This window comes from Dermacentor albipictus, chromosome 7 (assembly GCF_038994185.2).
Source record: "Dermacentor albipictus isolate Rhodes 1998 colony chromosome 7, USDA_Dalb.pri_finalv2, whole genome shotgun sequence".
Taxonomy (NCBI): domain Eukaryota; kingdom Metazoa; phylum Arthropoda; class Arachnida; order Ixodida; family Ixodidae; genus Dermacentor; species Dermacentor albipictus.
In genome coordinates this window covers 29243411-29387589 of record NC_091827.1, presented here as the reverse complement: position 1 = coordinate 29387589, position 144179 = coordinate 29243411, and the positions used below count along the sequence as shown (strand labels likewise).

The window sequence follows — 144179 nt, the reverse complement described above, 5'->3', positions numbered from 1 at the left end:
ACAAGCATCCCCCAAAAGAAAAAAAACACATTGTTTCATTCAACACTGAAAGGACTTGGGTTCCTTCGAAATATTCTCCAATGGAGTCAATATACTTGTCCAACCTTTTCTCCTGCTGTTCGAAGCAACCCTAGAGCTCCTCAAGCTTAATATTGTTGGTGGCTTCTGCAAAGTCATTTTCACCTTGTGCACAGTGGGAAATCTGCGTTTTTAATTAAATTTTCATCTTTAAAAATTATAAACAAAGATTGCATGGAGCACAGTCTGATAAATCGGGTGCAGGAGGACCACTGGGCAATCCCTTTCAAGTCGGCTTTGATGCAATTTTTCAAATCATGGCACGAAATCAAGTTTTGCTTTTTGTCCTCTCTGAACAGGTGGGTACAAACACTGTGAAAAGGCACCTAATGCCTAATCCCACACTAAAAATGTAAAATCCACCCACAAGACCTTCACCTCACGCCAGCTAATTCTGAAATCTAGTCAGTTGTGTAGCAACGACTCTCATTGATTCACGTTGAAGTTTGTGTACAGCTCACAGTTCGATGAAGGATAAGGGAAGTACATGAGACATATGCTGACTCTCAGCTGACTTTCATTTGGAAGTAAACATTGATTCTTTATTGAACCTTTTTGACAATCTAGCAGGTAGGGCTGATTGAACGTCGGCCAAAATGAGAACGGTCTATAATAGACATTTGTCCTCTTGGAAGCACCTAAACCACACAAAACTCATGTAAGGCTCAGAGTCTCTTCAATAAATGTACGTAGTTTGAAGCATGTCAATTGTTTCTTTGGTTGTCTCTTTTCTTTTGCAAGGCGGAATCAAAATCTCACAAAAGTTTGTCATACATCACGAACTGATGTCACAATTTCGCAACAGTAGCGCGGCATCAGTTCGTACAACTATTACGATGAGCCCGTCAGATATTTTACGGTGATATCATCTTGCGTACTGACTAGTGAAGTGTCTACCTGTGCTCACCTAGCGGGAGAACCCAGCAATAAAACTACGAAGAGCTCCATGCAGCTAGTCCGGTTTATTCTTTAGAGTCCCGCCCTTGAACATATATGTATTACATATTTACACATGTACTGGTTTACTGTTCTTCACAATAGTTTTAATAAAATGTCCATGTTTGCTTTTCTTTTTTCTTCTCTCCAATTATCTTTACACACCTCTTCAACCCGGCCTTGTTGATATTCAATGCAGGTGCAATGCACAAGCCGCAACCACAATCAATGTGATGCAATGCTTGTGTATAGGTGATACCTATGTGATGCTATACGAAGACCGGTTTGGTTTGGTTTGGTTTGATGTGTGTAGGAATTGTAGTGGGACATGCCCACTCAGGATCATTGCCCAAGGACAGGCACACACCCACTAGCACATACTGTGAGGCTAAATCAAAGCAAAATAAAGTAAATCAAACAGTTTGTTAAGTATAATTCGCCATTACATAGACAGATTGGTGTTCTTTAGAGATTCCCGAGAGCTGAAATTAAATGTCCAGGATTTATGTAGCAGGTTTCTTTTTGTTACGCAGAACAGAGGTGGGCATACTTGGTCAGCATACAAGGTTTATATAAGCCTGTTCGCTGGCACTTTCTTTGTGCACCTAGTAGCACCAAGTTGGCAGTAAACGGTCAGAAACTGACAAACTGCAAAGCAGATTGAAGAGCCAAGGAAAGGTACTGCTTTAAAATTTGACAACTCCCACTCACGCCCAGCTTTACCAAGATTGCATCAATATGTAATACTCATTTATAACCAATTTAGCCAAAGTGAAATTTCATCGGAGCTGGTCTTTAAGGTAGCACTATAACAATGCAAAGCAGCAGTAAAATACACGCCCTAATGTTACCCTTTCAATTGGCACCAATGCAACAGTCTACAGTTGATTTAAGAGCGTGACGTAGAACCCTTTAGGCAGCTTCATTAGGAGATTCCTGAGGGAAGTAGTTAACCAAATTGGCCAAAATGAAATTTTGTTGCAGCTGGGCTTTAAGGTATCTCTATAACAATGCAAACAAGCAGTAAAATACATTCCCTAATGTTCCCGAGCCATCTGTTGCCACTGCTACAGTCTACAGTTAATATAAGAGGGTGACTTAGATGCCTTTAGGCAGGTTCATTAGGAGAGATTCCTGTGGGAAGTAGTTAACCAATTTAGCCAAAGAAAAATTTCGTTGCAGTTGGCTTTTACATAAGGTTTGCGAGGGTTATGAAGGTACTTTAGCTTCACTCAAGAAAGAAACTAATCCCGGCCACAACGGCCACATTTCAATGGGGGCGAAATGCGAAAACACCCATGTACTTAGATTTAGGTGCACGTTAAAGAACCCCAGGTGGTCCATATTATTCCGGAGTCCCCCACGTACGGCGTGCCCCATAATCAGATCGCGGTTTTGGCACGTAAGACTCCATAATTTTTTTTTAAAGAAAAAAACTGCTGCCACTACACCCTCACCACTGTTCGCAGCTTGTGTGCCTTGAGGGTTTCAAGGCAAGTGAGATAGCAGCTGTGCAGCTTGGCCTCGTTCTCGCCAACAGGACCAACTGTGTGAATGACATCTACAGGAAGAAAAAGATATATAGCAATAATATGGTAAAGTATACTCGGTCGTCATAAAAGCAATCGCAAAAGTGGTCGCAGAAGCTTCCCAGAAGAATCAGCAGTTCACAATGGGCGACCTGCTTGTCAACCAGCCAATAGACAGCTTTTATTCTGGTGTCATTATTAAATGTGACAACAGTAGGCTGGCATGTATTAATTCTAACTGCTATTAATGCAATAGGCTCTGTGAGCTTGTGTCGAATGTGCTTAGTTAAATCAAACACTTCATGAAATTGGGCTTTGTTAAATGGAGGTTTGGCTAATTTCATACACCTGTCTTCACTATAATAAGGTTCAACAATAGTGGCTGACTTTAATGTCAAGCTGCTATAGTAAGTACATTAGCTACTAAGTTCTACATCCAAGTACATTTTGTGGAATAGGTCAAGTACATGGCTCTATTTTCTGTGCATTCTTCATCAGTAGTATTATTCTAATAATCAGTGACTTCATCTTCATCATTTATACATTTTATCTAATTTCCTCATATCTTCACAATAATCCACAGAAACATGTATTACTTTGTACCTGCAATCTAGAGAAAACAAACAGATCACTTTTTAAGATATTCTAGCTGCTCCGACCATTTCCCATATTGCAATAAAAGTGCAAGGTGAGAGGGAAAAAATCCTTATCCTGAACATTTGAAATCATGGAAAGGAAGCCAACTCTCTGAGGCAGCTACTGAGAGTGAAATTGAGTGACATGACGCATTATCTTTAAAAAGTTTATCAAAAAAATATTTTGCCCTTACCACTGCTTTGTTCTTGCTCAAACTCTGCACCAAGGTCACATTTTATGCTTCAGGCCATTCAGTATAACACTGGCTTCTAACAAAACAAAAATGTGAGTCTGCCTTCATCGTCACACTTGATGATGTCTACATCACACCTCCAATCAAGTAATGAAATCTAATTTCCAATGCCATGCTTTGCTGTACAGCAGATGACAGAAGTGACCAGGTAGGGTCATAGCCACCCCGTTTTGGATGCCACTCATAATGAGGCGAAGACAAACTTGTGTTTTCTTCTCAACAAACAAAGCAACCAACACAGTTACTCAACTTTAACATGCGCTCGAGTTTAATGTGTCACATCTTTCGTGGCCAGAAATCGAAAACGTAACGCCCTCGATTGTAAAAGTGAAGAATGCAAATAATCTTCATTGTTCCTACACTAGATTTTTACAGTAAGAGAAAGAAATAGCCATTTTTCTCTCATGGAAGAAAGAAAATTCAAAACTCGGAGGTCGCTGGAGGTGCACTTTGAATGCGAGCTGCAGGCGATGGCCAATGATCACAAACTTGCGGCACTCTTAGTATGGCTGAGCATGGATTCAAAGTTGGGATTCGAGATAGGGGGTGAGATTTGGAAACCACTTGTTACAGTTTTGGTTTAGTTTTCAATTCTAATGTGGATGCCACATTTTAGTAAATTTATACATCAAAAAGGTGCATGTTAGAATTGATTTAACATCGTAACAGTGCTAAGTGTTATATTGAATTATCAGGACCATAGAATACAATCTTGTTGCGAAATTTGAGAAAAAGCAAAGCATTTGTATGCGCTGCTTTTCTTTTTTTCAAGGTTAACGAAAAAATGGAGGTCACTGTAAGGCAAGTGGGTGCACTGTTTGGCTTTACACTTACACTTGGCGGGCAGCTTGTAGCCACCAGTGATCTTGGCCTCACCGGTCGGGCAACCGTTCAATGTGGCGCACTCTTCCTTGAGCTTGGGTCCTGCTGCACTGTGGATGGCACCATCCACTGAAGGAAGAAAACACTTTCTGAAGTGGAAGTGTTGCATTTAAGGGCCCCTTACCAGGCTTGGCTGTTTTAAAAGCAAACAAATGTAGCAAATACATGACTCGCTGACAATCATGTCTGTAAAGCATTGCGACACTGACGATTGTGTCTGCAAGGTATTACGACTGGAATTTCAAACCAAACGCTGTGCGTCTTCCCTCTCGAAGAAGCCCGGTTCCAGCCTTAGAGTCAAAGTCACACGCACAAATGCCTCTTTGCAGTACGTGTTTTGTCACTTACTATGAGTAATCCTGTAATGCGGAAGGTTTAATACCGCAAGAAATGAAGAGAAGGAAAAAAAAAAGGAGGCAAGGCTCAACGGCACGGTATGGTAGATGGCAGGAAAGAAACACTGCTTGGGAATGCTACTAAAGGCAGAGGGAGAGAATGCCTCTATTAGCAGTGACACTCGCCTTTTGTTGGCGTGATAATGAGACAGCTAATTTTTCGGTGAAATTCTCCTTAGAGTATGTTTTGCGACTTCCAGTGTACAACTGAAATTTGCAATGGAGCCTGGTGAGGGGCCCTTTAATGAGAGCAAGCTACAGAGTGCAACAACACGAAGATGTAAATACAATGTTCCAACAGACTCTGCACTCCATTTCATACATAGCAGACAATGCTGCAAAGGCTAGAGAGACTTTTCTCATTGCGGGCACTCGTGACAAAAAGGTAGCGTGTCACATGCAAAAGATATAGGTGTGTCATGTCATTCGATGTGACATTAGGCCTCATATCTTTATGTTGCAAATGACGCAAATATATTGCATGGAAGGGGTCGGAGATCTGCACTTATATTTACACTACTGAACGAGGGGAGGAACAAGCTTTTGTGACCAGTGGCTCCAGTGCACCGCACACACCCGTGACTAAAACGTACATATCGCATGCCAGAAGCACAAAGGTGTACAAATACTAATACTACACAATTTGACGTACCCATACAAGCACAAGGTTGCAGTTGTAATACATTCAGTAGTTATTCTGTAGCAAGTGTAGCAGATAAAAATCAACCACACTGTGGAACGCGTGGAGTGACACTTGTATGAATTCACTACGTTAGCAGCTTCTGCAGCATTGCCTACTAAGTACTTGACTAAACTCACTGAAGAATTGAAAATTCCTTATCCCCTCTACATCTGAATACTTTTGATGACCCTAAGGATTAAGCCAGTGTGGTGAGACTAGACCTTCAATAGAAAGAAGTGGCACCTGAAGGGGATAAGACAAAGTAATGGAATGAATATCTTTGTGAAGACAAGATTAAAGGCACATGTTTCAAGCCGTATAAACTCTACCACAGGTTACTCAGACACAAAAGGATGACATTTCAGCCTATACAGTAGAGTTTTATTAATTCAGACTCCAAGCGGGGTGGGAAATTTATTCAAACAAAACGGAGTTCGAACTAAGAGGAGCCTCTTTAGGTATAGTGCCTGATGAATTGTGTGGTACAACACACAAAACCAATACCATCACTACCATCAATACCAATACCGTCAGTGTGCACCGACATCTGCCGAAGCCTCGGTTCTGAATAACGTTCCAAGTGCGATAAGATAACATCTCATGCACCATTTGCTGTGGGTGCGAGGGAAGATGTGCTAGGGTGAGCCAAGAAAGATGGTGGGTTCATGTGCATCCTCCGACGTGCCCAATGTTAGAGGCTGTGATCGCACAGTACTTTGATCAAGCACGTGCTATGAGGAAGGGGAGGGGGGCAGCATAGATGAGCGCCGTGACGTGATGAAGGGCGCGCAAGGAAAAGGGAAAGGGTGGGTCCAGAAGGGTCGCGAGCATGATCAAGTGTGCAGTGCTGGGGACTCCTTCTTGCACCTTCTAAGCCAGATGGGAAAGAAGGCCACACACCGGTCTGCTTGCTCTGACGCATCTTTTTCTGATCATTTTTACAGCACACACAAGACATTACCGTAGCTAACAATGCATCGAACCTTTGCCTTTGGCTCAGGTTTGTCCAAAAAGCGGTTCATGGGAATGAGAAATTTTGTTTGAAATAACCGTGGTGTGATTCTTGGAGTTCAAGTTCGCTGGACTTTTCTTCTATTCAAATACGTAGGACTTTGCCGGGACCAACAGAGCAGTTCAAGTTATCTGTCAATTTGAATGAAGAAATTTCTAATTATCAAGACTTCGCTGTATCTGCTAGGAAGGTAAGGAAATGCAAGATATCGTAATTTGATACTAATGTTGGCCTTGAAATGCTGGGCTTAGCTTTATCGACGCCGTGTTATCACGAATTGCTGAACCCTGGCATCATGAACATAATCAACAAGGAAAAAAACTTTCTACGCGTCACACAGCAATAAGCCTCAGTATGATGACACACACAAGTGCTAACCATTTTTTTTTTCTGTCTCTGCTTGCACATGGCAGCTGCAGCGATATCAAGAACGAAACTAGTGAATATACCATGATGTCGCGATGCTTCCACCTCCTGGTTACCAAAACAGTTTCGTAGAAACACTCTTTTCAGTAAATTATCTAGGGCATTCTAAGATCTAGGGTTTCGAGGATTTTAACCCTTCCATTATAAAAAGAAAATGAATCATGCAGATCTAAACCACATATTGGAATCTATGCGAAGCAAAGGGTATCGTGAAGTGGTTAATCAACTGGTATAAATTTTCCCATTTCATTGTTGCACCTCTGATGCCAAAGAAACTGCTGCCTGCATACATGCTCTCACGCACACATAGGTACTACCCAATGTGACACATACGGCGATCATATCATTAAAAAAAAAAAGCTAGTTGCCATTGGCAGGACAGAAGTATATGTGCAACAGTGGCCTAAAGGTTAGAGCATTGGGCTGTTGTGCTGGGGGACCGAGTAACGCAATTTCTTCCTTTCTTTCTTTTCTTATTTTTTTTTAAGTGTGTGTGAGCTATTCTCAAGAAAGCAGGAGCAGCCACAGTCAGGAAGGTACGGGAGGGTTCACAAAAAAAATCTTCACCTTTAAAAAAAAAAATGTTTAAATTGTCCTGTCAGAACTCCTTTATTGTCATCACCGGAATGCAATGGCATCTATTAGGGCTAAGCAACACTTACCGCCACCCCCTCCAAGAAGACGGTTGTTTGCAGCATTCACAATGGCATCGATTTCCAGTGCTGTGATGTCGCCAACAAATATGGAAACTTTGGAGTTGAGGTCAGGGCGAACCTTATATTTTCCAGAGCCTGTAGGAACACGGCAGGGGCATTATACACTAATAAATCAAGATTGCAACACGCAACTGAAGAACTATGGCAAATCAATTCTGTGCAATCCCACAAGGTGGAGGAAGTATCACGAAATGGAGAAAGTGTTATTTGCCCGAATGTAGCATTGTAGCATCCACCTGAATTAAGCAGAAATGTAGCTTTGTGCTATGTTAGGGTGGATGACAATTTTTTTCCTATCATAATACTTCCTCCACCTTGAGCTGTGTCCCTGTGCTTTAAGTTGTCAATTAGTTTCTTCACGCTGCAACTTGCTAGCCTCCTGGTTAGCTCGGATGGTAGAGCGACTGTGTGAGAAAGGCGTTAGTCCCAGGTTTGAATCCTGGACCAGGACGAATTTTTGCTCAACTGTGAGGCGTTCTGTGAAGCTCATACGCATTTTCTTTGTAGCTTCGCAGGGTGAATGACAATTTTTCCTTACCAGCTTCAGAACTACTGTTCAACAACCTCAAACCGAATTGTGGGATTTAAGAGGGAGCTTGAGCGTGCAGCCATCTCCAATGATTCTATTCATACTCATCCATATTCATCTAAAACACAGAACCCGCTGGCCAATTTGCACAAAATTTGTTGCATTTGAGAGATAAAGTTGAATTCTAGCAACTATAGGGAGAAGAATTCTGATTTCGGACCTCATGCTTCTTGCGAAGATTGCTGAAAATTTGTAAATTAAACAAAAATTGAGGCATGAAGTTAAGAAATTCATAACTCTGCGCCAAACGCAGATATCACAGTTCTGTAAACTGCATCTGTTAGTGCATTAGAAGAAGACAAACTTTATATATGAGTTTACAGGTTACAGGTGATTATTATGATGTTTATGAGGGTTTTGAAGAAAGTCCTGGTATACGCCACAAATTAGTAGTATATTAGAGAGCTGTTCCTAACACATCAATTTCGTCTGCTTTACACATCTTAATAAGTACAGCTAACAAAAGTGTGGTATCACTTTTTGTTGCTTAGTTACACAGTTTAAAATTCTGTACTCGAGATTCTTCCATTTTTAACAATTTTTGAAAAAGAATGAATAAATGACAACCTAATTATAAAAATCTGCTTCTAGCAGTCCATAAATTTAAACTTTTCTTTTTAATGCAGCAATCATTAAATCTGACGCAGTGAATGCCAAGTAAAATAGACTCCTTTGTTCCCATGTGTTTAGACAGAAGAGTAGATTGGCAAACTCACTCAACGAGCACGATGACTCACCCCACTCATTTCACAAGCAAGAAATAGAGCATTAGTAAGTGACAAAAGGTACGAGTAGGCATGAGTACAAATGAGAGTGAGCCTAAGTGAGTTTGAGTGAATGAGAATACAAACAGGGGTGAGTTGCTGGTATACGTGAATATGAATGAAAGCCTCTGACAGTGAGTTTAAGTGGACATGGGTATGAGACGTGAGTGACTCCCGACAGGTTTGAGTGGACGCCATTGCATATGCGAGCTAGGGCCAGCAAGTGCGAGTGGACGCAAGGAGATGTACTCTAGGACAGTTACTTTTGGTTGTACTGTCACTTTTTGATGAAATGTAATAGTACATGGCAGGTTGTAGGAATCAGCAGTTTTTTCTGAACCAGTCAGACCAGCTCAACCCGTTTTACTAAACCAGCCAAACACCGCGCGCTGAAAGCAATATCTTTAAAAGTGACCTTCCAGGAATACGTCTTAAGTACAAGTGTGAGTGGATGCCAGTGTCACTGGAAGAGACTAAGAACGCAACTGAGCACTAATGAGCATCAGCTGACAAGAGCTAGAAGTTGAGCGGGTACCCATGAGTGCGAGTGAGTGGATAGCTTGTGAGAATATTGGCAAGTAACTATGAGCGAGTACCCCTTAATTCTGCTGACCTACAGATAGAAGCTCTTAAGCTAGAGCCTCCCCTAAACGTTCAAAGCAGGTTTGCAGGCTAAGAGAGATGTCGCAAGGAAGGGCTTCAAGTTGATTTGGACCACTTTTAACGTGAAACCAAATCTCAGTACAACAGCACTTCTGTATTCTGACTTAATTTGACTGCAGATCTAGTGCTTGCAGCAGACTGCCACAGTCACCGAGTCACCATGAAGTGTAATCATGGCATTATGCAGTGTCGATAAGGTGGAAGTTTTTGTGAAGAAAAATAAGTTTTACTGCCCAAACATTTACTGTGCAATTAAGCTGTGTGAGTGCAGTGAAAGATAAACGCAAAAAGAAAAAGACAGGAAAAAAATTATAAACATATTCATACCGCCTCCCGAGATGTTCTTGGCAGCACTGTATGCTGGCCAGTCATTGACATCTTCAATGATGACAAACTTGCTACCGCACTTGTACAATGCCCGCTTCTCAGCAAGTGGAAGAGACAAGAACTTCTCTGTAAACAAGAGCAGTAGGGTGCAATCAATGTGCCAACAGCGCATATCATATTATAGCCCAATTACAGGGATAGTTTAGATGGATGAAGTATTATTTAAATACTGCACATCTGCTACTTTCGCGGTAAAAAGTTTATTAATGAAAGGGAAAAGGAAGGTCAACGTTCCATTATTTGAATTTCGCACCAAAGCTATAGAGCCTAGAATTCTAGCCTCTCAACCAAAACTCCAGCGCCAGTTAAGTCAGTGTGACGTCATGCATTCCAAAGTACTTTGTTATTGGGCTGCTGTAGCTCAGTGACGTCACTAACCAAACACATCAGCATTCATGCGCTCAAACGTGCCATGGGGTTTTTGAGTACGTCCGTTTAAAGAGGACGGGCCTCCAGAACCTTTTTCTTTCTTTTTTGCATGGCACTATTGATTTCGCCGTATTTATCCTGCGCATTCTAGTTTCGCTTTCTTCCAAGCGTTGTGCACAACATCCGCTCGCCTAGCGTCTTGCAGGTCCTAAACCACACAAAGCCTTGTCGGTTTTCGACAGCGCCGATGATATTAAGATTTAAAAACTTGCCACGTAGAAAGTACGCAGTAAGCGACAACATTTAAAGGTGTTTGCCTGAGCATTTGAAAAGACAGAGACTCACCCCTCTCCGCTACCACCTTGGGGTCCGTCTGAAGAGGGTGAATGGTCGTGCCTTCCATGATCCGATGCGTCACAAAAGCCCTACAAACCGAGAAAGTGGGAACGCTGACGGATGCAAGAGTCGCGCACGTCGGAGATTGTGCTTTAGAGAGACCGACTTCGCAAGACGACAAATGTTTACTGTGAGCGAGCTGTTGCGACATCACCCCGGTCATTCGCCCGGCAGCTGTCCGCAGCTTCCGACACAACAAACACCGCGGCAGGCCGTAAGCTTGCGCGAACGTGATTGTCGGCTGCAAGCGCTGCATCTTTCTCTATGTAAGGGTGTCTCTGACACTCCTTAATATGCAGGCGACAGTGACATGGAAACGCGAGGAGTAAATCGAGCAAATCAACACAAATAACACACTGACCGGTACAAAATTGGTACGGCGATGGCGGCCCCCAGAACCATGCGCCACATTGTTGCCAGGCGCAGTTGCGACATCCATGTTTACTGGCGGTATCGTGGTACCAGCATATCTGCGGCTTTTCTACAGATCCTAAGTTGCTGATTTGCAACAACCGGACAGAAGCCAAGAAAAACAGGAACAATTCGCAGTTATTTGCTTGAAGTTCTCTTTTCTTCCACTTTAGTCTCTCTTCTTATGAATTATACGTTTCAATTAAAAGCAAAGTTGATTTCGCCTGTGCCTTCCTTGGCACCGCTATATGTTTGATTCATATCGCAGGTACAAGCAAAAAATCGTACCCCCTGGTTCCCTTGAGCATGTACCAATGACAGTAACTCGTACAGTTGTATTTTATCCGCATCCAGGCTAACGTGCTCGCCTGTGTTAACGCCAGGCTTCCGACATCCCCAGGCCAACCCCACACATCTCAGGCTAATACACCGTTTTCTAAGGAGCGACTGAAGGTCTATCCGTGGTACCTCATTAGAGTAATAAAAAAAGTGTTTATTTCTATCTATCTATCTATCTATCTATCTATCTATCTATCTATCTATCTATCTATCTATCTATCTATCTATCTATCTATCTATCTATCTATCTATCTATCTATCTATCTATCTATCTATCTATCTATCTATCTATCTATCTATCTATCTATCTATCTATCTAATCTATCTATCTATCTATATGGCGTTATTGTGCGCTGTTTGACCTGCCTATATGTTAGTCACAGTCGGAGGAGCTGGAAACATTCTTGAATATGCTAATGTTTCAAGGTACGATTCTTACTTTATTTATTAAGTTAAAAAGCCCGTGCTGTGCACGAACACATTATTACAAATTTTAATATTTACAGTTCAACGCAAATATTGAACAAATACTTAGTTATGTTAAACATTAAGCTATTTAGAGATTGTTAAAAGTAGTATAAAGTAGCATATTAGTCATGAACACCGTTATTTATTACAGCAACTGATCGAAACTATCGCTATTTTTGTCGATGTTGTAAATAAGCTTTTTCTAAACAGTATCAAATGTTAGGTCAACTTATCTACGATAACTGTTCAGGTGACGCGAATAGCATTTATCTCGAGAGAAAGATGACACTGATCTGTACTATATTGAAGATGGTCTTTCGGGAACACATTAGGCCGGATAGGGGCGGCATGAAAAACGCTACAGGGCGGTCGCAAATGCGGCAAGACGCGCCGAACGGCGGAATTCACGTTCGGCAACCAGGTTTTGCTCGACCGAACTACTAGCCTTTTCACGCGACAGCGTTAAGGGCCCCGTGTCGCAGGAAATCCGACGTCGGAAGTCATTTCGGCAAAAAGATTTTCGAACCACTCATACGTATCCAGGCCCTCCATGAGGCGCACGGAAGTTAGTGAGCTAATTTAATTTCTCAAGCTAAAACACGCAGAAAAATCGTGAAGTACGACTTACACTTAACCTACAGACATGATAGCGTCGGATTATAATCTGAATATACGAGAAAACATAATTCTGTTACGCGAAAACTCTGACAAACACCTTTTCCAGCGTTTCTACCATGCATAAACAGACCACGACGCCCGCCATTTCGCGCGCCGGCGCGCTAATATCTTGGAGGCCACGAAGCGGCGCGTCTGGTTCCTTGAAACACTTTCAGATGGCGCTCGCCACCGCCGCGTTGCGGCCCACGGAAGAGGCGGCGTTTTTAACAGAAAGCCCGCCTTCGTGCATAGCGTTCGCCGCGAGCGTTTCCCGGTAAACATTATGGTTAAATACGCTGCAGTTGCCGGGAAGTGTGAGAAGCAGTCAGAGATCTTTGAAAGCTATCGCGTTACACTCTCAAAGGCGAAGCTTAAGCGTACTACAAATGTTTTTTTTTTTTCAGGGGTAGGCGCTCTACTTTTTCAGACGGGGTATCTTGCCGCTCAGTGAAGTTATGACGGGAAGTATCCCGGCAGAGCGACGTGAACTCAATGGCACACGCACTCGTCAATCCACGTGACACACCTCGCTCGATGTGCATCTCTATAGAAAAACACATGAGCCCTCAGGGCGGAATGTGAGGGCAATGTACGTCTCCAGAGCGTTCTGGGAGCAAGCCCGAGCAGTGTGGTACAGCGTCTGAGCGGGCTGTCGCACTATCACTGACGTTAGCTGTCTCTTCTTTCTTTCGACTTAGATAATTTATAATGCATGCTGAAATGAAGAAACCTATTTCAGGCGACCGACAGCTCGAGCGATTCGTGTGTCCTTTATTGAAAGCTTAGATGTCAGCGTGTAGTTTGGCAGAAAGCCAGTTGTCAGTTATGCGTGTTTAAATTAGATTATGGGGTTTTACGTGCCAAAAACCACGATATGATGAGGCACGCGGTAGTGGGGGACTCCGGTAATTTGGACCCCCAGGGGTTCATTAACGTGTACCTAAATTTAAGTACACGGGTGTTTTCGCATTTCGCTCCAACCGAAATTCGGCCGCCGGGGTCGGGATTCGATCTCGCGACCTCGTGCTTAGCAGTCCAATACCATACACTCTTAGGCAAAATTAAACCCTTTGGGGTGTATCTCTGCCACACAACGATAATCGTCATCTGCCTTGCTTGCGTTTCCTTTCTTGAAAACACCGCTCTCGCTACTTTCCTGTCGGGAATGCTATGTCATGCTGATAACGCGCATGCCGTTCGTTACAGGAAAGTACCGGGCTTGCCGCGGTAAAAAAAGGAAATGCGGGCAAGACAGATCACGATTATCGTTGTGTGGCAACAAGGTGTAATTTTGATTAATAGTGTAGCCAGTAAGCAACGGCGGTTCAGTTCTGTGCGTGCGTGTGTTAACGTAAGAACGTTACGTAATTAAAGGAAAGTTACGTAATTACGAATATTACGTAAGAACAGTGTTATTCAATACGTGTAACGGTTACTGGGCTTTGCGGATCTCCAGAAATCACAATATTACTTTGCGTGTATTCGCTTTCTTTATTAATCTGCGCTCATCGCTATATACCTCCCTGTCAGGAATGATATGCCACACTTGCCCACCCAGGTCCCAGCATAGGTCGGCAGAATACGCGGACACTTACTCGTACACACTCACCAATATTTTCTCCGGAAATCTGCACTCACCCACCCTCATGTGCAATCACACTCATCGGTACTCACTTGCGCTCTTACTTGCGCCTGCATGCTCCCTAACACTCACCCAAATTCAAGGTGACTGCCATTCGCATACAGGCACCCACTCACGCTCATTATATAGTTTTAGCGTGTTCAGTATTTTGATAAACGCCAGCGGGCTGGACGTTTTACCCCATGAGTGGAGGCGCGAACGTAAATGTCCTGCACGGTGCAGCAATCTTCCGGTGTAGAGCTCAACCAGACAAACACAGAGCTAATGCATTAACCATGCGTATTCTGCGTCGGTGCTGGTATAAGTTTTCGGCAGTGGCGTAACCGTGTTTACACCAGCATCGAAGTAAAATACAATTTGTTACTGCAATATTAGCTCTGCGGCTGGTTGAGTTCTGCGCCGCCGTGTGGCTGCACCGTGCAGGACGCTCACGTCCGCGCCTCCGCTCACCCAGTAAAAGACGAAGCCTACTTGTGCTCACCGGAATTCCAGACACGCTGAAACTCTCTATTCACACGTCGATTTCAAACGCCCGAAAGGGTGCAAACTTTTTTAAGAGTGCATCCATTCAAATTCCCCGGCGCCTACCACCTTTCATGCTGGCGTCGCTCACAGCCTTTGCCATTATAATGTTTGACTACGGGGACGCAAGGCGTTGGGGCCAGTGTGCGCATGCGCAGTACCATGCCCCCAAGCGCTAGGGAGCCCCAACGCCTTGCTACCTCCTAATCTAAACCTCTCTGTTGGGTGGCTGTCTATTTCACGCCTGTGAAATGGGTGTATATAGCGAGTATGAGTAAGTGTATTCGTGAGTGAGTACGTAGACCTGCTCTGTAAAATAATTAACATTCTTCAAAGTGAATAGCGGTGCAAATATGTCTGCACTTTTTAAAAATTTGCACCCCTCCCCCCCCCCCCCCCGGCCGCCCCTTTGGGGCTAATCCTGCCTCACAACGAAAATCGTCATCTACCTTCTCCGCATTTCCTTTATTTAAAGTTGCGAGCCCGCGGTACTTCCACGTTACGAACGGCATGCGCGTTGTCAGCGTGACATAGCGTTCTTGACAGGACAGTAGTGAGCGCAGAGTTTTCAAGAAAGGAAACGCAAACAGGGTAGATGACGATTATTGTTGCTGGACAAGATAAGCCCCATAGGGCGCAAACTTTGTTAATGAGTGTATAACTCACACCTACATCCAAAATGGTATACTGCTGTGTGTTACATTTACACCGTTATTCACTTTTAAGGGTGAAAATAGGTGCAAGCGGGTGTGGGTTTAGGCAGATTTACACCATTGTTCACTTTTATGTGTGCAAATTATTTCACAGTGATAAGGGTGAGAAAAGACTTGCGATTTCTGTTTAGAAACATATATTCTGCAAATGAAGACACGAACGTTGCTAGCACGGAGATTCTTCCACTGTGGTTACGAACTACGCTGACGGCACCATAGAACGATACAATACTTCTGGTTTCACTGTCCGCAATTTCCCGCTAAAGTTTGCGGGTAAATAGGGTAAAGCGTGTTGCAACTGCCTGTAAATATACAGGACGCTCCAGCTACCACCATTATGCTATGCTCTCTTATATATAAATTTTATTTCGAAACGCATATGAAATTCACATGCATGAGCTTAATGCATGCAGCGTGGAAAAAGCATATGTAGCCGTCAGTTGACTACTGCATACTGACTACTGGCTACTACTACTGCCTACTACTACTAACTACTACTACTACTAAGATGACTGCTAATACTACTACTACTTCTGACTAGTGACTACTGACTACTGCGACTACTGCGGTTGAATACTGCACGAAATACTTTTCCTTGACAAACATGGGGGCCAAAAAACCCGCTACCGGAAGATTTGTGGCGTCACAACTACACTGCTGCCACAGGGCGGATGAAAGGGTCTATCATATACAAAGCGTCAACATTCAAGTGCAAAACTTCTTACCTTGGTCGTCCTTTCATGTGTCTCAGCATGACTCGCATATGTGCCGCTTGCCTGACGACTTCACGAACAGTGTTGTTGGGGGCCGCTGGTTGGTTCGCAAATGTGAAATGCCCGTGGAGTCTCTTCGGATGGACAGCGCTCTGAGTTCGGTGCTCCGCCCTGGCGTTAATCGTCACGGGCGACTTCGACGTTGCGAAATATTACGATTGCTTGCAAAAGCCTTCGCTGCCCCCACAGCTTTTCTTTTTTTTTTTTTCGAGACCAATTGACCGAGCCGTGACCGGAAACGATAAGAGATCGGGTCGTCAAATCACAGTGAATCGGGCGCACAGGCGCTTCCAAGAGCAAAGCATGCACCGTACTTGCTATATACCCTTACGTAACAAAACACAAAGTACCACAGACGGGGAAGCAGTTCGGTGCAGCGCAGCTGTACGCCAAGGACAATTAAGATGCGGCGTGTTCAACTTGACGGCCGACGCGGGGAGAAACCGTCCCCCCAGCGTCACTATAAGGATAACTCCCTTGAATCGAACGCACAAGAAAGTCATGCATGTATCTATCTATACAACCGAAGGTAAACGTCACGTTTAGGCTTATGACTTATCGGCCGATAAAGTGGGGGATCGTTAACTGTACATACATCTATACTCAGTCAAGTTGTATTTTCGCTTCAATATCCGTCCGGCAGAAATAGCCGCGCGATCGGGGAACGCCGTTGCACCGAATACGTTCGCGAAACGGACATCACGTGACCGTTAACTGGTGCGCGAGCGCCCTCTACGGACGGGCGGCGGAACAAGAAGGAAATCTGGAAGCCAAGCGGGCGTGTAACAAATCGTTGACGTGTGCGCGGCGACGGTGGTGATTACGGCGAGCGGTAATTGAGCGCCCCCTACAACGCTGCGCAGGCTTGCCGATTCGCAGCACGCGCTTATGTACACTATACACAGCTCGCTATTAGAGGCTCGGTGAGGCGTGACGTGTTTTACAGTGCTATGCGGAAGCATCGTCGCGAACAATGGAGCGCTAGCTCGAATTAATTGAAGCTGCCCGCCTGCTTGCTCACCGATCGGCCACACCCAGAAAAAAACAGATCAAGGTCGGTAGAGAGATTTTTATTTATTTATCCTTTTTTTTAACTAGAAGCAACCCCTCGAATTAATTGAAGCTGCCCGCTTGCTTGCTCACCCACCGATCGGCCACACCCAGAAAAAAACAGATCAAGGTCGGTAGAGAGAGTTTTTTTTTTTTTTTGAAGTAGAAGCAACGCCGTGTTAGTTCGGCTGAGTCAGATTTTACACGTTTTTCTTCACCTGCTTCTTTTGTTTGCGGATGTGCGCACCACCGCCGCACGGCGTAAATATTTCGAAGCGGAAGCAATATGGGGCTGACGTGAATTCAAAGTGCGCGAGGTCACAGCTCCAATTAAATGTAAAGCGATGAAAACTCGCCTGACCGATTACCGACGAAAACTAAACACTTCGCTTAATTCGGAAAGTTAGGGCAGGCAGTGTCGCTGCTTTTCGAGAACAGTAATTACACTGAGGGGAACAACAACAACAAAAAAAAACAGAGAGAAACGCTCTTGTGTAAATTTTTCTTTTTTTTCTGTCCAAAAGAGGCGTGGCCACTCTTGGATGTATGGTATACTTCATGCATATTCGTTTTCACAGTATTTAATTATTTGTCAGCAATGTGTGTGTACCAGTATGCAGGACCCAGATTGATTATGTGACTTTATAGGCACATGTATACTACGTAACTTTCAGCTTAAAAGAAAAAAAAGTCACATGCCTGCGTGGCACACTCAGCACAGTCACAGCGTATAAGTTGGAGGAGCGGCTCCACATAGGGGCTCCATTTTCTTAACCACGCACAACAGGGTCTTCGCGGCGAAGTCTCTATAGGCGTCGTTTCCGCCAGAACGATCTGAACTGTACGCCCAGCGTCGACGGCGAGATGCCGCTTGTGCTTCTAGAGAGCTTTAGATAAGGGGACGCAAGCGGCTTGCCTACGCAAGAACTAGAGGCCATGGTACTGCGCATGCGCAGACACGGACGTGGGGGTCTGCGCATGCGCAGTACCATGGCCCCTAGTCATGCGCACGCAAGCCCCCCCCCCCCCCTCCGCCCCCCGCTTGCGTCCCCTAATCTAAAACTCTCTACTGACTTCACCGAGGTCTGCTGAACCCGTTGGTTGCAGCCGCGTGCGTAGCTGGGGGATTCGCTTCTTCAGCAGTTGTTCGCAGCTTGCGAAGAGGCGCCATAACGTGCACCGAAGAGTAAACACAGGTATGCAGACTACGTGACGCACTTGTCTTATCCCTTGACCCGCGGCAAGGTATACGTCGCTTTCGTTGTTATTGTTTTGATCATGATGATGGCGACGACGACGACGACGATGATGATGATGATGATGGTGGTGGTGGTGGTGGTAGTGGTGGTGGTGGTGGTGGTGGTGGTGGTGGTGGTGGTGGTGGTGGTGGTGGTTTATTGGCAGCCCCTTCGAGACGGGGTGGTGACAAACGGTCACCTAGCCTGCTTGAGTTAACCGGCTCCAGCTACATGCAGCTTGCAACTGCAATGCAACTGCTATATGTCGGACACCTGGTGGAATATAATGGAACTATAATGGAAGTTACAGGGTTCGTCATGTTGCCTCGCTCTTGTCTTCCAGCGCTATGACCCCTATTGCTGTATCCACTCGTGTTGTACGGAAGTACGCAACAAATGCAGTGCACCTACCTTTGTAAGGCGTTTCTTTGCAGATACACACTTTACATACGTTCGTGTATGTACGTACAATATTACTAAATAAAGAACACACATCAATAATCGCAAGGCGTTGCCCTAAATAAGCATAGTTTTATTAGTGAATTTTCACGAAGCGAATTTGTTGCATTTCAGCTATACGGATAGCCAATGGCAAAGAACTAATAAGTACTGTGCGCTTGCTCCATGCTTTATGTCCTTATTTTTAAATGCTTCGTTCGCTTCGTGTGAGAATATAAACCATGTCACTGCGCCGTTCTTTTATTATCTATCAATTTTTCTTTTTCTTTTGCGATGCGTTCTTGTACGTTGCTTATAACGCACGCTTTCAATATGAGCCATATATTCGAGAATCGGGAACTTGTAATGCACGACTATATTACTATAAGACAAATGATAGGGAGAAAAAAAAAGAAGCTTCCGAATTTGCAGGGCCACGTTCAACGCCAACTGTATAACGCAATCTTTGACAGTGCAAGAAAACCTAGCTTCAAAAGTATCGTATATGGACGCGAAGCGGCCCCCTTGCAAACTTTAGCATTTGAAATACGAGGACGTCGTGCATCACGAAGGAAGCTCGCAATAAACAGACGCGTTTTGGTTGCCACAAAGAAAAACAATATGGCGCCCCCATTACCGCTATCTGGAACTGACGCACAACCTGCTGCCAGCGCCGGTAATCGCGGTGTGTGACCTCCGAGCCGAGGCCGTGGTCGCGCGGCACGCTGGAACTCCCGGATGTGACGTGCTGGCATTTGCGTCACGTCCGTTAACCACCAGGGGAGGTATTCTGTAAGAGTCCACCTAGCGGACATGTCCATTTCGCCTGCTGCTGAAGTTGCCCCTCATTGCCACATAAGATATTCGGCGTGTTTAGTCGGTTGTTCATCACTTCGTTGACACCTGGAGCGTGCTTGAAAAACATGCATACGGAAAATGCGGACACATGTATACGCAGCGCTTTGTGTCTGCGTCCTTACTTTTTCCGTGATCGTGCTGTCAAACCACGCGGTGCTTTTACTATTACTGATTTACTAAGGCAGCATAGACTGTAAACTAATTTACGCTCTTTAAGGATGCATAAGGGTGTAAATTGTCCTACAACTTCCCACCCTTGCATCCTTCCTGGCGCTAGTTGCAGGCCGGTGTATATATACCCTTTTGCATCACTAACGGTGTGGAATTAGTTCGCATTCAAACGTCCTGCATTGGGACCAAGCCATATTTCGACTTCTCGGGGTCTTTGTCGCCAGCAATCAAGGTGCGGTGGTTGGGCTCCTCCCGGAGATGGTCAGCCAGTTCCGCGATGACCTGAGCGAAGGTCCGCGCCTCCACGTTCTGGCCCATCATGTAGAGAAGGAACCAGTCGCCCAAGGAACCTCTGTCCAGGACTTCGCGGAGGTCTTTCGCCGGAACCATGTGGAACCTGAAGCAGTGGATTCGCCACGGTAAGAAAGTGCCACAGAAGAGCGGGGAAACAGATCGTCTTGTAAATTAATATGGGTGTCGATTAGCATGCATAGCTGCACCTCGTAACCAAGAAAACAGAAGACCTATAGGGGCCCCGGGTGCCAGACTACCTAGCTACGCCATTGCACACTAGTGTACATTTAACCGAGATTGATGTACTTCCTTCACTGACCTGTAGTGAAGAGCCCGCGACCTCAGGGCTCGGCTGAATACCAGCACCGTCCTCTGGATGACAATGACCCCCGTCAGCGCTGCCAGGATGACGAACCAGAACCAGAGGAACACGTAGATCTTCTCGTTGACGATGTTGAGCGGCAGCACGCACACAGCGTCGTGAGTCTCGACGTTGCCAGACGAGCCGAACTTGTGGAAGTGACACTTGGCCACGCGAGGAAACACCCGCACCATGGGGTCCACCCTGTCCTCGTAGTCCTCGTCGCGGGCCACGAAGCTCAGGACCTCGACGCCGTACGTGAGGAACTCGCCGTCCAGGAACAGGTCGATGAAGAAGAGCTGGCACACCACGTTGAACAGCGCCATGGCCTCGCACGCGAAGTACTTCCAGGCGTACCAGTCCTGCGAGCCGAGGTTGGACAGGAGGTACCGAACCAGCAGGTCGGTCCTCTGCCGCTTGACGTCGGGCTCGAGTACCACGTGGTACTCGAGACTCTGGACGAGCGTCTTGAGCCTCCCGCCTTCCCACGCCTTCCAGAGCCAGCGGGGTAGGTAGAAGCACAGAGCCTGAAAGAAGAGCACCAGGCAGACCCACTGGTAGTACTTGTGGTACTTGACGTCGGCGCGGTCGGTGAAGTCGGCGCCGTTGCCGACTCCCGGATAGACGATCCGCTTGCCGTCGGCGTTGGAGAACAGGCTCTTCACGCTGTACGTGGCGTGGATCCAGCAGTAGACGTTGATGACCCCCGCTGGAACGCCGGAAGAGCGGTCGCACTCGATGGGGTCGCCGACGTACTGCTTCGTGGTGACCAGGACGGCGAACGCGACGAGCACGAGTACGGTAAGCTGGTGGTGGAGCCGAAAGACGAAGCAGTCGATGCTGACCCTGCGGATGCTGAGCAGCTTCTTGAGGTTTCCCAGGATGTGCAACATGGCTGTTCACTTTCACGTACGTTAAGTATAGATCGAAGCTGTGACACGCGGTGGTATACGTCAAATGTTTGTGAAGCTAGATGAAGCGAACTGTACGTGCAGTCAGCAAAATACTATCCTCAATTTTACGCTATGTGCGACCTGATTTTGGCAGTGCGCCTCTACGCCACATTCAGTGTTAAGTGGCAAGAGCGGGAGATCCGTGAGAGTTTTCGTACAAGATGGCCGCCGCCACTGGATGCACGTGCAACAAGCGCGCGCACGTGGTCTCGAAGTTCACCGAGATGAAGCACTGAAGGAAACAATGGGAAAAGCACCCGCCTATGGAAAGAAGCCGTTGCGTAAACCTTCGTGTTTCACTGAGGGCACAATCAAGGCACGTAAATAACGAAACAGGAGGCCGGTTGTTTCTTCGTTCGCTCAAGACCCTATACGTCACTGCATCGGACAATAGAGACAATTTGCGCAGAGGATTGAAGAAGGAAAGCCGTCGTAAGTAATCACCAAAACAGCGCCCGCGGTTTTGTGAATCTGGGCTTCAAACGCACACAATCCGCACGTCTTTACAGAGTCGTCTGACCATGGCTGCTCGGTCGAGGGATTTCAAACGTCTGACCTTGCCGGAGCTCCCGATCCCGGCTCATTTCGACGAGTTCGGTCCGGGGTTCTTGGTCGTTGCTTCGCTATAGCGCATGATCACCACCGCTGTGCCTTTAGAACAAGAGAGCATGCAGGCGGATTTGCTGTGCGGCAGAGAGTTCTTCGGTCCCCGTTTAGAAAAGTTCTGCAAGAGTGGGTGGCGTCGGGCAAAAACGCGGTGCCTTCTGCTGGCGCCGCCGATGTAAATGACTAAGTGCTTGCGCCGTGCATCTGCGGGCTGTATGCTGTGCGCTCGCCACCATGCACATTACAGCCAGCTGTGGCAAAGTGTGTGCAGCCTCCGTATAACGCGTGGCGCCGCACCTGCGAAAGCCTGCAACGCCGTGGCGGCTGTTTTCCGTTCACGGTCGGGGCAACACACATGAAGGCATATGTATATACCGCATATGCCCACTCATGCAAGACTCGCAGTTTTGCGTTTTGTAACAACGAGAGTGAATGTTGAAAAATAAGAATACTTGTTTGCGCGACCGCTACAGTAGAAGTTATTATTATTAGCTGTTATAAGAGGGTTGCACATTAATACATACGCATAAGAAGGTGACCGAACGAGCGCTACTAGTAATGTTAATTTTCACCATTAAAGCGTTAATTTGCGCACCTCTTCTAATAGTTATGAATCACCAACTAGCCCAACAAGAATTACTCTTAGGTTTAACCGCATTGACCTCAAGAGTCCTGTCCATCGGTGCATCTTGCTATATATCCTATAAGGTGCCAGCCGCGGGAACATCCCAGTAACATGTAACTTTTCAAGGAAGGAAATTGAAGGAAAGTGCAGCGCCGTAACTGTCTCTAGATCTGAGGCAGTGGCGTAGCAACAGGGGGGGCCGGGGGGCCGTGGGCCCCGGGTGCAAGGGTCCATAGCGGGGGGGGGGGGGGTGTCATATACGTCTGAAGGCACCCCTTTTTCTACCAGCTACAGCCGGGGGGGGGGGGGGTGACAGAAGACCTATGGGCCCCGGGTGCCAGACGAGCTAGCTACGCCACTGATCTGAGGACACCTCAATAGCACTGCACAGAGGAGGGGTGAGGGGAATAAAAGAAGAAAAGAGGAAGGAGGCTTCAAGGTCGACCGCCCTAGCTAAGAAGCCAAGAGCATGCCATGGGACCGCTAACGGCCGTCGAACGTCTGTATCACATCCGAACGTCCCCCACAAGTGCTGTACGTCCAAAGGGCAACCAACACACCTCATTTCTTTGAGTATTCGCTTAAACCTTTGTGTTTTCTTGGAGGGGGAGGGGGTTTTGGCTCATCGTCCAACTTTGCGTGGGCGGTTGTCTGGCCGGGTAATCTGAACTGGTGCCTGTGACAGGTGTAGTCAAACAGGGCAGCTGCGCGCAATCAAAGGTGGCGACCTGGCGCGCCGGTCTTGACACCCTTGAAGGATGCGTACCTCGACAGAGCTTTAATGCGGTTCGCAATGCGGGCAGACCATGTAGGCAGTGCAACGTCACAGCACCTACAATTTAAGCCTCGTCGCGTTAACCGACGGAAATAACCAATAACGTGGCCCCATGCAGCAGCATACATCAGCAGGTCTCCTGGGAAGCCCTATCGCTGGACTTCGACGACCTTTCTCTGAGTGTCCCACCAGATTGCCCAACTCTATCTATCTATCTATCTATCTATCTATCTATCTATCTATCTATCTATCTATCTATCTATCTATCTATCTATCTATCTATCTATCTATCTATCTATCTATCTATCTATCTATCTATCTATCTATCTATCTATCTATCTATCTATCTATCTATCTATCTATCTATCTATCTATCTATCTATCTATCTATCTATCTATCTATCTATCTATCTATCTATCTATCTATCTATCTATCTATCTATCTATCTATCTATCTATCTATCTATCTATCTATCTATCTATCTATCTATCTATCTATCTATCTATCTATCTATCTATCTCAATGTTTTTACGTCTTTAAGCGGCGGGTGCATGCCTTACACGAGCAAATGCGGCAGCTGGTCGAGGGCGCGGGAAGCACTTCTCGCTTCGTGCATACGCAGAAGTTTGCAAAAGGAGATGCGCGCCCGCCGCAGCTGCCATGACGCAGCGCATACAGCGCGCACCAGGAGGTTCGAGCCCTGGATCATTTGCTCTTTTGCGCAGGCAGACTTCCGTCGCGCCGCGACATGCATATCCGCCGTCCGAAATGTCAAACTCGCTGTGTCGTGCGAACGCTGATGGATCAAATTCAGTTCTTGAGAAAAAAAAAAGAAAGAGGAAAGGAGAATATTTACGATCGAAATTTCGCTCTCGGGGAGGCAGCATGAGTGTGTCTGTTGAAGACACACTGAAGAGCAGCTATAAAAATGTTTAGGCATGCAGGTATTGCTTAAAAGCTCTATCTTAGTTGACTCGGTAAAAAAGAAAGAAAGAAAGAAAGAAAGAAAGAAAGAAAGAAAGAAAGAAAGAAAGAAAGAAAGAAAGAAAGAAAGAAAGAAAGAAAGAAAGAAAGAAAGAAAGGAAGAAAGAAAGGCCGTGGATTGCCGAAGGAGAAAACAAAGGACAAAGTTCGTATGTTGTTATACGCGCCGCTGCAACGGCTAAATGGCTGTGGCGTGCTGCCGCATTTATGTATGAGGTCGCAGGTGCGACCCCCAGTTGTGGCGGCTGTATTTCGATGGAGATGAAATTTCAAAGCCACTCATATCTGGGTAAATTTTTTGATGCAGTTATATAGATCAAAGAAACGTTGGTGGTGAAAATAATCCCGAGCATCTCCACCGCGGTGTCGCCTCATTTACTCACTGTGCAATTTCGAGACATATATCTTTCTTTATCTCTACTTTGTTATCACTTTACCTCCCCCTCCCCTCTCTCCCCAGCGTGGGGTAGCAAACCGAATCTTCCCCCTCTGGTTACCCTCCCTGCCTTTCCCCTTTCCTCTCTCTCTCTCTCTCAAGACATATATGGCCTCAAGTGTGACGTACGTCACGGGTTTCGAGGCGTATTTCGCCTCGTTCTACCCGTCATCAAACAGGAAATGTTCTCGATACTTGTTGAGTTTGAGTGTACTTGCGGCTCTTCAGAATGTAATGTAGTAGAACATTATTTTCGATAAAGAAATAATAACTGTATAGGCGCGAGAACAGGCGCTGTCAAGGTTCATGTAGTTAAGGACCGAGAGCCGGTGTGTGAAGAAAGCTATTAGATTTTTTTTAAAAAGGCCACTGTTATTGTGGCATGATGCTTGATATAAGCCAGAATAGACACAAGAATGAAAGACGGGGTGCCGAATAGTCGCGCCCAGGGCGTAGCCGCGGATGGGCAGACGGGTGCTACTATACGCGTCCAGATGAAGGCGCACATACAGTCACACTGGTATTTCATTCTTGAGTCTTTTTTTTTTTGGCTTACCAAGCTACCTGTCACACAATAACAGTAGCCCTTTTTTCAAAAGCTAACAGCTTTATTTGACTGCCACGCACGTTTTCTTGGTGCAATATTGTGCGTTGAACCAGTGTTGGTTGAACAACACCGGAGCGCTAGCGGCAGCCTTCCTCCCTTCCCCTGTTTGCGGCTGCGGAGCTTCAGGGGGAAAGGGCCCACAATTACGTCACAGTTAGGCTTCGAGGGATCGTCGTGGACGGACTCTCACACTGAGGCCAGCCAGCGCACGAATGCTTGCAGTAGGGTGACATTGGCGGCGAGGAGTTACGGAGTCGCCATCTATCGGAAGCGCCTCGCTGGCGTAGTATGAGGGATCACGCGGCGCGCTCCTCATAGGTTTCGCTGTCAGCGCTCACTGAAAACACCCCGCGCGAGCTCTCCAGGACATTTCTGTGTGTACTTTAGAAACGAGAGAAGTCTGTGCTTGCATACCCGAGTTGTAGCCGATGACTGTTTGCCGGTTTTATGTTTCGCGAGCCAAGCTTCACGCAGCCTATTTTCCTGCGGCTACGTGTGAATAACGCTGACACCAGCCTCCGTCACGTACGTCCGGCCCTGCCACACCGAGCAGTAGCCTACCACGTTGCGCGCCTTCAAAAGCAGCCACTACCTATTGTAGTGCGCTCTGTAAGGGAGACACTCGAAGCGGGAAAATTTCGCCACTAAATGAGGACCGCAGCGTACGAGGGAATTAAAACTCTCGTTTTCAGCTCGCTTCGGCGCTCCCGAAGCAGCCGACGCGGCCGCTATGTCCACGTGATCCCTCCTAGCACGTCACGCCGATGGTGGCGCCAGCTTTTCCAGTGGTGGAGCTCGAGGCCACGCCGTCGCACTAGACGACGCACCGAAGAGCCGCAGTCGAACCGCGGCCTTCCGCTGAAAGCCGCTTGGCTAAAGATAACGTCACCGGTCTATATACCGTATACAGGACCGCAGGCATCCACGATATCTACTGATTTATCTTTAGATCTACTGATTTACTTCTATTTTTAAAGTTTTTAGTGATTCAGTGAAATAGAATCGAAATGCGCGGATCTCACAGAAAAAAGAAAAGAAAGCAAACGATAGACAAATCTGCCTTTCTTTTCGCACATTTCTACGTTTTCTACGACTTCCAGTCACCTGATTTTTCAACTGTCAAAGCGCAACCAACATTTACTGTGCGTGAAAAATGAGCTATACATGTAGGGAACAACTTCATAATTCGTACCGCTGTATCCCTGAATGTTAAGGATAAACGTAACGGGAGACGGGAGCACGGTGGCATGGATTATAAAGAGCGAACGGTCATACATACTGGCGTTGGACGTCGTTGACTGATCCATTATAACTGGCGTTCGACGTATGCTTTATATTAAGAAGAAAAAAAATTAGGTCGGACGGGCCGTGCAATCGTGTGCAGAGCCAATAAACGGTTGTTTGTTGTGGGGTAACACAGTGGGATGCCGAGGGAAGAAGAAAAAATGCAGCCGACGACCACGTTGAGCAAACCGAGAAATTGGGCCGCGGTTGCGTGGTATCCGCTATACGTACTCGTAACGCGCTAACTATATATACCACAAGGTAAAACTATAAAAACCACGATAGACACACCGGAAAATGGCGACAGATATTTTTTGTCGCATCACTTCGTCTTCGTATATCTGCTATTTAATCTCACCACCACGGTGTTCGTCGGTGGTGGCGCTGCAGTGTTCCATATTCATAGACAAAAAAAAAAAAAAAGAACGGAGACGTACGAAAGCAAAGTTCACAATAAGGGGTCAGGAAATTTGGTTGTGGGAGTCCATCGTGTTTTTTTTTTTTTTAAACGTATGGGGGACATTAGACAATACAACAGCGAGCGCTTGGTGGCGCAATCCACCGCCCCGTTCCAAAATTGACGCTCATAACATCCATCCATCCTCCCATCCATCCATTCTTCATACATATATCAGGACTCGATGGCAACCAAATTTAAGTGGGACGCCTCGCATTGGGCGCTCACGGGAAGACTACAAAGGAAGCTGTGCAGGGTGATATGGGCTGGACAGGTTTTGAATTGAGGGACGCTCACAGTAAAATTGATTATGAAGAACGACTTAGGAATATCGAAGAAAGCAAACGGGCTGGGAGAGTGTTCAAATATTTGTGCAGGAATAATATTGATTCACAGTTGAGGGAAAGAACTAGGAAATTTACCAGCAAGCATGCGACCCTACGGTGAGCAACATGGCAACAAAGAACGTCAAGCAGAAAGTCAGAATGGCTGAGATAATCTCATGTGTAGCGGCAGAAAAGAAACCTGCTATGAGTAACTACTTAAGAGGGAAAAAACGAAATAAGGAAAGAAACAATTTATGATAACTCAAAGGGAAGCTCATTACTTTTCGAAGCGAGATCGGGATGCCTTAAGACTTATAAAGCGAGATACAACAATGAAGAAAAAGCATGCGCTTGCTGCGTTAAAGCTATTGGAGGCGAGGAGTTACGGAGTCGCTATCTTTCGGAAGCGCCTCCCTTGCGTAGTATATGAGGGATCACGCGGCGCGCTCCTCATAGGTTTCGCTTACGGCGCTCAATAAAAACACCAGGCGGCACCCCTCCTGGACATTTATGTAGGTGCTCTCAATACGAAGGAAGTTTTTGATCGTTGATATAATAATCTTGTGCAAACGGAAAGCACAGAATCGTTTACAGACGCTATCTCGTTACCGAGCACGTACAGTGAACGCCACTGAGCGTGGTCGCCGCGATGTAGTCTCCCGAACCGGCTTTTTGCGTGAAAGGTCGGCAAATGCTGAGAGTAAACTGTGTGAAATATGTTCTTATAGTGGGCTGTCTGTATAACCAAATGGAGCATAACAGAATGAAGCCCCAATGCAGCGATCGCACGGGTTCGCGGCGACCGACTGCGCGTCTGCATGCCTGTCCGCGCACAATGTTTTGCTTTCGCAGTGAGCGCGTTTTTGCACCGTGCCGTGAGCTTTAGGACGCAGCACGAGAGCATTTGACAGTACACTAGCAGCCATTGCTGCGTGAACGCTATCAGAACTGTTCAAAAATAATTTTGTTATAGAGACTTCGACGCCTACGGGGACGGTGATGTGCCGTCGCGACGATTCAATTTTTTTTTTCTTCTAAATTCTTGGACGTTTCAATATTATTTCTCAAGTTGCGTCGCACTGTATGTTTATCGGTCTTCTCAGCGTGCGAGTTCCCTCTGCTTCTTTTTCGTAATCCAGTGCATTAATTCATAACACAAACATGACAATATGCCATGCCTTTCATTAATGTACCTTTTACCGCTCCCTTTCCGTTCCAGTGAACATGCCAGTATCTAGCATCAACAAGTTCATAGACCAAACCGTCATGACTTTAGCCAGGCAGCCGGGTGCGGGCGAGCGTCTCAGTGCGCGTTTTCTGCTACTCGCCGAACATCGCAGTCCCGACGCTGTAGCAGAAACGTGCCTCGCGTCTGTGCTTGCTGCATACCCGAGTTGTAGCCGATGGCTGTTTGCCGGTTTTGCCAGCCAAGCTTCACGCAGTTCCTTGCCTCGAGGCTACGTGTGAATAAGTCGGACACCAGGCTCCGTTGCGTATGTCTGGCACTGCGGCACCGAGCAGTAGCCTACCGTGCTGCACGCCTCCAAAGGCAGCCACTACCTATTATAGTACTTTCAAATGTTGTCAAGCAGACACCCAAGGCGGTAAAGCCTCACCACTTAATCAGAACCGCGGCGCAGGTGGGACTTTAAACTTTCGTTTTCAGCTCGCTTCGGCGCTTCCGAAGCAGCCGACGCGGCCGCTGTGTCCACGTGATCCCTCATGCCACGTCACGCCGACGGTGGCGCCAGATTTTCCAGTGGTGGAGCTCGCCCCCAACAGTGTCTAGAGTATAGTAGTACGATGGCTACTGGATAAAAAAAAAATGGTGCTACCTGCCACGACAGGTGCGCTGCAATGGGAACGAATGTCTCAGCCGTAGTTCCATTCTCGGCCGCTTGGCTGGGCCGAACGGCGCTAGCGGTCGGGGACGAGACGGTCGGTTTCCAGGGGCGACGGAGTTCCAAGCGCCTAATGCATTTTCTATGCCGATCCAAGACAGCAGTCCCCGACTGGTGACGTTACGGCGGATGAAGGTGTTTTTGATGTACGTTGCACCTTTTCTTTTATCCAGTGGCCGTGGTAGAACCCATTTCACTGCCATGTACGTAAATGCAAATATATTCCTGACTATCTTCACTTTTCCTCTATACGACTAAGCAGCCGCCTCATCGGCGGTAGCCTATATTTTGGTTCAGAAATGAAATAGTCCTAATTATTCCTGTATCTTGGATGTGATGTTGTATGGGTAAGTTATTATAAAAGATGTAACCTAGTACTGCAGTGTATGCCAAATCGTGCTCTTACAATGGGCTTATTTCAAGAATCACAGAAATGCTCCTGAATATATGAGCGCATAGCCTGAGGAAAAGCGTACGTCGTGCAACATGGCACACACGTATCGCTGCTGGTGGTGTTCGGTTCGGTCGAAACGATACATATGGCCTCATGTGTGTACGGCCTCCAAAGGCAGTGAATCATTGAAGAAGAAGAAGATGACGGAACACAAGTTTCTGCTGACGTTTCTGCGTGTACCACGTCGGGGACGTCCACCTCTCACAGCATGGTGCCTGCAGCGTCGTGGACTCCTTCGAAGGCCCAAGTCTTCGATGTTGTTGTTAAAAAAAAAAGATGGCTGTGGCTTAGGTAAGGTTAAGCCCAGGGTGCGAAGCATACTAGCCTTTATTTAGTTGTTGAACCACTGTTTAGCTTGGTGAACTGCTGTTGCTTGGCTATATTTGGTTCGGCTAGACGAAGAAACAACTCATGCGTTACTCTGCTTCGCCTTGGACGCCCCGCATTGGACGCGGTGAGCGTCGAGCAACGCAGCGTTCGGCGCGGCAACGAAATGTGCGCCTGAGCAAGCGACGCACGCCTGAGCCTTAGAAACAGCTCGTTTCTAAGGCAACACCGCATTCACTAGAGGCGCTTTTGTACCGCTTTGAAGCATCGTACTCGTGGCTCAGTGGTAGCGTCTCCGTCTCACACTCCGGAGACCCTGGTTCGATTCCCACCCAGCCCATCTTGCAAGAGTTGAGCCAAAGCCACTTCTCCTCTGTCGTGACGTCACGGTGTCACGTGGTTTCAAGGCGACACCGCCGCGCCTGAGGAGCTGGGTTGAGCCCTCGTAATATGCTTCGCATAATAAGAATACTTGCTTGCGCGACAACTATATAGTGGAAGTTATAATTATTAGCTCTTAGAGGAGGGTCGCAAATTAAATACATGCGCATAAGAAGCCGACATGACGAGCGATACTACCAATGTTTATGTTCACTATTCAAGTGTTAATTTGCGCCCCCCTCTTCTAATAGTTATGAATCACCAACTAGCCCAACAAGAATTGCTCTTATAGGACTAACTCCATCGACCTCAAGACTACTGTCGATCGGTACATCTTGCTATTTCCTACAGAGCGCCAACCACGGGAACGTCCCAGTAGCATGTGACTTTTAGAGGAAAGAAGTTGGAGAAAAGCGCAGCGCCGCAACTGTCTCTCGATCTGAGGACACCTCAACAGCACTGCACAGGCAAGGGGTGACGGGAATAAAAGAAGAAGTAGGAGGCCTCTCCAGTCGAGCGGCAAGGCCGACCGCCCGAAGAAGCCCGAACCATGCCGTGGGACCACTAATGGCCGCCGAACGTCTGCATTGGATCCCAACGGCCACCATGAACAAGTGCTGGACGCCCAAAGGCAACCAGCAGACGTCATTTCTTTCAGTATTCGCTTAGACTTTCTTTTTTGCTTGAAGTGGGGAGGGAGTTTTGGCTCCTCCTCTACATATATATATATATATAAACGAGAAGAAAGGAGGTTAACCAAGGGACCCGATATTTATTAGTCATATAATGAGAAGCCAACAAACACTGACACCAAGTACAACATAGGGGAAATTGCATGTGCTTAATAAATGCGATAAAGTAATGATAAATTAATGGAAATTAAAGTGGATGAAAAAACAACTTGCCGCAGGTGGGAACCGAACCCACAACCTTCGCATGTCGCGTGCGATGCTCTACCAATTGAGCTACCGCGGCGGCGTTTCCCCATCCACTTTCTTGGGTATTTATGTGTTCTAGTAGAACCCTGGGTGTGTTAGCCAGCGCCCCCACTCACAGACCTTGGCGGCGGACGTGGAACGTCTTTTTTGCCGCAGGCGTCACGAGAACGTGATCTTTTTGGGTGAAGGCAACTGGTCAATAAACCCACATATGCTACCTGAAGGCATCAATGTTGCCGGATTCGAGACCCTCGTTATGTAATAAACGAGAAGAAACCCTGTTTTTTCATCCACTTTAATTTCCATTAATTTATCATTACTTTATTTCATTTATTAAGCACATGCAATTTCCCCTATGTTGTACTTGGTGTCAGTGTTTGTTGGCTTCTCATTATATGACTATATATATATATATATATATATATATATATATATATATATATATATATATATATATATATACAGTGAAGTAGACACGTGTATGAAGCGGTTTATTGACGTTCCTCGTACCGCTTCCTTTCCGTTCCAGTGAACATGCCAGTATCTAGCATCAACAAGTTCAGAGACCAAACCGTCATGGCATTAGCCAGCCAGCCGTGTGCGGGTCAGCGTCTCAGTGCGCGTTTTCTGCTACTCGCCGAACATCGCAGTCCCGGCGCTGTAGCGGAAGTCTTCCTCGCGCCTGTGCTTGCTGCATACCCTTGTTGTAGCCGATGGCTGTTTGCCGGTTTCGCCAGCCAAGCTTCACGCAGCTCCGTGCCCTGCGGCTACGTGTTAATAAGTCGGACACCGGGCTCCGTTGCGTACGTCGGGCACTGCGGCACCGAGCAGTAGCCTACCATGCTGCACGCCTCCAAAGGCAGCCACTACCTATTATAGTACTTTCAAATGTTGTCAAGCAGACACCCAAGGCGGTAATGCCTCACCACGTAATCAAAACCGCGGGGCAGGTGGGACATTAAACTTTATTTTCAGCTCGCTTCGGCGCTTCCGAAGCAGCCGACGCGGCCGCTGTGTCCACGTGATCCCTCATGCCACGTCACGCCGACGGTGGCGCCAGATTTTCCAGTGGTGGAGCTCGCCCCCAACAGTGTCTAGAGTATAGTAGTACGATGGCTACTGGATAAAAAAAAATGGTGCTACCTGCCACGACAGGTGCGCTGCAATGGGAACGAATGTCTCAGTCGTAGTTCCATTCTCGGCCGCTTGGCTGGGCCGAACGGCGCTAGCGGTCGGGGACGAGACGGTCGGTTTCCAGGGGCGACGGAGTTCCAAGCGCCTAATGCATTTTCTATGCAGATCCAAGACAGTAGTCCCCGACTGGTGACGCCACGGCGGATGAAGGCGTTTTCTATGTACGTTGCAGACCGCACCTTTTCTTTTATCCAGTGGTCCTGGTAGAACACATTTCGCTCCCATGTACGTAAATGCAAATATATTCCTGACTATCTACACTGTTCCTCTATACGACTAAGCAGCAAACTCATCGGCGGTAGCCTATATATTGGTTCAGAAATGAAATAGTCCTAATTATTCCTGTATCTTCGATGTGATGTTGTATGCGTAAGTTATTATAAAAGATATAACCTAGTACTGCAGTGTATGCCAAATCGTGCTCTTACAATGGGCTTATTTCAAGAATCACAGAAATGCTCCTGAATATATGAGCTCATACCCTGAGGAAAAGCATACGTCGTGCAACATGGCACACACGTATCGCTGCTGGTGGTGTCGGTTCCAACGACAGTCGTTGTGGAATATATGGCCACATGTGTGTACGGCCTCCAATGGCAGTGAATCATTGAAGAAGTAGAAGAGAACGGATCACAAGTTTCTGCTGACGTCCCTGCGTGTACCACGTCGGGGACGTCCACCTCTCACAGCATGGCGCCTACAGCGTCGCGGACTTCTTCGAAGGCCCAAGCCTTCGATGTTGTTGTTAAAAAATAAGAATACTTGCTTGCGCGACAACTATATAGAGGAAGTTATTATTATTAGCTCTTAGAGGAGGGTCGCAAATTAAATACATGCGCATAAGAAGCAAACATGACCAGCGCTACTACGATCTCACCACCACGGTGTTCGTCGGTGGTGGCGCTGCACTGCTTCATATTCATAGACAAAAAAAAAAAAAACGGAGACATGCGAAAGCAAAGTTCACAATTGGGGGTCAGGAAATTCGGATGTGGGAGTTCATTAATTGTGTTTTTTTTTTCTTTTTTTTAAAACGTATGGAGGACATTAGACAGTATAATAGCGAGAGCTTGGTGGCGCAATCCACCGCCCCGTTCCAACATGGACGCTCATAACATCCATCCATCCACCCATCCATCTATTCTTCATACATATATCAGAACTCGATGGCAACCAAATTTCAGTGGGACGCCTCGCATTGGGCGCTAACGGGAAGACTACAAAGGAAGCTGTGCAGGGTGATATGGGCTGGACAGGTTTTGAAGTGAGGGAGCTCACAGTAAAATTGATCATGAAGAACGACTGAGGAATATCGAAGAAAGCAAATGGGCTGGGAGAGTGTTCAAATATTTGTACAGGAATAAGATTGATGCACAGTTGAGGAAAAGAACTAGGAAGTTTACCAGCAAGCATGCGACCGTACGCCGAGCAACATCGCAAAAAAGAACGTCAAGCAGAAAATCAGAGGGGCTGAGATAATCTCATGTGTAGCGACAGAAAAGAAACCTGCTATGAGTAACTACTTAAGAGGAAAAAAAACGAAATAAGGAAAGAAACAATTTATGATAACTCAAAGGGAAGCTCATTACTTTTCGAAGCGAGGTCGGGTTGCCTTAAGACCAAGCACTTATAAAGCGAGATACAACAATGAAGAAAAAGCATGCGCTTGCTGCGTTAAAGCTATTGGGGGCGAGGAGTTGCTGAGTCGCCATCTGTCGGAAGCGCCTCCCTTGCGTAGTATGTGAGGGATCACGCGGCGCGCTCCTCACAGGTTTCGGTTACGGCGCTTAATAAAAACACCACGCGGCAGCCCCCTTGGTTATTTTTGTAGGAACTCGCAAAACGAAGGAAGTTTTGGTCGTCGATATAGTAATCTTGTGCAAACTGAAAGCACAGAATCGTTTACAGACGCTATCTCGTTACCAAGTACGTACAGTGAACGCCATTGCGCGCGGTCGTCGCGATGGAGTCTCCCGAACCGGCTTTTTGCGTGAAAGGTAGGCAAAGGCTGACAGGAAACAATGTGAAATATGTTCTTATAGCGGGCTGTCTGTATAACCAAATGGGGCATAGCAGAATGAAGCCTCAATGCAGCGATCGCACGGGTTCGCGGCGACCGACTGCGCGTCTGCATGCCTGTCCGCGCACAATGTTTTGCTTTCGCTGTGAGCGCGTTTTCGCAGCGTGCCATGAGCCTTAGGCCACAACATGAGGGCATCTGACAGTACACTAGCAGCCATTGCTGCGTGGACGCTATCAGAACTGTTCAAAAATAATTTCGTTATAGAGACTTCGACGCCTACGGTGACTGTGATGTGCCGTCGCGACGATTCAGTCTTTTTCTGTCTTCTAAATTCTTGGAGATATTAATATTACTTCTCAAGTTGCGTCGCACTGTATGTTTATCGGTCTTCTCAGCGTGCGAGTTCCCTCTGCTTCTTTTTCGTAATCCAGTGCATTAATTCATAACACAAACATGACCATATGCCATGCCTTATTTAGTGTGCCTCGTACCGCTTCCTTTCCGTTCCAGTGAACATGCCAGTATCTAGCATCAACAAGTTCATAGACCAAACCGTCATGACATTAGCCAGGCAGCCGGGCACGGGTGAGCGTCTCAGTGCGCGTTTTCTGCTACTCTCCGAACATCGCAGTCCTGGCGCTGTAGCAGAAATCTTCCTCGCGTCTGTGCTTGCTGCATACCCGAGTTGTAGCCGATGGCTGTTTTTCGGTTTTGCCAGCCAAGCTTCACGCATCTCCTTGCCCCGCGGCTACGTGTGAATAAGGCTGACACCGGGCTCCGTTGTGTGCGTCCGGCACTGCGTCACCGAGCAGTAGCCTACCGTGCTGCACGTCTCCAAAGGCCGCCACTACCTATTATTGTTGTTGTCAAGCAGACACCCAAGGCGGTAAAGCCTCACCACTTAATCAGAACCCCGGCGCAGGTGGGACTTTAAGCTTTCGTTTTCAGCTCGCTTCGGCGCTTCCGAAGCAGCCGACGCGGCCGCTGTGTGCACGTGATCCCTCATGCCACGTCACGCCGACGGTGGCGCCAGCTTTTCCAGTGGTGGAGCTCGCCCCCAATAGTGTCTAGGGTATAGTAGTACCATGGCTACTGGATAAAAAAAGGTGCTACCTGCCACGACAGTTGGGCTACAATGGGAACGAATGTCTGAGCCGTAGTTCCATTCTCGGCCGCTTGGCTGGGCCGAACGGCGCTAGCGGTCGGGGACGAGACGGTCGGTTTCCAGGGGCGACGGAGTTCCGAGCGCCTAATGTATTCTCTATGCCGATCCAAGACAGCAGTCCCCGACTGGTGACGCCACGGCGGATGGAGGCGTTTTCGGTGTACGTTGCAGACCGCACCTTTTCTTTTATCCAGTGGCCCTGGTAGAACACATTTCACTGCCATGTACGTAAATGCAAATATATTCCTGACTATCTTCACTGTTCCTCTATACGACTAAGCGGCCGACTCATCGGCGGTAGCCTATATTTTGGTTCAGAAATGAAATAGTCCTAATTCTTCCTGTATCTTGGATGTGATGTTGTATAGGCAAGTTATTATAAAAGATATAACCTAGTACTGCAGTGTATGCCAAATCGTGTTACAATGGGCTTATTTCAAGAATCACAAAAATGCTCCTGAATATATGAGCGCATAGCCTGAGGAAAAACGTACGTCGTGCAACATGGCACACACGTATCGCTGCTGGTGGTGTCGATTTCAACGACAATGTTCGTGGAAGCTATGACCACATGTGTGTACGGGCTCCAAAGGTAGTGAATCATTAAAGAAGAAGATGACGGAAGAATTTCATCCAAATCTTGGCCAATCCCCCACAGTGGGTGTGCGCCATCGCATAAGGAATACCATACCATACAAGTTTCTGCTGACGTCCCTGCGTGTAACACGTCGGTGACGTCCGCCACTCACAGCATGGCGCCTACAGTGTCGTGGACTCCTTCGAATGCCTAAGTCTTCGATGTTGTTGTCCCTGCGGGGAATGGTCCCGAGATCGTCGTCGACGAGACGGCCCCACTAATTGGCCTCTCTGAGGTCTATTGCGTTCCGGACGTGGGAGGCTTCAGCTTCGAAGTCATCGTCAAGAGCATGGCTTCCATGGCTCTAATCGTCGATGCTGGCTGCCTTGTCATCGGTGGCGAGCGTTGTCCTGTCATTCCCGTCGGACCGCAGGTCACCAACGTTAACTGCCTCTACTTGCCGTCCTTCGTTCCGAACGAAATCCTCGTCCAGGCACTATCACCATACGGCAAGGTTCTGTCTGTCAGCGCTGGCCTCATGAGCGGACGACGTGGCGTGCTCACAGGCACCCGCTTCGTTCGGATGTAAATGAGCAGCACAACACCGGTCCCCAATTCTCTGCGAGTCTCTGGTCATCGTGTGACGTTTGACTACCGTGGCTTGCAACGCGTGTGTCGTCGGTGCGGCTTTAGCGACCACTACAGTGCACTGCAGCGTTCTGTGGCCCTTGTGGTATTCATGGCCACGAAAGCGACGGGTGTGACCGTCCTTGTCGGCGTTGAGCGGGATGGTCACTCTACAGTCGTGTGCCCTGTGCGGCGTTCCTACTGTTAGATATGGAGCTGTTTCCTGCGCCTGCTTCGAGTTCCCCAGGACCACATCGAATCGCAGCACATTCCAGAGGAGCGCACGAGCCAACAAGTTTGTAAGCCGCCGGTAGCTATTCTCTGCATGAGTTTTCCAGAAAGCGAGGGGATAGCACGGCATTGTTGGAAGTAAAGTGGGTGCCAAGCCAAGACGGCGGTAATGCGCCGTGACAGCCAGACGAGCTGGGAAGGCCCAAGCGTGCCCCTACTTCATCGCCTTTGACGAAGACATTTGCTACCGCTGCGCGGCCGTAGCACCGGGAGCAGGTGGGCCCTCGGACAATGGAGCATGAGCACCCCTCCCCTTCTCCTCCTTTGAAGAAGCGCATTACAAGTCTGCGAGGCAAGACCGTAGAGAGCCGCCGGGTGTGACAACGCGATACTGGCGCCAATGATTGGCTGAAAATGGCGTCATCTGAGCGGACTCTCCCATTGGTCGAACATGACGCGACTTCCAGTCCTCGAATTGTTTAAAAGAAGCATTCCAGAGAGACCAGAGAATTCCCTGATTCCCTGATTGACCTCTCTCGAACTTCTTGCCGCGGGCCGCAGCGTCCGAGTTGCTGCCGGCCCGTAATGACTGCACGACGGTTACTTGTCTCTCACCTCTCTGTATATAATGTAAAATAAACCCTCCCAAGTTTGGTTTTCATCCCGAAGTCCGTCCTCCAACCCCTACACTACTCAGACGCTACTGCTGGTGCCTTTGCCCCCCTTACCGCCGGCATCAGCTGCGGCCGCGACGGCGGGTGACTCCGTAACCAGAGAGATTGCCTTGACACCGCATCAACCAACGTCGGCAAATGACAAAGAAGAAGCATGCAGCTCGAGCATTCCAAACACGCCATTTATTAAACAATTTATTAAACCGTCAGCTGATGAGGTGAAAGCAGCATTATCTTCCAGGAAGCGTGGCTCGGCCCCAGGACCGGACGGGTTACTCGTAGAGTTTTGTCTGACATTCTGGGAATGCATTGGTGTCACGTTAGTGTCTGTTATCAGCCGCTGCTTTAAAAACTTCGAATTCTTGTCTAGTTTTCGCGACGGCCCTATTGTGTTGATACCTAAGCACAATCCATCATCAGTTCGTCCAGGGGAATGGAGGCCAATCACGCTTCTCAACGTTGGCTACAAAACCTTCACAGCTGTTCTCACTCGACGCTTGGGAAGCCTGCATATGCCTTCCTTAGTAGGACACCATCAGGCATGCTCAGTCCCTGGCAGAGAGATACACAGTTTTTCGTTCGTTGCGCGTGACATAATGACATACACGCGGACAAGGTCATCACGCGGTCTCTTAGTTTCCCTAGATAAAGAAAAGGCATGCGATCGCCTTGAACATAGCTACATATATACTGGCCTCGTTCGGCTTTTCATCAAATTTTATTGAACTTATTAGGACTGCCTACCAAATATCCGAAGTACATTGTTTCTTGACGGTCGGGAAGTGCACCATTTCCCGTTACTCGTGGTGTTCGTCAAGGGTGCCCTCTATCTCCAGTGCTCTTTGTGCTCAGCCTCGAGCCATTTCTGCACTCAGTACTCAGAGACTCTTATGTGTCTGATCTCCCACTGCCTGGTAGCGGTGTTGTGAAGGTGACAGCCTTCGTCGATGACATCACATTGTATCTCAGGAACAGAGATAGCTTATCCCGTTGCCTCCGAATTTTCAATGAGTACGGAAATATTTCAGGTGCTGCGCTAAATTATTCAAAATGTCGTCATTTGTTCATTGGTTCACCACAGACACACCTAAGTCCTATTTTCCGTCTTCAGAAGAGTGACTCTATTCGCATTTTAGGCATTGATTACACCTATGATGGCATATCAGGCTCAGTGTGGCTCTCAATTCTTGAAGATGTAAGGCGAAATATTCAAAATGTTCAAGGGTATGATTTACCTCTATTAGAAAGAAGGTACTTAGCACAGTCTTTCTGCGGCCGAGTGTGGTACGTTTGTCACGTTGTACAGCCACCATTACGGGTTACTATAGGTATGTGCAGTCCCTTCTCGGTGCCTTCTTATCCGTGTCTGTCCGCTGCCGGCTGCTTGCTCTGCGATTTCAGCTCCGCCTGTTACAGCGTGATGCGTGTCCTGCGCGTGAACTCACCTGCTGTTTCCTTGGCACAAAAATTCGTTACGTGTTACCAGGCGTGCACTTAAATCGCGGACCACAAGTGTTAAACGCACCTGCGTTTTACTCTACGGCCGTGGCATTTTATCGCCACATACAACAGGCACGTCCTGATGTAGACATTCTCGAAACCCGTGTTGTAGATACTATGTCAGCCTTACTGCTTCCTCTAGTAATTCCCCCAGCGCGCCTCGCACGTTCCAATAATGTGTCGTGGGATGCGATAACGGCGTCATTCCTGCCTGACCACCTACGCGACTTAATGTGGCGTCTAGGGCAACGTTACTAGACTAGTCTAGACTAGTACTAGACTAGACTAGTCTAGACTAGATCAACGTTACTAGACTAGTACTACTAGTCTAGTAACGTTGGTCTAGGGTGACAAGTGCTTCCAACTCGTCACAGGTTAGAGCGATGGGGCGTAGTCCCATCTTAGCTGTGTCCAAATTGCCCCCTTCAGGAATCCAATAAACATGTGCTGCTGCAGTGCGTCGTTGCCAGAGTATTTTGGAGGGCCGTGCGTACTGGTTTCCGTGGCCTTGGAGTTAACCGCTTTAGTACATCTAGTCGCTGCTCACGTGGCCGTTTTCCGAGACTTTTAATTGATGCAAGGGCCTTTTGTCTATGACGTAACCGGTGCGAAGCAGTTGCCGGTGGACATCGTCGCCGCGCTCTGTTTCCACTTCTCGGGAGGCTCCACTTTGAGCTGCTGTCGTTTCTGTCTGAGGAGTTGTTCTTCTTTGGTGAAGAAGAGTTCCTTCGGCAGTGGTCATGCCGTTTCCTGTCGGTGGCTGATGGACGCGTACGGCTTAATTTACTAACAGCCTGGTTCTTGTAGCCGTGCCATGAGATGTGTTCACTGAATGTGCACAGAATGTAGGTGCCTGTGACTTCTGTGTGTGCGTGATCTCATATACCTGATCACTTTTGTATATACCCATCTCATAGCAACACTTCAAAATTATGTAAAATGTCTCTGTCGCACCATCATTGTACATAACCATTTTGTGCACTGTATATATCAACATAATTTTATATAACGCGAATATTTGTTTCTGTGTAACTGTGTGTTGCGTGGACCTATGTGGTTATGGGTTAGTGAGTGAGGACTCGGACACTTCTTTGAAAACGTGCCGTGTATACGGTGCTTCGTACTGTGTATATGTGATCGTCCTGGTGGAATTGTGCCGTGATTGTGACTCAGTGTTCGTATCGTCTGTTGCTGAATAAACTTTTTCTAAATGCACGTGCCCGTGAATTCCGTGTGCGCTCGTATGCATGATCATCTTTGTATATACACACCTCACAGCGTCGCTACAAAACTATGTAAAGTCACATCATCATTGTACATAACCATTGTGCACACTGTATGTATTGAATATCATTCTGTGTAATGTGACGATTGGTTCATGGGTAACTGTGCGTTTCCGTGGCTCTACGTGGTGTGGTTATATGTTAATGAGCGAGGACTCTGCTACTTCTTTGAAAACGTGCCATGTATACAATGCTTCGTACTTTGTAGATGTTATCGTCCTGGTGGAATTGTCCCGTCATTGTGACACGCTGTTCGTATCATCTTTTGTTGAAGTAAACTTTTTTCTAAACACGTGTACTTGTTTATCTTTATCGGATGAGCACCCGCTGTCTGTTGTAACCGTACCCTCTGTAATCTGATTTCACGTACGCGCGACGCGAATAGTGTAGAACTTTCCGGAAGACGCGCGGGCACCAGCGAGTACTCTGGAACGTTCGATGACTGGGGTACAAAAGCCAACGCTTTGGATCCGCTAATCAGATTTTCGACAATCACCGACTGTGTTCGCAGATGTCGTTGTGCTTTGAGTGTAACCTGTCTTTAAGGGTATAGCGGTTCACCCAGTAAAACACTATAGTTTCGCCATTCACACTTTTGCTGCTTTCTTCACCGTCACTATACCACGTGACAATAATAATAACATTCCCTACGTGCTTCAGTCCTGGTTGGTGCTCTGCTGGTTGGTTTCTTTATGGCCCCACTGACTTTCGCGGCTCGCCGGGCCTGGTCTAGGCTTGCCACTTGGATTCGCGAGTCCAATGCGGAGACTCGTGGCCCTCGGTGTGTTTGCTACACCACGGAAAAGTATCTGCTGGTCGCGTATCTTTCTAGCAAGATGGCGTGTTATAGTGGGATACTGAGGTGAGAGTACGTGCTGGTTTGCAGGCGGTACCAGTCCGTGGCCTAGCTCTTGCATGTTGAGACTTTTATGATGGGCGGCGAATCGTCTTTTCATTGGTCCTCCAGTATTTGTCTGCTCGCGGTGGCTTGCTCTTGGGTCGCGACATGGTCTATTCTGCCGCCCGGTTAGTGAGACAGTAACTGACTCTTTCTAGGCGCTTAGAAAGCGTCAACCACGGTCACGACTGTCCCTTTCGGTTTGATGTAGCTGAGTACGACCGGGCACCCGGTCTGCTGTCTTCGCTATCAATGAGGATAGCTATGGGGGCTTGTTGGTACAACATATCTTATTTTGTTGTAGCGCAAGCCGACCGACAAGTACAACAGAAAGGCACATCTGACGCACACAGCGCTGTGTGTGTGTCAGATGTGCCTTTCTTTTGTCCTTGTCGTTCGGCTTGCGCTACAACAAAATATGTCTTCACTATCAGTTCCTAACTGCCATTTTCCTGTAAACCCTGATGCAGATCAGTCCACCCGTCAAAACTTTTCAAATTGAGAGGAGGAAGCTTTAGCTCGATCGGGCCCAATTCCGACGCAGCCTATTTAAATACATGTAACTTCGCAGAAACACTTTTCTGAGATAATCCCTCCACCGATATTAATGAAGTTTGTCGCATTTGAGAGAGAAAGTTAAATTATAGTGACTCTTGCAAGCGGACCAAATTTCGATTTAAGGCCTGAATTTTGTTAAAAATCTATTCAAAATTTCGGAGGTTCGAAAGATTTAGAAGCACGACGTTTACAAATTAATAGCTCTGCATCAAGAGAAGATACCGCGGTTCTGTAAACGCCATCCATTAGATTATTCAAAGCGGACAAATTTGATATGTCGATGTATATCTTACGTGAATTCGTTACGTTGTGTACAAGAAATCTGCAAGAGTTGCATTTTCATACTACAAAATTTTTTGAGATTCATGTGTAACATTAATTTTGTCCGCTTTCGATGTACTATCAGATGCAATTCACAGGATTGTGATATCATTTTTTATTGCTGGGTTGCAGAGTTCTAAACTTTCGAAACCAACAGTCACCTTGTCTACAGTCACAAACCTTGTCAAATTTGGTGCAGTGGTTGCCGAGAAAAACGAATTCTTCTTTTACATGTATTTAGATAAGAGCGCCCGAGCTAAAGCTTCCTCTTCAATACTTGTTCTGTTTATCTTGTGACCCCCCCCCTCCCCCCTCACCACTCTTCACACACATCCATAAAGCGCCGCCAAATCAATCTTGAGACTTGACTCCTATCCTGCGGTTAACATTTTGCTGCCTTTTTCTCTCCTTTTGGATGGCGGTGGTTATCGGCATCTCCTGGGTTGTGAAGGCGAATTTTCTCATCGATTCGGTGCCCGCGCGATTAACTCGAGATTGTTTCAGCTGGCCGGAGCACTTTTCTTTTATATTTCTCTTTTAGCTCCCAACTAATATATGTCACACTATATTGGTACGGTCACGCGCATCGCTGTTGATTCGTTAGTTCAAACTTCTTTGCTCAGACTGACCCAGGGTCCAGGAAAGGGATTCAGTTCGTAGTGAGCGTGTCTGCATGCAGCCGTAGAAAACGTCAGTTGCGTTTAACTTTTCATTTAGCTTCATTATTTCCTCGATGGCGGCTCGCCGAGACGCTGGTAGATCCTCGGAACCGCATACCCGTGGTATGGGTTAGATAAGGTGGAAAATAAAATAATGCGAAACAGCATCCATCATCAAACCCTGCAATAACCGTTAAACCCATAAGCAATATGACTGACACCCGTTACCTCGTCTCGTTTTTCCTTAATTGTACGGCAATTTACGCGCAAGATTGGCAAGTGTAAACAAGAAGAATTAGAGAAAACGCCGCCGGAAGTGGAGAATGATTCCGTGTGTTTTGAAAGACGCTTCTACAGTTATCAGTCGAGCCGTCTGACGTATCCACTTCTCTGTTGTGCTTATGTGGTTGTTTTTCTAAACTTCCGCTAGATTGAGCAGGCTACGTCCCTGAAGTCGTGCAGGGCCTACGTTTGTAAACAGTGAAAGAGTCTATATAGCAAAATCGGAAGTCGTCCAGGGCCTATGTTCGTAAACAGTGAAATGGTCTATAGACCCTTTCACTATTTACAAACATAAGCCCTGGACGACTTCCGGTTTTGCTCACCGACGTAACCCGCTAAATCTAGCGAGCAATAAAAAGCATTGGCCACTATATCAAGTAGGAGCAGTGTCTTGATGATGATGATGATGATGATGAGGAGGAGGAGGAGGAGGAGGAGGAGGACGTTTTATTGATAGGGAAAGGGTAGGGGAGTTAGGAGAAGGGTGGTCGGAGTCTTATTCGAGAATTCCGGTGGCTAAGGCCTTAGCTCTTTCCACGAGGGCTCGCTGGTCCTCGAGGGTTGAGCTGGACAGTGCCGCCTCCCATACTTCCCACGTCGGCTCTTGCATAGCCTCTAAGGCACTATTAGCCTGACAGGCCCATACCATATGGTACAAATCTGCTTTCTGCCCGCAGAATTTACACTCGGCCGAAAAGGATTGTGGCTCAATAGCATGTAGCTTGACTGGGTTATTAAATTACTAGATTGGGCAGGAACGAAAACGGGACGCAAGGTACTGGAGGACTTGAACATCAGCTGTCCTTACTATACGGCAACAAGACAAACATTCGTAAAGAATGGAGGGGCAAATTTACGACACTACCTTTTCCTAAAAACATGCACCCAGAACATCATCAAGCAAGGAGGAGGGAAGAGCCAAGAAGATGGACCAGATCTACTCTAAATTAGAGGGAGCCTTCTTCGTGGACGCTGCGGGTCCGGTGGGAGGAGTCTCGACAATATCGGTGGTGCATCAAGGGCAGGCGGTCAGTGGACTTTCTGTTCGGCACGGGGAAATTGCAGAATTGGAAGAGGTGACGATCGCCATGGCATCAGCTTCGCATCCTAGTTCCGAATACATCGTTACAGACTCGCACCCGTCGTGGTTGCTCAGTGGCCATGGTCTTGGGCTGCTGAGCACGAGGTCGCGGGATCGAATCCCGGCCATGGCGGTCGGATTTCAATGGGGGCGAAATGAGAAGACACCCGTGTACTTAGATTTAGGTGCACGTTAAAGAACCCCAGGTGGTCGAAATTTCCGGAGTCCTCCACTACGGCGTGCCTCATAATCAGAAAGTGGTTTTGACAGGTAAAACTCTATAATTTAATTTTTTTTTTTACAGACTCGCAAACTGCATATGGAAATGTACCGCTAGCTTGCATGATCCTGAAACAATCTGAGGTCTTCGCTTCGCGCAAAGAGCTGATTTGGGCGCCAGGTCACGAGGGTGTAGAGGGAAATGTGTGTGCACACGCTGCCGCCCGAGCTTCCCTCCCTCGGGGTTCCTCCCCGAAGACTCGGACTTCCCGGTGCTATTAGTAACTTATGAAGATTTATTACAGCACTTGGGAATATCGCTACGGATATACCCAACCAATGAATTCAGATAATCAATCGGAAGAATGTCACTCCAAAGAAGTGCGTTAAAGTTTGTTTAAAAATCTAAGCCCGCAAATTTTCTACACTTTTCCTCTGTATATAACGACAATTTTATAAGTCAATATTGTCGCAAGTTATACGAGAAATTTTATGTATTAATATTAAGGCGTAATGCGCATGTCTTTTATCTCAAAACTTAAATATACACTTTCTGCACAGTGGAATAATTTAAAAACACGCTTTGTGTTATCGCGCAGCAGACTGATGAGGCCCGTGACCGGAAGTTCCTTGAGGCTGCTCTCTCGCTGCTGTTACCGTCTCACCCCTAGTTATCGTCAAGCAAAGCAAACAGCATACAAAGCTTCGCTTACATCGATTCCCACAGCGCGTCAGATCCGCACATTCTTCTTTTTGCCATGTTTTTTCTATATATATTAGGCAGATTAGTATAAAAGGTACACACTAATAGTGCTATATTTGCCAATTTTCCTTTTATAGTTTGCTTTCTTGGTAATTACAAAAAACACTGCTGCATAACACAGGGTTATAGCCTGAGCTAGAACGGACGTCCTCCAACATGGCGCACATGCACACAAACTGGTGTCTTCCTGAGAATTTGTTCCAAGTAGATCCGTCTTGCGAACTGCGAGAATTTGTAAGCATGTTGTAAGTTTCAATATGGGTCGTAAGATAATTAGCTTGGATGCTAATCAGTGAATTCCTGTTAATTAGACGAATTTGCTTTTTGTGCGTGCGTGTGCAAGTAGAGTCCGCTGCTTCGAGTAGACCGGCTCATCAACTAGAACTGCGCTATCCGCCACAGGCAACCTTCAAAACAATTTGAAAGTGTTCGCTAAACCACCCTGTATATATGCTAATAGATATATGAACCTACCAAGTGTCGCGTTCGACACCCTTGCGCCCCCTCGCGTTATTGGCCCCGCATTAATTTGATCGGGAGAGTAGCCGAGGTTCGTAAGTATTCATGCCAGTTCAGACCAACAGCCACTACACTTGGGGACGCATTCTCGGACGATCACTGCCTATAATGGGCGATGCTGTCACTTTCGCTTGGCGTATATAGCACACGGCGCACTGTAATGATTCGAGCGTTTTTTCTTTTTCTCGACCATTGCAATCAGTCGGCGTGCACTGTGAGTGACACCTCCCCCTGACCGGACACTTTTCGTTCCTCGAAATGTGAACGCACAGAGGCAACAGTCCTTCGCGGGGTGCGGCTGGAATCAGAAGTTTGCGTGATTGCGTTTTGCGCGATCGGTTGCGGTTTCAGTCATTCAGTACAAAAAAGAATTAAATTATGGGGTTTTATGTGCCAAAACCACTTTCTGATTATGAGGCACGCCGTAGCGGGGGACTCCGGAAATTTCGACCACCTGGGGTTCTTTTAAGTGTACCTAAATCTAAGTACGCGAGTGTTTTTCGCATCTCGCCCTCATCGAAATGCAGCCGCCGTGGCCGGAATTAGATGCCGCGACCCAGCAGCCCAGCGCCATAGCCACTAAGCAACCACGGCGTGTCAGTCGCAATCGTGCCAACATTGTCAGAACATCGCCGTAATGCCGTTGTGGCATCATCGTCAACTAAGCGTCGTCATTCGACTCTCGTCATGCTGTCGACGCCACGTCATCATACGCTCGTCGTCGTGTCACATTGTCCTCGCGCAGTTGTCGTGCCGTAATCGTAGCAGCACCGTCGCCACTGTAAGCTCGACACGCCGACTCATCGTCGCACGGTCGTCGTCCTGCCGTTGTGGTCGTGCCGTTGACGTCATATACGTCCTTCGTCAAACCACCGACGTCATTCGTTGTTCGTCATTCTATCGTAACCATGCTGTCATCATCAAATGGTGATTCGTCGTCGTCACTCAGACGCTAAATCGTGCGTCCCTCGTGATACCGTCGTCGTCATGCAATCTCGATCATGTCATCGTCGTCTTTCCCGCTTCTTAATTAATTTATTTATTTACTTATTGATTGAAGGGTTACGGACTGGATTCCAAGAGAAGGGAAGCGTAGCAGGAGGCGGCAGAAAGTTAGGTGGACGGATGAGATTAAGAAGTTTGCAGGGACAACATGATGATTGATTGATTGACTGGTACTGTTAGCCCAAAGGCCGATACAGGGCGGAGTAATCATAATATAAGCTTCAAAGGTCGCTACAAACACGAGCGCTACACAAATCAGTCCAGAAAAAAACAACTGCTCAATTATGCCAGTTTTACACGAGAACATAAGCATCGTATGACAGGCACCGAACACAAGCAACAACTGTGCCGCACGATATCATATTATGAACGTCACAAACAGGGACTTCGTCAATATCCCGTAGAATAATTTCAATCGTGTCATGTTGCACATGCCTGTCTATCATTGCACAAAGAAGCTAATAATGTGTGAGGGTGATCACACAGAAGAATAATAGGTCAGTACAGATTTTTCAAACTGTTCTATAGAATGATTTTTCGTTATGCTATGCGGTAGCACATTCTGCCTTCACGCCGTCATCGTTACGTCATCGTCGTCATCGTTACGTCATCGTCGTTACGTCATCGTCATTACGCCAACGTCGTCGTACAGTTGCCGTCATCTCATTGCCCTCGTGCTGTCGTCACGGCGTCGTACCACCGTCATAATTTTAAAAAAATCGACGCGTTATTGTCGCCACGCCGTTGTTGTACGCCTGATGTCGTTCCATCGATGTCATTCCTACTCCTTCGTCACTCCATCGTCAGTGCGTCCGCGTTGTGCAAGTCGTCGTCACGACCTTAATTGGCCCGGTCGTGCTACAGCAAAATGAGAGGATACACGAGTGCGTGGCATACGGCCGAAGCAACGAAAGCGTCAGAATTATCAGTACATGCGTAAAATGAACGCGACTTCCGAAATATATACGGTCTGCTGCATATACGGTCTGTCGCCATACATTTCTCGACTGCTATATTCGCATTAACGTCGACAGTCATCGTGAGATGAGTTCTGCAGTAATTATCTCAGGCTCCCACTGTCCTTGTATTGTGCTGCACCTGCTTTATTTTTTTTTTAATTTGATCGTATATGTCTGCGACGTCATCTCAGTGGAAGCTTTCTTCTTCCACCTGTGCGTAGGAAAGTGAGCAAGAGACTTTAATTTGTTCGTTACATTCACAAGGCTGGCAATTAGCCCAGAGTGTTCGCACAACCTTCCTGCACCTTTGTATCGTACAGCAAGTCTGGCCACCGCCAGTTTTTTTTTTCTTTTTTTTTTACGGCTAGATTCACTCTTACGCGTACGAGTAGTATCAGCAACGCCCGAACAAGTTACCCGAATGGTAAGCGCACTTACATTCTTGGCATGTGATTTGGCGCTCGTCGACTGTTAGTAGCTCGTCGCACAAATCGCCCACTTCATCGGCCATCGCTCGCTGTACGCTACGGAGAGACTTTGGCGTCTCTCCGTAGAAACGTTTTTGGCCCTAAGGTGAATATAACATGTTTTGCATAATTGATCTTGGTTAATTAACTAATTATGCGGAATATAAAAATGCTCTAAGGAGCGCCACGTGACAACAAAAGCATATGTACCCTGTATATGGCTCTCAAATAAGGCACTAATATGCCAGTAGGACTTCTGCAAAACCCTTGCAAATGATGTATTCACGTCATTTGTACATTGCTAAATCAATTTTGTCCGCTTTGGTTGCTCTAACGGATGCAGTTTACAGAACTCCAATATGTGTTCTTAGTGTAGAGCTGCGAATTGTAAACTTCGTGCTTCCATTTTTTTCTACACTTACCACCTTTTAAAAGTTTCTTTTAAAAAATTCGTGCCCTAATTGAAACTTCTGCTTCCAACAGTCACTGTAATTTAACATTCTCTCTCAAATGCAACAAATTTCATTAAAATCGGCCCAATGGTTATCTCAGAAAAGTCTCTGTGTTTTACATGTGTTTACATGAAAAAAAATTGGAAGACCCTGAGGCTTCGCCTTCAAGAGTGGAACGCGACAGCGTTCCCGTCGACCCGCCAAGGGGTGTAAGACAATGCGCTACGGCGCAGCGATCACTTACCAGGCGCCCCGCATAGGAGTTTGCACCCACAAATCACGCGGTGAGCGCCGAGCAACGCAGCGTTCGGCGTGGCAACGAAACGTGCACCTGAGCAAGCGGAACGAACCAAAGAACTCGGTGCCTCGGAGGCGGAAACGATCTACGCGAGCCAAACGTCGTGATCGGCACGGACAGCCGGGCCGCGACGCGCCTCGCACCGGTCCCCGCACAGCCCCAATGCGCTCAAACGAGACGAAGGCGAGAAGCGGGAGAGTGGCGCGCCGCCTGTCGGGGCAGCGCCGCACATTGCGAGGAAAGGGTCTTTGTGTTTGCCGCAAGATGGTTCTGCGTGTGAGGCAAGAGCCGAAGAAATGTAGCGGAAACGTACTTCGCTACGCGTTTACCTGCGACTTCTGTAATTTACATGCTCATAATTACCGATATACACAGCAGTATAACTTTCTACGGCACGTTTCTAAGGAAACACCGCATTCACTAGAGGCGCTTTTGTCGCATATTGAACCATCGAACTCATGGCTGAAACAAAGAAAAAAAACTCATGGCCGAGTGGTAGCGTCTCCGTCTCGCAATCCGGAGACACTGGTTCGATTCCCACCCAGCCCACCTTGCAAGTTCTTATTTATGGATTGCCTTCCGGGACTTTTCACTCACGGCCAACGCCGACGACACCGGCTTTTCTGCGACACGAGCTCCTTAACGCTATCGCGTTAATAGGCTATTTGATAAATACTTTGCCGCAAAATACTTCAATGCGTACTCCCATGCAGGCTAGGGCGCTTCCCACAACACTCCGCCCTAAATGTCAGCATTTCTAAATGCCAGCATTCCGACCAGCATTCCTCTGACCCCGCCATGGAGAAAGAGCTGAGGAGAGACTCCTCAACGCCGCGCGCAAAGAAAAAAAAAACCGTGGCGGAAATTTGTGCGCAGGCGTGTGTACGCATCACCGATTACTTCTGTTAGTGACGGGCTTTAGTGACTTCTGTTAGTGTCGCGGCACCGCCATGCGCCCCGTAGTGTCAATGTAAATAACGTCCTAAATTTCGGACGCAAAGAAACCTTCGCCGTCCGACTTCCCAGTCTTTATGCCATGACCGCAGGTCCGAAACGGCATTAATCGAAGCCACCACCATCGCCATTTTGATCATAGCGCGGTCTCGAGCCGGCGCTCTCGCACGCAGACCCGCTATCAGCCGTAGCCGCGCCGCGGTAACGCTAGGCCTAGCTACTTCGACGCTCGCTACTAAGCTTCTTGCAGTTCGGTGACGTGTTTTTCATCGAAACAATTCGCCGCTGTTAGCAATGGCGCCGACTACACCTTCGTAATCCTCGCTAATGGCTTCGGAGCGCGGAAAGCGCAGCGCGTTGCATAATGCCGGTTCTTGAAAGTCAACTTCGCCCCTATACAGCGGTTGATCGTGGTGAGGCATACGAAAAGTTCGGAGGGGCAATTGTCGCGGGTCATGGTAGGTTTCCTTCAATTATACAAGCGTGCACCCGCCTTCTCCTGTCACAGTACGAGCACCAACACGCCTAATAACTAATTTGTAAATGCGTCTCAATAAACCTTTTAGAACTTCCTACTCGTGTGTTAGCTCAGAGCACATGTGCCACTGGCAGGTAGGCCCTCCATTAAGTTAACTTCCTTTAATTCGAAGCTCTTTTAATTGGAACAAATTTTCGGACCCTTCGATTTCGAATTATCGAGATTATACTCCCAGAGTGACTGTCCGAGAAGATGTTCCTTTGTAAGTCGCGAGACGACAGTGAATTGAACCGGGCCCACTTCACCGCACACTGAGGCAAATGTTGTACGACTTCGTTGTGTTCAAGAATTTCTCATTTTGTTGTGAACACACAGCAGCAGACAAGACTACAGATTCTGGTGGCAAGGCATTCTGGAATAAAAAAAATTATGAACTGGTCCGGTAAGTGACTCGACAGTTTCTTACTCAAGCGGGTTCCCAGCATGTCTTTCCTTCCCTCTAGCATTTTAACAACACAAAGAAGAGCTGCAGAGTGAGTGTGCTTAAGTGTTTTGTCTTTATTTTCCTTCGGTAATGATTGGTGCCCATACAGACACACCTTGTGCACAGAACTTCCTGGCCCACGGATACACACAGTCGTGCAACGAATGACTTGGTCGCTCCGTCACCAGCTACCACTGTCGAGACATCTTTATTCGCAGAGAGCACACACCACTACAACAGACACCGAGATCCTTTACCGGACTTCAGCCCGACAAGCAGGTAAGTGTTCCAGCTTCATCTGCTCAGCCAACATGGTCAACAGCAACGCAAGCAGGAAGCCTTTTCCTCCCTTCCCCAGGCAGCAAAAGAAGCTCTGTTGCTTGCTTGCACAACTCGCTCACAGTGGGTCAGCAGCACAGATGAACTACGGCCACTGTAGTTGCCCACCTCCTCAACTATGCGGAGGAACGCGATGGCGGATGTTGCTAAGCGATCACAGAGTTGACAGCCCATGGTAGTAGTGTACAGAGTCAACAAAAAACTCCAAAAAAACAAGTGTCAATAATACATGCACAAGAAAAAACAGGGTCTTAAAACTCTCTTTCAACAGGAACACATCATTTGTGTGCATAGCACAGAAGACTGAACACCTGACATACATGCTGACTAGATAAGGGCACTGCGCCCCATGCGAGGGGCAGCCGAGGGAGCAGCAACATGTGCGCAGCAGTGCGGCACATTCAGTCTGAGTCATCACTCGTGGCAGCAGCGGCAACGGCGGTAGCACTTGCTGGCGGCTCGTATGGGGCAGCCTGCTGAGCTACGGCAGCCAGACTAGAGATTTCAGTCTCTGAGGGGGGCACTTCACCCGTCTGCAACTCCAATTCCACCCGGTACTCGTGCTTGGACGAGTAGCGGACGTACTTCTCTGGGGGATTCTCGTTGGACACGGAGATAGATCGCACCGTGGTGTGAGACACACTGGTTGCCGGCATGGTGAACTCGACAAAGACGTATTGCTCGAATGAGGCGGGGATCTGATCAAAAGAGGTCAGGTCCAGCCGTAGCAGGAACAGTTGAGTCGTGTAGGCACCTGTAGCACAAGGTTAAGTTTTAGAGCCCTTGCAAGCGAATGCAAGTGCCCTACCTATGTGAATGAATAGTGTTGTACTCAATGGGCATGCTCTGTATAGAGCTTGTGTGGCTTATGTACAATATGTTAACGTACATTATTTTGACAACTTTAACCTACGTAATGTCTACACATGCTAAGACTTTCAAGTATACCAGGACCCATAGCTCCCACTGCAGCACTAGCTATCCCGGTGGCTGTGCTCTCATTATTGATCGACAATAAATAGTGAATTAAGCTTTTACTTCCTCTCGGTTCACCTGAATTACAATCTAAGTGGCTAATGCACCCATTCCCAAGAACGTTTGGCAATTCTAGCATCCGTAGGCCTCACAAAACACGACACAGAAATAGCAGATGTGCAAATGGGTTGTCGTGAGTAGGACAGGTTTTACAGGAGGCTCCAGATGTTTTCCTGTCTGTTAAAGGTTTCTTTACGTTTGCACTCCCCAAATTAAACTAAAAGTCTTCAAAGGTGCATATCATAACCTCTCACAGTGTGCTTGCATTTAATGTATGTAAGGCACCGAGAGCTATTCTAGAACTGTATAATAACCAATCAGCAGGCATAAGAACAACCAGAAATTGCATGAATGGACAGATTTGTGGCTGGCTTGGAGAGCATAGCCACTTTTACTGTAAACGACACCAAGTTGTAGAACCCTCTTTAAAAGCTTGCCACTAAGTTTTCATAAACTGACTTTTCTCGCAAATAATGGAGGTCTTTGTCTAGAGCAGACCCAAAGTTTACAAGCTGGGAATCAAGCTACGTGGCATTGCCATTAGGAGAAAACATAGCCAAGGAAGATACTAAACAACTTACATACAACTGGTATGATTACACCTTGCCTGCTGAAATGGCTTACCAAGTCTTGCTCTTTAATGCTTTATTTTTACCTTAACTGTGCTTGTGTTAGCTATCAGAAATAAGGAGCAAGTCACTTAAACACAGAAACACAGCACATAGAAAGCACATGCTGATGATCAAAAATGGACACAAGATAATATCATACGTCACTAACCTTGACCCTCTTTGGGCAACCGAGGAATGCGCCATACTACTGCCTTGTGGGCATGTTCGTATTTGGCCTGCCCTGTTGAAACTTCTATAAGGCTAGTCTCCAATGGCTGGGCTGTGCCCATGATTCGCTCCAAACCCTGCACAAAAAAATCACAACAGAACTCATCGCACGATGACTGTCGATGGCAATGCAAATAAAATCAAGTGATGTAGCGACAGACCATATTCCTGAAGTCACAGTTATTTAAGTGGTAATTCTGAGACTTTCATTGCTTTGGCTATGCGCCAAATACTCTGATATTGCCCACTTTGCTATGGTACTCACATGCCAAGGTCACGCCCATGATGACTGACTGTATGACGCTGAAGCAGTGACAATGGAATGATGAAAAAGGAATGATATTGCTCGAATGCCAAATGCATATGACGACGACAGCATGAAGACAATGAGATGTAGTTTCTTAACTTATGACCATGATATAATGACGACAACGTAACGATTATGACATGATAACAACCAGATAAAGAAGCGGGAGTGACGACGGTGGCAAGACCAAGACTGCATGACGATGACGGTACGACAACGGATGAATGATAGTGCCTGCGCGATGAATGATGGCATGAGGACTGCGGCTTAATCATGATTGAATGACGGCAGCATGATAATGACACAATTATGAACAAGGAATGATATCAACGGATCGATGAAGGTTGTATGATGACAGCATGACGATAATAGGATGACGATACTGAATTGATGATGATGCTGAAACGACAGTGTAACGATGATGGCATGACGACAATGGTATGACGATGGCAGCATAACGAGAGTTGATGTCAAAGTTATAATGATGACAATGGGACAACCATGACAGTATCCCAACAACATTATGACAACGAATACATGACGATGACTTTATGACGATGATAGCATGACAACGAACAGATGACGATAACTTTACGACAATGAAAGCATGACAACGGCACGAGGACAATGGGATGACCAGAGTTGGGTGATGAAGCTGGAGTGACACTGATGGCACAACTACAATGGCATTACGACGATGTTCAGACAATGGCAGCATGATAGCAATTGTCTGAAGATGACGGCATGACAAGGGCAGCACAATCAGAATGAATGACAACTATATGGTTACATTACATTGACAAAGGAAGACTGACGTCAGTGGAACGATGACGGCAGCAAGACAATGGGATGATGTTACTGAAGTGATGACAAGGATAAAATGACAGCATGACAACTGCATAGCAACAATGGTGCGATAACGGCACAATCAGAGTCGTACGACAAGGCTGGTATGACGACAATGCGACGACCACGATGGCATCACCAGCCCGAACATGTATTTAGTGGCCCAAGTTATTAGACAACTTTAACGACACTGCGTTGGAGTAGAAGGCGTGGCGACGACGGCATGACAAGAGTCGATCAAGAAGCTGGAATGATGATTCAATGACCACACCGGCATCACTACGGTGGTGTGACATCGAACGTACCATGACTGTATGACGACAATGGCATGACAACAATGGCATGCATGACCAGTGTCGGATGACAAAGGTGGAATGATGGCGATGCAACGACCACAAGCCCATACCTAGTGGCCCAAGCTATTAGACAACTTGGGTGACTGGGTCGGGGTAGGAGGCATGACAAAGATGGCATGATGAGAGTAAGGTATCGTGAAGGTGGAATGACGACTATGGAACGACCACGACGGCATCACGACCAGGAGCATATACTTACTGGCTCAAGCAGGTAGACAACTTGGGCCACTGGATCAACGAAAGAGGCTAGATAGATAAGCTCAAAACGGCTGAAGTAGCCAAAGAATGCTATACACATTAAAAGGTAGGAAGCAGAGACTTGAATCCCATGAACAATCTGACATCTTAACCCATTTTCTTCCATGGCCAGCACTAAACCGGCCAGTCCAGAAGAGGCCAAAGTGCAGGTGGCTGGCACTGTGCTGGCCGCCCTTAGAGTAAGCGTTTTGACAAGCTTTTCATACATGGCAGCACACTACAGGCTATTTTCTATTTGTTTTAGGTTTCACACACTATAGGTGCATACCTGTCCACACTTTAAGCAGAAGTTGATAGTAAAACAATATAAAGCTCCCTGATTGTCATGCTTCTCTGTTGCTGTAGCCATTGCAACCAGAGAAACAGGCTCGAAAAAAAAAGTTTACGAGCTTCCGAGTGTGGGCACATCTTTTATCACGTACCACTGAACGCTAACAGAATCCTTGAGGTTGAGCTTAGTTTTCAAGGGCCAAGTCAAGAAGTCCAAGAGGCATTTTGAGTGCGAAAAATGCAAAGCTTTACTCCATTGCTCCTGTACGTTTTAAAGCTTTTTGTACTCACTTTATATTAATTCTTTTTTACTGCATGCAAAAACCTCTTGTAAAAAAAATTAATCAGACATTTTGTGAATGTGACGTCTGTAGCATAATTTACAGCAAACTTTTTTCAGTGCGGAATATGCTGAAAAGGGCAGGAAAATGCATTGTGGAACACCAGGCATTGGGAAGCGCCCCATGGGCAGAAGCAAAGGGGTTAAATGATTGCAGAGACATATTTTCAAAGTTGTAGAAACTCTACCACACGCATGTCACCTGTAAAAGGATGGTACATAGCGAGTACAAAGGTCGAGAAACAACTAGTTTTCATTTGATACTGAAGTTGGTCTCTAAACACGGCATCCAGCATTGAATTATCATGACACAGCAAATTTGTTGATGTCATGTAGCAGTAAGGCTAGGTACGGTGACGCCGCTCGTAAAAAAATAGATAAGGATGTGGCATTGGGGTCCCTTTTAGCTACGCTCGCGTGTGGAAACCACAGAGATATCAAAAATGGAGTGAGCCAGTGATGTCACCACACATACATTTGCCAGACTTAGGAACCAGTTCAGAGAAACAAGTACGCTCGAAGCCACTTATAACGATCCCACACATAACGAATTATCGGTTATAACGACCACATTTCACTGCATTCACAGTTTTTTAACCCGGCCTATTGAAACTGCGTCCAGATACAACGAAAATTTTCAGAAACGCAGTACTGTTACAACACTTCAAGCCCGGTCATGGTAAAAGGAGCACACACACGAAGATCCCAAACATGGAAGCCCAACCAAACCGGGCGCATGGCGGCACACCACATGCCCCAGGCTAACTGCGATGAAGGCCAGCAAGATGAGCGAGCACAGCATGCGGATTTCTGAAGGCGCATAGTAAGTCGCTTTCCTTTAACCATGGTAAGATAACCATTCTTTCAAGGCATGTCTTTAGCTTGCTTCAGGGCAAGGCAGTACAGCGTACGATGGCCTCCAAGACAGCACTGGCGCATACACTGGTGCTATCTCGAAGGCCATAGCTTGCAGCACTGCGCGCAAATCTCGGAGGCTATGACGGTGGCAATCTCAATTTTGAGCAGTTCTCCATGCGGCACCGCATGCACTACGCCTATTCGGACGATTTGGACCAACAGTCACTCACGTGTCGCTATCTCATAGTTGCTGTCAATATTTACGCCGCCCGAGCATGACATGACAGTAGCATGATATGCCGCTGCCACACAAAGTTGCGAAAAGTCGGCGGTTACAACACCTTTATTAGAAGATCGCAGTTCACATCTATGCTTCGCATATGTTGTTGCTGATAACGGTTTGCAAAGCCATCCTACATTTTAAACTTGGTACTTTTTTCAGCCGAAGTGATATATAATACATAACTTTGTGGCCCTCAGTGCGCACATGGCTGATGCTGCAGCCGTATAACAGCAAGAAGTTTGCAAAATGCCAGTATGCTACAGTAGTTCCTGCTTCCAGCCAACTTGGACACTTCACTATTGTATGCAGAATTCACTTGTGTCCTGCTGATAGTAAAATATATCACAAGGTCTTGAAGACATGGTAATGGATGCACTTGTAGTATAGTAGAATGGTAAATAAGATGGTAGGTATTGGAACTGGCTGGGCGCCGTTTCAAAGGAGCCACAACAACGCTCATTGTTATTTTAGATTAGGTTTTTAATGGAAACTTGCAGTTAGATGCGGAAAATTGCTGGGAACAAAAATGAAGGTACTGAAGTTCCTACTTTTCAGACCAAAGTGGCGTTAATCGTAAGTGCCGATACCAACTAGCATCGTCCATTTTTTCATGCTTTGAAGGGCAAGTACACATGTGACGAACTACTGATACAACAATAAATTTTCACAGAACTATTCAGTTTGTTATAAACGGGTTCGACTGTACCATAATAAGTTATCCAGGGTGCTCTGGTGTCTGCCAGTGTTATAGCCAAGGATTAGAATGTTCAGAGCTTCGTTTCATGCAAAAAAAAAAAAAAATAACAAGTTGAAAATTTTAAGTCAGTGCTCCTTTGAGGAGGAGTAAATGACATCACAATAACTCCTCCTCCAATTCATGAAATAAGACCTCCCCAAGAGTACCCCTTTGGAAGACCATGTTACCGGGCAAGTTGGTTGAAGGCTAGGCCAGGTGCCCATTAGCGTGATGAGAAAACAAGGACTTAAGAAGGAGGGAGTAGGAAGGAACATTTCTAGTACACTGGGCCCCTTTTTTAATACTTCCACTTCTCGTCACACCAATAATTTGTGTCGCATTGTGCCCACCCTGTCAGTCAGGATTTAGTGCCTGTTTTGTTCCTTCCTACTCTTTCCCAGTAAAGTCCATTTCCTTGTTGCACTAATATGCACCCCTTTGGAGTTGTGTCCTCTCTTCCCCAACACTCGAGGGACCAGCACCTGTGAAGCACAGGAACCACATGCGTGGGCGTACCTTTATCTTTCCGGGCCTCCTTGCGGCCGACTTGAGGGCCCCGTATCGAAAGTGCTTCTCCACCCTGAACAGGTAGACCCAGCACTCTGGAATGGGGAATCGGATCTGGACATCCTCACAGGGCACCTGGCCATGCTTGCGACTGTGGTAGCCGGGCACTAGGACATCCGCACGGAGCTCCACGTGCCTTGGCGACACCCGCATCACGACCTTCAGCTGCACGAAGAAGTGGACCCAGCGTCAAGACACTGTCTAGCTAAGGAAAGGCAAACACTAAGGAGTGTGTATCGTTGCCGGAATACACCCCTGATGTTCTTACCTGGTTGCACTGAGAACCCTCTCCTAGGTTAATAAAAGGTTGCTGGTAGACTGGGTGCTGTTCTTTTTAGAATGGCAATAAATATATTATCTGGCATAGCAGCAAACCCTTTTCCCCCATGAAAACAGAATTGCTATTCAAAGAGAGCACCAGAGATCAAATACACACAAGTTTTCATGATGGATATGTTACCAGCAGCATGCTCGTGCAGTACAGTAAGTGGAATACCATTGGACACAGCAAGAAAGTTGTACTTTCAACGACAATGCAAAATAGTGAAGCAGCATATGGCACAATATTACGTGCCACATGTCTTGCACCGTTTCGTGCCATATTGGTTAAGAGTACCAGTTGCCATAACCAGCAATCGGCCAAGCTGAGGCGCGCAGGCTTGACTGTGGGCCTCAGGTTCAAAGTGGCATTCAAGTTCACTGGTGACTAGCTGTTTACACTACAAGTTTGTTCGCTTAAAAGACAGATTGGCAAATGCTCACACATAGGTGGAAAGCTCCTAAAAGAGCTTGCAGAACACTGCCTTAGATACTCACTAAGTAGTAATAGAGCTACATCTGTATAGCCTGATAAAGTATTCTTTCAAAACTATTCTCACCCACTTGGGAGAATAAGAATGTTTATTATTACTGTGCAAAATGAAGGCCAAGCGTTTTAAAATTTCATACTATGTTTGTGTGATGTGGATTTCAAGATATCTTCCAACTTATAAGCCATTTTGGCACAAGGATAGTTATTGATACTAGTCTGGTTAGCTCTCCAGTTCCTTTAGTACGTAATAAATTCTCTCTTTATCAGTAAACAATTATCTGTGCAGAGGACACAAGGAACATTCTCTAATGTGTCTGTGTATATATATATAAGATGAAGTCAGTAATGGCAAAAGGTTGTACAGCCAGCATCCTGCCCACACCTCAGCCAAGATAATCGGCCAGGCAGGAGGCCCTTGCCCTCATCCTCTCCACAATCTTGACTCGAGCATGTGTTGTCAAAATTCAAAATCTAAGACATCACAGCGAGCTGGAGCTGAAAGGGGTTGTTGTTATCCTCACACAATACGGCCAATACCCACTGTGGCCCATACCCAAGATTTGAGTGAATAAAGCTAGAGGCTAAATCTCACCTGCAAATTTGCGAGAACTGGTAAATTTAATGTGACAGATACAACACAACAAATTACGTAATCTGAATTGAAATATCATCACTCGTCTTTCGTTCTTGCACCAGTTTCTGCCTCGCCAAGGCTCCTCTCGTGGTAAGAGTGGTCATTTCACTATTACACAAGCACGATTCACCAAATTTTACCTACCTCTAACGCGCACCTTTTGCCCCCCCCTTTTCAGAAAAAATGGATCAGAAAATTGCCTGCGGGTTGCATCCAGATGTGAAACCAAAATCATGTTCGCAGTGTTGGCAACCGCCTACCACCAGAGCTGTCGGACTCAGCATCATCGTCGTCACAAGATGGTGACAGAATAGATCTTCGTGACGGTTGATGCAGGTTCATTTTGTGCTTGAACATGATCGGGAGCACTATTCTTGGTCAATGCTTTTGGAGATACAATCACTTTCGCAAGATTTCGGGCGTCTCAGCACTGGATGTGTCAGCGTATAGCGTCACCAGCATTCCTGGTACTGTTTCCAAGCTTTCTATCTGAGCACAGTGTACAGTGCCACATACTTCGACGTCCGATGCAGTCGCGTAAAATCTCGGAACAGTTATAGTAGTATCTCTAAATGCGACCGCTCGAGAAGACCCCCCCTCTCCCCTGTGTGCGCGACATCTGTAGCCAATGAAGTAAAAATGGCAACCACGATGTGCAGCTTTTCTTAGGAAAGCTCATTAAAAAGAATTTTTTTCTGCGGAGGTGAATTCTGCCCTTTTTCTGATCGTGAACGTGGGTGGGTGGGGGGGGGCATGATATAGTTTTTTTTTTAATAAATTGGGCACCTGTTACGTTCAGATACGCTTTTATTTTCTTACTTTACACCTGCGAAAATTGGGTGCATGTTAGATTCGGGGGCACGTTAGAAACATGTCAATACAATACCAATGCCGATTAACGGTTGTATGCAATATCTTCACTTCACAGTATTGCTACGACACACAACAAGCATCAAGCTGAGCAACGGCTATGAAAAACACAAAACACTTCTGTGGCCACAACTGTAGTAAAATTTTCAAGCATATATTATTTCACTGAAGCACATAACTGGACAAAAGCCTGTAAATGAGTTCTGTATTACTGGCATTGTAAAGGAACTACAAAAGTTATTCTTCCCTTATAGTTCATTTCCTTCTTTTTTTCGAACTGATCATTCTCATATTTTCATTGTCTCTCTCCTAGCACAAAATATTGTTCGGTGACTTCAATCTGTACCTGTAGAAAGCTCAAACGAGTAGAGGTACTTAACACTTGAACATCTATAGTGCGAGTGGAGCCACGAGTGACAAGAACAGTTAAAAGAGTGTTTAATGAAAATGGAGTCTACTAAAATAAAAGTGTGTCCTTTCGCTTCGGTTCCATGTCCACGTCTCTCAGTGCGATCACGGATTCCACTGAAGTGAAGGGGGCAAAACGCAAGCCGCGTCGAAGGAAGCAGCTGCAAAGTGCGATCGTGCCTGGTGGAGTCCTTGCTCTCGCTTCTTGCTCTCTTCACCATCAAAATTGTTGCTGGGTAAGTTGGTTGAAGTCAAAGGAATGCATATTAGTGCAATGTGGAAACAAAGGCTTAAGAAGATGGGAGCATGAACCATTGTTAAAGAACAATGGGTAAAGTGCACTTAGAATGCCTGTGAGTGTGAGCTAATGCTTTGTGAGATCAAGATACTGGGAAGAAGTAGCGACACGTTGGCACGAGGATTGTTGGAGGCTCCTTGTAATAATGAATAGAGGCACAAATCGCGCCATTTTGGCAGCATGTTCCAACTGTTTTGACACGTTGCTGTGATCTTTTCACACAACTGCTGCATGCATGTGGATCTGGTGTGTCCTTTGAGTTCACTCTCTGAATAAACCGTTGAAGTTTAGCACCCACCTAGTATCCTTCCTACTCCTGTCTTCGCATTTTGTCTCCTCGTCAAACTAGCATGCATCCCTTACTCTGTTCACTCACTAAAGCATTGGAGGAGCATTCGTGCTGCCATGGTGACGTTCATAATAGTAGTCAGCAGACAGAAAATATAGTCCTAAAACACTATTTGCTGACTGCCAAGCACAAGCCAGCACCAAGGCCACGCTCATTCCGGAACAGCAACATTCTCTAAACGCCGCTGCTGCAATAATCACAAGCGGCGTCATGGCAAGCGTCAACAAGCCAGGCTGTGCAGACCCTCACCTGCAATGGTAGTTCCCGCGCTTTCGGTGGTCGAATCCGAAACCGCATCAATTCAAACAGGCAGGCATCGGGAGGGTGCAACCTGGGGGGCAGCAGGGTTTTCAAAAGTTGCAGTTAAGCCCATGCACTCAAAGGGACAGTTAGTAGTCGCAACAAACGGAGCCAAGTAGTATAGCCAACACGTCTTAATTCGAACTCAGATAACGCCACAAGTTACGGTTAATTCATGCAAATCTCAAAACTGATAGACCCACAATGCTTTCACTGAACATTGAAGCTCCTTAACTCTTTGCAGTGGACGAGTCTTACTCGGTTAAAAATTTTTTTGCAATTAGTGGCAATGACAACGCCCATGTGTTTGGGCGCTCTTTCCAAGTGCCAGTAATGGCCAGGCTGGTTCAATTCATTTTGACGTTCTGGTGAGTTCCCTCTTTGACCATTAGACCTACAGACTGTTTGTCTACGTTCATCTGGTAGAGATATTAAAAATGGCGCCTGCCAGTCGAGTGCCATCGTACTCATCACGATGGTGCAGCTTTCATTTGATTTAGTCATCAAGCTCAAAAGCTGACTTGCTTCTGCATGAAAGCATTGCCAGTGACGGCAGTGTTTTCTGTGCTATAGACACATCCAGCAACTCTGATGTAACAGACCGATAATAGTCTTGATACAACGTAGCAGTGAACAAAGTTAGATAGATGGAACCTTCTGCCAGCGCCACCTCATTCTAAATTTATGCATTTTCAGATAAGTTAAAAATTTACTACCCTGATGTCATATATATTTCTAATCTGGAAAAAAAGTTAGCTATCCAGATGTGCAACAAAAGATGTAATTTTTGGAATGTATTTTTGGATTTCTTGCCAGCACATAAGGGTTAACTGGAGCAAGTTTTTAGATTAATTTGATTGTTTGAAGCATTTATGCACTTCACTCCCAGAACAGAATACTATGACTGACAAATGGGTGAAAGGGAAATCTGGAAGCGGGGAAGGGGGGGGGGGGTGTTCATAAGGAATGCATATTCATAACACGCCCCCATTTTTGATATCAAGGCTGCTTTGTATGTCTGACTGGTGCCGATATGAGGTTGCACAATGGGAATACTAGTGATCTAGAATGCCTGTCTATGGGGATTCCCTGTATTGAAGTGTGACCTACAAGTGGTGGTACAAACACCGTCCACAGCTGAAAGAGCTTGCAACAGGTACCACTGAACAATCTATGGTCCTCAGCAGCTTGAACTAACATGAGTCAGCTGTGCATAGAACCCATGTCACATGCACAAGTGCAAAACATGCAATTTGGTTCCTAAATATAAGCTAGTATTAAGTTGCTTCCCAAATTAACTAGCTTTGTCTGACTTGTATTGAGGAACAATTCACTATTGTGACCATTATAGTGCAAATGTTCAAGGAGTCTTCCATGCTTTGAATCAGTCTTAAAAGCTTGCTTTCGGAAAAATGTATTTCCTGATAATAAAATCATGGCCATACTACATTCCGCCAACTGATCTTCAGGCTGTAATGAAGTTGACTGTAGGGCAAAGGAAACTCCAGGAAATTTCCAATCACACTCCAGCCCTTTGCCACTCAGGCCAACCCTACACTTTTCAAATTTCTCGATCTCACCACATCATGCAGTCTTCTGCTAGCCTCGAATCGAATTGAATTCTGGGGCTCTATGTGCTAAAACCACGATTTCATTATGAGGCACGCCGTAGTGGGGGACTCCGGATTAATTTTGACCATGAGGGGATCTTTAACGTGCCCCGAACACAGAGAGGACATGGGCATTTTTGCCTTTCATGTGACCGCATCAAAATGCAGCCATCACGACTAGGATTCGACCCCGTGACCTCGACCTTAGCAGCACACACCATAGACTCCAATCTACCCCGACAGGTTCCGCTACCCTCGACTGCTTCCTGTTTTTTGACACTCATTCTGCTATGCTCCAATAACCCACAGCTTTAATGGGAGTCATTGCAGTCAGTCTGCATTCATTTTCCACACCCTTGGGTATTATGAAATAAATGCCTGCAAGAAGGATCTTCCAGCTCGCCCAAGTTTTGTAAACAGCATGCCATTCGGCCAATGTAGTCCTCATGTTAATATATGCTTCAGGAAGGTGTTGTGTGCTTCAACTGCTCATCAACCACTCCTACTTGACTCTTGCCATTTGCAAGTTGTAGAAACTATCGCACACTTATTGCATGTAAAAGTACGAGACCTAGCAAGTACGATGGTCGGGAAATTATAAGGGACCTTAAACTTGATTGCAAGGTTTTTCTGGAAATCTCAGACCTGGCGCCTTGATATCAACTTCATTGTGACGACATCATAACACAAAGCGAACAAAATGTGCTCTCAACATGCAGCAATGACGCTAAATGTGGCAATGCTTCTTGCGAAAGAATAAATGAGTGGGCTTCACATGTTTCTTCTGGTTATGCCCACGTGTGGCAGCTGCGGCAATGACAAAAACCAAATGAACCAATGTATCATGCTGTCACATTAAGTCCCATTAAGGCTGTCGCATCACCAAAACCAAAACTGGTGAGCAGAAATAATTTGATCAATTATTTAAGGCTCCTTGATACTTGCCAGTATTTTTGTATACTGTTTATAGGATCTGGACCTTCATGTAATGCAAAAAATATATATATATATATATATATATATATATATATATATATATATATATATATATATATATATATATATATATATATATATATATATATTATAGGTTGAAATTGTCATGTCTTTGAAACAAACTTATTCAACTTGCTGTTTGCCAGACTATGCTGGAACTCTCACTAACGTACGAGGAACATGCAGAAGCATGCAAAGAAAAAAAAAGGACTGCAAATGCACTCGCAAGGCATGCCATTCACGTGGTTGACAGCTCACATGCTATGCAATGTGCCAGAGGCAAACAAGTCAGAAAAGCTCACTTGATGATGCGGTTGTTCTCAAACTCCTCCTGGAGGACGCACGAGTGGAACTCGCAGTTTTCCAGGCGGATCCACTCCTCGGTGACCACAGGCATGATGTCGTAGCGGCCCACGACTTCCTTGCCCTGGCGGGTCAGGTCGTTGATGCCCACCTCAATGTCTGGCATCCCTGGGTCACACAAGCATCGTTCCAAGCAGACATCAAACTTCCACACCTTTGTGCAAGGTATCAGCAAAAGAAAGGAACTAACAATCCATGCAGCTGACAAACACCACACAGTCAGACGCCTCCCTTCACAGGTCGATGTGCACAGGAATCATTCCCGGTTGTATCACATTTACTGTAATCTACACTTTAAGAGGAAAGTCTGTACCCTTTGGGACCTACCTTGTCACCAAACAATAACCATCTACCTTGATGCCTGGAATACTCCCATGTCATAAACGGCGTGTGTATCAAGATGTCACATAGCATTCTTAACAGGAAACTAGCAAGCATAGAGTTTTCAAGAAAGGAAATATAAACAAGACAGATGACGTTTACTGTTTGGGGACAAGATATGCCCAAAATCGTAAAACATATTTTATAGTGCTTTTAGCCCAAATCGAAAGTGCACCAAATTTTATAACAAGAGAAAAGTACATAGCATGTCTGCAATTCCCACTATCAAAAACAGAAATATACCTGCACAATCTATGTTCATAAAAGTGAAGTTAGGTTATACGGACTCTTGGACGCATTTCATTGCTGTGCATATTTTATATATGTTTGAACGCTGAACACAAGTGTATTTATAGTCTTTTGTTTTCATATACAATGCACTTCCATTAATTCATACACGACCGAAGGGCCCAGCCGGCGCCCATACATCTCTATCGGTCCAAACTGGTTTTGAGCTGAAAGAATTTGAGCTAAACTAGTAAGCTTCGCCGCAGTGCATCTGTGTTATGCGGTGAAGCATACCAATACTGAAAGGGGGCCACTGTCACGGGACAAAAAGCATTTCTTATACAGGTGTGCATGCACCATCTGCGGTGACAGTAAGAGCACCTAGATGCCTCATCAGCATACTGACAGCCATTCAGAGCTGTTTCTGATGTTGCCACAGCGATTTCAGCCCTCATGCCCACCCACCATGCGTGTCTCATATGTGAGCCGTTAACGGAGCCAAGTATGTGTTCCTTAAAGGGACACTAAAGGGAAGCAATAAATCAGTTTAGACTAATGAAGCATTGTTTCAGAACCCTGCAGGCGGTCATTTCAAAAAGATAGTTTGATTATTAGATGAGAAAATTAAGGTCCAAGTATCAGTATTTGAATTTCGCGCCGAAACCCCAGCGCTGGTACGTCAGCGTGACGTCAGGGATTTCAAAGTATGTTTTCGCATTTGGGCCGCGTTGGCTGAGTAAAGGTTCCCAAAACTTACCATGTTTAATATTTTGGTCCTTTAGAACACAATGTAGTCAATCTGTACCTCTATATTTAATCAGTAGGCCCTAGAAGATGCCACAAAAGTCTATGACATCACAGCCACCAGGTGCAGGAACTTAAGTAGGCGTCGCCACCCGTATTTCGTTCTTGCGCTTTTTCTGGCTTACCAATCGTCTTATCGTTGTAAGAGTGGTGTTTTTGGTGTTGTAGAAAGGTAATCTACTGATGCAGAAGAAATCATTTTTCACTTTAGTGTCCCTTTAATAATGTGCGGATGTATGCGCTGTGCACCGAGAAGCGGAGAAAAACCACCAGTGTTATGGGATAACTAGCGAAATGGAAGGTGGTAAGATGAAAAAAAAAACAGGAAATTGAGGGGACGCTTAAAGCCAACAAAAGAGTGGGGGTCTATATTGTTGCGCCTGTGTCCACCAGAGCCATCACAGGGACATTATCTACAAGCACGCGCACTTTGTTTTTCAGCATCAACACAGGAGGTATTTCTGTCAGTAGCACGTCTCCAGCGACCTCACCTCCATCGGCCGCGCTAGCTAGTTTTCCGGTGACGAAGGGGACGCGGTGCGACGCAGCGGTGAGGGAGAACGGGGAGCACGACGTTGCGGTGGGGGTGTCAAACTTCTGTCAGATGCTGGGGAGCGATTCCGGGAGCTGTTCGGCCAATACTCATCGCCAGACGATACGTGTGCTGGCCACGGGGCACCGTGTGGCCGTTCGGAGGGCCGAGAAAACTCTGACGGCTGGCCATACCACGTGGTCATACGCTGGTTGCAAAACCGCGATATATGACCCGGGACGCCACAGGAATAACACACCGGGAGAGGTCGAAACCTTGGTCGTTCGTCGATGAAGCGGACATTACCATTTTCCCGCGTGTAGTGGGTTGGTTCGTGGTGTGTGTCACGAGGATGCATCGGGCGTCGAGAAGGCGTGCGCTGAGTGCGTTGGTCATAGCGCGGAGTCGGCGGGCGTGTTGTCATCCTCGACTGTGGGGCTGCGCTGTACTCCACGGCCGCTGCGGTAACCATCGGTTGCCAAGGGGCCGAATGTTGCGCCGTCATAGCCTCTCGCGACGTGTACACGCCATGGTGGTCAACAGTCGAATGCAACAACCCTTCGCGGCGGGAAAGTTCCTCGCGGACAATCTGTCGGATGGTTGAAGGAAGGTCGAGGCAAGGACTCGTGTCCACACTGGCAACCGTCGTAACGTTTGCCAACCGACCAAACTTTGGCGCAATCCGACGCATCTTGAGCGTTTCAAAAGTTCTGCAGTGCCGAATGACGTCGGACACAGAACTGAGGCTCTCCTTTCCAATTAGAAAATTGTAGACATCCTCAGCCACTCCTTTCAGCAAATGTCCAACTTTATCTTCTTCCGACATGCGAGCATTGACCACCTTGCACAGCTTTAACACTTCTTCGATGTATGTTGTGCATGTCTCACCTGGTAGCTGCGCCCGTTGCGACAGTGTCTGCTCCGCACGCTTCTTTTTGGCGACTGAGTCCCCAAAACACGCCTTTAACTCGTCAACAAAATGTTCCCACGTCGTAAGCGCGTCCTCGTGGTTCTCATACCACACGAGGGCGGTATCGGTCAGGGAGAACACCACATTGGTGAGCTGAGCGGTTGGATCCCACCCGTTGGATTTGCTCACTCGTTTGTAGTGGACGAGCCACTCGTCGGCATCTTCCCCCGCTTTGCCTCCGAAGGTGGGTGGAACTCGGTAGTATGGCAGTGGACTGCTAGGCGCTGCCCTCGGAGTGGCTCCTTCTTCTGGCATGTCGAAGATGGTCACGGCTGATGGCGGGAGGCCGGCAAGTCGACGGCTTCGACGAAGCTGCGGCAGTGATGGTTCCGTTGTCGTTAGCGGTACCCCGCACCTCCACCACTTTGTTGCGCGCGAAGGAGACCGTTTGTAACCCTTACGGATGAAGGGGACCGTTTACTTTAAGTCGCGAAGGTGAGCGCTAGAGCGGTCAGCTGGTTTATCCACTGAGCGTCGTCCTCTTCTTCTTTCCTCCACTCGGGACCGCAAGCACGTTCACTGGTCTTCGTTTTTTTCATGCGTAACAATATCTAGACGCGAGTTGTGTTCGCTGAAGGTGCGGCCAAAGATGACGACGTCGTCGAGGTAGCACATGCAGATGTTCCATTTCAAGCCACGCAATACAGTGTCCATAAATCTTTCGAAAGTTGCCGGAGCGTTGCACAAGCCAAATGGCATCACATTAAATTCGAAGAGCCCATCAGGGGTTACAAAGGCAGTCTTCTCCTTGTCGTCAGGATGCATCGGAATTTGCCAATAGCCGGATCGTAAATCTACTGAGGAAAAGTAAGAGGCGGAATGAAGGCAGTCTATTGCGTCATCAATACGTGGGAGTGGGTACACGTCCTTTTTTGTTACAGCATTCAAACGGCGATAGTCGACGCAAAATCTCCAAGATCCATCTTTTTTTTTAACAAGAATCACTGGAGCTGCCCATGGACTTGCTGACTCTTATACGACTCCCTTTTTCATCATTTCATGCACTTGTTCGTTGATAATCTGGCGCTCTGATGGTGAAACACGATATGGCTTTTGTCTAATCGGATTTGCCGAACCCGTGCTGATGGTATGGCGCGTTCGAGACGCAGGGATTGCAGGTATATTGTCCTTCTGCGCAAAGTCGAATACCGAAACGTGCTTCGAAAGCACACCCACTAACGTTCGGCGTTCACTCGTGCTGAGCGATTTATTTACCATCGACAAAAGGGCCGTTTCCGAACTGTGGCCATCGGGTTCTTCCGGCACATCTGTAAGGTCAGCCACTGATAAGCACGCGTGTTCCCTGGCGAAGGCTAATTTCATGCCATCTGATAGTATAACGGGCTCCTTAGAACAGTTTACGGTCCATAAGCCAGTGCGTCCGCCTTTGATCGACACAACACAATGTGGCACCAACACATTCTTCTTCATACAGTTAAAGTGCATCGGTTCTACGGTAGCTTCGAAGCAGTCGGAATCGGCGCCGCAACAGACAACGGGAACGCAAACGGTAGATGATGCAGGTATGACCGTATCACCACAAACACACAGTGCAATTTCGCGATCTACAGGGTTCTCCAGGAGTCCTGATGGAATCCTACCACTTAAGAATACTTTTCCTGTGCGGCAGTCGACAGTAGCACCACACTCCCGCAAGAAGTCCATGCCGAGAATAACATCATGAGTCGACCGAGGAATAATTACAAACTCTGTCGTAATAACATGGCCTCCCAAAAATACGTCAGCACTACACACACCAATAGGTCGCAACGGCTCACCACTCACTCCACAGAACTTTGAATCTTCGTCCCATTTAAACAAAACTTTTCGCCCTAACACGTGTTTAAAAGAGACACTCGTGACCGAAATTGTTGCGCCTGTGTCAATGCTGTAACAATATAAAACCCCGAAGGCTTGCCAGTAAACTTACAAGGTGCTTCGGTGCTCGTACTGTGACCAGAAATGTCGCATGTGGGTGCGCATCTAAAGGAACACATGCCAAGTCCTGTGACAGTGACAATTTCTCGCTTGGTATGCTTCAACGTGCGACATGTATTGCAGTGAAGCTAACTTTAAAACAATGGCTGTGGCTTAGCTAAGGTTAAGCCCAGGATGCGAAGCATACTAGCCTTTATTTTAACGCGACAGCGTTAAAATAAAGGCTAGTATGCTTAAAAGCTAGTATGCTAGTATGTGTCGTCGGCGTCGGCTCAGGCGCTTGCTCAGGCGCACATTTCGTTGTCGCGCCGAACGCTGCGTTGCTCGACGCTCACCGCGTCCAATGCGGGGGGCGATGCCGCGAGCGACGGCGCGAGTTGGAGCGCCGTTTCTCCGCTGTCGTGACGTCACGGTGTCACGTGGTATTCAAGGCGACACCGCCGCACCTGAGGAGCTGGGTTGAGCCCTCGTAATATGCTTCGCATAAAACAAATACTATCAAGTGAATCAACGGCATGTAACAGCGTTTTTTTTCCCCCTGCCTTTTGTTTAATTCGACCCGTCGGATAGTTCGACTAGTTTTGTCCATCCCGTCAGGATCAAATAAACGGAAGTCGTCTGTATTGTGTCCTTGTCTTCTGACACATCTGTACCACTATGCTATGACTCTTAGTGCTGAACGTAGCAATACTTGAAATAAACAAATAAATACATAAATGAACAAACAAAACAAACAAGCAAACAAAACATGGCTTCCATACAATCCACTGTGTTTGATATTCTGCACTCGAATGGTTCTGCAACCATTGCATACGGAACAGTTGCCAACAACTTTGCAAGTTCATCCTGCGATGCGTCCAAAGTCTCCTGAATGCCGAAAAATGCATGATGCAAAATTGCTTATTTTTTACACCTAAGCTGTTGTCCTCTCGTTGGTCGCAATTTTTCAAGTCCACTTTCTTGGGCAAAAAACGTGGGCCAATCCCAGAGGTAGTGCAATACCGAGTCAACCCGCAGCAGAGGTGAAGCAGGTTTCAAGCACTCGGCAAAGTGACGCGAAAAGTGTGTATATTCTTTGGAATCATGTATACAACATACGGTATTTTCGTCAATAAAAAACAAGCTCAAAACAAGCATCCAAACCACATATTTGATGACTAGTGCGCGAGAAATTCATAAGGGCGTTCTAGGCAACTTCTCGATGCATGTGTCCGTGGCGTAATACATCAAGAAGCGGAACAGAACACCATTATGAATTTCTCGCGGGCTAGTCGTCAAGTATGTGTTCGGATGCTTTTATTATGCTTGTTCAATATCAGGCTTGTGTACTAGAGGTCCTGTGTTCGCACCCTGCCGTTGAACATTTTTAACAATGTTTATTTGTTTATTACACAGTACTTTGCTGAAAATGATGAGTTTACAAAGTCATAAAGTGCCTTGAAGCCAGAAGGATGAAGTTTAGGGAAATCCATGTACTTCCCATAATTACCATGCTGGCTGAACCACCCCGATTGCAGCTCTCATAGACACTCCCATTGCTGCACTGCTATAGGTAGGCCGTGCAGAACCGGGGTTCCCGAGTAACCACAGCGACCACAAAGGGATTACCGCTACCATTACTCTAAATGGATGGATGGATGGAAAACTTTGATGAAGGTCCTCAGGTACGCGACTCAGCACGCTGTGGGCAGCTCCCACGTTGGAACAGTCAGGCCATGCCCGACCGCCGGGCTCCGAGGAGGACAAGCGGAGAGCCACTTGTCCTCATTAATTTGTTCTGTGCCTCGTAACAAAGGCCAACACCAGAGCATATGGCCTAGGCTAGCTAAGTCATTGCAGTGCCTCCATGAAGTAGTGGCATAGGTGTCGGGATAAAGCTTGTGGAATAAAGCCAGTCTGGGATACGAGCGCTCTAAAGTAATAAAGCATTTCATACACCCATCAGCAGGTGTAGTGATTTTGTAACAGCTTTTCTGGACATCCGTTTCCACAGAGCCGGGATGGCGAGTCCGTTTTTTTTTGAGTGAGCTGCCATAATGAAAGCGGCACGTGGTTACAGCCAAGCTACACAGTGACTTGTTCTGTTGCAGTCTTGCGATGACAATGGCAATGATGCTGGCTGTGACAGCAGGCTGTTGCCAATGCCACAAATGCAGTTTCGGTTTCGTGTCTGAATGCAATGAACAGGAAGCTTTCTGGTATACCTTCACGGCTACATGGTGGAAGTTATAATTGAGTAAATATGGTACGTGAGGCGAGGGTGAGAGTATGCCTAGAAAAATAGGGTCCAGGATGTGGGGAAAGAGGGCCTATGGTGCTATGGTTGAGGACTAATACATGTTGGTGGTTTCCTCAGATGAGAACAAAGTGTAAAAGGGGTAACACATGCACTTTGTTGCCATTTTGTTACCTGCTTTGTCTAACTGCTTTTAAATTCCAAATATCCGTAAACATACATTTCCTCATAGCAGTATGAAAAGTATTTCCAGGAGAGTGCAAAGTAAACAAAGTAAAGGTCAGGGATGAAAAAAAATAATAAGGGCAGTTGCCCAACCTCTGCTGATACAGGAATACTGCAAAAGAAGAGCATCAATCATCCGACACTGCAGCCGTAGTTACAGTCATGAGTCAATCCGTTAATTGTGCAAGCATAACCAATGGAAAATGCTAACAAGTGGAGTTACAACAAATAAGTGAAATAGGCAGGTTATGTAATGGCCATTTCAAATTTCTTCATAACACCACTAATGATGACTGCTGATAAAAGTAATGAATGGGTACAAACGGGCAAATGGGAAGAGCATCTAAGGGCACTACAGAAATTATACGGCGAAGAAAACATGAAATCTGCAGGTGAATGAATGGGTTCAACTAACATGGAGCTGGAGAAGTTTGGAGACATCTATCAGAGTCGTCGGTGCTGCTGTGTTCATGATGGAGAATAAGGGTATTAAACGCAAGTGGTATGGCAGGAATTATTCGAAGCAACAGGTGCATGAAGCCGCTAACCTATTCTTCCTATTCTGCCCTTACAGTGACTGCACATATTCCAGCTTGCCCTATTAAAGCGCCACTCCTACAAATTTCATATCCTTTACATATGTTTTCTGCACAATTACAGTAGAACCTTGCTGTTACGTTTCTCGTTCATACGCTTTCCCGAGTAAATTGTCACTAGAGCCCTGTCCCTACAAAAGGCACATAGACAGCTAGATATTATAATCCCTTCAGACATGTCATTGTTTCAACAATGTTGCTGCATAATAGTATGTTGCAACCTTGGTGTATAAGTGTGCCATCTATAACATAATAAATCTAAATGAAAAATGTCAACCACTTTAAACATCCTAGCTGTGCAATGCTGACCACCACCAACATACACTTTTGATGCGCCACAGTCGATCTGAGAAATTTCCTAATTTCCGACACTTTTGACAATTTCTGACTTCGCCTGCATGACCACGTGCCAATTTAGCCCCAGAAATTACCGAAAATAGCCATATTTTGGTTTTAATGTGTTGCTGGCATGGTCATTGGCCATGTTGTTCGCTCCTCTTCGAAACAGAAACAAGTGAAGCCTAGTCAATCCAGTAGTCAAAGACTGCACCCAAATTACCCGAACAGCAAGACAAGCTAAGCCACCAAGTGTTGAAAAGCTGCATCATCTACATGTACCATTTATTACGAGAGTTCTAATGGGTCCAGCATTTTTCATTTGAGTGTTAAATTGTCATACAGTCCTGGGAAACCTTTTAAAGCAGTTTCAAGTGCCGCGAAGTCTACTTTCAATGCATGTATCGACGAGGGTGCTGATTAAGGAAAAGAACCACCGGACAATAACTGTTAGGAAGAAACCCGCAGTCATTCAGCTATCGGAGTTCAGTCGACCTTGGTCATGTCGCCAGGGGATGCATTGACAGCCCTTTCATCTATCCATAGTGATTGCATGAGAATGGTTGAAATAGGTACAGTACTGACCAGGTCGCAGACAAGCGTAAGTACGCACAGTAACGTGCTGACAAATTTGGGCCATATTTTGAGACAATCACTTTAGAAGATGCTGCTTTCAGTTTTCTAGCAACAGGCACATCGGCTAGCGACAGCAGTCCTGGCACTGCGATAAGACAACGCTGCTGCACCAAAGTATGCCACTGCTCGTAGACACCAATGCGTCGAGCGCTAGTCCCGCAAAAGTGAAGGTTTCCCCAAGTGACCTTATCTGCCAAACCAAATACTTTAGACTCCAGCTTATTTGGAGTTTAGGTAGTTCCCGACAAGTCTAAATTAGCTGTCAATGACTGTAAATCCTTTAGAGGCTGAGCTGTGCATAGTGTAGTATTAACATTCAACAGCATCTTAGCATAATACATTTACTGGGTATTGCATTTTTTTCTTGCAGGACCATGGAAAACATATTAGAGGGGTTCTACTGTCTTACGAAATATTGTAAGAAGTCTGTATGAGTTCATCATTTAAATATAATACAGAAATCTTATGAAATCAGTAGAGTGAATGGAGAATGTTCAAAAGAGATGATATTCCACAAGTATACGAGGTAACTCTGCCAATAAGGCAAAGTGTCTCAGTGAATGAATAAAATAAACGAAGAAGCAATGGGCGGTTTGCAACTACTTCAGATACTCATACACCTCTAAAAAGGCATACGCAAGGAAAGTGTCGTACTCACCAGAAACAAATGCAAGGAAGAAGACACGCACACGAGCCTTTTGCTTCCACACGTGTCCCGTCCTGTCCTGCTCAACAATAAACTCATCCTGCACAGTCACCTGGATCTCTTCTGTCTTGTACGTAAGTGCTCGGTCTCGATGGATCTGTAGCCGGAACAGGGCATCCTCCACAACCTGCATAGTGTTAGGCTGCATTATGCTCAGCTGTTGCACGATGTAGTCATCATCATCCAGGTCACCATCATCCAGGTCACCATTTATTAAAGCCCACAGCAAGTTGGTCATGTGACCATTCCTTTAAGTTGACCCACGGCAAGGACTTCTGTCACACTAGTGCCAAGTGAAACAGCAGTTGAAGCAGCAACTTCTTTATGACAGAAAAAAAAAACTCCGCTATATCCACTGCTTCACAAAGACAACAAAGCAAGCTCTACAATTGGCTTCAAAGGCTTGTAAAATGAAGGTTCTGCAAAAAGTCACGTTCCAGGCCTAGTTTCAGCTTGTGGCTGGTCACATATGCTAGCATGGCAGAACCTCATTACAACATGGTTGAACCAAACATGAAAATACCTTAATTTTATTCAATATTTGTTATAAACATACGATATACTGGTTAAGTACTAATATTGGCAAGAAACACCATACAGTTACTTTGCTATGTCCGATAATTCCTTATGACTATATTTGCTATATCTAGGTTTGACTGTACCGGTGCTAAGTCCGAAATCCAAGCTGTGTGCCTAACCATGGGTTATGTACAGCTTTTTTTCTCAGATCTGTGCCCAATAAACTTACGTCACCAACTGAACACACCTCCTGTGCCACCTTATATTAGAAATTTTTATACACGCCTGCAAGCCAAAGTAACATTTTGCAAAGGCTCGTCCACTACAGTGAGTGCACAGTTTGCAGTCACTTATACCAAAGGTAAAAAGCAAGTAAGATGTTACTGTTTTCTATTCCCCAGTGTAAACGGATGAGAATGTGGTACTTCCTTTGGGAGTGCCCTTACTCGTCCGCGCTTTGTCTTCGTAGCTTTCCCCTCACTGGCATAGAAAGTCGTCCGCGAGCATAGCTCAATCTTAGAGCACAGCAGTCAAGGACGAGGAATGCTAGGCATAACGTTAAGAGACTGAAAGGGAGCGGTTTGGATTGGAGAGCGAATGGGTATTACCGATATTCTAATTGACTATGGAGCTGGACAGGTCATGTAACGCGCAGGTTAGATAACCGGTGCATGATTCGGGTTACAGAATGAGTGCCAAAAGAAAGGAAGCGCAGTCGAGGACAGCAGAAGACTAGGTGGGCAATGAAATTTAAAAATTCGCAGGTGCTAGTTAAAATCGGTTGGCGCAGGACAGGGTAATTGGAGGTCACAGGGAGGGGCCTTCGACCTGCAGTGGACATAAAATAGCCCGATGATGATGATGGTGGTGGTGATAACACAGCATGCACACTGTGAAAGATGCGAGTTTGACTCCCACCCGAGGCCGGTTGTTTCTGTCCTCTTTCATTTGCCTTTTCCTTACTTCTACGTTTCAATCAAAAAGAGAGCAGTTAATTTCCCCCATGCTTTCCCTGCCTTCATTGTCTCTTGGCTTCGCGCAGTTGCATGTAACACACCTGGCAGAAGCTCTTGAGGTCCTCGCAGCTCTGGGTGCCTAGCTTGAGCAGCTGCGAGACTTGGGGCGCATGCTGCAGGGGCAGGCCCAGCTTGGCAATCTGGCCCATGGTCGTGACCTGGCCCTGCATCACCTTGGAGATCTGGCCCGGACGCACACCCACCCGCTCCTTATAGAACACGTACTGCAGCTTCACCGTGAAGATCTTCCCATAGGCGTCAAACTGCTGGGCACCCATCTCGGACAGTGAGTAGCAAGCCTGCACATCGGGCATCATCGTTTTGTACAGCAGACGACAACCTTACAAAGAACATAGCGCATAACAGCTAGCAGACCAAAAAAAAATCATTTTTTTAATGTATCGCTGCTTGAACAACTAATATAGTACAATAGAGCCTCCGTAAATGAAAATCATCGAAACGGAACAGCCACTAATTTGGTTGGTTTTTATATATGGGTGTTGAAAAAAACTTCTGTCAATGGAAATCCAAAACATTTATAAACACAAATATAGATAAAATACAAATGTAGCATGGTCATGGTGGTGCAGTGGAGGCAATGGCATAGACTCATACCCCAGTATGAAATACCGAAAGGTACACATGCAAGCAGAATCTTTTGACGCTGCATCTAGCACACAGAAACCTTCTTTCAATAGAGAGCTTTAGATTAGCATTCAGAAGCAAATATAAACACACAAAGAAATACTATCATGCTCGTTGCACATGCTCTGTATGCTACTGTATCCCTGTGGCTTACATATGCTAACATACATTATTTGGCGAGATTAACCTACATAATGTTCACATACGCTAAGAAATAGCGTTGTAAAACATGACGGCACCCGTGGCTCCCACTTCAGTGCAGATTGTCGCAACAACTTCCCTCTCGCTGTCGCTGATCACGGATAAATGAGGAGTTAAGCTTTAGCTTCCTCACAACTTGACTGACTCACAAGTTATGAGTGGCTAGCGTGCTGGATTTCTGAGATCATTTGGCCATTCTGGCATTTTCAAGCCTGACAAAACGCCTCGGCATATGAATGGCAGGATGCGTGCTAACAGACAGTTTTGTCTCAGACAGGTTGGACATGAGGCACCAGATGGCACATCGTCCACAAACGTTTTCGTTACATTTGCTTTCCCATACATTAAACTAAAATGCCCTCAAGGCATTCTCACCACAGCATGATGTGAAGTACTTGCATTTAATGTGTGTAAGGCACTGAATGCTATTCCAATCTCCGTATTCTAGAATGTTTCTCCACTCAGCACTATGTCCTGAATCAAGGAAGTAGATGACAGCGCCACCCTTCGACAGTAGTGATCATAGCTCTGCACTGCAACTCCCTGGCAATTCTTGAGAAGCGTAGGGTCTTCTCTAGCCGAGGCGGTGCTTTGCATGACTCCATGGAGTGGAGGTAGAGGTTCTAGTCTTGATTCATATGAGAATATGAGGGTGAAGCTGTCTAATGAAAGGCACTATCCCATTTATCTGCTGGCGTCAATGTATCAGCAGTGCAATATCACCATCAGACTAGTCCTAACTTTTTTTCTTATTTTTTACAAGGTGGGCCTTAACAAGAATGTTCCTGACATTGTTGAGCACATCAACACCAGATATCAGCACCTGCAATGGCTTGCAAAACTAAAACAGATGGTTTAGCTTTCTAATGTCGCCACATGGGCGAAAAGATGTCAAGAGCAGACTGCCGACATGTTTGATGTCCACTAGCTGAGCGAGGAAATGGTAGGACAAATTGAATTTACCGCATTTTCCTGTCTGTAAGTCGCACCTTTGTATAAGCTGCGCCCCTCTCAAAATGCCCAAAAATAGTATATAAGTTGCACGGGCGTATCAGATGCACCAGTTCATTCAGTAAGCAACTTAAAAAAATGCAGTGCCATTTCTCTTCATGAACACGAGTCACGCGCAAGCATATCTTTGCCATTCCTATAGAAATGCCAATGACATGGACACTCCAGGCACATTTGTGCCACCGTGGTCGCCGCGATGTTTATTATAGAGTCCATGGGCGATAAAATCGTCCCCGCGTGCCATGTGCTGTATGTGTGAGTGAAAGCATGTGACAGTGAGTCGAATTGCGCACAAGGGTGCAAAGCACCGTATCTTGAAAGCAATCTGCAGATGCGACAACTTCAGAGTCTGTCGACTTGAAATGGGCCTGCTGCCACATGCATTGCAGCTCAATCCTTCTCGCACGGCACTTGGCAACTCGATCACGAAAAGAACCCGCCACCTCCGTAGCGTGCACACAACCCATAGAAACTGCTGGAGGTGGTCAATCCAGTGAGCTTAGCATGCCCATTAGCATCCAACCCAATTTTTACAGAATTTTTATAGGGGGAAAAGAAAGAACATATCTAAGTGCACCTTTCTATAAGATAAGCCGCTGAAAAATTAAGAAAGGAACACGACTTATATACTGGAAGATATGGTAGTTTCTTCCAGTTAGCAACGAAAGGCCTACCTTTCACATCAAGAAGTCACCATTTTTACATCAAGAAGTGACTGCAAGCACCACTCAAACCTGAGCACAGCATTTTTCTTTGTTCTTAGAATGAAACAGCCTGCAGTAAGATCTGCACATGAATGTAAATGCCTTCATATTAAAAATTCCATCATCTCCCCCATGCCATTGGCATGGAAGAAGGTGTCACAGACAGCACCAATAAAACTGAAGGAAATTTGCCACAGGGCAAGGAAAAGCAGCTTCTCAAGTGGCAAACAAGCAAGCTCCACATCAACCGATAGTTTGAATGAGCAACTACAGTATAGCACTGCGATTGTAAGTGGCAACTTACCTAAACTTACAGTTACACCCCCCCACCTCCTACAGTGCTTGAAATGGCTTTTGACTTTAACCTTATGATACTCAAACTGTGGATTTGCAGTATCACGTTACGTGCTTCAACATTTGAACATCCTCCCTGGCTTTCTTCAGCAAGAGCGCAAGAAAGATGGGTGCTTAGGTTTGGGAAAATACAGTACCTAACATTTCCAGGCATGCGAGCATACTTTCACAACATAGTGATGGCCAACAACCAGTCAGTGTGAAACTGCATCATGAATCAAACTCTTTATGGGCAAACTTGTGCCAAGAAAAGCAATACTCAAAGCACAGTAATAGCGGTGAGCACAATCGGTCATCGAAATCTGATCTACAAGTCAAGCACGCATCGGCTATTTACAAGACTCATTGCACACTCCAGCGTAATTTCTGGTGTTCATGTACATTTCAGAATGTACACCACTATTCCTGTCGTGCATACAATGTGACTAGAAGTGATTCTTTTGCTACAGGAACGACAGCAACATTTGGGAATGTTCTGACACATACAGGCGCAACTTGGGCTGAGCAAAATCTATTCAACAGTGGTTACTCGGTGAAAAACGGGCATCCAAAAACGATAAACAATGTGTGTATGTCAGTATTTGCACTGATTTCTCACCTGAAGCGGAACCTCTTGAAAAGGGTCAGCGTCCTCCCTGCTGTTGTGTAAGTAGAGGATGTTCTGGTCAGTCATGCGCACAAACACTTTCTTCCAGTACCGGTTGCCCGTGATTTTCTTCTTGTTCGGATGTCGTAGCATCATCTCCCAGCCGTCGCCTTCAAACTTTGGCCGAAACTCCTCGAGTGGCTGTGATGTATCTTCATCGAAGAGTGGTGTCGATGGACTCTCTGCCGATTCGCGCTGCATGGTCGCGGCATCCCCCAATGCCGGCGTGGGTCCCACCTCGTCGACCACTGGCTCATCTCGAATTGCTGCACCCCGGTCGAATGGATTGAACCGAGACCGCACGGGTGACTTCGGCGGCGGCTGCAGCTTGGGCGGTGGCTCAAGGCTGACCAGATCTGGTGCAGCGACCTCCCGCATTTTCGGTCGGATTACAACAGACAGGTCAGGTCCCACATCATCGTCGTCAAACGAATCTTGCGAGACTTCCTTGACGGGAGCCTTTGGAGATGCCTTGGGCTGCGGTGGCACCTTGGGCGCAAAGGGGTCGAAAATGTCCATGCTACCGAAGCCTGCATCATCATCCTCCTGCAGCGATTGTTGGTCGAGGTCGTCAAATGCGGGTGCCAGGGTGGTGTCCTCAAATTTTTCGATGGCCTGCTCAAATTTTGCCGCGAATGCTTCAAAGGCAGTCGTATCCGTGAAGGGGACAGCATTCTTTGCAGGCTCAAGCTGGATGTTGCTTGTGTCAAAAGGGTCAGGACCAGGTGGGGGAACCGTGGCAGCAATGTTGCTTGCACTGAAAGGATCATCATCGGTTGCCATTCCAACTGCAGCAAGGATGTCATTTGTGTCGAACAAGCTGTTGCCACTTGCCATGGCTGGAGCGGCAGTGCTACTTGTCTGGAACGGGTCATCGCTCGCTGGTATGACAGGAGCACCGAAGGCGCCATTGCTGAAGGAGGCATTAGCGACAGTCGTAGCAGGGTCGGCTGCATCACTTGTATCGAAGAGGTCCTGACCATCACTCACCACAGATGTAGTAGCAGTGACATCAGTCGTCTGAAACGGGTCACTGCCAGTGGCAACCGAAGCATTTAAACTGCTAGTCGCAAAGATGTCGTTACCGGTCGTTTTAGGCTGAGCAGCCAATCTGCTTGAACTGAATGGGTCATCACTAGATGGCGCAGGTGGAGAAGCAACATTGCCTGAATGAAACGGGTCATCAGAGGCTATCACAGCTGAAGTAGCACCTGAATCTTTTCCAAAGAAATCACACTCTGAAGATGTGGGTGGCACTTCACTGGTAGCAAAGTCTGCAAATGGCTCAGGCTTACCGTTGGTTGCAGCAGGCGCTTCCCGTTTATCGCTGGGCCCAATGTCGAACGGGCTCACATCCTCCCTCTGTGGTGTGATGCTGGCCAGAGCAGCTGGAATGGGCTCCTGGCTCTCTCGGCTGAGGTCTGAAAAAGGATCAAATGAGCCAATAGGCTCCACTGGCGAGCCTCCAGCTTCCTCCGGAGACGTGTCAACAAAGGTGCCTCCCGAAAGTCCACACTTGTCGGGTGAGAGGCCTTGGTCAAAGCTTGCCTTGCCAAAAGCAACCTGGAAGGCATCCGGTGCCATTTCATGCTCACCCACAAACAGGTCAGACACAGGCTGCTGCCGCTGCTCAGTCTCGCTGGACTTAAAGGGATCGCTACTTGGCGGTTGGTGCACAGTGGCTTCGGACTCACACGGAAACGTTGCTGCAATGTCCTGCAAAAGGTTACTGGCCTCACTCTGCGTCGCATTTGCTTCTTCTGCACCCACAAGGGTCGCCTGAAAGAATGCCAAGTCTTCCTCGAGGTTGTCAAAAGGGTTTGTGCTCGACCTGCGCGAACCTGAAAAAAAGTTCGGGACATCGGGCGCAACGTCGCCAACATCACCACTACTGAAGAGAGTTTCACCAGTCGTAGCAGATGCATCGGTGAGAAATGGGTTGCTCATCTCTGGGCTGGCTTCACTGCCGTCAGCCTCAACAGGTGGTGGTGGCACCTCCTTGGCAGCAACGCAGCAATCCACAAATGAAGTGTCAAAGGGGTCAGGTTCGGTGCTTGTTGTGAGTGTGTCAACAAATGACGTGTCAAAGGGATCACTGATGTCTACGTGAAGGGCTTCTGAGGGCTGTGGTTCCTCAACACCAAAACCACTGAGTAGGTCAAGGTGAGGTGCGTTTGAAGGTGGCGGTGGAGGCGGCTCCTCGATGCCAAAGCCAAACTCTTCGAGGAGCTTCCTGGCCTGGTCGTCGTCAGCAGCCGGCTGAGTTTCCGGTGGAGAACTAACTGATTCGCTAACGAGCTCACCGGATGGTTCGCTCACAAGGTCCTTCACCAAATCTCCAACCGGCTCCTTAGCCTGCTCTGAGCTGCCCGTGGAGGGCCCCGCTACTTCTGCACCCTCACTTTCCTCGAAGTTCACCCACGATCTGGCTGGGCTGGCAGGATCGGTAGGCGCGGCAGCAGATTCAAGGTAGTAGTCAGGCCGGGTGAGTTCAGTGATGGCAGAGCTCTCTTTTATCTTGTTTAGGGTGGTTTGGGTCTTGTACACAGTGTCCTGTACGCGCTGCGTCAGCTGCTCAAAGAAGCGCCACTCCTCGCCGGTATGCTCCTTGGCGGCGCCTTCTGGCGGCTGCTGTGACTGCTGGCCCTCGGCTAGCTGCTTGGCATAGATGGCCGCTTCAACCTCGTCACTCTCTGGGCCTCCTCGCTTGTGGCCCTTGATCTTCTTTTTGAGGAAATTCATCTCCTAACACTACCCTGCAAAAAGAAAAAAAAGAATGGGAGTTCTCACTTCGTCAACTCATGGCTAATGGCACAAAGGGCAACTGAAGCCTAAGTGACACATTTTAATGTTATCAGCAGGAGCTGTTTCTTCACCTTATACAGGGTATACATAAGGTAAGTGTAGTAACAAGGTAATCATAGTGATAAGTTGAAGCCATGTGCCACAAGAACAAGCCATGCAATAACCAAGTGGGGAAACAAATACCGCTTGGTAACGCTGACACCAAGGTTCTGCATCGTGACCGCTTGCACTTTCATTTAACTGGAGCACAGAGCTATAAGCTGCGCTAAGTACACAGCATAATAAAACAAAGTGTTAAAAATTAAATTATGGGGTTTTACATGCCAAAACCACTTTCCGATTATGAGGCAAACCGTAGTGGAGGACTCCCGAAATTTCGACTACCTGGGGTTCTTTAATGAGCACCTAAATCTAAATACATGGGGGTTTTCACATTTTGCCCCCATAGAAATGCGGCAGCCGTGGCCGGTATAAACCAAAGTGTAGTACCACCTTAGATTCACAGTGTTACAATGCCCTTACAATGTGAAGATTAATTAACCGCTACTATTTGCTACTCTTGCGTCTTAAACTGCTGCATACTGTGCAACCTTGTCACATGTTATCCTTTAAGAGAACATCCTGACCTCAGCCCATAAGTTGTACCAGCTACAAATACCTAACGGTACTTTTCAGTGTTCACTAATTAAGGAATAGCACATTGAATCATCAAGGATATTCAAACGTTATGCTGTCCCTGTGGTTTGTACACAGCATGGCTGAGCAGTACTTGAGAAACGCTCTGAAACTGATTGAGCTACCAATACTACAAATTTGCTTTCAACACTGGTTTCTCTATTTACTTAGTGTTTGTGATACCCCATGGTCATAAATGGTATCTCAAAAATGCCACCAAGCATATGTTCACAGCTTCTGAAGTACCGTCTTTTCACGCGTATAACTCGTCGCTGCACGCGACCCTAACGCCCAAATAACAACCCTCGGAAAATGAAGAAAAAATAGGAGGAGGAGACCAACTACCTAACCCGTGCAAATAACCACATACAACAATGTCCAGGCACTTGTAAATATCTGTAAAACATACAAGGAACAACTGATACTCCAATCAAACCTCAAGAAACAATCACGTTTTGTATGTTCAGTGCTTTCACTGTTAAAACGCGCTTCCGCTTCAATGCTGAGCGCGCCTTCATCCTCTGCTTCACTGCAACGCAAGTTTCGCATTAAAGTGCGGCTTCGCCGCAACAAGAGCCCCACTGCCGTGAAGCCGCATCTACAGGCGAAACTTTCATTGCTGTGAAGCTGCATCTGAAGGTGAAACGCGTATAACAGCGCCCCACATCAATTTCGAGCTAAACCGCACTCCGGGCAACGCGAAACTTCACATCGTACTTTGTTTTTCGAAATCTTCATGAGGATTGCGTTCAAGCGAAAAATTCGGTTAGCAAGCGTGCAACCACTTTTAGGAAGCTGCAACGGGCGCCACAGAAAACGTTTTACACAGAGCTGGAATTAGCAAATGCTGGTAAAACTTATCAAATTGTCTTTTAAATTAAATACTAGCCTTTCACGAGCCAAAAACAACGATCTGATTACGAGGTACGCCACAGCAGGACACTGCGTATTAATTTAGGCACCGTAATAATGCACGGTACATTAGCTTGTTCTTTTTTTTTTTTCCATTTCGCCCCCATTGAAATGCGGCCGCCGCGGCCGGGATTTGATCCCGCCTCCTGGAAGTTCAGCAACACGAAGCCGTATACCCACTAGGTTACCGCGGCGGATTGGACCAAGTTTTGTTAATATTCCCAGTGTAGTTGAATAGAAATCGCCTGTTCATGACACTAACTACCCAAGTGGTTGGGAGCCAAAGCATGAACCAACGCCGAGCAGAATTGTTTAGGACTACGTTTACAGTGCTTTCACGGCAGAGTAGCACTATTTTTCTTCGGCATATAACTGTCATGTCTTCGCGCATTGCTCAAGTATCGCTGGCGTTCTTCGCACGTTCACCTGTGGACCGCAGGTGAAGGTGTCCGCACCTTCTGCAGACTATACGCTGCCAACAAACTGAATCGGTACACGTCGCATATTAACGTCAGAAACCTTTACACCAAGCCTCTCCTTGTGAGGTTGCAGTTTGGGCAAGCACGAAGGTCACCTTCAGTTGTGAAACGAAATTATTCCTTCGGCAACTCGGCGCAGAGCAACATTGCGAAGCCAACCGCAGTCGTGAAAAAAATCTCGCGTCAAATCACGTCCTCCCAACACGGCTCTTGACAACACGTACTATATGTACCCGACAGCTGCCTCACAACGGGTACCCTGTAGGCAAGAAGCGATTTCGCTTCAATTCCTACAGCGCCTCCCCTGGACACGAAAGCACTCCCCTGCTTTCATCAACTGCATGTCAGAGAAACCCGAAAAGCGTCAAAGGCCTTTGTGACCCACGTAGACTCGGTTCCGAGTCCAAGGCACGAAGTAGAAGATAGATACATGGTCAACCCAGGCTCGTCCAGAAGGAGGAATAATATGCTGCTGCACATGAGGAATTTAACCCATCTTCAAATATGTTTTGAGGAAATTAAGAGCAAATTTAGGACGTGCAATGTTCAAAGGAGCTACCTCACGCGCGGTCACCTCCTTCAGGGCTGATGTCTTTTGAGCCGGCATTCTACCGGCGGCAACCGACAAACCCAACAGATTATCCAGTCTCCCTTACACGAAAGGGTCCAGCGAAGCATTTCTGCGCGAGATGCAATGGCCCGTGCATGTATGCCCTAATCATCGACAGCGGCAAACTAATGAGGGGGGAGGTGAAAAAAGCCAGCGCCGCAAATCTCCGAATCCCTTCCGTTCTTCAACCGAAGTGCCCACATTTATGCGTTACGCAGCTATACGAGCGTTGACACAACCGCTGCAGAGTTTTCACAACCCTTTCAGGACAAGGTAATTTTTCTCTCGAGGAGCAAGGGATATCACGACGGAGCCGGGGGGAAAAAAAGAGAGAGAGAAGGCTTATTCCGCAACACCAAGCAAGCCCCGAGACTGCGAAATCGGAGCAGAAGGCACAGAACGACGATCCGCAAATCTCGACGCCGAGGTCACGCTCCCGAAGGGGACGATGATCGACACACAACGCGCGCGGTACACACGTACGTATACCGGGGAGGATATACAGGACGACGCGTCGTACACAACCTCTGCCGGCGGGGATGACGAAGATCCGCGAACGCGCGCACAAGCCGGGGCCGACCCAGACCGCACCACCACGGGGTTACCGGAGTGCGAGCTCGCCATCTTTTTCCCGATCGATAACCCACAGCGCGCGCGCGCGCGCGCGACCGCGCGCCAGAGACCACTGGCACCGGAGAAGGCCGTCGGCACACGCCGATCGTCGTCGACTACGCCGCAGCCCGCCGCGCCGGAGCAGCTGCGCGGACGGTTATACCTCGCTCGCTCGCTCACCCGTCCTGGTCCCTGCGGCGTGCCGTCGCACACAGAATGAGGCATGCCGAATGGAGTTGCCCCCGGGTCTCGTCGAAGCAGCAGCAGCAGCACTTCAGGGGCGGCTCCGCAGCTAGCTTATGGCATGGCTGGCGCGCCCCTTCAGGACGCGCGAAGAACGACTTCGATCCGCGCGCAGCGCCCCGCAACCGATACTTCGCCGGCGATGCCGGCGGCGGAGACGGGAGTCGGGATGCGCAGCCGCCGAACGACGCGCGCGCCGCCGCTACCTGAAAACCCAGGCTCATCCGGGCGACGTCATAGTAGGTAGATGGGTGTTCCGTGGTAGTATACTACGCGCGCGCGCGTGCCAGTAACAGTAAGCACGATGGTAGTAGTTCGCACTTCGCTCGTCGCGCGACCGCTCCCCCTGCCGGCGAATGGGGAAAATGGGGAGCGAGAATGAGGTGGGAAATAGGGAGCAATTCGCAGATTTTGCCACTAATGCGTCGTTCACCCTGACAAAAGAACACCCGCCGCCCACGCTGTTTCACCTAGCTGGGTCAGGCGCCGTTACACTACCAGAATGAATGGTACCACCTAAAATGGGGCTTAGCATTTTCTTTCCTTTCCTGGGAAACCTAGTTTGTGGTACAACACAGTCATGGCATGGTGGGGCAATGACGTACCACGAAAGTAAACGACAAGGAGTAGAATGTGTAGACAAGTGCGAGAGAAGTGCCGTGCACAAATGCACGTATGAGCACAAACAGCCGAAGCAGCAGTGCATAAAATCAAAGAGTGCATACATACACAAGGATGCACACTGCAACAAGAGGAACCATAAGCATATGACGGTTTGGAAGCGGCTTGGAGCGTGAGCATGCTGCTCAGACACATGCACACACACGCACTGTTTAACAGCGCACACAGAGGATGAAGGCCGATACCCGAGGACGCAAGGTGAGGGAACAACAACGATGATTAGCATGAAAAGAAATCAGACGATCAAAAAGAAGACAAAACACCGACCACAGACAATTTAGTAAACTTAAAATGTTTCAGCTCCTTCATAGCAGCCTTGTTCACAAACGAGATGAAAACATGTCGGACACCTAGCGTACACAGGTGGCAAATTTCCATCGTTTTGGTCGAGTGTCTGTCATGATTTGGATATTAAGCCACTCTAAATAGACACACACTGTTGGTTCTTTTCTTTTGCAATCATACATGCCTAATACTAGGTAATACTGATACATGCATATTGTGTGCTTCTTGTGGACGATGCACGCAGGCGCCCCAACGAAGACGACGAACGCTCTCTGGCTCTCGAGCACTTGGCTGAACTGGCCGGCGCTGCAGTTATCTTTTGTAAATATACTTTGTAAATAGTCCCCAGTTCTTAATCCTTCATTCGCGTACCATTTTGGTGGAGGGTGCCTTTCCCCGTCCTCGCCACGGAGCTCCGCAGTGGACGCACCGTCCTGCTTTCGTCTCCTTCAACTTCTCGACTTCTACACCTTGTCTCCTTTTACTTCTGCGACTCCAACAACGTATGTTACGGTTACTAATCTCCGCAATCCTGGCATATTCTCCGGCCAAGATAATGTCGACGCCAAGGACTGGCTCAGCCTGTACGAGCGTGTTGGCCGAAACAACCGCTGGGACCTTACCATTATGCTAGCAAATGTCCTATTCTATTTGGGCGAAACTCCTCGTGTCTGGTTCCAGACACACGAGGACGAGATCTCTAGCTGGGATGCTTTCAAAGAAAAGCTCAGCGACCTCTTTGGAAATCCCACCAGTCAGCAGCTGGTTGCTTGAAAAGAGCTTGCTACCCGAGTTCAGTCTTCTACTGAATCGTATGTCTCGTACATACAAGACATGCATACTCTTTGCCGGAAAGTCAACGAGAAAATGGCCGAGGTTGACAAAGTCGGCCACATACTCAAAGGGATCACGAACAATGTGTTAAACTTGTTGGTGCCCAATCGAAGTCACTGTCAAAGAATGCCTATGCTTTGAGCTTGCCAAAGGCTGCCGCGTCATTCCACAGTTCTCCCAGTTCCCCAACATGGCTGCGACGTCGACTGCTTCACCACCCTTAAATGAGCACATCACACGTATTGTTCACTGCGAGCTTGAGGCTGCAAGTCCTGCACCGTTCCATCCGCACCCACTTGACCCCGCCATTGACCAATCAGCCCCAGCAATCTCTCTCATTCAGGTAGTTGTGCGGCAAGGATTTGAAAACCTAGGTTTTCCCGCTGCCTGCTCCATCTCCCAACATGACGCCCAACTGGTGCTGCCAGCTACGCCTCACAACGATCTGTACTCCCCTCCCAGATACCGCAACCCTACATAGTGGAGAGGTCTGGGCAACAAGTGAATTTGCTTCCGTTGCTTTCGCATTGGCCACATCGCTTGCCACTGCCGCACCTCCTGGACGTCACCATATTTGAGCTCCTTTTTCTCGTCTCCTCGCCCATACGCCGACCCGCGCCGTTACTTGCCTCGCCGTATGCCTCCTACCTCTGACGCATACGTCGGTGACAGTCGTCCTGCTCATTCGCCATCACCTCAGTGCCGTCGGTCCCGTTGCCCCAGCCATGCCGCTATTCATCGCCGACCAGTTATGGACCCTCTTGGATGGAAAACTAGACCATGCAGCTCCTGGGGGTAGTGCTGCATTATCTTCATCGAGACGAAATCCTCTACTGACGCTCCCAACTAACCAGAACTTAGTTGATGTTCATGTTGACAGTGTCCCTTTGATGGTGTTAATAGATACTGGAGCCCACGTTTCAATAATGAGTTGCAACCTCAGTCGTCGACTGAGGAAGGTTCTCACACCTCCTACTACTCGAGCCGTATGCATGGCCAATGGCAGCACTGCTGACGTCACTGGAATGTGTACTTCCCGTATAAGTATCGCCAACTGCCACATTCTGGTTCTTTTTACAGTGCTGTCCAATTGTCCACGTGACCTAACCCTCGGACTCAACTCCGTGCTATCGGAGATGGCCACGTCACAACATTTCCCGTAGACGTCTGCTCAGATTCTTCACCATGTCCACAGGATGCTATTTGCCCTGAGGCACCATTTCGTACCATAATTGCTACGGACCTATTGCCTGAAAAAGCAGCAGCTCTGTGTCGCCTTTTGATTTCCTACCACGACTTCTTTGACCTCGACAATTGCCAAATGGGCCAGACTTCAATTGTTAAGCATCACATCAGTACTGGTGATGCCAGTCCCATTCATCGCCGGCCATGTAGAATTTCTGCTTCAGAGTGTAAGGTTATTCAAGATGAAGTGAACAAGATGCTTGCCAAAGGCATTGCTGAATTTTTGTTGAGCCCTTGGGCGTCGCCCATAGTGCTTGTAAAAAAGGAAGATGGCACATGGTGCTTCTGCATAGATTATTGTCATCTAAACCACATTACCAAGAAAGATGTCTACCCCTTGCCTGGCATTGACCACGCCCTCAATTGTCTCCACAGTGCCAACTACTTTTCATCAATAGGCCTTTGGTCTGGTTATTGGCAAATTTCTGTGGATGAAAAGAACCAAGAGAAGACTGCATTCGTCACCCCTGATAGTCTATATCAATTCAAATTTATGCCATTCAGTCTATGCAACGCCCCAGCAATGTTCGAACGCATGATGGACTCTTTGCTTCAAAGGTTCAAATGGTCAACATGCCTCTGCTACCTAGACGATGTTCTCGTATTTTCGCCTACGTTTGAGACACACCTTGAGTGCTTATCAGCTGTTCTTCAAGCCTTCCGCGAAGCTGGGCTCCAACTAAATTCATCGAATTATCACTTTGTTCGCCGGCAGATTACAGTGCTGGGCCACCTTGTTGATGCTTCCGGTATTCAACCAAACCCGGAGAAAATTCGTGCTGCCACGTCTTGTCCTGTACCTAAGTCTGTCAAAGACGTCTGAAGCTTTGTAGAACTCTGTTCCTACTTCCGATGCTTCATTGAAGACTTCGCAAGAACTGACCGACCATTTACTGGTCTTGTGAAGAAGGACATGCCGTTTATGTGGGGCCCCACTCAACTGCCGCATTTGCCCACCTCACCAACATTCTCACCACAGAACTTATACTGGCCCACTTTGACCCGTCCTCTTCTACAAAGGTGCGTACCGATGCCAGTGGTCACGGTATCAGAGCCGTGCCAACAGCCCAGCGCCAACAGGGCCAAGATCGTGTTATTGCCTATGCTAGCCGCCTCCGTACAGCTGCAGAGTGCAACTATTCGATTACAGATTGTGAATGCCTGGCTCTCATCTGGGCGGTTTCCGAATTCTGCCCATACTTGTATGGCACGCACTTCTCTGTAATCACGAACTACCATGCGCTCTGCTGGCTTAGCTCACTCAAGGATCCTACCAGCCGGCTTGGTCACTGGGCGCTGCGGCTGCAAGAATATTTTTATGCAGTAGTGTACAAGTTGGGCCGATTACATCAAGACGCAGACTGTTATCACCCTATCCAGTGGGCGAACCACCCGCCGGCCCTGACCCCGAAACCGACGCTTGCATTTTTTTCGTTTCTCAGCTGCTACATGTTGCCAAGGGGCAATGCCATGACACTGCCTTGTGTGCCATGATCGACGGCTTGGAATCTTTGCCTTCTGATTCGTCCCTTCACCTGTTTATTCTCCAGGATGGTGTATTATACTGCCACAATGTACGCCCCAACCATCCTGCCCTACTCCTCGTCATTCCTAAGCACCTCCGATTAGCTGTTCTCCAAGGACTTCATGATTTACCAACGGCAGGTCACCTTGGCGCCTCTCGCACCTACGATTAGATTCGCCAAAGCTTCTTTTGGCCAGGCCTTGCCTACTTCATTCGGAAATGTGTTGCGGTGTATGAGAAATGCCAGCACCGAAAAAACCATAGACACTCCCTGCTGGATGCCTTTAACTGCTCGACATTCCTTTGGAACCGTTCTTTCGCGCTGGCTTGGACTTGCTTGGCCCTTTCCCTCTATCGACGTCTGGCAACAAGCGGGTCACTGCGGCGACAGATTACACCACGCGCTACACCATCACCAGAGCGCTTCCAAAAAGCTGCGCCACAGATGTCACCGATTTTTTTTTTACGTGACACGATTCTGCAGTATGATGCTCCACACCATGCTCCACACCAACTGCTCACAGACTGTGGTTGGACATTTCTTTCTAAAGTCATCGCCGACATCCTGTAGTCTTGCTCAACCAAGCACAAGTTGACTACGTCTTACCATCCACAGACTAATGGTCTCACATAGCATCTGAATCGCACCCTAACAGACATGCTTGTGAAGTAAGTCTCATCCAACCATACTGATCATGGCCTGATGCAACACAATGTTCAGAAAGCACACTTAACAACATGTGTGGCTTCAATTGACATTGGTGCTGCTTCAGCCACTTCTCAATGTCCCCACTTTTGCCAACATAGACATATGGACACATCGCCCATGAAATAGCATGCACTACAACAAATTTTTCACTCTTTAGTTTCATTCACATTCACGAGTTCATGTCAAGGATTTTGACTTGGCGCATGGGCAATCTGCACGTCGTACAGGCAGAGAATGCATGTTATGGCTTCACTTTAGTCTAAGACATAAAAAATTATGGCCCTCTTTCTGCTTGAGAATGCAGATGGTGCCGTTAAGCGGGAAAGCCTGCACTTCACAGAGCCGGTGAAATACTCGGGGGTATTCGTTCCTGGCATACGAGAGCAGCAACATCAGCTTTCTTGTTGTCAGCACTCATGCAGATATTTTCACTCCTCATGATGAGCGAGTTGGAGCGAATCTGAGAGGTAGGGTGCACAGTCAAAACAGACTTTGGAAGAACATGGACTGGAGCATCGATGAGCACTCATTTGAGAGTGGAGGCATCAGAGAAATTACACAACTTCATCCCAGCAGCAAGTTTTCTCTCATCGTGGCTAAACTACAGCAAAGAACTCCATGCTCTAGTGAAAGCATAGAAAGCCTTGAAACTACACAGGCTACTGGTTTTGCTACGGTTACATTATTATTTTTAAAAAAAATTAATTGCGGGGTTTTACGTGCCAAAACCACGATCTGATTATGAGGCACGCCATAGTGGAGAGGACTCTGGAAATTTGGACCACCTGGTGTTCTTTATAGTGCACCTAAATTTAAGTATGATTACATTATTATTCATGCATGGTTCTTGACGTAAAAATTATGGACAACCATGTATTAAAGAGCAACACATCAACTGCTAAGGCACACAGCTACATTTTCACCAGCTCAGTTGAGATCTGATACAAGGTTGACATTTTTCACAACTTCAAAAAGCTATCAACACCAACACGAGGGCTTGCCCCTGCGAGAGTGCTTTTGCACTTAACCAGGACAATGAGAGTGTCCAGCAAAATCACGGTGGGCTAGGGAATAAAATGGCGACAAGTATTGGCCAGTTCCAGACTGCAGAGCTACAGCAATCCACATGGTGTTTACAACATTGCTTGATGGGTAGATTGAATATTTAAGATACCACAGCATTAGAAAGCTGCAATGTAGCTCTTCAAAAGGTAAAAAGGTAGATGCCTTACGTAAAGCCATTTTCCATTATAGCTTACGCAACTAAATACTAAATCTCCATAATGCCTTTTTAAGGCTAATTCACTTCCATTGTTTTCTCCACATATTTTATGCAAGGCACAATGAGAAAGCAACTGAACTTCCTATACACAGAAGCACACTTTTTTTTTTTTTTTTGCACAGACTACCTTGTGCAACAGCTCATCTTTGCTCTGTGAGCAAGGCAGAGAACATCTTCGATATGCTCCCATGAGAAGCAATAATCTTCCAAAATACACATGACATATACAGGTTGTTCGTCCGGTTGTTGCATTCGTTGTGATTTCTGGCACCATCTGCATTGGCTGTGCTGCAGTGACCATGCACAAAATGCAAGTACAGCACAATGTTGGGTGCCTAATGTGTTGCTAACTTCTGCCCAACACATTCAGGGCAGGGTTCACGCATAGGTTACCACGCGATGGCCCTCAGCGGCAGAAGTGGACCGAGTCGGTGCACGTCGCTGGGCACAAGGAGTTGACCCCGCTGAAGAGCACCCACAATGGCTCACCTCATTTCAACAGTAGAAGAAAAAAAATGTTTACACTAACCTCTGCTTTGCATTACTGAAAATTTGTAGAAAGGTCGCATCTCATTGTCTGGGTTGTACAGGGCTATCTCACTTGCATAGTTTTTAATGATAATTCAGTAGCAATTCAGCAGTAAATGCAAGAGAAATATAGCAACGCAATCAAACCAACTTGTCACTTCTAACGCTACCCAGCATATCATTCACGGCTCAAGTTACTGCTGTCGTTTACATGGCTTCAGATGAGCAACGTGCAGCTCACGACGACGCTGTCGCTCACGTGTGAAAAGCAGATAACTAGCCTCTCCATGTGGGGACCGTACACATTCTTATTACCTGCACTTAACTGCTACAATTAATGTGAAATACAGATGAATGGCTGGCATGGGCTGAAGTAGAGCCCACGTGGCCCACAAACTTCCGATGCGCGTCCCACAGTCACCTGCACATCTACGCTTCACAAGGATGTCAGGACACCAATGCGGGAATAGGGCTGTCAGCCATTATGCAATAGGTCTATCACTAGACCTACTTGACACCACCATCAGCACACCTTAACTCCATATTTTGCAAAAACTGACACATTCAAATACTTCTTTTCTACACACCATTAATAACTATAATTGTTTAGACTATGCACTGTAACATGTTTCTGGCTGTATTTCTAAGTTATTATCGTATATATATATATACATATATATATATATATATTGTATATAAATTGTATTGCATAATTACTTTTAACTCTTTCGGGACCGGGGAAAAAACAGGCAATTCTGATGGGTGTCAAAAATTATTTTTTATTACGAATAGTCATTACGCTATATTGCTGCAATGTTTATCAAAATGTAGCTAATTAGATGGTCTTTCATGCATAAAGAAAGGTTAGACTTAAAAGTGATATATAATATTTTTTTAAAAATCTCAAATTCAAGATTTGCTGAAAGAACAACATAAAAAAGTTGGAAAAGTCACGGATATAAAAGTGGAAAAACATAATAAAAAAAATTCAAGATATACAAAATGTGCTACAATGCCTCCTTTCTTGCTTGTGAAAATTTGGCACGCGTATCTACAACTGTCTTTTTTTTGTGTGAAATCTAGCTTGCACCAGTGGTCAGCCACTCAGGTCCCACGGTTCTTGTGCCACTCGATGAAGCAGTTCCGGGCAGTCGTAAAACACAAGTGAACTTGGCATGTGCTGCAAAAGACATTAGTTTTGAGCTCGATTTTCTTCTGCTCATAGCACAGCTTGCAGTTTCTGCGTTTTGCCACTTTTTCCGGCTTGTGGAGTGCATGTTTTGCGACGGGTGGTGGAGGCGTGTGTGCTTGCTTGGCACCGTCAAGATTCAAAAGCTGCCGAATGAGCTTTTCTCTAAAAGCTAGGTGGTCAAACCCGGCAGTGCGTGCCAGCTCAGGAATCTCTGGGTGCAATGAGTGCTTTTATACACACACATGAGTGCTTATACACACACATGAGTGCTTATACACACACATGAGTGCTTTTATACACACACAAGTCTGTGAGCGAGTACCCCTCCCTTCCCCCCTCCCCCGAGTTCCGTGTTCTCCCTGCTATATGCAAAATTCCATGGACTAATAGTGCCGTAAATGGTTGCCACCACTACATGAACAGCACTACTGGCATATCCTACCACCCCCACCAACGCCAGCGTGCAGTCGGTATAGTGCCCACCTATCACTATTTCCAGTGCATGACTTCAAGATCATGATCGCAACTGCAGACTTAAAAAAATTCTGATAAAAAATTTTCCGTGATGTTCTCCAGATTGCCACTGCAGCCTTGGACACCCTGACCATCCTATTATGCTTAAAAAAAAAAGAAAACCGGGTACCACAAAAATTGGCTGCCAGTCCCTTTAACATGCAGCCAATGCAAGGTACACGAGTGTTTCTGCATTCACTGTCGGAACATAGCCACCGTGACCAGTGTCGAAACCATGACCTCGTGCATAGCAGCGCAATTCCATAGCCACCGAACTACCATGAAAGGTTTAGCTTTAGCTAGCTTTCTCCATTAGCACAGTGGTTAAAATAGATTAACGTGGCCTTCTTTATCGATCATTCCAGGTGTGTAGAATAGTAGATTAGGCTCGTTGAATAGCTATCAAGCATGTGGCGGAAATTCAAGCAACATGGTCACGAGCTAGTTTAGCTTTTGTCTAGTAATTATCTTTTGGACGTCACCACCACTATAAGTAGTCTCATCAGTATGGCATGTCGACATGTTACTGCACACACTCTGAAAATCTGTAGCACACCCAACAGTGTTGAAATTGTAGAAAGAATGCTACGTATTCAAAATTTGTTGGACAGAAGCTCCTCAAAATGACACTTAACCATTTTCTCGCTACTTTAGGAGTAATTTCAGCAACTCTCATTTCCAGCAACTGATGTTATATTCCATATACTCCTCGACATATTTTATACTTTATTTGTCAAAGGGCTTTTGTAGTTATTGGCTTGGCCACTAGCCATCGACAAGAAAGTACCTCTTTAGGTACAATAAAGCTGTTGCGTTTCGGACAGATGTTCAGCTTTACTTCAAGCTGTGCCACACGTTTTACATCTTTTCTTTGGCCGCAAGATTTTGACACTCGGGAATATGCACTGGTGACAACGTATGCAAAAAAAAAAATAGAATTTGTGAAGCTTAGAAAGATTTGGGTAGTTGCAATTAGCACTTTGTCTTATGTGTGCTTATAGCATAAATATAATGTGACAGGATGCATAAGTCTCAGATGTTAACCAAAGACAAATGGCTGTCTCGGTAAAAACCAGCATAAAAAGGCAAAAGGTGAAGAAGACAGCAGGTGCAATTCTGGTGGTTTTGCAGAGAAAACACACTAGGAAACAATGGTAGAAGAACAAGTCCTTTTTTTCTCTTGCCCATTTATAGTCCATCCCAGAAATGCATTCTACTACGCTGTTCTAACAGCATCCTGCAGGGATTAGTTGGATACCATAATGACAGAGTCCTGTAATATCTGGGACAGATGGTAACCATATCTACGAGGTTTTTATGTTACTTCCGAGAACAACAATTGTTCAAAAGCAAGTATGTTGGAACACAACGACAACTGCAAGAGGGTTCTAAGCAGGAGTAGTTAGTCTAGTTCAACATAGCGAACAGCAGAGACAAAAGGTCAAGTAATACGATCAGGACAGACGCACTATTTACTTGTTGTTTCTACAATAACAGCACCCCTGTCGTGGTCGTATCACTCATCCCATCAGTCATCAGCACCGTTTGCTATGCTGAATAAGGAGGACACTCACGGTTGTGGGATGTGCTCTAGGAGGCATGCTCCGGGCTGCTCAGAGAGCTGCTTCCGGGAGATTGGTGGTGGCAGTCACAGGCGCAGTCCGAGTGTGCGGCCTCCGGACCAGGGCAGTCACAGCAGCCGGCTGCCTGGCTGTCCTCGGAGCGCTTGCGGCTACGGGGGCTCTGCAGACCTTCCTCGCAAAAGTGGAGCCAGCTCTTGAGCGAGCTGCGACGAGGGCTCCGTGGCCCACGGCCCGTGAACTGCTCCCCGGGCAGAAAAAGCCGGATCTTATCCGGAGGGCAGGGTTCCGGTGAAACTGCCGGCAGGAACGCCTCAATCGGTGCTATGTTGATTGGCGTTGTGCTCCGCGGGCGCTCGATCGGGATGGTCACTACCTCGAGCCGCTGCTGGCGAGTGGGCACGGGGCTGCGCGATGGTGGCGGTGGTGCCACTGCAGACGCAACCGAGAGAAACTCTTCGGACTCCACCGAGTCCTGAGCAAGCAAGGTCTCGAACTCATCCTGACTACTCTGCTTGGCAAGAACCGCGTCTAATGTGAGCTCCGACTCCGACGAAAGTGGCTCCGGTGATTCGCGGCTGCCCCGACGGCTGGCACTGGGGATGTCAGCCAGCGACTGGCACACTCGTTCCAGCAGGCACGCACGGTCGAAGGGGTCGTTGATTTCTAGGTCCTGTGGCCGCGCACGTGGCTCGCCTGGCACGTAAGCTGGCTTCTTGCTACTGGTCCCGTCTTGCCGTTTCTTCGGATTGCCCTGTGGCTGCTTGTCAGGCAAGCTGTCCGGCTGTTTGTCCGGCTGCTTGTCCGGCTGCTTGTTTGGCTGCTTGTCTGGTCTCTTCTCTGGCGCCCTATCTGGCACTATATTCGGCATGCTATCCGGCACACTCTGCGTTGGGTTATTGGGCAAGCTGTCCAGCACACCGTCCGGCTGTTCGTCGTGCAAGGTGACAGAAAGGCGGGGAGCGGTAGGCACAGGTGACGGGCTGTGGGGCGAAGGGCTGCGGGGTGACTTGCGGCCACCAAGCTTGAGCAAAGACGAGAAGAAGCCTTTGGAGGGCTCGGGGCTAGTCCCACCACTGCTGCGCTGCGGCGAGCGACCGCGCAGGAACAGCTCAGTCCAGGAGCCTTTGCGACGCTGGGGCTCTTCGGGAGTGAGCGAATCCGTGGAAGGCGGCGGTGGTGCCTCCAGCAGGGGCGGTGCCACGGGCGAACAGGGAGACCCGTTGGCCGTTGGCACCGAGCCACATGGCGTCAGTGTCGCCAACGAGTCAACATCCCCTTCCACCTGCACAATAGTGCAAATGCACTCTGTTATCAAAGGGTCTGTATACAGTAACCATGCACTGATGAGATCGAAAAAAAAAATGTGCCTTAGCCGTCTCGCATTTATTGTAACAGTGGCTCTTGACATATGTTAACTGCTTCAATTTTTCTTCAAATTCTTACTTTAAATCTGTACATTTTTGTTCGATTCCACCCCTCACCAACCTAGAACTTTATACCCAGTGGCTTCTTGGCCATTCTCCCGTAGTGGGTGATCGCAGTATATTGAGGAAAACGTGTGCAAGCAAAAACAACATGGTGGCCTTCGCTCTGGGAGAACGCGCATGTTGCAGTAAATAATTTAAGAGCCAATGGAATCCCTGAAGTCTGCTGCCACTTTTTTTTCTCATCCAGTTCATCAGCAATCGCTTGACCCATGTTCATTTTGGCTTTACCATCTAGTAGATGCTGCAAAGCCTCATAACGAGGAGGGGCAAATTAAAGCAACATCTTCTTAGCCTACGCCAAAAGGGTTCAGCGTAGGTAAGATGTCTCACCAAGTAGATGACTTATTTAAGTATTGAATGTTGACCAACTATGTAGGGCTAGTGAGTGGACCTCTCTTCTGCACAATCAAACAATGAATCACAGCGTAAAACTTATGTGTCTAATGTTGGCTCACAAGTACCTCTTACACACACAGACCGCCTAATGGAATAGCATATGATATTTAATGGCTTCCTTGATCTTAAATTTCTTATACTTGGGCTGCACCATTACATTGTCACTGGCCATACGCCACTGTGACAAAAAAAAAACACTATACTTAAACACATTTAGATATGATTCATACCTCTCTAGGCATGCAGATCTCATAACCACTCTTCCCTAGAGAGGCATCATACACTGCCTTCACCCACATAACACCGTTGCATCGACATTGTGGCCGACGTCTCACAGTGCGATTCTTGAAACAGTGCAGGCCAGAATGTAGCTCACTGCTATTTGTTACTTTGTTCACCTGTTTTGGAATCCCGCTCATGTCTTTTTCTCACCACAAGCATACACAATGAAAGCTATCGGCTTTCAATGCAAATTTGGTGTTCCCTTTAACACTGGCACACAGTGTGCATCTGCTCGAACTGGTGCTTGCATTTCTGCATAGATTGCGAACAGTAAGGCACATAAATTGAACCCTTTAATGACAGCACATATACTCAAAGAAAACATTTATTTTCTATCTAAATGTGGAAAACACATCAACACTAAGCATAATGAATGAAAAGAAAAAAATATTTTGCAGAAGCTTTCTCAGCAATATGGGGAGACGTCAGACAGAAAATTGGCAGTGGCTTCACCTCAAGCCACTTATGGCTTCATTTGGCATTTGTACAGACAGTTATTGTCATATGTGAACTATAGATGTACATTTCATTTACTTTTGCATCCCGTGTGCAAGACCCGTGTAGCTGGAGATCTTGCATCAATCCGTCTCCTCTGACCGTGCCTTCAAAAGAAAGCAAGTTGCGTGCCAAACTTCTTCTTTGTTCCGTGTTCTTGCTCTAAACCAACAAATGACGTTTGACACCTGTCATTTAGTGTTGGCCGAAGACATTTAGCCACGAACTTCATATTCAATACTGGAACTCAGCAAGAAAAACAAAACTATTTCTGGTGTGTTGCCCACATTAGTAACAGGTTAAACATTGCACGAGATTGATGTTGCAACCTGTACCATCCACAGAGATAAACAGTGGATAATACTACACATAGCAGAGGATGAATATGAAGACAAATGTACACATCGGTAATTAATTACCTGCTTCACTTAAGGTTTGCTTCACATGTACGCTGAATCTGTACAGATTTTATTTTCTAAAATTCAGACAGATCAGTCCAAGATGGTCTGCAAGGATGAGAAGAGGGGATGAAAAATAATAATGAAGGACGATGACCAGTATTGGAAAAAAGCATGATTGGTACATGATGAAAACAAGGAAATGATGCATTAAGGTCACAACCTTATCAAAACAGGTAGTGCTGCAGTTAGCTGTTAAAACAGCGAGGATTGTATGTGCTTGCATTGAATGCCCTTCCAAGATTTCCAGTGATTTCAGGGATCCAATGAGCATTTACCCGTGCACCATTACCACAGATCTGTCAACTTCAAAAAAAAAAAACATCTTGAATGTGGTGAAAAATGCTAAAATGTGTATTACTGATCAAAATGTGGCTGCGAATTTGCAGATTTTGTCTTACAGTAGGTAACTCTGAACAGGCACTCTCCTTTAAAGTTTCAGCTAGAATAAACTGCGCTACAGACAAACAAAAATATTCACAACTGCTATTCTTGAAGTGTTCCGGCAAATATGGCCAAAATAGTGGTTCTATAGAGTCATTTCATGGAATGGGTCGAGATGCAAATATTCGAATCGGTCTGAAAAATTAGGCATTGAGAAATCTGTTGGAAATAGTACCTGCATTTCTTTTTTCACATCAATTCTACCCTAAAGCGGATGGAAATCAAAACTTGTAAAATTGCTGATGCCATTACAATAATTGTTAACTAGTTCTGAAAATTCTGCAGTTTGTGATAAGATCATAAAAGCTGGCAGATATGTTATTTATTTATGTATTACAGATACTGTGCTCTCTATCATGAGATCATAGCTGGGTGGTACAGCTTAGTAAACACAATACAATGAAAGAAAGGCCATACATGTGAAGAAAGTCATTTAGCATACAGATATATACTTATCACTGTAACTGAGCCACAAAGGATGACATGTCTCGGTTTACAGCTTTGTTAGTTAATTGTAGATGATGGTCCACAGGAAATAGGTGAACTTAAAGTTGTTTCATTCAGTTAAGGGCGAAATAGATCAAGAATGTTGTTTTCTTGTAGTGTAACCAATTCGGTAAGTGAAAATTGTAAATATTGTAATGTCCATTGGTTAGCTGATAGAGTAACTTTAGTCGACAAATAGGATTTGAGTGGCTAACTGATGGAAATCCACTTTTCTTTACGAGTGTACTGACGGATGGTCTACCATATGAATTACAGGATGAACTGTACCACCTTTTTTTATTTCATATTCCATCTAGTTTATTAATGTTAGCGTTAGCACAGAGGTCCCAAATAATTGTAGTATACTGCATGACAAGTAAAATAATAGTGCAACATCCACTGCTACCAGCAAACACTAGTGAACAGGTCACTGAGGCTCGCCTACCTGTGGCGTGGAGACCTCAGAGGGCACGAGGGTGTCGGGGCTGCGCGCCTCAGGGCTGCTGTCCTGGTCATCAGTGGGCAGGTCCTCGAAGGAGGCCAGGGGCGCCGGCCCAAAGCGGCGCTGCCGAGAAGGGTAGCCCCCCTTCTTGGGAGGCGCCGCCATCACCTGTGCGGAGCACCATGCGGAAAACCACGCGTCATTGCAAGCCGAAAACTACAAACGGCGCAAGTCAGCTCTGCGGAAATTGGCACGGCAGAGGAAGTTTCATGAAAGGGAGTAAGTGTCATCTACATCCCGAAGCTGAGAACGTAGCCCATTTGGTTTTCTAAGACAAAACTTAGCAGTTAAGGAATTCATACTGGTCAAGGGATTGAACCTGGGACCAATGCCTTTCCTGGACAGTAACTCTACTGCCTGAGTGAACCAGAAAGGCTATGACAGATTGCAGAGCGATGTCAAATTAATTTACAACTCGAAGCGCAGGGTCACTGAATGTAGCAAATCCACAAATCTCCCATGTTTAATGGCTCTGTGCTTCCAACGGCCAATTAATTTCACCTCACTCTGTGACCAGCTGGCCTTCTGGTTGGCTAGGATGATCGAGTGACCACCCCATAAAGGCTTTGGTGAGTTCTATCTCCAAACCAGGACAAGTTTTTCTCCAGCTGTGAAGCTTCCTTTCTAAGAAACCTGCATGGGTTTCTTAGAAGCATTGTGCTCAAGGGGATGACAGTGTCTTTTCTTACAAGAAACGTCCAACCGTGTGAAAGCCCCCGAGAGTGCAACAAGTCACTGAAGAAACCTCACAGATGACTTGAGTGCTAAAACGGCCAATCCAAATTGCCCTCACTTTCTTAGTCTGCTCATGACATTGCTTAACTACAGAGATCACCAAGGCCAAGGGTCACAAATGTATGGGAAATGTTTACTGCACATTCTGCTCCATAGGCTGGCCATTTCCACTGAGCTACAGAGACAGAGAGCATTGTTTACGCACAAATAAATTGCAATGTTTCGTGTCACACCTTACGACACACTTACTTCATCATGAATGTTTGCCACCCATTCATTTCCACCGAGCGAATCAACACTGCTGCACTTGAAGGGCTCCGAGAAGGTGTTGCTCGTTTACACCTGTTCCAAAATGTATGCAAGAGTGTGTATTTGTAGTTGCCGCTTGATACTTGAAATCCCTGCCAGTAACGGCAGCCATACGTTGCTATACGTGATGCCACTGGAATGGTGCAGCTCAGCCCAGCACGGCATCGTTTAGGTGTCTTTAGTGTAAATATGCAGAATAACTTAGCCAGCCAAACAGCTCTGCATGCTGCGCAGAGCAGGTTACAAGAAATACAAAATATTATTTTCTTGCTCAAGTCACTTCCACTCGCGCAAGTAAATTTCTGCTATTTTTTACTAACAAGCTTTTATTCTGGGTGCGCTTAGGCGTGCCTGTGCTTGCACTCTTCTGGCACTAAATACTTTCATTTCTGGACAGCACAATTCAAGAACAGAGATATGAAGTCAGACACTGTTTCCCGTATTCCTTTCTGCTCGAGCTCAATGAGAAAACTCAGGAAATGTGGAACGTCAGTTCCAAGTACGAGTTCCCGTGTGCCACAATTCCTCCCAGCTCCCTTCACAAAGTGCATTCCTCATCAAAACTTTCAGTGCCACTGCACAAATGAACTGCACCCCCCCCCCCCCTCACAACGTTTTAATTGTGCAGCTTACCGTCCAGAGACCTGCACAGTGGGTTATGAGGTGCACTGTTGTCTAGAGATCCCAATTAATTTTGACCACTGCGGTTCTTTCGTGCACCTAAATCTAAGTGCATGAGTGTTTTTGCATTTCACCCCCTAGGAATGCAGGCCAATAGTCAAACTTGCAAACTTGTGCTGAAGAGCAGAACATGAATAGCCGCTTAGCTACTGCAGCAGGAAGCAGTCCTCTGTCTCCCGAGTTTCGGAGCACTGAGTGTTCTACACAAGCCCTGCAAAGGGACCCAACAACAGGCCTTGTCAATCAACGATTGCCTTTGGAAGTTCTGACAAAGACTACAGACGTTCTTTGTGTTTGTACACGAGAGCAGTGTGACGTCACTGGCACATGGACAGGAATGGCCATCTGTTGTTCTTTGTGCAAAGGTGATTGGTGGCTGCAGTTATCTGCGGCTTAAGTAGCAACTTTTACTACGACAAGAAGCTAATAAAACGTTGAGCACCTGCCAAAAGCGATCACTAGTAGCATCGGACAATGGGCACCTGTATTCGTGATGCAACGGCATTCCATCCCATAACCACTCCTCTGTTAGGAGATCACAAGTGCTTGACATTCGCTATTTGCTGACCATGTCAAACATGCAGTGATTAATTCTTAACTGCCACAAAAACCTAAAATTACCTGCCTTTTTTTTTCTCTGAAGCTTGAACACTTGAAACGAGAAAGGGTGGTTAGAATCAAATGAATGCAGTCAGTAATTTCTTTTTTTTTTTCTGTGAAATATGGTAGTCGACATTCAAAGAGGTGCTTAGTACTATGGGGGTGCCTAGTTTCACATTACCACAGTAATTACAAGCAGCCCCAGATTCGTAGTTCTTATTTCAATCTTGCACACTGAAATTTGCCAGGTACTGTCAGGCATGCAGCCATGTGAAGCAGCACTTCCCTTTCTCTGACCAGATTTCCATCTATACAGATGAACAAAAGGTTTAAGAAGCCACGAAGCAGTAGGAACTGGGGGGCGAGTTCTCCAATGCAAACACACAGGCTTGTTAGATTTCGCTAGTTGTTGGCCTGAATCACAATTCTGGTAGAGAAAACTGGCTATTTACAACTTCCCGATTTTGAAAAGCACACAATACACAGACAGCCTGAAACACGGAAAACACTGACATCGTCCATCAGTTCGTGTTTTGTGCGCTGCTTCAAAAGCAATCACATTTTACAGCAAAGCTACGAAGAGGGAGTTTCACAGCCATTATTGTGTGGCAGCGTGGTAGATATCAATGAGCAGCACAACTTGCACCAAAGTGCCGAGTTTTTTTTTTTTCTTTGAAATTCAAATATCAATGACAATAAAATAAAAGTTACCTTGCTTACACCTCACACAAACAGACGACACTTTCTCTCCACAGTTATTTTTGCCAGCTATTCGTAACTTTTGCTTCTCACATGCTTTGCCGGCTCCAAGTTGGAGGTCAGCTAGACGTATGTACAGCTGCAGTGGTAGAAAACATCCAGCAACGCAACCTGTGTTGGAGCCCCAGAGTAGCTGCATGACCAGGGTGTCATTGAGAGCCTACAGATTATCAGTGATGAATGATCACTAAGAATAGCCAGCAAACGGATTCCTACTTCGAAAGATACGAGAACGTGCATAACACGCTTGCTTTCTCTGAAGTATCAGTTGCGCAGATTGACTTACACTGCACTTTACATCTGCACTTTTCTTGTTGTTACTGTTTTCGCACAAGAAGTCCCAACACAACTTTAGCACACCCAGGCGCGTCATCGACGTCCTTTTTCTGTTTCTGCCAGATCTCCCACACACGGTACAAACCCGACAATAAGTGTTACCTATCCAACCTATGCACCATTTTATAATCAGTGGCAATGTAAGAATTTACAAACAAGCTCCTCCCACAAAAACACAGTGCACTTTCCTTTCACCTAAGGAACAGAGCTGAGCCTGCTATAATCCGCTCACAGCTTAATGACATTGCTCTGCTAATATAAATGCCTGGCTTATTGGAAAGCAAAAGCTGGTTGTTTCACGTTAAAATATTAGCTATGGCCAAGTGATATCAAGATCACTCATAAAATTTGCCCTAGACGTTCAGGTTTCACCTTGAAATCAGCAATGCAAAAACCCATTTGTGTGGAGAAAACAGTTGCTTTAAACATGGGAAAGCACTTGACGTCAGGCTAATAAGCGAACCAAATTGGCTGAGACATCTATGCGAATTGTGTTTGAGTTGGACAGTGTACATATAATCTTGGAATTTACAGGTTAAAATATGGGGTTTTACGTGCCAAAACCACGATCTGATTATGAGTATTGGGGGGACTCCGGAATAATTTGGACCACCTAGGGTTTCTTTACCGTGCACCTAAACTTAAGTACATGGGTGTTTTCACATCTCGCCCCCATCGAAATGCGGCCGCCGTGGTCGGGATGCAATTCACAGGTTGTCACCGACTGTACTGCCGTATACCATAATGGTGTATGGCACCACACTGTCGTTAATGGAACCTGCATTACCAAAGGATCAACATTTTAGTGCTGCTAAGGCCAGCAGCACTAAAGAGATTACTACGAGTCCCAGTGCCAATACTATGGCAAAAGCAATAGTGCAAGCATACAATTATCCGACTCATTCAGCTCACAATATCATGAGACCCTTGGAGTCGAAAACCCATAGTTTCAGCAACAAGCGGCAGCAGCCTGGGAGAGAATTGAAGCATTAGTGTCCTCTACTAGCCGTGATGTTAGTTACTGTTAACGCTACCCCTGGTAACCAAGCAACGTGTCCTTCATGAAATCTCTCCAAGATAAAGTAGTAGCTCGTTCAAAAGCAAAGGCGCTGGTGGTCAATTTTATGCCTTCAGGCATATGGCATGACTGCTGAGCACTCTTGACCGTTAACACTGTTCATTAGAAATAGGCGGCAAAGACACCTAATTGAACTAGTGCGAAAGACTTGCATGCTATTTCAGTACGTTCATCGATCTCAAACAGAGCCGACATGGTTATAGCGAGCTTAATGTGGCTGGTAGTTTTTCTAGTAGCAGTGCTACCAGATGCGCGCCACTCTGGTAGTTGTACCGTAGTGTTCGAAAATCGGACTGCATTTGAATAAGAAAAGGCGCTGCAAAAAGTGAACACGGTGCGCGAATGAACGCGATACACCGAGTTCAAAGCACAAATGCCTCATCAGATTTCTTTCTAAATTCTTATATGCAAAAAAAAAAGAAAAAAAGGAACCGCCGACGTTCGACGATCGAGTAGCCCAATCGTCGAGATGCAAGCATTTTGCAAACCTCAGAATGCATATACTTAGCCGCCGGTTCCGAACACACGAAACTGTATGCAACTGCACTTTTCAAAACGGTACCCGGCCTGGCATGTTTACACGAAACATTGCAGATAGGTTCGCCCGGCGGTGCAACTGCGCTACATAATTACACAGCAGAACGTAACGCGGTCCTCACCTATATGCTACCAAAATCGCGCGCATGTCGACTCGCGCGGCACAAAGACGCCAGCGGCGTTCCGCATGGCTACGCTCGAGCCGTCGCGTTCACAGGTGGAACGCTCCGCCAAGAAACGCAAACCCGACCCGCCCCTAAGAACAAAAGCCTCGGGCAAAAAAATTAGCGCACGCTTCTTAACTGCCGGGCCGGTGCTACTTTAAAAGCGCCCAGAGAAACGCGCAAGCGACTCGCTCCAGCGCCTGCGCGCAGCTGCTGCTTAAAGGGAAGCCGCCAGCAACATATCTTCCATTTTCGGGTGCGTGCTCTGTGCATGCATCGCACCCGGCGGCGGCTCGCTCGGTGGCCGTGCGAAACTTCTCTAGGCCTAAAAGTTGTCGCTCACCGCATCATTCCGACTGTTCCGCGGCGTCGCATCCAATGGCAAACGTGCAGCCGCTCACTGCACTCGATGGTGTGAAGCCCGCTTCACATCGGACATTACTCTCCGACGGCCCCTGATGACATTAACGAAACTAGAACAAACAAACAAACATAGAAAAAAAGAGCTGTCGGAAGGGTGCGAGGGAAGGATCCCACCGCACCTCTCACAATCCAGGCGGCGCACCTTTCCGCTGCACTCTCTCCTCCGCAGTTGCCGCCGTTTCACTCGCTTGCTCTTTCCTTCCTTCTTCTCAAAAGTGCTTTTATCGCACTAGTGCAAAATTTTGCTTCAAAACCAACCATATTTACCGCTATGATTTTCACCGTTCTTGAATACATCTGTCGCTTTTGAGCATAAAAGTAAGCCAATATCGCAAACTAATAACCAAAATGTTGAATTAATAGCTTTGTTTATTCACCGATAGGTGCCGCGACAACTTGTATGTGACTAAATTTGCGTTAGATTGAGTGTTAACTTTTTGTTGCCTGAAATTAGTGTGAGAATAACTACGTATAAAAGCTCCGCATTGATTAGCTCCGCAGAGTCGCATACGCGTGCAACTTTTCACTGTTGGTTCGCATAGTATACTTACATTAGAAACAAAAAAAATTGCTCTAATTTTCTTGTTCAACTAAATATACAAACCGATGGCTATTTTGTTTCGTGAGACGGATTTTAAAGATAACGAATGGTGCGCTCGCAGCGTGCCCTGGCGACAAAGCTTGGTAACTGTGCCTGTGGACAATCAGCTGTGTCCTGCGTGAGGCGATTATTTCTGCAAATTTGCCTCGGCTTATCATTTCTAGGCCGAAATGCAGCACAGAAGCTTCGCTAACGACGTCGTGGACGCAGCGCCAGGACCCACATGCTGCCAGGAAGACAAGGCGAGTGCAAATTCAAGTCTCCCGCGTGTTCTGCGAATGTCGCTCCCCTGCACGGTAGACGCGGTATGCAGGAAAGCCTATCACGTGGGTTATAAGGTGGTTTAAAATCAAAGTTGCGGCAATCGTTGTCAGCCATAGGCACCAGTGTATCAGCTGCTATCACTCATCGCCAGTATATAAACAAGTTAAATCACACTAATCCGTACAATGTGCTACCTACAGTGAGTCATTGACGCTGGCGAAACGCGCGAAGCTAACAGATATAAAACACAGCTGCGCTTACTGCTATCTATTTTTTGTTGTACAATGCAATGTGTGAACATTTGGCGCTTGCGTGTATCACGCCTTGATCCATTATGTTCGAAATAATTACAGCTCAAGCCGTTACTATCACTGCGGCGTTCGTGTAAGCTGATGGACCATCAGTAGCGCAGGGGACGCGGACACGTTTAAAATAAAGCTTGATAAGTTGCAAACAACCGTCACAAGGCGGCGAACCAGGGCCCGAGAAAGGCCTAAAACAACATGTGAACTCTATTCGCACTCCCATCCCAGCAAAGTGCGCGCTTGCACGTTCTAGAGTGCCTGTGCGTGTGTCAGTGAAATGGTGGACAGCGCGCGCCGAACGATCGTCCACGGTACCTCGCCGTTTCGGCGAGGGATGGCGTCGCGACTCGCGGAGAGGAACAGGAAGAAGGCCGGTCCGCAGCGTCTTCCGGGAGACTCGTGTTGACGTCGGGAGTGACGTCAGCGCCCGGACGTTTCTGCACTGAAGATGGCGACGGGTTTAGGAGGTGTGAATGGATGTCCCGATCCCGATATTGGAGATTCTAGGAAGAGGCCCCTGGATTCCGAGCTCGATATTGGGGCGACGAAAAGGTCCCACCATGGCGGAGGTAGCGTACCAATTTGCGTCTAGCGGGGCGTCTCGTGTCCGCTGCCCAGCCAGCGCAACTGGGTGTGACGTGGGTAGTACCATATGACACAGCGGCCGGACCCAGGCAGGCAGGGCTCGGTTTTCGCGAGTTCCCCCTTTTCGACCGCTGCGTGATGGCTTGGATGCGCGCTTGGTCTGACGAAAAAGCTCGTTCTCGGTGCTTCGAAGCCCTGGGCGGCTGCCCAGCAAATTCCGAGTCAGGTACTAGTAGTGGGGCGACGTTTTCTTGCTATTTTTTTTATCGCCGCTGAGATGGCGAATTATCTGGGTCCCATCAGCCGGCGAGCGCTGTCTTTCGCTCCTGATATTGCGGTTCGGGGATCACGGGCTCGGAAAGTGCCGTCCATTTCGCCGCTGCTGACAGCCGTGAGATCTGCGTGCCAGGCCCGCGACGTGCATTTTTTTTCCTCCGAAGGCAGGCCGGGGAGGGTGCCCGGCGAGCGGTGCTCGCCTCTTTTTGTATATTTTTTTTCTCTTCGTCGCACACCTTATTACATGGTCGGCGATTTCTTTTTCGTCGAGTCGAAGCCCCTTGCGTGTTTGGTAGCCGCGACTTTCTCTTCCTCGATGGAGTAGCGCCGGGCCCGGTATGTGGGACAGCGGACTTTTCACCCGGTACCTGCTGCAGCAGCGAGGTGCCGAGCAAGGTCGACCATTTTCGCGTCGTGCTGCTCGCCGACCCGAAGGCAAGTGCCGTCGACAGCCTTTCCTGCTGGCCACGGCCCGTTACGTTTTTTTTCGCCGACCCGTGGCCCGCGAGCAGAGCTTTCCGCCTCTCATGGCGCACCCGTGTTTGGTCGGGTCGGGAAAGAAAACGATTTTTTCTTTCCGTCTTCTTCCCCCACACCCCACGGCGGCGGTTCGCCGTGTTTTCGGTCGGGTGTGTTTTTCCCCTCTGCTTATTTGCTTTGCTGCGAGACGGGGGGAGCCCGATCGGATTCGCCACTGCACGGAGGAATGTGACGAATCTCTCCGATGCCTCACGCAGCGTACAATTCGGTGTATATCTCGTGGCCGAAGCGGACCTTGCATATGGTGTGTTGGTCGTGGAGAGGGGGCTGAGCCAGTGCGCCGGCTCACCCTGCGCAGCGTAGCCTAGGCCTATCTTGCAGAAATATTTCGTGCGAACCTGCCTTTGGCAGACGACAAGGCGTGATCCTCGAGCACGCTTTGCGAGCGCTTGTCTTAAGAACTGAGCTTTGCCTAGTTTGAGACGGGGTGAGCGCGGCGGAAAGTAATTTGCGGACCGGGTTTTCGCCGAGCGCATGCCAGCGGCCGTAGTTGTAGTAGTAGTAGTAGTAGCAGCCCCTCTTGGGGCATTTGCCGGAGAAACTGCCGCCCCCCTTCCGCCCTGTGCTTTCGGCCAGTTCGTTGCATGCCGCTGACTCGACCTGCGGAATGCATTGCTTCCCCGGCGATCTGGGGTGCTGCCCCGACGTGTCCTTGCCGTTGACCCGGCTGCCGCGACGACGGTCGCAGCGTGTGGTAATCGCATTTATCGTCTCCTTCGCGTCGGCGCAGCCCTTTAACACACCACCTTGCATGTGCGTGCGGCCGGCGGTGGCCGGCTAGATGCATCGTCGCGGAAATTAAGTGCGATTCTTTTTTTCTTTCCCCATTCCTTCTGCCGCCTCGCGAGTATTTAGGGTCGCGTGCGCGCGTTATTAAGCGCGCGTGAGCAGACTTGGCGCATTTCTCCTCGGATGGCTCGTCGTCTGCGGTAGTGTAGCGGTGTTGAAAGCGACGAGGGGAACGGGCCCGATACGCCGCGATCCAGACGTCATCGTGTGGCTGTGTATTTCCCCCCTCGACCTTGGTTCTGGTCCCGTTTACGCCGGTGGTGGTCGCGTTCTTGTTTCTTGAGGGGTCCGCCCTCCCTTCCTCGTGGCACCGATCTCGACCGGGCAGGGGAGGGCGGGTGGCGGCCTCCGCTTTCTGTGACTAAACTTGTTGCTGCTGCTTTTTCCATCGGCGATAAGTTAAAAGGAGGACTGATTTGGGGCCGCGTACTGAGCTTTGTTCCCAGACCATGCTCGTTAGCCTGTGGCAGTGGTTGGGCCTTTTTTGCTCCACCTCGCCCGACTGTGGGGTCCGATTTTTTTTTCTTTTACTTCTTTTCCCGACACGTGGGGGATCTGCATGATAATTTTCACCTCTGTCCATTGCAGATTTTCTCGAGTTCCAGTAGTCTGCGTTTCCGGGCTTTTCCACGGGGGACTTCCACCCTGTGCCAGCTGGTGTTAGGTCAAATTCTTGGCACTTAGCAGGCTGCTTGATTATCTTTAAGCTTATCACCCTGATGGTGATATGCTGCTGGGCTACCTAGTAGTATATAGTGCGCTTCATTTCCTAATCGCATCTGGTAACATGAGATGAGAATTTTTTTTCTTGTTCTTTTTGTATACTGGCCAGCTTCGGATGATTTTTTTACATAGAAGGTTATGCTCTTTAACCTTAACATCCACTGGCTTTATGGCGCATGTTCACAACTGTGCCACCTACCTCTTCACTTTGATTACCAGTTGCGACCACCGAAAGCCTGCTGGGAACTTGTGTTAACATTTATATACAATAATGGCTATATAATTAGGGATTTACAATGAGGGTTCAATTGTGCACAGTATTTCTACCATTAGCAACGTTCAGAATTAGTATTGCTCAATTTGGACGTCATGCATAATGGAATCACTTTGGTCTTTATTCATCCATATGACAGCCAGTGTTACATGGAACGTTTTACTTGTTGGAAACATGAGGCTTTTGCCTCGTGGTTGCTTGTGGACTAGCAGGTGCTCCAATTCTTAACCGCACGTACCGTTGGTAGACGTTTCGGTCCTAACTGGTGTCGATGAAACTCGGTCCTCTTTACGTCGTCAATGTATGCTGAGGGATGTCATTACCAGACATAACGCTCTATTCCATATAATCGTGCCACAATTTCAGTGTTCCTCATTCGCCGATACAAAAAGAAATCCACACATAGGTAAATTTACTGCTGTTGTCAGTCCTTAGTCAGGTTTTCTTGTGATCTTATCTGTGATTTCTGACAATAAGTTATCAGCTTAAGTTTATTTCACCCTGATATGAGCACAGTCAGGAATATTTTGCTTATGTTTTTGTATCTTCTATACCATATAAGTGCATTGCATGTGTTTAAGAAAAAAATGGAATAGAGCTAATTAAACCTTGTCGCAAAAGCAAAATTGCAGACGCGAGTGACACTGGGCATCAGAAACTTTGAATTGACAGCCTATACATACTGTAGAAGCACCTGACACGTGAAGATGGCAAAAACTTTTACTGGTTGAAGCAGGGCTTGCAGGACATACTCGTCGAAGCTGGCTTACGTAAAAATCTTTCAACTTGATTGAACTGATCTAGTTGCCCATTTTCCAGGCTGCAGCTTTTGGCATTTTGTCTCTGTTGGAAAGTACACAACGATCTGCTAGGTGCATCTTTGACGGTGCACACAAAATAGTTGTGCCCTTGTACCCTTGCTGACCTGCCGCATCTTGCCTTTCTTTAGCTTCTCGTCTGGAGACCGGCGCTGTTTTGTCTAGTGCTTCTTGGCTAGGACTAGCTTGCTTAAGGCATGCATCTCGCAGATGAGTGCGAGGTGGACGGTCTTCTTGGCTTTACAACTCGGGGTTTCTGCTTGTGCAAGGTTTAAAGAACGAGTTGCGCCCCGCAGTGGCCACGGGGCGTCGAAAAAGAAGTGGTTGTTCTAGTGCTGCGGTTTGGGTTGTGTCGGTCTGAAGCTGCGCCCTCCCTGTCCCTCCCCCCCCCCCCCCCCCCCCCGAGACCTGCCTGGGCTCCAACAGTGGTGGTGGCGGGGGCTTGTCGGTTCCTACAACCGGTGTGTATGTGTCTCTTCGTTTGCAGCCTTGCAGCCCTTTTGACGGGCACCACTAGCCGCCGGGTGCGCTATGCTCAGGCGAAAGAAACGCAGTTAAGAGCGAACGGAAGGGGGCACGCGCACACGTTTGAGAGAGAGAGTGGAAAGAGCCCGGAGCCCTTCTTCTTCCCCCACTCCCCGCAAAAGCTTTGCAAATGGAGCAATTACGAAGACGAGCGTCAGGTACGGCCTTTGTTCTCCCCTTCTTCATCTTGTCTGTTGGCCGCTTGCTGCATCGTCGTAGCGCCATACTACATCACGCCATCTCATTCACCCGCCCACCGCCAAGGCTCATCGTGGTCTCATCAGGATTCACACGCCGAAAACCACCCTGGCTTTTTTTCTCTCCCATGACTCATACATGCACCGGTAGTCTCGCCCTGTTTGTCTGTGTGTGTGTCTGTGCGTGCTGCCACTTTTTTTTTTTTTTTTTTTTGCAACAGTGTGGTGTGCGTGTATGCACAGTGGCGTCCTGCCCTCTCTCCCTGCAGGCAATGGGACGTTCCACTTCAAGATTCTTGTACCCGCTGTGGCTGCCGGGGCCATCATCGGCAAAGGTGGTGAGACCATTGCACTGCTCCAAAAGGAAGCGGGAGCCCGGGTGAAAATGTCCAAGTCGAACGACTTCTACCCAGGTGAGGCCTGTGGACAAAACTGCACCCTGTAAACAAAGAACAGGGCTGCGTCACTCAGTATAGGGGGGTGCCTAGTTAGGCCTAGAAGCAATGTGGGCAAGAAAATCGAGAAAAGTGAACAGTTTCTCCTTTTGCTATTGGCCGCTATTAGTGATAATGTTTGGCAGGCAACAATTCAAAGCTTACCCCAAATCATGCCCCATCATAGTTGTACCAATTGCTCCAACTGCTCCGTGTGCACACATCCCTGGATAAGAATTGCCTGCCCTCTGACCTGCACCGAAACTGACAACAGGAGCTGCATCTTCACATTGTCATGCTCTGTATCACTCCCAGCTACCTGAATTTTTGCACTTGCTTTTGGTGTACTGTTAGTTGCAACAGATATTCAGAAGCCACAATGCTTTTGTGTGACCTAGGTATGCACTACTATACGGCGCACATACCGTAATATCCAGAGAGAATGCACACCTGGAATATAGAGCCAATTGGGTGAGGAAGACAAGCGGGCTAACATTTAGTGTACAATCAAGAAAATAAATTGTAGCCAAAGCTTGTGGAGCTTCTGCCAAGGTCGCGATTGCAGCGAAGAGGCATGAACCAATGATGACTGTGCTTCCAAGTCATCATTGTTTATCTCCAGATGCAGCTAATTTATCCAGTTTTGCTGTATCGTCATTGGTGACAGCAGAAGCAGCGTCAACGCCCCAGGATTACGACAAGTGGGCTACTTTCAGTATTTTAGAAAAAATACCAAATCATGCCAAAAAACAGGTGTGGGCTTTCTTCCAGGTGTTAGGGAATCTCTCGCGATATTGTGGTAATAGTTTGCTCTCCATTGAAACACACTGGAACAGATAGAAAACATTCATTAAAATATCGGCAGATGGTGCATTGTATGATGCTGCAGGTGCTATGGTGCACAAACGCTTGGCATCCATACAAACCATAGGGACATGTGGTATGTGCTTCAAATGGTGAGGAGAGAAATATTAAAGTGATTTTTAGACATCGATTAAATGTCTAGGTCAGATTTGCTCATCAACTTGGTTCATTACATAATTAAAGCTGGCCGATTTAAGGTATGTCGATCCGGTTGTAGGAGTCTTGAGACTAACAGCAGTTTTGCGACATCTCTACCTAATTTTGCGTAGCATTGATGCTCTAAACATTTTCTAGCAACTCCTTTCTCGCACAGCATGATACAAAGCTAAGCGGGACACCAGTGCCTCTTAAAGGCAGACTGCAACAAAATTTTGTTGTTAGAAAGCCAAGCAGCAGTTGTGGTGTGCTGAAAACAAGTTTACAAGATGGCTATTTAGAAGTGCTGCTGGTCTAGATCTCTACTAAGGAGACACGCCAGTGCCATTGACCAGCTTCAACACCGTAATTGCAGTATGTGCTAAATTAACAAAAGAACAGTTGGTGAGTATCAGAACTGCTGAAGCATTCCGTGTAATTTTCTGTACAATTCCCTATAACTTTTCACATAGAACTTGCAGAATTTATATGGATTCCATATAAATTTTGTGTAGTTTGTGTAACTATCGCATTGAAAATGTATGGAATTATCGGAGTGCATATACACATTTCAGTAGGGAGTTAGTTATCTGATCAATAGTAATCGCACACTTATGAATATCCATTATTGCTTATGAACTGTTGAATAAAGGGCATTATGATCTCCACTGTCCAGAAAACAATCTGGAGGGTAGTTGTTGGCTGCAGCCAGCGATCGCAGCTTCAATTAACATGTGGCTTTTGGCAACTAGGCTGGTGACTTGCCTTCACAGTAGCTTCCACGTGTGTCGCCCTTGCAGGAACTACCGAGAGGGTGTGCCTCATCACCGGGAGTGTCGAGGGCGTTCTACGCATCCACGAATTTATCATGGAGAAAATTAAGGAGAAGCCCGACCCCACAGCCAAGATTGCCATAGACTTTGACCACAAGCAGCCAGCTGAGAGGGAAAAGCAGGTAGGGAGCTCGTTCGGCCGAGGCTACAACATAATGATCGAAAAGCTCCTAAACGTAAGAGGTGGGATGGGAGGGACTTCGCATTTGTTTCTACAAAAATTGGTTGCTTGGTACTCGGACTTGTTTTCCAGGTCTAATGCACACCTGCCAACTCTCCCGAATTTTGTGCTCACTCTGCAATTTCACTAATGTTGCGTTGTGTGTTACGAAAAATAAGTTCCGTTTGCGAAACGCTTACGAAGGTGTTTAAAGATGGGACGGCACAAGATTGCAAAAAATGCACGCAAAAAAAAAAGTGACTGGTGATGGTACTTGCACTGAAAGATTTCGTATGCCAGTGGGGTTCTTCTTGCTTCGAGCAAGTTTATAACACTGTGGTTCCTGAAGCAGGCGAAATCGGCGACGGCAATGTTGCAGAAAATGTCGGTGCGATCTAAAGACAATCTGTTGCTTTTCATTCCCTGCTGTTCCAAGTTTGCTGCTGCTTGTGGGCTGCGTCTACAGTTAAATCATCGTAAATAAATCGCATACATACATATGCAATAAAGGTGTGTGTGCTCAAGGTAAAGTTCAATTCAAAAACGTGCCACTGGCCTGCTTGTCCGTGGGATGTTTGCAAACATTCAAAGCTTGCAGGTTGGCAGGTATGCTGAGGAGGCATTGGCTCTCAACTTTCAGCTGGTCTATTTCGCCGTGCCTTGTACCATGAATTGGCTGCACATTGTTGAGCTGCTGCATTTGGTGTTGCGCCCATTTGAATCGCCGTGAGGATTGTCACTGATGCAGGTAGCCCAAGTTTGCTGCATGCTCACTGCATCACTTTCCTACAGTTAGTAATTGATTCTCTTCACCGTTAATGCATTAGAACCCGTACAGCTAGTGACTGTACAAGTGCAGTCGGTGGCACCTGCTGTGATCGGTTTCAAAGAGCCGAGCATTATGCGCAATCAGATTTGTCAGTCCATCCAGCATGGGCAAAAATATGGCTGTGGCTTAGCTAAGGTTAAGCCCAGGATGCGAAGCATACTAGCCTTTATTTTAGTTGTTGAACCACTGTTTAGCCTGGTGAACTGTTGTTGCTTGGCCATATTTGGTTCGGCTAGACGAAGAAACAACTCATGCGTTACTCTGCTGATTCCTTTATTTTCAAACCAATAAATACGCTCTACCGCTACTAATACCACTATACCGCTGGTATAGTGGTATCGGTAACCTGGTATAGCGGGAGGAGCGGGAGTTAGGCCGCAGTACCATCTGTGCGACCGCAGGCGAGCGCACGAGCTGAGACCCGGCTATGTAGCTACGCGGCCGCAAGCGAGCGCACGAGTTGAGCCTCCGCTTTCGCAGCTGCTATGACGTCATACGGTAGCTACGCGGCCGCGCGCGGCGCAGCAAGGAAGAGCGTGGTTGTGCGGCTAGTATGCTTCGCATAAAGAAAGTTGTCCTTAAGCATTGCTGAGCTACATTGCACGCATGCACGCAGGTGAAGATCCTGGTGCCCAACAGCACGGCGGGCATGATCATCGGCAAGGGGGGCAGCTACATCAAGCAGATCAAGGAAGAGAGTGGTGCGTACGTGCAGATCTCTCAGAAGTCCAAGGACCACGCCCTCGCCGAGCGCTGCATCACCGTCATTGGTGAGATGGACAACAACAAGAAGGCCTGCCAGCTCATCCTGGCCAAAATCGTGGAGGACCCGCAGAGCGGCAGCTGCCTGCACGTATCCTACGCCGAGGTGACCGGGCCCGTGGCCAACTTCAACCCGACGGGCTCGCCCTACGCCAACCCGTCGAGCGTGCACTCCACGGTGAACAACTCGTCAGCCAGCTACAGCTCGAGCGGGAGCCTCAACAGCCTAAGCCCGACGGCAAACTTTAGCGGAGCCGCAGGCTCCATGGTGCCAGCACCGTTTCCGGGTGCCAACGTGGCGCAACTTCTAGAGAACGTCAAAGCGGTGCTGAGGAGCAACGGCTACACGGAGCAGGCAACGGCCGACATTGCGACAGCCATGGGTACCCTGGCGACGTATGGTGTGCTGGGCTCCAGCCTTGGAGCACTCCTAGCGGGTGCCAATGGGGCCATGATGGGACAGGGCCCACCGCAGCCACCGCCACCGCAGCAAGTCTACCCGACCTCGCCGATGGACGCCACGCCACCAGTGGTTGCCAGCAGCTCGGGTATCTTCGGCCCCGTCGGCAGCGGCGGCTTCGGGTCGCCCCGCTCGGAGCGCTACCACGGCGACATGGTGTTTGACCCATTCCGGCGGAACTCGCCCGCGCTAGGCTCGCCTGGTGCGGCGGCCAACAACGGCGCCGGGGGAGGCATGCCGGTCAACAACAACTCATTCGGGCTGGGCACAGCACTGGTGCCGTCACAGGGGGCCATGTGCAAGTCGCCGCCGCCACCCTCCGCGGCTGACAAGTGCTCGGACGCCGTCAAGCGAGACCTCGAGGTGGGGGAGAACATTGTGGGGGCCATCTTGGGACCGGGGGGGAAGTCACTGGTTGAGATCCAGCGCTTCAGCGGCGCCGCCATCCAGATCTCCAAGAAGGGCACGTTTGCACCGGGCACACGCAACCGCATCGTCAGCATCACAGGCACGCCAAATGCCGTCTCCACGGCCCAGTATCTGATCGAGCAGCAGATCGCTGAGGAGGAAGCCAAAAGGTCACAGCAGAATGCTCTCGGGGTGCTGCGCTAGGGTGGAAGGTGTTTTTTTTTCTTTCGGCTGACTCCCCATCCCCCCCCTTTCCCCTGCCCCTTCTTTACCGAGTGTGTTGCAAAAAAAAAAATGTGATGTTACAGTAGTGGAATAATATAACATACGGATATACATAATGTATATACATATACTACACGCATGTCTGGGTGTGTACAGGTGCAGAAGTGTGGGCCATTTCCACGTCGTCGGACTTGGGTGTGCGCGCGCGCCTTCGCTGGGTTTTTTTCCTCTTATCTCCTCGTTGTAGTGTGCCTTGGGAAAAAAAAGGTTCTCTTCTTCGACGGCCGCTGTGGATTGTTGCCTCCCCCATCCCGAGAACAAGCTGTAGCACCTATGCAAAGCGCCCCTGCCTGCCGCCAAGCAAAGATGGGCGCGAGACCTCCCCCTCCAACGGCGTGTCCAACCCCCTTTTTACCCCACACCCCCCATCGAGAACACACACGCGCCCCCGTCTTTTCGAGAGCTGCAGGGAGGCAGAGGGGGAGGGGGGGGTCGGTGCCTGCTCGGTCGGACTCTCGGGGAGGCGGCCTGCTGGAGCTGTATCCCGCGTGCTCATGTCTCATAGCATTATTTATTTTGAAAAAGCCCTGCTCTTCCCAACTGCGTGAGTCTGCGTGTGCGTGTGTGTGCGTATGTTTGTGTGTGCATGTGTGCGCCTACTTGAGAAAGGGCCTTGTTAATGTTTTTTCAGTACCGGGGAGAGGGCTGCAGTTTGCATTTTTTTTTCCGCAGTGCAGCTGCGGACAAAGCCCTTTCCTCCTGGCAATGCTTTTTTTTTTTTCTGTGCGTTTGAGGGCCGCCACCACCACCACCATCCCCACCCACTTTTCTTCCTCCACCTCCACTTTTTTATTCTTTTCGCAACTTTTTAAAAGAAAAGCCGCTGCCGATGCAGCGACATCACCTGTTTGTTGGCCACAGTGTGTTTAGTGGCTCCACACTTTTTCTTCCTTTTCCTGTGCATATGCATCCTGATGCGCGAGAGGAACTGTTTAAACAAAAGAGAGAAAAAAAAAGATATTCACAACACGGTGTGTGCGTGTGTGTGTGTCGCGGGCATCCGCAAGGAGAGAAGACGGAGATACATATACCGCGGCCGTGCGGCCACCGCCGCTAGGTGCAAGTGCTTCTTCTGTTAGACGCGTTCTTTTCCAATTTTTGCCATGTGTTTTTGTTTTACTTGTTCCTAACACACATAACAAGGGTTGCATGGACATTTTGCGAGCATCTCTTCACACAGTGTTATTTTCGTTAATTCTTTGTCCCTCCCCCCCTCTCCCTGATGAGTTGTTTTGCACTCTTCTTTGCTAGGAATATTCTAATTGTGGCTCGTGAACTTGGGACACACACCAAACATGTTTTTCTTGGGCCAGCTGAGTGTGTTGGGGAAGGGCAGTACTTAGGGCGCAGGGACTGTGATTCTCTAGGTGCCCCCTTTTGAGCCTCTAGTCTCCAGCCGCAAGATACGAGAAAAAGATTAAAAAAGACAAAAAAAAATGTTGTTGCCTGTCGAGCGCCGCTCGTCGTACACGGGAGCACACACAACACACACAAAAGTGAGAACAAGGGGCGTGCCAGAGGCTGGCCACGAGGCCCACCACCAACCACACCCTTTTTTTTTTCTTTGTCTACAAAGCGAGGGGTCAGGGAGAAAAATGAATTAAGCTGCTGCAAACCATTATTTTTTTTATTGTTGTAAACTGTTGTATCACTGCTAGAGACACTTAATAAAATGGAATAAAGAAAAAAAGGGAAAAAAAAAACATCCAACTCTCTGCAGCAAAGCTGCTGAAATGGAGTGTCTCACTGTCTTGTCTTCGGGATGAAAAGGCTTCCTCGTGCCCGGTCAGGGCCAGAAGCCCGGGCAACGCTCGGCGAGGCTTGTTAGCTGATCCGCGACCGTCCTTCCGTCGTCGCGGCGGTGTTGCAGCAGAGTCTTGTACTGCCGCAGCTCCGCGGAACCGCGGGGGTGGCGTGCCTGCGTAGTTAGCAGAATCTCGGTGTGTGGGTAATTTTGCCAGACCGGTATGCAGTCGACGTTTTTTTCATACATGGGTGACACTGTGGAAGGACATCATGCTACGTGTTTCGCAGTGCAACTGTTAATGATTTGTGGCGCTTTCTGTTTAACATATACTTGACATATTTCAACTTGTGGACGCAAAGTTAAATCGTGCATTTGTATGCGACGTACCGTACTGTGTTTCAGTAGGAAGTGAAAATGGTGCATTGTGGCTGCATCACTCTATTCGTTTGGTGTCAGATAGGTTCAGATATCCAGTGCCTTCCACGTAATGAACACATTGCATTTTGTGACATAAGGCATAATATGTTATATGTTGAATTACCTGATGCGAACCTGCATATTTCACAAGGGACAAACTATTTTTAGGGGGGTCATAAATGCAGGCTGCAAATGAAGTGTAACCTCCGTAGCGTTGCCTGCTTTGTATAAAATTTGTAGTTGTAGAGACGAGCGAAACATTGTGCGTAGCCACGTCCTGTGCTTGCTTTCTTTCGTGGAATCTGAGGTCATGTAGGTCGTACCGTAGCAGAGAAAAGCATTAGTCGAATGCGATGCCGAGCATTCTTTGTTTTGCACCATTCTGGTTCTGGCCAGGCCAACACAACACCCTTGGGTGCGCGTGCAGCATACTGTATTTCGAGAGAGCAGGAAGCAAGGGCCGTATTTTCGGTCTACCAATTTTGAGGATATCGCTTTAACTGCACACTCCTTGCATTAGCCAGTGAATGCGTTTTCTGTGGCTCCGATGAGCTGTTTGTGTTTGGACACAAGTGTCGCGCACGAGTAACTTGACCGACAACACAACCCCAGTATGCGTCACTTGAACCTTTCTGAGGGGCAAGACCCCACCTGCTCTGCTAAAGGCACGAAATGCCTTTTGGCAAAAGCAGGTGGGAGCAGAATATTTTGCCTGGCAACAAGAAAGTGGCCTGAAGGATGCAATACTCCGGTGAAGGACAGGCAGTGGGCCTTACGGTATGCTTGTGTCGTCCTAACATATGAAATTGAAACGTTCCTGTACTGCGGCCTTTCGACTGTTGGTTTTTGTAAAGCTGCTGCAGAATTCCCGCACAGAAAGTGTAATTGTGCGTGCAGCTTTCTCAAGCACATTAGCACTGTGAAAACTGAGCTAGGGAACGTTTGCATGAAACTACTGTTGCAGTTGCCTTGGACTTTTGTCAGAGGGTTTTTTATCATAGTGCCCTGCACAGCAAACAGAGCCTAGCTAAATTTTTTTTTTTTCCGTGTGGATGTCGAGCGTGATTGGCATTCCAGCACAAAAGCTGCTTCCAAGTTTCTGTAGAACTTCTTACCAGCCTTTAAGATGTTATTCCATTGGCATAACTTCTGCTCGGTGTACGATTAACACCAAAGCGCTCATCTGGGCAGAGTGGGAGGGAAAAGTGACCGACCACAAAATGGGTGGTTGGAAAATTCCAACTGTTTTCCTGCTGTGCAGCCTCGCTTGTTGATGAGCTTGGCTTGTACCTAGTTCTTTTCTTCGAGCTTAGTTGACAAAGTGCATTCCAAGTAGCCTATTGTGTGCAAATGAGGGCCTGGCATGCGTCTGTCTCCTCTGAAGGAAGCCCGCAGTATCAACAACGTGCATTGTGCGAGCGAGTGTTCGTATCATCCTGCAGCTGAGTTTATGCGTGTGTGTGCTTCTGCACAGCCTAGACAGTTTGCTGTATGTTATTTCACTGACGGATGTATTTTACTGGCAGCTTTGTTCTAAAATGAGAGGGGAAAAAAGATGTGGCCAAGCGTACTGTTTACAATCAGACGTTGAAATTACGCTAATCATTCTCCAAAGTTCTTCTTGTAAAAGAAATGTAAAATAGTAGACTCGTCTTTCTTTCAAGAAGCCATAGTGGCTGACACGCATTCCCCCTCTTGAAGTGTTCGGCAAGACTAAATATTCGACAGGAAAGCTATTTCCGGCATATTAAAATGCGAGGTTTGAATCCGCAGGTCAAAAGTAATCGTTGTTTAACCCGGTAATCACCAAAAATTGGAACTTGCTCATTTTTATTTGTGGCCATTGAGAGGAAATATGTACAATAGAAAACAACACAATATTGTTTGAGTTATAGCTGAATTAGAATAGCAATAATTAATTGGTTGAACTATCCACATCTGAAACGTCACTAACATATGAAGAATGCAACTATGGGCTTTTGTGTCAAGCTTCCCACATATGTTATAATCTTCAGGTATCAAACTGGCATAGCATATATGATAAGTTGGGTATTACAGGATTAAAATGAATTTGGGTGTTCCCTCTTGCATTCCCACCTCTCTAAAATCAACTATGAAGTGGCCATGCAATATATTCATGCCGGATATAAAACATGCAGAGATGTATGCAGTGGTTTCAACGCATCCTTCTGTGAGCTTTCAAGAAAATTGGCAGATTCCATCTGAGCAGTTGCCACAGATGACATAAAGCACCAATGAAGTGCATTTCGTATGCTGCCGTGGGGACGTGAAAATCCAGGATGCAGCATTAAGGATCTGCCGGACCACGTTACGCCTGTTCAGCAATGTTGCGATTGCGTAGACCTCTGTTAGGCTATGAAGAGTAGTTTTTGTGACATTAGGGGATCGTTACACCTGTCGCATTTATGTAGATGTTGCTTTCAGCATCTAACCATAGTAGTATATAAACAATTAGTTTCTCACATTCGTGACATACCAGTAGATAGCACAAACCGTCTTGAAAGGCAATAATGTGCCCGAGCTGCTTCAGGTCTCAATATTACGATGCATTTTCACATTACAGACAGCATCAACAATTCATGGGGCATGGGATCTAAGACAAAGCTGAATATTTCTTAAACTTGGATACGTAGCCTGGATTTCGCACTTGCTACCTACATGAGTGCTACTGAAGTAGTGTTGTACTGTTTTACTAGCTGCATACTGGAGCTGACCTGAAATTCAGCTTCATCGCGGAACTATCGTCCTGAAACTTTTGATGCCAACCACAGATGTGCTGTACTGGCACTGCCTGGAATGCCTACCTATCTGGAGGAATTGAAAAGGAACAGCCACAGAAGGTCTCTATAATGATTGAAAAGCAATACTTGACATGTTTACCCGCTGAGGGAGCTGCTGCACTAGTGTGAATGGACTGCACAAGAAAAGACCAAGCACAAAAGGGATTCCGTATCTTTGACGAGGAATTTTATACAGGTGGTCTCGAGCTGCTCCGCAAGCTGCCACAGTCGTCGCAAGCAGTTTTCCGAGAGGCCGTTCACAACCGTGAAGCCATTGTCTGGTGATCATGCTATGCCCATCAATCATTTAGGTGATTCACCTCGCATTAGTCTTCTCAATAACTGGGGAAAGCTTTACACAGACCACCCGAGACATCCACATCCTCGCTACTGCCTGCTGGGCATGGTCAGTTTTGAGAAATTCTAGACTCCACAGCGAGACTGGGTTTATAATGCAGAGAGCAGAGAAGCTGCTGCCTAGTTTGAGTGCACAGTTTCCAAGGGAAAGAAGATATGTTCAAATGATAACCAAATGCCATCACTCCCCTGATCTATCGTGCGATATTGCACGGATGTTACCACAAACCTTTAAACTAGTTCAGGAACTGGTAGTGGACAAAGGCAAGCAGGAACAAATATCCACTCATTTATGTGTTACATGACATCATCAGCCTATCTTATGTCCACTGTAGGACAATGGCCCCTCCCTGCTATCTCCAATTACCCTGTCCTGCGCCAACGCGACTGCAAGAGGATATTTGTACTTTTTTTTCATGCAGCATCAGCTAGGGACATGCATAATGCCTGTAGGTCTGACGACGTTGACTGCATTATATCTAGTGCTAGGTTATCAATACGGGGAAAAAAAGTGGATGCAGCTTCAATGGGTCGTTGCTTAATCGCACTTTAAGAAATGCTCTGAAACAAGTGCAAAGCAATGTTGAGTCAACATTGTGTTAGTGTGTTTTTTGCGTCTGCATTTGCACCTACCAAAGCAGACATCGGCCACATTTCTGGCAATCTTAAAAGGTAATGTCACAGCAGTGTTCCAGTCTTGACTCGCCCTGATACGGCAATGACACGTGGACCTACCCAAGCAAATGTTTCAATGGAGTGGGTGCTGCAGAACAAAGCGAGATCGTGTTGCATTTTTTTTCCCTTTCATTCAATAAAGCTGCAGTCAAAGAATGTTTGCGTGGTCAAGCCTGTGTGTTTCATTCAAATGACTTGACGCTATCAATAAAATTTCAATAGAAACAAGCATGCAAATGTTTGGGACAAGCAGGTCCGATTTATGGAATAGTTAATATTTTCATGCGAGTGTTCGCATATTGAAAGGTCGCCAATAATCAGCAGTAGCAATGTAATTTACGTCCATGTCAGGACGAAGGACTCTACGAGTGATTTATCGATGTCTTGCGTCAGCTAGCTGTGATCCAGCGCTTGCGCTTTTCCTAGTTTCACCACGCATCACAATAAAAAAACAAGGGGGCCTGTGGACATCTTGGCTAAAAGTCGTACACAAGTACAGTCGATTGCGTATTTATTTCTAAGAGCTAGTCTCATATCTAAGTGAAGCGCATTCATGCTCATCTACAGTTTCTGTTGCAGATGGTAACTCTTGTACTACAAGCTAGCATACAGCAAAACATCATAACCAAGCACGAACTCAACAGCTGTGAGCATCATGTTGAAGCTTCAAGCGCAGGCAGAAGTATGCAAAAACATTACAGTATTTCATCAAAACACAACACCCATATCTGTAAGTTTGGTCACAGCAAGCTTGACATATTTGGTTGCACTGACAAATTTATGTACAGTGGCAGAAGCTCTTCAATTGACATGTCCGTTCTTAAATACTGTAGTAAGTACTATTATGGTTATGAGTTACTTGTAAAGAAATTTATATGGAACAGCCATTCAATTCATGCCACAAATTCTCCTGGCTTATATATTTCTTTCAATCCCTGAAGTTACTAATGATTGCCAAAAAATGGCACTACAGTGCATACAATGATTCACATGATGAAAAACATACATTGCCGTTGAGTATTTACCATGCAGTCATCCGCTATGTAGCTAGCAGAGCACAATTGCTGCAGCATACACAGTTGAACCTCGCTATAACTAACACAGATATGACAAGCTGTTGGATATAACAAACTAAATATAAAATTTGCTATTTCTTGCATCAATATAGACATGTATTCGTATAATGAAGGCATTTTTGTAACAGGCGCAACTTCGTCACAACAAGGTTTAACTGCACCTGCATTCTCGATAGTGACAATATCGTGGTTTTTTGCACTGCGAGTGCAAGTGAAGAGCGCTAAACAATTGGCCAAGATGCGAAGACACCGTGCACCACATTGTGGCAACATTCGACGCAACGCTTCAAACCTCTCGTCTACTTTAAGTAGGTAGGTTTATCACTGGTATTAGTGTACCAAACCACATTCCCCAATACAGGATGAGTGAACAGCATGAATGAACATGCTTTGACGTGATGAAACCAGCTACCCAATTAGTGCACTGGCAACAGATGGGCCATTGTGTTTTGACAACACGTTTATTAAGCTCCGCATAACTCTGTACGTGTGGCTTGTAAAAAAGAAAATTTTTAAAAAGCGTATCCGCGGACATCGGCGATATTATGCTCCAGATTTGAACTCGCCTACTGCAATGGCAGCAGGCTCTCGCAGAGGACACCAGCATCTTGCTTGTTTGCTCCTCAAATAATGGTGCAATCTTACCGAAAGCAACTTATTTGCGACGTGCACATTGTCATCCTCATCCACTGCTGTATTTCTTGTTATGCCCTCCATAATACATGCATAGACACCACCACTTTTGCGAGTCTGCGTGGCACACAGTACCCCACAGAAAATGCCTAGTGCGAGTCCCGCACGATAGCTCAGTGGTCAGTGTGTCCAGCTCCCAACTACATGCTGCCGCAGGAGCACGAGTTTGAATCCTCGACGGCGGTTGTTGGTGAAGTTTTGTTTTTACGCACCGTGGGGGAGCTCGACGACAACTTGATAACCACGGCACATAGCAGCTACGTAATGGAACGGGTATACAGACAGACGCAGCGAACACGTTTGGAACTTTTAACTGCTGTTACGGTAACATTCAGTGATGCCAGCACTTTTTTGTTGTTGTTACAGACACATCAACACCACAACGGAGCAGCCAGTAGCTCATTAAGTAGCTAACGCCAGCGAAATCTATGCCGAGCCTTTGGCTTCTCTCATATGTCCTGTCCTCGTGATCCGCTCAATGTATGCATACCTCGGTGGTCATAGATCTGTCCAGTCTATTCACTGGCTCTGTTTCGCAAACACTGCCAGGGCTGAGAAGACTTGTTGACAAGCAATGTCGGGACGCCAGGAGTGATAACAAACGTCCTTTGTTTCCTCAGTGAGCGATAACAAAGATAAGCACTAAGATGAGCAGGCCCATTGCATGCTCTCACACCCGTGTCCTACAACAAGATGAGAATTACAAGTGGCACAGTCACGTCAGTCAGCTTCAGCCTTTCAAGACTGCTATTTGCCTCCAAATTATTTTAAACCTGTTGTCATTTTTGCTAAGCTGTTTGATAGCTCAAAATTCTTATTTCAGCATGGGAAACTTAATGCATAGCCTATACTAGCGTTTTTGATATGCCAGAGTGAGTTTTCACTTGTATAGATAGTTCTGCAAACCAACTGATTGAATTGAATTGTATTGAATTGATTGAATTTGTACACTAGTTTAGCGCAGGGCTGGGGTAATTGGAGATCGCAGGGAGAGACCTTTGTCCTGCAGTGGACATAACACAGACTGATGATGATGATGATGACTAATTTAGCTTTTACTCTAATAAGATTTCATTTTTTTTCTTTTTTGCATAAATGTACTTTGCACAGGCAAAAATTAAGGTGAACACGTTTTTACAATTTTTCTTGATGTGAAACTTTGGGCATTACTGGGTTAACATAGTATGCAGCATGATGTGTACCATAAGAGCAACTCTGAACGATGCAGCATTTGTTGCCACCTATGTCACCACGATGGCAAACAATGGTATAGCAAAGATTCTAGCCTAATACAAAAATGTGTATGCAAGCAAGTAAGCAGAGACACAACCTGAAATTTTTGGAAAGCTTTCCTCTCATAAAAACAGCAGGGATAGAAAAGGCCATGAAAATCATAGCTGACTTCACAAGCACCATGGTTAGGGCACAAAATTTAGCAACAGAAGCATTGTATTCATTTTTTCAGGCAAGAATATGCCTTCTTTGACCAAAGAACTGTCAAGATTGTTTTGAAGAATATATGCTGCCACTTTAAATTGGCCCAGCAAAGTTTTCTCTTTGGTGTTTTTTTAATGATGTAAGGCACACACTTTGAGGATTCCAGAATGGTGTTAAACCTGACCAGCACAAGCATGACAGTACCGACACCAAATGCAGGCCTTGACTGCAGAACAAACGAAAAAAATCATCACAGTCATTTGCTTGGTGAGTTGGCACATACTATAACCATGGCGGAACTAGTGAAAGGCGCAACGTAAGAAGACTTACGCAGAACATGTGCTGGTCTTAAAGGGACACTAAAGGCAAATATTAGGTCAAGTTATAGTGATATATTAGTGCTCGAGAATCTCCAAGGCATCAATATTATGGCGAACAGAGCCTTAATAATCGAGAAATTGAGGTAAATGTAGGTCATGATTAGAGATTCCCCCAGGACATTGAAGTACTTGCCCGATGACGAAAGCAAACCTCAGTTAAATTCTGTCTCTAGTACACAACCACTCGTTGCAAAAAACAAAAAAATCTTTGTATTGTAGTACAAGATTAAATAAACTGATACTTGCCCAGTTCTACTTATTTTTTAGAAAAAGAACACAGTGTAATTACCTTTGGCAATGACGCCGGTGGTCGACAGGTTTCATTTTCACTCAACTCCTTGCTGCCCTGACTTTAGCGTTTCAGTAGTTTTGTTATCGCGTAGTGCTATGCTAGTTTTGCTGGCTCGCGAAACTCGCAGAAACTGCAAGTTGCAGAGAATTCAACTTCCATGTGATGTCGCAGGATGCCCGAATGGTCTACGCCACTTGACCAAAAAGCAGCTGCAGCGGCGAATCCACCGCTCTGTTTTGGCTCGGTACCGCCGTCTGTCGGGTGCCGTTTTACTCACTGACGGCAGCAAAGGGTCGCGATGGCATATGCAATGTCACCAATCCCCCAGTTAGTTGGCGGGAGATTTGAAATTCTAGAAAGGTATTCAGACCCTTCAGATGCGATTTTCCCGTAAACTAAGTCTTCACTTGGCACGGAACAAGCGTTGCGAGGTTTCTGGAATGGTGTTCAAGCAGTCAAGATCAAGTTAGTATTTGCCTTTAGTGTCCCTTTAAGTGAAGCACTTAAAAATGAAAACTTACAAAACTTCAATAATAAATCATTCAAAATTAAAAGTGTTGGTGTGCTAAGCAGGAAGGAGATGCTGTGGTACAATACCACGTGCAATTCCACATTCTGACACCTGCTTTTCCAACATGTTCCAAAGGCTGCAGCAGTCAACAGTCAGAGCCATTGCATGTCATATCAGAAGTCCCATGGTGCCATGTGTCATGCGCTTTAAGCTTAAGAGGAAGCTTTGGCTCAGACCAAACTACGACGCGGCCTATTCAAATACATGTAAAATGCAAAAACGCTTTTCTGAGATAACCCCTAGACCGATTTTAACAAAATTTTTTGCATTTGAGAGAGAAGCTTGAATTCTAGTTACTGTCGAAAGCAGTATTTCGATTTAAGGCCTGAATTTTGTGAAAAGAATTTTCAAAAATTTGAATGTTTGAAAAAATAGAAGCACAAAGTTGGCAAATTAATAGCTATGCATCAAGAACAGATATCATGGTTCTGTAAATGGTATTCATTAGATCATTGAAAGCGGACAAATTGGATATGTCAATTTATATCTTACGCGAATTTGTTAAGTCGTGTACAAGGGTTCTGCAAAAGCTGTATTTCCATATTACTAAATTTTTTTTAGATTCATGTGTAACATATCAATTTTGTCTGCTTTAGATGTACTATTAGACTCAATTTACAAAAGTGTGATATCGTTCTTCATTGCTGAGTTACAGAGTTGTAAACTTGATAGTTTCATTTTCTGAAAGGTTTCGATTTTTGCCAATTCTTAATAAAATATTCATGACCTGTATCAGAAATTCGAAACCAACAGTCACTAGATTTTAAGCTTTTCTATTAAATGCAATAAACCTTGCCAAATTTGGTGGAGTGGTTGAGGAGAAAAACTCATTATCCTTTTACATGTATCTACAAAGGAGCACCCGAGCTAAAGCTTTCACTTAAGCATCATATAAATGTGTTGAAAGATGGCATGTTCAAGTTATGTCCAGGTCACTAAATAATCTGGGGGTTGACATCAAAGTGACTGCAGCCACGTGTACTGAGGAGTGCTGATGTAGTGACAACAGTACCACTGCAGCAGCTAAAGCCAGGTCAGGCAATGGCCAGACAACTCATGTTGCACATATGAGGAAGGAAGGAAAGAGAAAAGCAGGAGGGCAGGGAGGTTAACCAGAATAACGTCCGGTTGGCTACCCTACACCGGAGGAATGGGAGAGGGGAAAACAGATGACAGGGAGAGAGCTGGGGGAAGGACAGAAGGAAATTAGAGGTGAGTTCGCTGACGCGGTGGTCTAACAGTAATTGCACGAATAGTCACAGACGTTCACACAAGCCAGTCGTCCTCAAGAAGCACAAAAGTGCCTTCACCACTTTATAGGCCAACAAGCAACGGGGGGCGGTGTTCCAGCAGCACCTGCACGGAAAGTGGCCTATGGTCCAGTTTTTTGAGAGCGTTAGCAAGTTCTTGTCTTCCTGCAGCATATCGTGGACAGTGGCACAGCAGGTGGTCGATATTTTCTTGGGTGCCACACACCTCGCATGCTGCACTGTCGGTCACTCCAATTAATGTAGAGTATGCCTTTGTGAAGGCAAGCCCTAACCAAAGGCGACAGAGAAGCGCAGCTTCATGTCGAGGAAGTCCAAGTGGAGGTCGGAGTTGCAGTGAGGGGTTTAATCGATGCAGTCGTGTAAGTCTTAAGTTTGGCGAGTTCCACTTGGACAGTGAGAGACTGTTGTATATGTAACGAAGGGCTGCTGCACACAAAGCAGTGGCCTTTTATCATCACATGCTCACCACCTACACTCACTGCAATATTTCCCAAGTGCAACAACTTCAATATGCGATGAGTCATCAGAGCATAAGCAATCAGTAAAAAAATGCTGTGCGCACAAAATTCAGTACCTTAATCTCAGTCATGCTAATACCACACAGCACAAAGTACTGAACACACACACACAAAGAAAATATAGATCTTCATTCACTCTGACACATTCATCTCTCAAATTTTTAATGACAGTATAAACCCAAGCACGACTCGGCTATTACAGAAGCTTGGCCGGGCCAAATTTTGACCAACACAGTTCGTGGCCAAAGCAGTGGACTGCCAGGACTGTTTCACTACAACCTATGCGTAGTCTTACAAACTCTGACCACTGCAGCAAAGCCTAGGGCTCGCGTTATGCCAATCAGCTACGAGAGTGGGCTACGGCTTTCAGAGAAGAGAGGATGGCACGCCCATTATGTCCCACTGATCTTTACATCAAGCTTGCATTCAGTAGGCAAACAATCGGCAGAAGCCGATGGAGGAGCACTTTATCTGGCTTGCTGTTCTGATTGGCTAACATAACCCATAACTTTTGCTGCATTACGCATGGAGTTGCCGAGAATGGAACATAGGATATCCTTCATTATGCAAAAAAGAGGTGAGGCGTGCAGACAGGACACAAGAGTAGAGAAGTGGACAACACGAACTTTGCATAATGAAACCTTACCAACTAGCTCAGCTTTCTGTCGTTCTAAGAATATCCTTCATCCTTCAGTACAGTGGTGTAATACAAAAGCTGTCAGTGTCTATGTGACAGGGGAGAAATAGACTTGCAATCTAGCCACAACTGGGAAACAGACTTACCAGCAGTGCTTGCCACAGCAGAGTCTGTTCTTCCTTCTGCCAACGAATGTAAGCCTTCAGTGCACGCTGCTGCTCGTTGTCTCTGGGAAGCCACTGTTGTGTCTGCAAGATGAAGTGGATTTTTTTATTAAAGAGTTCACCCTCGTTCATCATTATAAGCCTGTATTACGTCCAATGAAGCTGAAGGGCCTCTCCCAATGATCTCCAATTAACCCTGTCTTGTGTCAGCCAACTCCATCTCATGACATAAAGCATTAAAGGCCTTCAGAATGTCTTTTCAAAAGTACTGGCCAGAGATGTGACTGGCAATTCTGGGCTGCAAGCATTTTACCTGTCAGGTGCGCAGCTACGAACTGCCCCAAATCATCAGTTCTGGTGGCAGCGGTGACCAAATGCTATGTCGTCCGCCGCATATGCAGGAGGTTTTCATATCAAATCCTAGTGCCGCGGGGAATGCACAGGTTTTTTTCAAAGAGGTAGAGATGTACCCCAGGCCGTAGTCGTGGCCCAGTGGGTAGGAGGCCCGGCTCAGCTGCGGGAGGTGCATAGTTCGATCTCTACCGCCAGATACCCACCAGATTATAAGACAGGTGGGTACAAGCAGTTCCCTCCCTGGCCAGGCGTCCAGTTTCCAAGGGTGAGTTGCTTGGGAGAGACTGCTATGCTTGCTGTGCAAGAACCAAGACAAAGAAAACGCCAAACAACTTGGGATTGCTGTTGGTTCCAATCTGGCAATTTCTCATAATGTGGGTGCCCTGAAGCATTGAGGACCCGTATTGGCCAAGCACCTGACCAGGAGTGCATTTGTACCTATTTTACCAGCAGGCGCCCGGCGACAGCTCTCACCTGCCTCTCAGATCCAGATTGTAACCGTGTTGGATTAGCACTGGCAGCAATCCTTTGCAAATTTCTATAAAGCCCCCTTACGAGATCAGAACCAACTACAGACAACTGAGCGCCGGGTCAGGGGACATGTCTAAATATTAGACAAACAGGTGAATTCCCAGCGCCACTGGGATTTTATCCGAGTACCTCTCGCATACGAGGCAGATGCTCAACCATTTGATCACTGCTGCAGTGCCGAAATGTATCAGTCCTGCAAAGAACTGATATTTCGCATTTTAGCAAAAAATTTCGTGTCGTGACTTGACCTTCTCCGAATGTTTTCATCTGTCCTGGAGTGATGTCAGGCTAGGATAGGGGCCAGATATCCATTCTCAAGGCAGGTGCACTATGCATACATCTCGAACAAGGCGAGTCACAATTGCCCCAGTCTCCTCAACCTCTTTGGATTTTGTACTCTCCCTGCTCCCAATGCGCCAGAGAAGAAAGTATTCTCTAATATTATGAGACGCTTACAGAGAGATAGTGTAACTGTACATGCAGATCATCGCAGAAGACTTTAAAGTCAAGCTGCATGTGTGAATAAAATGAGAGAACTTCCTCAGGTAGGTATAATTTAGACAGTGCTAGCTTAGGGGACGCAAGCGGCTTGCACGCACAAGAACTAGGGGCGACGGTACTGCGCATGTGCAGACCGCTACGCCTACTTGCTTCCTTGGGTTGTTGGGGCGGCCAAAAACATCGCTGCCCCTAAGAGGTCCTGTGCGTTCTCTCTAAGCCGAGACAAGCCAACCAACCCGCCACACAGACGGAGAACATGGCTGCGCCAGGGAGGACGCGGGCACGTGTGCATTTCACGGCCAACGTGGTAAAGAAGCTGGTTGCAGAGCACAGTGGCATGTCAAAATTTGCAGGAGGCTCTAAATAAACAAAACACAGACTACAACGGATTAGGCTGCACAAGACACCTAACTGCAGTTTACCAAACATATGTTTGGATTGCCTCGGCTCGGCCTCAGTCGTAATGTAGGTGCACAGATAATTTATAAATCTTTTGCCTAGTGTTGACAGACATCGTTCTTATATATATTAACTGCTTTTAATAAAAATAGTTTAATGTACTTTACTTCATATGCTTGATTTCACATTTTAAACAATATAATGCAGCCACGATCAGACGCTAATGGCACTGCGAGCGCATGCAACCTCAGTGTGGCTTGCGTTTGGGGCCACTAACATGTAATGTGTTTCTTCCTGCATACCCAAACGCAAACGCACCCAAGCGCTAGGGGCCCCAACGCCTTGCGTCTCCTAAACTAAAACTCTCTATTATCAAACTGAATAATGCCTTTAAAAATCTAGTAGCCATGTGCTCGCCCTTTCTTTTCTGGCAGCTGGTGGCTGCAAAGGGCTCCACAGCAGCAGAGGAGCATGGCATTTGCATTTCATTCCGGCCCTTGCACCACTGGAGACAAAGCACACATGACAAACTGGATTACAGCCACCTATACTACTGCGGCAGATGTGCTGGTTAACAGCTGTTTTTTACTAAATTACGCAATAAAAAAACAAACGCTACCTAAACATCCTCATTACAACACTAATATGGCTTCCAAGTGTTAACAGCCCACAAATACATACATAATACAGACATGCAGGAATAAACAAAATAACAGGCTTTATATATATATATATATATATATATATATATATATATATATATATATATATATATATATATATATATATATATATATATATATATATATATATATATATATATATATATATATATATATATATATATATATATAATTTATTTATTTATATATATATAGCTGGCAACCTTCATTGGGTTTGGCACCCAAATATTGGAAAACCAACTAGCTACTTATGGGAACAGGTTTTACTTGTGACACCAAGTTATACTTGGTGTTTGCATTTGTTTGTGAAGCCTCTTGGTTATGTGAAGCCTCTAGTGTCTCATCCTCTGAGATGTGTTAATCACGGAAAATTTTATTTGCTGTAGTGAGTTCTATGTTGTGGTTGCGTTGGTTCGTGTAATCTTGTCTGAAGCCCCTTGTGTGTCATGTGTATAATCATGCAAAAAAAATTCATAGGGAAATACAGGTGTGTATTCTGAAATCTTGGAGGCAAGAGACGTTATTCTCTTGGCACGCATTAGGCCCTGTGTGCAAGATGCCTGAAGTTGCTGTCACAAGTCATTTCATGACCGGGCCACACGGGCACAATAAAATAACTGCTTAATGCCTTAATGTTTAATGCCACTCACACGACGTCACACAAACGTATTTAATGGCGTTAAGGCTTAAATGCAATTTGAGGCACAGTACATTCTCACAATACCTTCGGCCGTCGAATACATACTCTTGCTATCAATGTTTATAGCCACAGCTGCACTTGAAAGATGGATTTCTGAAGTAAACTAAAATAATTTTATAAAAAGCATGCCTAGTAATGTTTTCAGTGTTACTTTTTGAACTTGTGCCAACAAAATTTTTTGCATGTGTGATAGTACTAGGATTGTGGAACAAACTTGTGCAGCTGATGTCATGGTGATGTTTAATGTCATTAAAAATGTGCACGTAGCAGCAACTTCAGACATAATGGCATGAAACTTAAAGGGGTGGAGACATCAAAATTTTCGTTCATGCGTTTGTTGATTCAAACGTTGCGTCATGCTTCAGGGAGCACGATACACACAGCGGGATTCATATTTATCCGATAAATAATTTAATAATAGCATTCTTATACCGAGCGATTTCGGTTTCGGTTTCTGGGCTCCGGGGGATGCTATGACGTCACAGAGGAGGAAACGCAACATGGCTTGGTCACGTGGGCCACAAAAAATAGTGACGTAAAACTATGCTGCGTCGTCTGCTCGCGCATACGCGTGCTCTGCCAGCAGAGGTCAACTGGCGATTCGAAGTGCATGTCGCGATTATTATAATTATTGCGAAGAGCGACAAGAGCGGTAAGAAAATATTGCGGCTCGTGAGAGTCGGTGATTCATTCCGAAGCGCCGTAAGCTTTAGCTTCGAAGTGAACCGGAAAAGGCCTAGCCACGATATCGGCGGCGCCGAACGATCAGAGGCGGTGAAGCTGCCGTCGGTGCACAGAGTGACCACTCCTCGGACGCTGATTGGCCGCTTCGCCGTACGGCTGCCGCACAAATGGGTCCCGGGCCCGTGCTCTCTACAGCTAGGAAATCTGGCCGTTCGCGAGCAAAACCGCCGTCGTACAGGGGCCCGCGAACGGCAAACGGCGTGCGGCGAGTTTCCGTGCTGGTAACGTGGACGGGCCCTCACATTGAGAAAGGCCAAGCGAACAAGAGACCGCTCCGAGCTGCCGAACTATGCGACTATGCGGGGAGATAAGCGGACAACACGAACGCTGCATATCCTGGTCCCTTTCGGAGTCGGCCGGCTAGTGTTACACTCAAACGTGTAACGTCCGCACGGCAACTCGCCGCACGCAGTTTGCCGTTCGCGGGCCGCCGTGCGGCGTTCGTGTTGCCCACTTTTCTCCTCTTGTGTCCGTGTCTGCATGCCTTACCCCTCCTTTGCATTAAGAAAGGATTTCTATATGCCTGTAGCTCGGTCATAGTGGAGGCTATGCCCGGTCGCTCGACTCAGCAGGCTCCGTAATCGGCATTTCATCGCCGCTACTCATCATACGTCACGTTTTTGTGCTAGTGTGCTATGACGTCAATATTTTCGTTCCTCCTCTGTGACGTAGTAACTGCCACGCTAGCGATGGGTCTCGACTACGAGAAGGAGTTTTTAATGACTTTTTGGAGCTGAATTAAAATTATTTTGAAATGTTTGCAGCGTCCAATACCTCGTTATGGGTGTCCTTGCATACGGAAGCAGCCTACAACATGCTTTTTATAGCCTCAAAATTTGGTGTCCCAACCCCTTTAAGGTCCCTGGCACATGATGACATTAACTGCACACGTGTGACATGCGTATTAGTTGCAGTTTTAGGAGAAGAGCCTTTAGCTTTTGTTTTTCTCTTACATATGCATTTATGAATGCGCACAGGTGTGCCTTTGTTTGCACTTTCACTTTTGCCTATGCCACAGCACTATGTGCCCAGGAAATATGTTAAATTTGTACTGTAGGCGTAAAACGAACCACAAACTGACCCGGTGCAGCAGGGACGCATGCTGCTGCATAACAGTCGCAAGACTCTTGAAGCTCAGGCACAGTTGTGACCACGCCAGCCGACAGGACTCTAGCCCCGCAGGGACAGGCTGCTGCTGCTGCTGACCGTCTTGCTTCTACAACACCGACAGGATACAAAACGTTACATGAGGTGACACAACAGGGAACGATAGGACACAATGCACCACACAACATGGCCCAACACAGCACAATAAGACACGACGCAGCACTAAAAGGTGCGACACAATCTGGTAGAATACAATACACAACATGATGCCAGGATACAATGCAAAACGCGACGTGACAAAATACGATAGGATACAGCACATGACGTGACGCAACACAATCTGATATCATACAATACAATGTGACATGAAAAACACACGCAATACTATATGACAACACATGGCATGGCATGATATAATACATTTGCATTTCATTCCCACCAAAGTCATGCATGTGGGCAAAAGCTGCTCTAGAGAATAGCCTGAAAGCTCAGAGCTCTTTCTGTATGAATGACCAGCGACACCAGCATGCAACGGCACAACAAATGCAAATACACATCAGCAGATACAATAGTAGGTCAAATGCACAAAGCTAGAAGCACAACAGACAGATATGTAATGAGAGAATGCAAGGACAGCAGCAGAACTTTCATAATACTGAAATTGGAAAAAAGAAATGACAAGCACGATTTTTTTCAAGGATTTCCCAATGTATACAACATGTTAATTTACAAGATTTTGTAGCGCATATAATTTAACATAATAAATTATTCAACATAAGCAAGATTAACTTTTATTAAAGGAAACAGTTAAGCCATCAATACTCAAGCAGTTGCTACAGGTCTCTTTTGAGCTTAACCAGTTTCACTAGGTAATAATGCACGCAGCCACCCGTGGACAGAATAATAACAACATGGACAGGGTCAGCACACAGAGCAGTCACACCTAGTTCCCCAGTCATGTCCGTAATGTGACACTTGCTAAAGCTGTAGCACCTGAAACAGTTCCTACAGGTTGCTCTTACAATAAAAATGGAAATGACTGAGTGCTTCTCCAGGCTACTGTATATCCCTTCCTGGTTACATGCACGCAGCAAGATTTAGCACCAAGCACTTCAAAACTGTCATACCTTTCAACACTTGTTAAAAGCTAATTATTGCGTACTTCCTACTAATATCAACACAAGTGACGTCAATGATCGTTTCCCACATCCCAAAGAATCAGATGATTTCTTCATCAATGAACGGCAGAAGGAAACAATTCAGAAATCATAGTTAATATAACATGCAACGTAAAAGTTTCCCACACTGATCAATAATACCAGCGCTACATTAGCTGGTGCATGGTGCACAGCAGCAACAGATTCAGTTTAAACTGATTAGAAAATCGGGTTCCTGCCTGCTGCACTGTAGAAACTGCTGCAACTTTTTCTCTATGTTCAGCCATCGCTGCTTTCACTGATTCTGCATGCCCTGCAGCTTCACAGCAACACAATGCGATACAACAGGGAACGATTTAAACGACCTTTAAAGCCGCACCTGATGGCAGATCTTGTGTTTCAGATTTAGGGTTTCATGAGGGGTTTAGGCACGTAAAATTAAGCCTGCAATACATGCTGGCTCCATAGCTTTGTGTCATTGCTGTTAGCACCATAACCATCAAGCCTACTTTATGTTCACTTCAAGAACAATGACAACTCCCAGTGATCTCCAGTTACTAATGTCATCACACAAACTAGTTCCTTGCCATTTTCTAATGCGTTTGCCTTCCCTTGGCACCAATTCCTTTACTCTAGTAGACCCACGGTAATCTACACCAGGCATTAGGCGACCTTTCCAACTCCGTTTGTCCATACTAACTTCAGCTTGAATATTTGCTACCTAGTTTTACTCGCTGATCCATGCTGCAGTCTTCCTGTTTGTTCACGTAGCGCCCTACAGTTTTTCATTCTGTCACTCACTGTAAAGCCCTTTCCAACCTGCTCAAGTTTCTTTGTCATCTTTTAAAGGTTGGCACTCGTACAATGACAGCAGTACCCACAGTATCAAAACTACTACTGTTTGATCAGCATGTACGTAAGTGTGACAAAATCTCACCTTGGCTACACCAGTCCCTACAGGAGAAATGATCCTTTGCAGCAGAATCAACAAGGCATTTTCTCGTGCCACAAGCCAGCCGATCGCCAGCATTGCAACGAAGTTTGATGATGGTTCAAACTCTGCAAAAGTATGGTATAAGGGTTCATAAAGACCATAAAGAAATAAAACATGCAAGGTTTACAATAGAAACGATTGTCATCATTACTGCCATAATCAAGGGTTCTACGTAGAATGTTTTAAAACTAACTTAAAACTGTTTTAAGTGCATTGACAACAAGGACAAGCGAGTGGTAACACACAAGCACTTTTGTGTGTACACTCGCTTGTATTCATTGTTGAGGCACTTAAAACAACCTTAAGTATGTCTTGCCAACAAGGCCATACATCAACGCTCGTAAATTTTAAGCTAAAGCAGTTTTATCTTACTAAACATATTATTTATTTTTGGAAGACTCTTCAGCAGCCTATCTGCTGAGGGTATTAATGCTGCAATGGCATAACTATGCTGTTTTAACAACCAATTCCTTCAAGATGTATTTCATTTCTTTCCTGAAAAGCTGTACTGCGAGACCATCTGCCTGGTCAGCGCAATATTAAATTATAAGACAAAGTGAAATTAGAGAAATAAAATTCTGATCTTTCAGGCACCATATTAGGTAAGACTGTGGCAGCTATATTTATTGCTTTATAGTGCCGTTGGTTGCCATGTGCCCTAAGGAGCAAAAGTTCAGAAACCACGGCACTGACAAAAAAAAAATTAATATCTTGTGGCACAGCCATGCAATGTGGAATTTAGACAGGGATTCACATTCAACGTGAAATTCACTATTCAGTCTGTGCATTGCACTGGTCGGACATGCAGACGTGGGCTGTACCACCTTAATTTTCACCTCCACGCTTATACTATGTTTCACACGTAGCAGACAATGCTACAAAGGCTAGAGAAACTTATCTCAGTGCCTGCATTCATGTGAAAGAATTATCACGCCGCATATGAACGAAAGATATAAGATACGTTCCATGTAATTCAATGTCAAATTAGATTTCGTACTTTCAGGTCGCAAAATATGAGTGAATTATTCCATGGCTGGTACTGCAGATTTGAACGTGTTTACCACCGAACAGTGACACATTTCTGCAATCGGCAGCTATTGTGCACCGCTTCATTTCCTGACCTGTACAGAGTAATCGCATCCTGGAAGCATGAAGGTGCAAAAATAATATATTTGAAGGTTTTACCTAGTTTTACATTTACAAGTTGTAGCTGTAATATATGAAGTGGTAATTTCGTAGACAGTGTTGGGGAAAAAAAAGACAGCATTGCAAGATGCATGGAGTTCAATAATTGCACTACTTTTGTAGCTTTTGCAACACTGCCTGCTAAATTTGAAACAAAGTATGGGGTGCAAAAAAAATCTTTTTTTCTCGATGCCTGTGGTCTTCAGACTTTGCTTGCGAATGTATTTCACATGTAGACCATCATATGATGTTACTTTGAAGTTCCACTGCATCTTCAAGTTACACCACACGTGTCACAACTTCTTCAAATTTTTTTTCTTTTTATACCATCAGTGACTTCTGGTACAGGATTTGTCCAAACTGCCCCTTCTTTTATATACGGAAGTGCAACACAGTTAACTTTTTTGTTCTCAGCAGCTGACTGCAACTTACCAATTATAAAAGAAACATGCTTACACCATGCTTTCGCAGTGGCAGCAAAAACCTTCTCATTACTCAACTACGCATTTCACCTGGCATGGTTGGAGTCACATCTCCAGTCACTAGTGCTTCAAGCTGCTGCAGGACAACTAGGAGGCCCTTGTCCTGCAGTTAAAGAGAGAACCAGCACGTGATAATTGCATACATAAACCTTGTTTTCCAAGTGGAAAAGAATCAAAATTTGTTTTTGGTGACTTTTGGTGAACTGCAGTCTTACTAACAGCTGCTTCAGATGAGTGCAGCTTGTTCGTTACAACCATGCTTGCTTTGTAGGATTTCAAATGTGTAGGGCTCGGCTTCTCAGTTCGATGTATTGCTCATAGGTGGCAGCGCTATACTGTGTTCGCAGAATAATTCTTAAGAAAATTTTGGTAGTGCATGGTTGCTTCATAATGTGGCCTGCCAAAATGGAATTGAAGATGAGTTTGATGTATGTAGAAAGCAATAGGTATATGCGCATTGCAGTTGTGGGAAAATTGCGCATAGAGTAATGATAGCTGTTTCAGATGAGTGCAACTTGTTTGTTACGATTATGCTTGATTTGCAGTGTTTAAAATGGGCAGTTCAATGAGTTGTTCACAGGCGGCAGCACCATTCCACGTTGGTACAACAATTTAGAAGGAAATATCAGAAAGAAGTGGTTGCTTTACAATGAAGCCTGCTAGCATGGCATTGCTGATGAGTTGACATAGGTGAAAAAAAAATAAAAGGAAAGCTAAGGGCACATGCTGTTGCAGATCGAGCAAATGACCACTGCAATTTTGTTCTTAGAGTGAAAAACACAATAAGAACACATAAATAAATGTGAAATCTAGTACTATCAACAAAGCACAACAAGTAAAATGTATATACCACACGCACACAAGTTGCTGAAGCTGCAATGCCTATTCAGTAAATTGCATTTCTGCTGCTTTTAATGCTGCCAGCTTCCGGAATAACAAAGGAAACATACTGAAATATTCAAAGGGTCGAAACTGAAGAAACAATATAAATATGCAAGATGTAAAGCTAGGTCTCATATCTAAAATTCACAGCACCCTAAAGGAATGATCAAGTTTAAAGAGTGATGAATCTGAAAGGTACCGGTGGTTCAGTGATTTTGTAAGGGCGATTTCCTGCAAGAGGGCTTGACTATGACTGGTACAACATTAATGCACAACTGCAACTGCAGTCAGGTTAAATATTTTGAAAATCAGAGATATAACATAAAATTACAATTACAACTGCTGCTACCAACACACAGCATGAACAACAGCACAAAAGACAAAAATCAAAGCGGCAAGCACAGCAACTAAGGTGCCATAATAGGCCAGTTGATTCGTATACATGAAAGCAGCGCAAATGGGATGAGGACACAGACAAAAAATAAGTACACAGTAAAAGCACTGAGCTAATAACTGACAGTCTACGCACTCTGCAAAGAATAAATGCAAAAAAACCCTGTCTGCATGCTCACCCTCGTACTATGAACACAGGCTAAATTTTTCGAGAAGATTGATTTCACGGTCAAGCAGGGTGTTAGCTCGACGGAACCAAAATTCCAGAGCATCAATGATTCCATGCATTTTTTTGTGTCACCGTACCTTTTGCACTGCCATCATAATCAATGTGAACAAACTCACCCAAGTTCACACCCTTATGTAAACTGTAGACACTCTATGTTTATATATACTGCTCTGGAGGGTACATGAAATGTATGTGCATATGCGAGACGTTCGCCAAAAAATCACAATCGAACAATCTGCAATCGCACTTCTAAGGACCGTAGCAGCACCACAGCACATATGTTGTAGGTCGACTTTTATGTTAAGCACAGAAAAGGACGTGGAGACTTGTTTTGAAGCAGTGCACAAGCAAATGCACCTCTCTACCCGGTTATCTTCTAGCATTAAGGGCACCATGCACCTCACACACAATTTCCTCTGTACATATAAATCTGGCGAACGAACAAGATCCGATAGTTCGAAGTTAGCGCTTGTCCCCGTGTGTCTGTTTCTTTGTGCATATGTTTTAGTACGCGCTGGTATAACCTCAAGATGCAAAGCGAACTGACCCAGTCTTTCACCTTACTAAGACCCATACAAAGGCGTACATGCGTGTCTGAGGTGCTCCTCCGTCATTGGGGGTAAAAAAGCATGTTGCCAAAGAAAGCAGTTCTTGCTCTGACGAAGACAAGACATCCTTGTCAAAACACTGGCTCCAGTGACATGCCTTGTTCAACGTTTCTTCATAAGTTCGAATCTCCACCTTCCTTTGCCCCTGTCTTGTTCGCCAGTCAATTACAGAATCTTACGATGGCTGTGTCACATTTTACAAACAGGGTCATTGTTCTTGATTAGAACTGTTTCTTCTGTTTATTTTACCATTTACCTTCATTGTTCCTCAGCTTCTCGGCATGTAACATTTTCGTCTACATCAATGAGTCATCTTTAATTTGGTGTACTGAATTTTATAATAATATTACTAGTGGGAGTGGGAAAGATAACAAACAGAGGGACTTTCTTGTGATGTCACGTGGCTTTGATTATGAAGCAGGCCATGGCTTTTATTATTGTTTCAATAGTAACTTTAGTAAGTTCAATGGTATAGCTTAGGTTAAATGAAACGTAAATAATTGCTTACTAAAGTTGAAGGTGAGAAAACAGGGTCGCCAGTGTACGACATGGTTAGATGTGGGACTTTGGAGGCTGCAGGGAAGCGTGTCAGTGAGCTTAGTGAATCTGTGTGATCTCGTTGGTGTTCACATGTCCACAGCGTCACAAAGAGTCGAAAGCAACTCGATAGTGTGTAATGAATGTAATTCAACACAGGCTGGTTTCCTAGCCCCACAACATTTAATTCTTTACCACAGGTAATTGTTTTATGCTCGAAACTAATTCATCAATCCGTTAACGTACATAATCTCTGCACTTAATAAGTCTTGACACTCTTCTCGGTAAAAGCGCATATGTCGCTATAACATTTAGGCAGTAACACGTACTCACATCGGGGGACATCTTTAGCATTTCAAACAGGTTTTATTCTTAATGTTAAACAGGTAGAAGTTACAGGCTAAAGGGACATAATATCATTGCTACGCAAGATAAGCATGCAGTTGACATGTTCTGATTGGGATATATGCAAAATCATCACGTGCAGCGGATCGGAGTGCGCCGAATAGTAGTGTCACGTGGTTGATTCCCGTCTGATATCAATCTTGATACGTGTTTTTACTGTTCAACGTGAAGCACGCAAGGTGTACGTCTGGACATTGCCTAGGTGGCTCGGGCCACGTGAAACTAACAGTGAGCGCATAGAGATTATAGCTCACTTGAATGTATGTATATGGTCGAACCAAATCATTAACTATGAGCAAAACAAATCACGAACGCTCATCTCAGAAACTCCGCGAGCAAAAATGAGAATCCGAAAGATGAAACCAAACTCACGCATGGTGCCGAATCGTTGAGAACGTCGATTTCCGACGGCATAGGACAAAGGCCACTCGCTGCCAGCATCTCGAATAGAGAGGAAAACTCTAAACGCGAAGTGTTCATGATTTCTTTCGCGAACGAAAGAATTTCCTGTCAACTCGTAACCAACGTCAGCCAACAAAATTTCTAAGCGAACCGCTCGTATGTATGATACATAGAGAGTAACAATGTGTACGTCTACCGCACAAAATAGAGAAATGAGCCATCATGGCGTCTTCTTTTCCTTGAAGCAGCAGTTTTATCCACCCACATAAGCAAAATAAGACAAGTTTTCTTTAGTCGTTCTGAAATTTAGCAGTTGTACTGGTTGTACCACGCAAGGGTTATGAAAAATGTTTCGAGATCGAATTGACCGCATGCGATGGCGACCGCTGCAGAGCTCAAGGACGTTGACCTCGACTGTAGCTCACCTGTACTCCTTACGCCGTTTAACCAATATAGCGTGGGGTGACAAAATGCTGCGCAAAAACTCATAAATACTGCAGTCATACTCCCGAGCTCACGTCTTTTTATTCTGTACTGGTTATCCAATAACCCTCCATCCGGCGCCTCGCTTATCGTGTGGACGGATTCTCGCGCAATAGGTGGGAATATGTGCTAAAGTCTTGTAAACCAAATCGTCATTAGATTAAACGCCGTGGCATGGACTTTAAATAAGGTTTGCGCGCATCAATGTCAAGATTCCGTTGCTCCATTCTGTCCACGCGCTAGCGGTCTATTATTATTCGATCCCTCTTTGTTTATGTTTACAGTTCGGGGGCTGCTTTTAAACCGCTGCTCAGCAGTCGGGGCCCCGTGCCGTAGATATATAATCAAAACGCGCAATGGCTGGCAGACACAGGCAGAGAACTGAACCGGCTCTTTCATATAATGGAAGCCGACCCACCCGAAGGTTGGCTGTATAGAGCTTTTTTTTCTTCTTCTTAATGATGTGATATTGCAGAGCAAAAAGATAACCAAAATAATGGGCCCGACCAAAAGAGCTGGCCCAAGCAGACAGGCTGCCCAGTTCGATCTCTTTTATATCGTCTTGTCTTGCACCAACCGTCTGAGAAAATGCATGCCCTTGTGAGGCCATCGTCAACTCATCGCTGACCGACATGGGTGTTAAAATATGGAAGCTTTCCAACTGTACTCAGCAATTAAATTTGC

General features: G+C 46.5%; 6 protein-coding genes across 14 annotated transcripts in view; 1 reads left to right on the top strand and 5 right to left on the bottom strand.

The window, feature by feature from the left end:
• LOC135917426 (macro domain-containing protein PG1779-like) overlaps positions 1-11183 on the bottom strand; it is a 25119-nt gene extending 13936 nt beyond the window's left edge. Inside the window, exons 1-6 of one of the 3 annotated variants that reach the window (XM_065450992.1) lie at positions 11075-11183; positions 10663-10742; positions 9889-10014; positions 7492-7620; positions 4267-4383; positions 2472-2575 (exon numbers count right to left, since the gene is read on the bottom strand). In XM_065450992.1, the coding sequence (XP_065307064.1) occupies positions 2472-2575; positions 4267-4383; positions 7492-7620; positions 9889-10014; positions 10663-10742; positions 11075-11148 (630 nt within the window). In that variant the 5' untranslated portion in view covers positions 11149-11183. The other 2 variants (XM_065450993.1, XM_065450991.1) reach the window with 2 other exon arrangements.
• Positions 11184-19043: 7860 nt separating this feature from the next.
• On the bottom strand, positions 19044-22442 carry LOC135917443 (innexin shaking-B-like). The gene is made up of 2 exons (XM_065451007.1): positions 20607-22442; positions 19044-20390 (listed from the first exon to the last, which is right to left on the bottom strand). Exons 1-2 carry the CDS (start codon positions 21539-21541, stop codon positions 20159-20161), a joined length of 1167 nt encoding a protein of 388 aa, XP_065307079.1. The 5' UTR covers positions 21542-22442; the 3' UTR covers positions 19044-20158.
• A 29513-nt stretch (positions 22443-51955) lies between these two features.
• stnB (stoned B) lies at positions 51956-96574 on the bottom strand. 2 transcript variants are annotated; one of them, XM_065450975.1, is made up of 9 exons: positions 96436-96574; positions 79684-82487; positions 76212-76469; positions 74588-74762; positions 64987-65155; positions 62028-62109; positions 58358-58573; positions 53529-53664; positions 51956-52467 (listed from the first exon to the last, which is right to left on the bottom strand). In XM_065450975.1, the coding sequence occupies exons 2-9, from the start codon at positions 82471-82473 to the stop codon at positions 52115-52117; spliced, it is 4179 nt and encodes a 1392-aa protein (XP_065307047.1). In that variant the 5' UTR covers positions 82474-82487; positions 96436-96574; the 3' UTR covers positions 51956-52114. The 2 variants fall into 2 exon arrangements, with proteins under 2 accessions (XP_065307047.1, XP_065307048.1); XM_065450976.1 differs by lacking the exon at positions 96436-96574 and adding an exon at positions 86005-86143.
• On the bottom strand, positions 96452-101099 carry LOC135917458 (proteoglycan 4-like). Its single transcript, XM_065451018.1, has 2 exons — positions 100938-101099; positions 96452-97726 (listed from the first exon to the last, which is right to left on the bottom strand). The coding sequence occupies exons 1-2, from the start codon at positions 101097-101099 to the stop codon at positions 96452-96454; spliced, it is 1437 nt and encodes a 478-aa protein (XP_065307090.1).
• Positions 101100-107580: 6481 nt separating this feature from the next.
• Positions 107581-119417, top strand: ps (RNA-binding protein Nova-1-like protein passilla). Of its 5 annotated transcripts, none has more exons than XM_065450980.1 (5): positions 108438-108597; positions 112279-112474; positions 112783-112926; positions 114747-114901; positions 116385-119417. In XM_065450980.1, exons 2-5 carry the CDS (start codon positions 112447-112449, stop codon positions 117600-117602), a joined length of 1545 nt encoding a protein of 514 aa, XP_065307052.1. In that variant the 5' UTR covers positions 108438-108597; positions 112279-112446; the 3' UTR covers positions 117603-119417. The 5 variants fall into 5 exon arrangements, with proteins under 5 accessions (XP_065307049.1, XP_065307051.1, XP_065307052.1 ...); XM_065450981.1 differs by lacking the exon at positions 108438-108597 and adding an exon at positions 109522-109881; XM_065450977.2 differs by lacking the exons at positions 108438-108597; positions 112279-112474 and adding an exon at positions 107581-108355.
• Positions 119284-143340, bottom strand: LOC135917411 (uncharacterized). Of its 2 annotated transcripts, none has more exons than XM_065450982.1 (6): positions 142983-143338; positions 139587-139659; positions 137833-137954; positions 135713-135847; positions 130702-130803; positions 119284-119601 (listed from the first exon to the last, which is right to left on the bottom strand). In XM_065450982.1, exons 1-6 carry the CDS (start codon positions 143088-143090, stop codon positions 119470-119472), a joined length of 672 nt encoding a protein of 223 aa, XP_065307054.1. In that variant the 5' UTR covers positions 143091-143338; the 3' UTR covers positions 119284-119469. The 2 variants fall into 2 exon arrangements, with proteins under 2 accessions (XP_065307054.1, XP_065307055.1); XM_065450983.1 differs by lacking the exon at positions 119284-119601 and adding an exon at positions 129392-129485 and having other exon boundaries at positions 142983-143340.
• Between the last annotated feature and the right edge of the window lie 839 nt (positions 143341-144179).

Excerpts from the sequence above, each read along its gene's own strand:
- LOC135917443 (XM_065451007.1), bottom strand. The coding sequence starts at position 21,541 with ATGTTGCACATCCTGGGAAACCTCAAGAAGCTGCTCAGCATCCGCAGG. Across the intron at positions 20,391-20,606 it reads TCGCGGGCTCTTCACTACAG|GTTCCACATGGTTCCGGCGA; the intron begins GTCAGTGAAGGA and ends CCACTGCTTCAG.
- stnB (XM_065450975.1), bottom strand. The coding sequence starts at position 82,473 with ATGAATTTCCTCAAAAAGAAGATCAAGGGCCACAAGCGAGGAGGCCCA. Across the intron at positions 76,470-79,683 it reads TTCAAGAGGTTCCGCTTCAG|GCTTGCTACTCACTGTCCGA; the intron begins GTGAGAAATCAG and ends CCCGATGTGCAG. Across the intron at positions 65,156-74,587 it reads CTTCCTTGCATTTGTTTCTG|GGATGCCAGACATTGAGGTG; the intron begins GTGAGTACGACA and ends TGTGTGACCCAG.
- LOC135917458 (XM_065451018.1), bottom strand. The coding sequence starts at position 101,099 with ATGGCGGCGCCTCCCAAGAAGGGGGGCTACCCTTCTCGGCAGCGCCGC. Across the intron at positions 97,727-100,937 it reads CTGAGGTCTCCACGCCACAG|GTGGAAGGGGATGTTGACTC; the intron begins GTAGGCGAGCCT and ends ACTATTGTGCAG.
- ps (XM_065450977.2), top strand. The coding sequence starts at position 108,235 with ATGGCGACGGGTTTAGGAGGTGTGAATGGATGTCCCGATCCCGATATT. Across the intron at positions 108,356-112,782 it reads AAGGTCCCACCATGGCGGAG|GCAATGGGACGTTCCACTTC; the intron begins GTAGCGTACCAA and ends CTCTCCCTGCAG. Across the intron at positions 112,927-114,746 it reads GTCGAACGACTTCTACCCAG|GAACTACCGAGAGGGTGTGC; the intron begins GTGAGGCCTGTG and ends TCGCCCTTGCAG.
- LOC135917411 (XM_065450982.1), bottom strand. The coding sequence starts at position 143,090 with ATGAACACTTCGCGTTTAGAGTTTTCCTCTCTATTCGAGATGCTGGCA. Across the intron at positions 137,955-139,586 it reads TGTGACTCCAACCATGCCAG|AGTTTGAACCATCATCAAAC; the intron begins GTGAAATGCGTA and ends ATACTTTTGCAG. Across the intron at positions 119,602-130,701 it reads TGCTGTGGCAAGCACTGCTG|GCACGCCACCCCCGCGGTTC; the intron begins GTAAGTCTGTTT and ends CTAACTACGCAG.